The 131,016-nt window shown below is 49.2% G+C and overlaps 3 protein-coding genes across 4 annotated transcripts; all 3 read left to right on the top strand.

Moving 5' to 3' along the window:
* The first annotated feature begins 23,181 nt into the window (after window positions 1-23,181).
* On the top strand, window positions 23,182-35,958 carry LOC140211299 (hyaluronidase-like). The gene is made up of 4 exons (XM_072281009.1): window positions 23,182-23,429; window positions 28,213-29,068; window positions 31,979-32,068; window positions 34,430-35,958. The coding sequence occupies exons 1-4, from the start codon at window positions 23,182-23,184 to the stop codon at window positions 34,808-34,810; spliced, it is 1,575 nt and encodes a 524-aa protein (XP_072137110.1). The 3' UTR covers window positions 34,811-35,958.
* Window positions 35,959-44,743: 8,785 nt separating this feature from the next.
* On the top strand, window positions 44,744-66,424 carry LOC140210928 (hyaluronidase-2-like). 2 transcript variants are annotated; one of them, XM_072280196.1, is made up of 4 exons: window positions 44,744-44,843; window positions 62,095-63,074; window positions 63,919-64,008; window positions 65,508-66,424. In XM_072280196.1, exons 2-4 carry the CDS (start codon window positions 62,151-62,153, stop codon window positions 65,886-65,888), a joined length of 1,395 nt encoding a protein of 464 aa, XP_072136297.1. In that variant the 5' UTR covers window positions 44,744-44,843; window positions 62,095-62,150; the 3' UTR covers window positions 65,889-66,424. The 2 variants fall into 2 exon arrangements, with proteins under 2 accessions (XP_072136297.1, XP_072136296.1); XM_072280195.1 differs by lacking the exon at window positions 44,744-44,843 and adding an exon at window positions 49,762-49,921.
* Window positions 66,425-79,730: 13,306 nt separating this feature from the next.
* Window positions 79,731-128,387, top strand: LOC140210929 (cytochrome b-c1 complex subunit 1, mitochondrial-like). Its single transcript, XM_072280197.1, has 13 exons — window positions 79,731-79,839; window positions 88,032-88,172; window positions 93,370-93,456; window positions 101,920-102,049; window positions 102,733-102,931; window positions 108,099-108,178; window positions 109,937-110,052; window positions 111,575-111,718; window positions 112,692-112,852; window positions 118,298-118,383; window positions 125,752-125,840; window positions 126,878-126,953; window positions 128,198-128,387. The coding sequence occupies exons 1-13, from the start codon at window positions 79,792-79,794 to the stop codon at window positions 128,260-128,262; spliced, it is 1,422 nt and encodes a 473-aa protein (XP_072136298.1). The 5' UTR covers window positions 79,731-79,791; the 3' UTR covers window positions 128,263-128,387.
* Window positions 128,388-131,016: the final 2,629 nt, after the last annotated feature.

Below are 131,016 nucleotides of genomic sequence, written 5' to 3' on the forward strand. Positions count from 1 at the left end.
AATGATTTTTTTTAAAGAATAAACAGCAAACTCGTGAGTTTGGCTCAGACAAGCCAGTGAGTTTGGTTCAGGGTCAAACATGGACTCTTGTCACACAAGAGATTCTGCAGATGATGGAAATCTGAAGCAACACACTTAGTGCTGGAGGAACTCAGCAGGTCAAGCAGCTTCCATTCCATAGATATTTCCTGACATGCTGAGTTCCTCAAGCATTTTATTTATGTTCCCTTGTGCTTGGCCTGGGTATTACAGTATCCTGGGTAGGTTGTGCTGAGGATGAGGTAGTTAGTTTAACAAACAATTGGGGAGCATACCTTATGACAATAGGTTGAGTGAACTCGGCCTTTTCTCCTCGGAGGGATGGAGGATGAGAGGTGACCTGATAGAGGTGTACAAGATAATGAGAGGCATTGATAGTGTGGATAGTCAGAGGCTTTTTCCCAGGGCTGAAATAGCTAACACGAGAAGGTACAGTTTTAAGGTGCTTGGAAGTAGGTACAGAGGAGATGTCAGGGGTAAGTTTTTTTACACAGAGAGTGGTGAGTGTGTGGAATGGGCTGCCGGTGACGGTGGTGGAGGCAGATACGATAGAGTCTTTTAAGAGACTCCTGGATGGATACATGGAGCTTAGGAAAATAGAGAGGACCCTACAGAAAATCCTGGCAATTCTGGACAATGTTTCTCACCCTCTGCATGTCATCTTGGCTGAAGAGAAGCACTTTTGGTAATAGACTAAGATAACTGTGCAGCTCCAAAGAGTGCTACGAGGTCATTCTTACCCTCGGCCATTAGGCTCTATAATGAGTCAACCTGTAGTCAGGGAAGTGATGCCCAATCCTGTTAAACTGTTTGAGGTAACTTATTTTTTATTCTTTCTTACTACTCTTCTAATGTTTGTATATCTGTGCACTAGTAATGCTACTGTGACACTGTAATTTCCTTTGGGATCAATTAAGCGTCGATCTATCCTTCTTTATGGAATAAAGTAGATGAACTTGGAGCACAGTTACAGACTGGCATGTACGGCATTGTGGGCATCACCGAATCAGGGCCACAAGAAGATTATACCTGGGAGCATAACACTGCAGGGTACACATTGTATCCAAAGGACAGGCAGGTTGGCAGAGGGGTTGGGGTGGCTATGTTGGTAAAAAATGAAATCAAACCATTAGAAAGAGGTGCATTGGGAGGGAGGGTGTGGAATCGTTGTGGGTAGAGCTAAGGCCCCTGTAAGGGTATAAAAACCCCAGTGGGAGTTATATACAGACTCTCAAACAGTAGTAAAGATGTGGTTTACAAATTACCAACAGGAGAATCAAAATGCATGCTATAAGGACAATGTTACAATAGCCACAGGGGATTTAAATATGCAGGTAGATTGGGAAAATCAGAATGGTGCTTGATCTCAAGAGAGGGAACTTCTAAAATGCCTGTGAGATGGATTTTTAGAGCAGCTCATGGATGAGCCCACTAGGGGATCAGCTATTCTCTAGCAGGTGTTGTGCAATGGACCAGAATTGATGAGGGAGCTGGTAAAGGACCTTATGGGCAAGTAACACACATCAAAGTTGCTGGTGAACACAGCAGGCTAGGCAGCATCTCTAGGAAAAGGTACAGTCGACGTTTCAGGCCGAGACCCTTCATCAAGTCCTGACGAAGGGTCTCGGCCTGAAATGTCAACTGTACCTCTTCCTAGAGATGCTGCCTGGCCTGCTGCGTTCACCAGCAACTTTGATGTGTGTTGTTTGAATTTCTGGCATCTGCAGAATTCCTGTTGTTTGCCTTATGGGCAAGTGATCACAATATGATCAAACTCACCCTGATTTTGTGAAGGAGAATGTAAAGTCAGATATATAAATATTACAGTGGAGAAAAGGAAATTTCAGAGATATGAGAGAGGATCTGACCAAAATTGATTGGAAAATAACACTGGCAGGAATAATGACAAAGCAACAATGGCTGGAATTTCTGGAAGTCAATTCGGAAGGCACAGGATATATACATCCCAAAGAGAAAGAAGCATTCTAAAGGCAGATGACACAACCGTGGCTAACACGAGAAGTCAACCAACATAAAAGCTAAAGAACGGGCATATAATAAAGCAAAATTAGTGGGAAGTTGGAGAATTGGTAAGCTTTTAAAAACCAACAGAAGGCAACTAAAAAAGTCATTACAAAGGGAAAAATGGAATAAGTTAGCCAATAATATTAAAGAAGATACCAAAAGTTTCTTCAGATACATAAAGTGTAAAAGAAAGGCGAGAGTGGACATCGGACCGCTGGAAAATTATACGAGAGGTAGTAATGGGGAACAAGGAAATGATGGATGAGCCAAGTAATTATCTTGCATCAGTCTTCACTGTGGAAGGCACTAAAAGTACGTCGGAAGTTCGAGAGTGTTGGGGGCAGAAGTGTGTGAAGTTGCCATTACTAGGGAGAAGATTCTTGGGAAACTGGAAGGTCTGAAGGTAGAGAAGTCACTTGCACTGGATGGTGTACATGCAGGGTTCTGAAAGAGCAGGCTAAGGAGATTGCAGAGTCATTAGTAATGATCTGTCAAGAATTAATTGATTCTGGCAAGCCTCCAAAGAAATGGAAAACTGCAAATCTCACTTCACTCTTCAAGAAGGGAGGGGGGCAGAAGAAAGGAAATTAGAGGCCAGTTAGTATGACCTCAGTGGTTGGGAAGATATTGGAATCGATTGGTAAGCATGTTGTTTCAGGGCACTTGATAAAAACAGGCCATAACTTGCATGGTTTCCTCAAGGGAAAATCTTGCCTGACAAATTTGTTGGAATTCTCTGAAGAAATAACAAGCAGGATGGACAAAAGAGAATTAGTTGATGTTGTGCACTTGGATTGTCAGAAGGCCTTTGACAAGGTGTCACACGAGGCTGCTTAACAAGTTAACATATTATGGTACAGTATTAACAGGAGAGATACCAGCATGGATAGAGTACTGGCTGATGGGCAGGAGGCAAAGAGTGGGAATAAAGGGAGACTTTCCTGGTTGGCTGCCGGTGACTAGTGGTGTTCCATAAGGGTCTGTGTTGGAACGATTCTTTTCACATTACATGTCAATGACTTGGATGCTGGAATTGATTACTTGTGGCAAAGTTCATGGATGATATGAAGATAAGTGAAGGGGCAAGAAGTTTTGAGGAAGTAGAGGGGCTTAGACAGATTAGGAGAATGGGTAAACAAATGACAGATGGAATAGAGTGTCGGAAAGTGTATGGTCATGCACTTTGGTAGAAGAATGAAAGGGTATCTTCTAAATGGAAAGAAAATACAAAAAAACTGAGGTGCAGAGGGACTTGGGAGACCTTCTGCAGGATTCCCTAAATGTTAATTTGCAGGTTCAGTTGGTGGTGAGGAAGGCAAATGCAATGTTAGCATTCATTTCAAGAGGACTAGAATATAAAAGCAAGGATGTCATGTTGAGGCTTTATGATGCACCGGTGAGGCCTCACTTGGAGTATTGTGAGCAGTTTGGGCCCCTTATCCAAGAAAGGCTGTGTTGACATTGAAGAGGGTTCAAAGGAGGTTTATAAAAGTGATTCTGGGATTGAAAACTTTATCCTATGAGGAGCGTTTGATGGCTGAATTCAGAAGAATGAGGAGGTATCTCATTCAAATAAATTGAATGTTGAAAGGCCTCAGAAGAGTAGATTTAGAGAGGATGTTTCCTATAGTGGGGGTCTGCGACCAGAGGACACAGCCTCAGAGTAGAGGATGTCGATTTAGAACAGAGATGAGGAGGAATTTCTTCAGCCAGAGAATGGCAAATCTGGGGAATGGTGGCTGCGGAGGACTAGTCATTGTATATACTTAAGGCAGAGGTTGATAGATTCTTGATTAGTTAAAGTATGAAAGGATATGGGGAGAAGGCAGGAAATTGTGGCTGAGAGGGGAAATGGATTAGCCACGATGAAATGGCAGAGCCAACTCGATGGGCCAAATGGTCTAATTCTGCTCCTATATCTTATGGTTGAGGTGTAGACTGGCGTGGACACCTGAATCAGCAGTTTCCACTCTGTAAAGCTGTGTGTGTCACTCTAAGCTCTGACAGTGACCGAGACTGGTGGGCGTGCCAAGCTGGCCAGCACACTAGCAGAGTGCACAGAGGATTACAAGGTGTTTTCCAGTCCGGAGCAGGCAACAGCTGGTGAACTGTAACTCCGCATGGGAGGAAAGTGAAATGTATCTCCTTTCACACCCCAGCCTTTCCAGAGTAACTGCCAGGCATTGCTCTGAGGTCACAGGGTCACTGACTCACAGAGCAGAGAAACGGGTCACTCAGCTAAACTTGCCCATACCGAGTGTGTGGCGTGGCGCAGTGCCTTCGTTAGTCAGGGGACTGAGTTCAAGAGCCGCGAGGTCACGTTGTAGCGCTACAAATCTCTGCTTTGACCACACTTGGAGTGTTGTGTTCAGTTCTGGTCGCCTCATTATAGAAAGAATGTGGAAGCTTTAGAGAGAGTGCAGATGAGATAAGACCATAAGATACAGGAGCAGAATTAGACCATTTGGCCCATCAAGTCTGCTCCACCATCTCATCATGGCTGATCCATATTTCTTCTCAGCTCTAAGCTCCTGCCTTGCCCGTGTCCCTTCATGCCCTGACCAATCACGAATCAATCAACTTCTGCCTTAAATAGACATAAAGACTTGGCCTCCACAGCCACCTGTGGCAACGAATTCCACAGATTCACCACTCTCTGGCTGAAGAAATTCCTCCTCTTCTCAGTTCTAAAAGGACGCCCCTCTATTCTAAGGCTGTGTCCTCTGTTCATAGATTCTCCTACAATAGGAAACATCCTCTCCATATCCACTATATTGAGGCCTTTCAATATTCGATAGGTTTCAATGAGGTCACCCCTCATTATTCTTAATTCTAGAGAACAGAGGGCCAGAACCATCATGTGGTCTTCATATAAGAAGCCTTTCAATCTCTTTTTGTGACACAGACAAAATTCTAGAAGAACTCTAGAAACTAAAGGAACTCAGTAGGCCAGGCAGCATCTATGAAAAAGAGTAAACAGTTGACGTTTCAGGCCAAGACCCTTCATTTTGTGTGTGTTGCTTGCATGTCCAGTATCTGCAGATTTTCTCACGTTGTGCTCTACTGTCATTTTTATGAACCTCCTTTGAACCCTCTCCAATGTCAGCACATCCTTTCATAGATAAGGTGCTCAAAACCGCTCACAATACTCCAAATGAGGCCTCCCCAGTGCTTTATAAAGTCTCAACATTGCATCCTTGCTTTTATATTCTAGTCCTCTTGAAATGAATGCTGACATTGCATTTGCCTTCCTCAGTGCAGACTCAACATGCAAATTAACCTTTAGGGAATCCTGCACAAGGACTCCCAATTCCCTTTGGACCTCAAATTTTTGAATTTTTCTCTCTGCTTAGAAAATAGTCAACCCTTTCATTTCTTCTACCAAAGTGCAGGACCATACACTTTCTGACACTGTATTCCATCTGCCATTTCTTTGCCCATTCTCCTAATCTGTCCAAACTCTTCTGCAGCCTCTACTTCCTCAAAACTACATGCCTCTCCACCTATCTTCATGCCATCTGCAAACTTTGCAACAAAGCCATCAGTTCCATTATCCAAATCATTGACATATAACGTAAAAAGAATCATTCCCAACTCAGACCCCTGCAGAACACCACTAGTCACCGGCAGCCAACTAGAAAAGGCTCCCTTTATTCCCACTCTGCCTTCTGCCAATCAGCCCCTGCTTTACCCACGTTAGCATCTTTCCTGTACCAGGAAGTGAAGCAGCTTGTTCAGATGCTCTCTACTGTGCGTCTGTAGAATGACGAGTACACATGTGCACAGTCTAACTCTCTGCAGCCTCCTCAGAAAGTACAGGCGTTGATGGACTTTCCTGACTGTGCACTCCCAGGAGTCGGAAACTGATCACATCTGATAACCACCTCCTTTGTCTTTTTGACATTGCGGAGGAGGTCACTTGCCTGGCACCAGTCCTCCAGCTCTCATCGGCTGTCTCATTATTGTTGCCAATGAGCCCCACCACTGTTGTGTGATCAGCAAACTGGACAATGTGATTAGTTGGGTGTTTGGCCGTGAATTTGTGTGAGAGCAGAGTGTACAGCAATGGACTTAGCATTGCAGTACTAACACCTTTTCTTTTGGAGCGAAAGAGAACAAGAGGTGACCTGATTCCAGTAGGAGGGCAGTGCACTGGGTCTGACTGGCCACTCCGGGTACAAACGAAGATGTAAATGTTCATCCTTTATATATTTTTTACAATCACAAGATACTACTGGACACTAAGAACATTACGTACCACAGGACCATCCTATTAATGATAGTGATAGACCTGTTGTATACCACTGTTGTGCTGTTGCCTGGACTTGCTGCACACCATTTTACCGTGATGGTGTCCAGTCCAACAAACGGTGCAAGTGATTGTCTCGGTCACGTGACTTGTGATTCCAAGACCCTGTTGGATATTGGTAATGTAGAATACTGCAAGTCTGGCTCACTGGTTTATTGACAAGACCAATGGTGATGAAGCTGTGTTGTGGCACAGACAAAGCCTTCATGCCTGTTGGTGCTGCTCGGGAGGGCAGACACCGAGGCAGTATGTGGGTGCACTGGAATCCGTACTGGGTAGGGGCTGACCGCTCCTGTTGGTGCTGCTCGGGAGGGCAGACACCGAGGCAGTATGTGGGTGCACTGGAATCCGTACTGGGTAGGGGCTGACCCTCCTGTTGGTGCTGCTCAGGAGGGCAGACACTGAGGCAGTATGTGGGTGCACTGGAATCCGTACTGGGTAGGGGCTGACCGCTCCTGTTGGTGCTGCTCGGGAGGGCAGACACTGAGGCAGTATGTGGGTGCACTGGAATCCGTACTGGGTAGGGGCTGACCCTCCTGTTGGTGCTGCTCGGGAGGGCAGACACTGAGGCAGTATGTGGGTGCACTGGAATCCGTACTGGGTAGGGGCTGACTGCTCCTGTTGGTGCTGCTCGGGAGGGCAGACACTGAGGCAGTATGTGGGTGCACTGGAATCCGTACTGGGTAGGGGCTGACCCTCCTGTTGGTGCTGCTCGGGAGGGCAGACACTGAGGCAGTATGTGGGTGCACTGGAATCCGTACTGGGTAGGGGCTGACTGCTCCTGTTGGTGCTGCTCGGGAGGGCAGACACTGAGGCAGTATGTGGGTGCACTGGAATCCGTACTGGGTAGGGGCTGACCGCTCCTGTTGGTGCTGCTCTCCAGGGTCTGCTCAGTACAGCCCTCAGCATTTACTCCATGCTGCCCTCTGGAGCTTGCTCTGTGGAAGAACAAGCTGGATCAGGACACCATCTGCAGGCCACGCCACTCATGGACTTGGGCTAGATTACTTTTATGTGCCTGTATGTTTTCTGCTAATGTAACCAGATATGCTATGTGCTGTTGGTAATGTGTTTTGTACTTTGGCCCCGGAGGAACACTGTTTCATTTCGCTATGTTCATGTATGGGTGGATGATAATTAAACTTGAAGTTGACAGGAGTGTACAAGATGACATGGGGCAGTAATTCAGTGGATAGTCAGAGACATTGGAAATGGGAGGAAGAATAATGTTAAGGTGATTGGAAGAAAGTATAAGAGGGATGTCAGAGGTAAGTTCTTTACACAGAGAGTGGTGGATATTAGGGATATTTAACAGACTCCTAGACAGGAACATGGATGATAGAAAAATGGAGACTTTGTAGGAGGAAACAGTTAGATTGATCTTAGCAACACACATAAAATTCTGGAGGAACTCAGCAGGCCAGGCAGCATCCATGGAAAAGAGTTGGGGGTGGGTAGGGTGAAAGTGTGCAAGAGAAGGGTGACGGTGGGGGGAGGGGGAGAGGAGGCCAACAGTGGGGGGGGGGGAGAGGAGGGGATGGTAGGGTAGGGGAGAGGAAGGTGTCGGTGGGGTAGGGGAGAGGAGGGGACGGTGGGGAGGAGGGGAGAGGGGGGTGACGGTGGGGTAGGGTAGAGGAGGGTGACGGTGGGGGGAGGGGGACAGGAGGGTGACGGTGGGGGGAAGGGGAGAGGAGGGTGACGGTGGGGTAGGGGAGAGGAGGGTGACGGTGAGGTAGGGGAGAGGAAGGTGATGGTGGGTGGGAGAAGGAGAGGAGGGGTTGGTGGGGGGAGGGGAGAGGAGGGTGACGGTAGGGGGAGGGGGAGAGGAGGGTGATGGTGGGGTAGGGGAGAGGAGGGTGACGGTGGGGTCGGAGGAGAGGAGGGTGACGGTGAGGTAGGGGAGAAGAGGGCGACGGTGGGGGGAGGGGAGAGGAGGGCGACAGTGGGGTAGGAGGAGAGGAGGGTGATGGTGGGGGGAGGGGAGAGGAGGGTGACGGTGGGGGAGGGGAGAGGAGGGTGACGGTGGGGAGGAGGGGAGAGGAGGGTGACGGTGGGGGAGGGGAGAGGAGGGTGACGGTGGGGGGAGGGGGAGAGGAGGGTGACGGTGGGAGAGGAGGGTGACGGTGGGGGGAGGGGGAGAGGAGGGTGACGGTGGGGGGAGGGGGAGAGGGGGGTGACGGTGGAGGGAGGGGGAGAGGAGGGTGACAGTGGGGTAGGGGAGAGGAGGGTGACGGTGGGGGGAGGAGGGTGACGGTGGGGTAGGGGAGAGGAGGGTGACGGTGGGGGGGGGAGAGGAGGGTGACGGTGGGGGGAGGGGGAGAGGAGGGTGACGGTGGGGGAGGGGAGAGGAGGGTGACGGTGGGGGAGGGGAGAGGAGGGTGACGGTGGGGGGAGGGGGAGAGGAGGGTGACGGTGGGGGAGGGGGAGAGGAGGGTGACGGTGGGGTAGGGGAGAGGAGGGTGACGGTGGGGGGAGGGGGAGAGGAGGGTGACGGTGGGGGGAGGGGGAGAGGAGGGTGACGGTGGGAAATGATACAAGGCAGTAGCTGGTCAGTTCAGCACAAAAAGTGCTTCGAACCGTGGCCAATCCGGATATCAGAAGTGTTGAGTGGAGCGGACTTGTATCAGGTCCGCTGCCCAAGGATAAAATGTAGCTGTGGGTTAGTACAGCAAAAAAGAGCTTAGACCAGCAACCCATCGGTGTTTGGGATTGATTAGCAAGTGCAAATTAAAGGAAGGCAGGGTAAGACTATATCTGCGTGGACATAGCCAGAGCGGTGATCTTGAGGCTTTAACTCTTCGAGGCTTCAGTCTGAGAAAGCAAAGGAAAGAAAAGCTCAAGTTTTTAACTTCTCTTCTTTATATCTGCTCAAGTAGGACAGTAGGGATGCCAGGCATGATAGCTGAATGTTCCTCTTGCAGGTTGTGGCAAGGCAAGGAGACCTCCAGCGATTTCTAACTTCTAACAAACCACGTATAGAAGTTGGAGCTGGAAATGGATGAACTCCGGATCATTCCGGAGGCCGAGGGGGTGATAGATAGGGCACAGGGAGAACTGGTTACACCCAGGGTGCAGGACACAGGAGACTGGGTGACAGTCAGGAAGGGGCAAGGGGTTAAGGAGCCATTGCAGAGTACCATCCCCCTCAACAACAAGTATATCACTTTGAATACAGTTGGGGGGGGGGGGAAATGACCTAACGGGTCACAGTGGTTATCTGGCACAGAGTCTGCCTCTGTGATTCAGAAGGGAAGGGGGAGAAGAGGCTCGCCGTGGTGATAGGGGATTCATTAATTAGGGGAACAGACAGGAGATTCTGTGGGCGAGAACGAGTGTCCCTGATGGTACGTTGCCTCCCGGGTGCCAGGATCCAGGATATCTCTGCCTGAGTCCTCAGCATTCTTAAGTGGGAGAGCAAACAGAGGGCATGGTCCACGTTGGTACCAATGGCACGGGTAGGACGAGTGACCAGGTTCTGCATAGGGACTTCAGGGAGTTGGGTGCTAAGTTCAGGGCAGGACCTCCAGGGTTGAGATCTCAGGACTGGCACACATGCCACATGCAAGTGAGGCCAGAAGTGGGAAGATAATATAGTTTAATACACGGCTAAGGAGTCGGTGTAGGGGGAAGAGCATTAGATTTTTGGATCATTGGGCTCTCTTCCAGGAAAGGCAGGACCTGTACGGAAGGGATAACTTGCATCTGAACCGGAACGGGACTAATATCCCAGTGGGAAGGTTTGTTAATGCTACAGGATGCAGTTTAAACGAGAGTGCAGGGGGATGGGAACCAGAGTGCCAGAACAGTTAGTGGAGAGATTGTGGAGGCAGATGTTGGTAATACATCAGACAAAGTCAGGAATCAGAAGGTTGAGCATGGTGTGACTAGTGTCCTGAGCTGCCTGTATTTCAGTGCAACAGATACCGTAGGAAAAATGGATAACACTGCTAAAGATGAGGAAGCTGGTTTACAAACAGAGGCAATGTATAGTGAGGAGAGGCCGTTGATAGGGCAAAATTGCAGTCAACAGGATGAGTTGCAATGAAAAAGGCAGACAAAATCGGAAGGGTGAATACAGAACTGAAGGTGTTGTATCTGAACGTGCTCAGTATATGGAATGAGGTCGATGAACTTGCAGCACAGTTACAGATTGGCAGGTATGATGTTGCAGGCATCACTGAATCATGGCTGAAAGAAGATTAGAACTGGGACCTTAATGTCCAAGGATACCCATTGTATCAAAGGGACAGGCAGGAAGGCAGAGGGGGTGGTGTTGCTCTGTTGGTAAAAAATGAAATTAAATCATTAGAAAGAGGTAACATATGGGCGGAAGGTGTTGAATCATTGTGGACAGATCTAAGAAACTGTAAGGGTAAAAAGACCCTGATGGGAATTGTATACAGACCCCAAAACAGTAGTAAGAAAGTGACCTACAAATTAAAGCAGAAGATAGAAGGGGTTTCAATATGCATGTTGATTGGGAAAATCAGGTTGGTGTCGGATTCCACGAGGGTGAATTTCTAGAGTGTCTATCACAGAGCAGCTCATGGTTGCCCACTGGGGGATCAGCTATTCTGAACTGGGTGTTATGCAGTGAACCAGAGTTGATTAGAGAGCTGAAGGTGAAAGAACTCTGGGGCAAGTAATAACAATATGATCAAATTCACCCTTAAATTTGAGAAGCAGAACTGTATTTCTATGTTATATTGACTGTTCATATTTAACCATCTTGTTACGTCCCGTTGCACGTACTATTTATTATAAATTACTATAAATTGCACATTTAGACGGAGATGTAACGTAAAGATTTTTGAGATGTGTCAGTATTACAGTGGATTAAAGGGAATGACAGAGGCATGAGAGAGGAATTGGCCAGGATTGATTGGAAAAGAACACTGGTAGGGATGATGACACAGCAGTAATGGCTGGAATTTCTGGAAACAATTTGGAAGGCATAGGATATCTACATCCCAAAGAGGAAGAAGTATTCTGAAGGAAAAATGACACAAGTGTGGCTAAGAAGAGAAGCTGAAGTCAACGTAAAAGCCAAAGACAGGGTATATAATAGAGCAAAAATTAGTGGGAAAATTTTAAAAACCAACAGAAGTCAACTAAAAAAATAGTCAATAAGGTAAAGATGGAATACGAAAATAAACTAGCCATTAATTTAGAAACATAGAAAACCTACAGCACAATGCAGGACCTGCAGCCTACAAAGCTGAGCCAAACATGTCCTTACCTTAGAAATTACCCAAGGTTACTCATAACTTTCTATTTTTCTAAGCTCTATGTACCTATCCAGGAGTCTCTTAAAAGACCCTATCATTAATACGGATTTAATGGGTGACAGGAGAGGTAGAAGGAGGATTGGAAAATAGCAGATGTTATTTAGCTGTTTAAGGAAGGCTATAAAATAGGCCCAGCTGATGGCACAGTGGCATCAGTGCCGGACCCTGGAGCGAAGGCTCCCGAGTTCGAATCCAGGTCTGGCCACCCCCCGAGCACGCTTTCCATCTGTGCCGGGTGGAGCGTCGAGCTAGCCACTCGGCCTCGTAAAAAAAAGGGTCGCGTCAGGAACGTTCATATCATGACCCGGTTAATCCGAAAGGAGACCGATCCCGACACCACACGCCAGACAAGAGTGGCTGACTGTCTGGTGTGATACGCTAAAAAAAAAAGGCTCTAAAATAAACCACAAAGTATTAAGGAAGATACCAAAAGTTTCCTCAGATACAAAAAAATGTAAAAGAGAGGGCACTGGAAAATGATGTTGGAGAGGTAACAATAAAGGACAAGGAAATGGTGGACGAACTGAATAAGTGGAAAACAGTAGCAGTATGGAGGAAGTTCCAGGTGTCAGGGACATGAGTTATGTGAAGTTACCATAACTGGAGAGAAGGGTCTTGGAAACTGAAAGGTCTGAAGGTATATAAGTCACCTGGAGTTCGGTTCTTTGCGGGAGTGGGACCTGCTCTCTGGGTGTTATGACTGGCTGTTATCTGACATGCCAAGGGCGTGGCCTAAGAGTTCGGCTCACATTTTGGGGCCTAGGATCTTGAGGCTCTGGAGACGGGTGGTTCAAAGGTCAGTGTCCCGACAGCCCGGTGTGTCGTGGGAGCGGGAAGATCTTTGGCTGTGTGCCCAGAGGCCCGAGACCTTTGGGCACAGGGCTCGGAAAAAGCAATGCAACGGACTTTTAACATCGTAAATCAGCGAGTTGCTTGTTATGCCTCCCCTCTCACTGTGAAACAGAGATACCTCTTTCTCCCTTATTAGGGAGAGAGAGCCTGTGGTACGTCGAATACCTGGTGAAACGCAAAGTCTTTGGGGTAACTGCAAGTCTGTGTCTTTGCTGTTGTTTTTCTCACGTTTGAGTGCTTGGGTGGCAGGTGCCAATGCTTTTTTTTGTTGGTTGGGGGGGGGAATTATTGTTGATTGTTGCTTTGCTGCTGCTTATGCTTGGGAGGGGTGAGCTGGGGGGGCTGTGGGGTTCTAACATTTAACTGTCATTCATTCTTTGGGGCACTCCTCTGTTTTCGTGGATGGTTGTGAAGAAAAAGCATTTCAGGATGTATATTGTATACATTTCTCTGACATGAAAGGAATAGATAAGGTAGAAGTAGGAAAGTTGTTTCCATTGGTGGGTGAGACTAGAACTAGGTGACATTGCCTCGAGATTCAGGGGAGAAGATTTAGGATGGAGATGAGGAGAAACTGTTTTTCCCAGAGAGTGGTGAATCTGTGGAATTCTCTGCCCAGGGAAGCATTTGAGGCTTCTTCACTAAATATATTTAAGATACAGTTAGATAGGTTTTTACATTGTAAGGGAATTAAGAGTTATGGGGAAAAGGCAGGTAGATGGAGCTGAGTTTACAGACAGATCAGCCATGATCTTATTGAATGGCAGGGCAGGCTCGATGGGCCGGATGGCCTGCTCCTGCTCCTAGTTCTTATATTCTTATGTGACCAGTTAACCTTTGAAATCAGAGTTGACAAAGACATGGCATAAACATGATGTAGACACAATGTAGGGGCAACACAAACACAATGTAGTCAATGTAGACACAACATAGACATGATGTAGACACAATGTAGTTGAAGAATTTTAAGGGAAACATCGGGTTCGGTGAATACCAATCTATCTTTGCAACTGTTACAGCTCATTCTGAGAATCAGGATGGTGAAAGAATTGAAGCTGGTCACCAACAATAATTCTCTCCAAGGCTAATATTAGCTCAGAGATGATCCCAGTATAAATAACAAAACAAGGCTTCTCTCTGTAAACAGTTCCAACACTCTCCCTCCTCCCAGAACCTCAGAAAACTCCTCAGAACAAGCACAAATCTTGCTAAAATTTCTAAAGCACTGTCTGCCTTTTCAATTAATAAAACTTCAGAAATTCTTATCATCATTTCTTTGCACAGTTTGGCCAGTCCCAGAACAGTTGTAAACCCGGGCGTGTACTCACAGTGGCTCTGCTCTGACCTCCAGTGAACAGACTGGGCACAACATGATTGCAGCTTGCACTCGGCCGAGGACAGCTCAGATTCCACTCTTGATACTGAACCTGCCCAGGTTTTATATTTAGCTGGGTGCCTCCGTCAGAATGTAGAGATCGTTTGCTATCTGATTACAGAGCCATCAAAACCTACAACCTTTCCCATCTGCCAAGCTATGGTCCTGGGATGAAATGTTGCATGATTAGTTGTTATTTATTTACAGCTGATCAAGAGATATTAAAAATGTAACAACAGATTCAAAGGTTAACTGTGATAGCACCAATTGAGATGAAAGCTTAATCCAAACTCAATATACATCACATTATTTCATTGCTCCCAGTCACTAACAATCCAAATCCAAGAGAAGAATATGAATTTGCAACATTCGCATCAATGCAGAGAGTAAAAGTCTGGTCACTGTAAGGTGACTTTTCATGTCATTGAATTGAATTGACTTTATTACTTACATCCTTCACATACATGAGGAGTAAAAATCTTTATGTTACGTCTCCATCTAAATGTGCAATGTGCAATTTATAGTAATTTATAACAAACAGTATGTACAATAGGACAGTCAGTATAATATAGAAATACAGTTGTGTCAGTGTGAGTTCATCAGTCTGATAGCCTGGTGGAAGAAGCTGTCCCGGAGCCTGTTGGTCCCGGCTTTTATGCTGCTACCGTTTCCCAGATGGTAGCAGCTGGAACAGTTTGTGGTTGGGGTGACTCGGGTCCCCAATGATCCTTCGGGCCCCTTTTACACACCTGTCACTGCAAATGTCCTGAATAGCTGGAAATTCACATCTACAGATGCGCTGGGCTGTTCACACCACTCTCTGCAGAGTCCTGTGATTGAGGGAAGTACAGTTCCCATACCAGGCAGTGACGCAGCCAGTCAGGATGCTCTCGATTTTGCCCCTGTAGAAAGTTCTTAGGATTTGGGGGCCCATACCAAACCTTCAACCATCTGAGGTGAAAGAGGCGCCATTGTGCCTTATTCATCACATAGCCGGTATATGCAGACCAAGTGAGATCCTCGGTGATGTTTATGCCGAGGAACTTAAAGCTGTTCACCCTCTCAACCCCAGATCCATTGATGTTAATAGGGGTTAGCCTGTCTCCATTCCTCCTGTAGTCCACAACCAGCTCCATTGTCTTTGTGACGTTGAGGGAGAAGTTGTTTTCTTGACATCACTGTGTCAGAGAGACGACTTCCTCTGTAGGCTGCCTCATTATTATTTAAGATGAGGCCAATCAGTGACGTACAACACAAACACAGTCCAGTTTTAGCCTAGACATACCAGTGTTATTTTATTGTAGACCCACCATAGAAAAAATATTCCATAATCTACTTTCAAAAAGAACTGGAGAAGCTCAGTAGCTGTGGAGCGGAACAAACCGTCAGCTTTTGGGCTGAGATGCTTCATCAGGACTGGAAAGGAAGTGAGACTGAAACCGGAATAAGGTGGTGAGGGGAGGGGAGGAGGACAAGGTGGCACGTTATAGGTGAGACCAGGTGAGGGGGAAGGTGAATGTGTGGAGGATGATGAATGAAGTAAGATGCTGGGAGGTGATAGGTAAAGAGATAAAGGGCGAAGAACAAGTCTGACAGAAGAGTAGCCCATGGGAGAAAGAAACCTGTCCCCTTTCTTTCCAGTCGTGAAGAAGAGTCTTGGCCTGAAACATCAACTGTATATTCCCCTTCATAGATGCTGCCTGACCTGCTGAGTTCCTCCAGAATTGTGTGTGTGTTGTTCTGGATTTCCAGCATCTGCAGAATTTATTGTGTCCACAATCTACCCTAACAATATCTCTCAGAAATGTATAGGTCACAGTATCAGAAATGGGCCCTTCCGAAGACATCTATCATCCAGAGCAGACAAATGGGATTCATGTGAGATAGTTAACAAGGTCTATCAGCCCTAATCCCATCCGCCTACAATTGGGTGATAGAGTTCTGCAGCACAGAAACAGGCGACTCGGCCCCATGCATACATCTGGGCTGGTCCTACTTGCCCACATTTAGCCCATATCTATCTGAGCCCTCATTCTATCCATGAACCTGTCCAAATGTCTTTGCAGCTCATTCTACACAGATACCACCTGAATGTAAAAAGGTTACCCCCCCCCCCCCACCACCACCACCGGTTCCTATTAAATCTCTCCCTTCTCACCTTAAACCTGTGCCCTCTAGTTGTAGATTCCCCAACCCTGGGATAAAGATTGTGCATTCACCCGATCTATGTCCTAGATTTGATACACCTCTGAAATTCCCCAGACTGTTGTCTCTATTAGATAGGATGCACTTTGGGAGACCAATCACTGAAAAGTAAATGACAAGGTCCTTGGGAGCACCAACGTACAAACAACCTTTGGAGTGGGGGAAGAGGTCACCCTGAACACAATACTCCAGTTATGGCCTCACCTAGACTGAAGTCCAATGAGCCAAAAAAAACCTCCTTTACCTCCCTCCACTTTCTTACTCTGGCAACTCGCCTTTTTTTCCCCCCATTCCTAATGAAGGGTCTCAGCCCAAAACATCAACTGTACTGTTTTCCATAGATGCTGCCTGGTCTGCTGAGTTCCTCCAGCTTTTTGTGTGTGATGCTTGGATTTCCAGCATCTGCAGATTTTCTCTTGTTTGTGATTTTACCGCACTCTACTCGTGACTTCTCTTTCAGGGATCTGTGTACTTTAAAGCAGAGGGACATTAGAGTACAACACTCCCCAGGGGCCTGCCATTCACTCTGGAAGTGAACCTGGTTTGGACTTTCTCAAATGCAACACCTCGTTCTTGTCCAAATTAAACTCAGCCCATTTACCCAGCTGATCAGGATACACCAGTACTTTTTGATAACCTTCTTCACTGTCCACTATACCACTAACTTAGTGTCAATTTATTAACCATAGCTTGTACATTCTTATCCAAATCGTTGATAGAGATGATTAACAACATGGACCCAGCACCGACCACCGCAGAGACCTCTCGGCAGAGGCCTCCAATCGAAAGAACAGTCTTCCACCATCTCCCTCTGCTCCCCACCATCAGCCAACTGTTCATCTAATTAACCATCTCTCTCGGACACATCTATCCTACCTAAGCCTCTTCAAATTTTATATACCTTCATCATGGACTCTCCCCAAGTCAGGGTCAGTGTGTGTGTGGGACCGTCCACCAGTGATGGTCACTGTGCATGTGGGACTGTCCCCCAGTGAGGGTCAGTGTGCATGGAGACAGTCACCCCCGCAGGGGTCAGTGTGTGTGTGGGACCGTCCCCCAGAGAGGGTCAGTGTGTGTGTGGGACCGTCTCCCAGTGAGGGTCAGTGTGTGTGTGTGTGGGACTGTCCCCCAGTGAGGGTCAGTGTGTGTGTGTGTGTGGGACTGTCCCCCAGTGAGGGTCAGTGTGTGTGTGTGGGACCATCTCCCAGTGAGGGTCAGTGTGTGTGTGTGTGTGTGGGACTGTCCCCCAGTGAGGGTCAGTGTGTGTGGGACCGTCCCCCCAGTGAGGGTCAGTTTTTGTAGAAACATAGAAAACCTACAGCACAATACAGGCCCTTCAGCTGTGCCAAATATGTCCTTACCTCAGAACTACCTAGGCTTTACCTATAGCCCTCTATTTTTCTAAGCTCCATGTACCTATCCAAAAGTCTCTTAAAAGACCCTACCGTTTCCACCTCCACCGACAGCCCATTCCACACACTCACCACTCTCTGTGTAAAAAATATCCCCCTGACATCTCCTCTGTACCTACTCCAAGCACTTTAAAACTGTGCCCTCTTGTGCTAGCCACTTCAGCCCTGGGAAAAAGCCTCTGACTATCCACATGATCAATGCCTCTCATCACCTTATACACCTCTATCAGGTCACCTCTCATCCTCTGTCGCTCCAAGGAGAAAAGGCCGAGTTCACTCCTCCTATTCTCATAAGGCATGCTCCCCAATCCAGGCAACATCCTTGTAAATCTCATCTGCACCCTTTCTATGGTTTCCATGTCCTTCCTGTAGTGAGGTGAACAGAATTGAGCACAGTATTCCAAGTGGGGTCTGACCAGGGTCCTATATAGCTGCAACATTACCTCTCGGCTCTTAAATTCAATCCCATGGTTGATGAAGGCCAATGCACCGTATGCCTTCTTAACCACAGAGTCAACTTGCGCAGCTGCTTTGAGTGTCCTATGGACTCGGACCCCAAGATCCCTCTGATCCTCCACACTGCCAAGAGTCTTACCATTAATACTATATTCTGCCATCATATTTGACCTACCAAAATGAACCACTTCACACTTATTTGGGTTGAACTCCATCTGCCACTTCTCAGCCCAGTTTTGCATCCTTTCAATGTCCCGCTGTAACCTCTGACAGCCCTCCACACTATCCACAACACCCCCAACCTTTGTGTCATCAGCAAATTTACTAACCCATTCCCCCCCACTTCTCATCCAGGTCATTTATAAAAATCACAAAGAGTAGGGGTCCCAGAATAGATCCCTGAGGCACACCACTGATCACCAGCCTCCATGCAGAATATGACCCATCTACAACCACTCTTTGCCTTCTGTGGGCAAGCCAGTTCTAGATCCACAAAGCAATGTCCCCTTGGATCCCATGTCTCCTCACTTTCTCAATAAGCCTTGCATGGGGTACCTTATCAAATGCCTTGCTGAAATCCATATACACTACATCTACTGCTCTTCCTTCATCAATGTGGCTAGTCACATCTTCAAAATATTCAATCAGGCTCGTAAGGCACGACCTGCCCTTGACAAAGCCATGCTGACTATTCCTAATCATATTATGCCTCTCCAAATGCTCATAAATCCTGCCTCTCAGGATCTTTTCCATCAAATTACCAACCACTGAAGTAAGACTCACTGGTCTATAATTTTCTGGGCTATCCCTACTCCCTTTCTTGAATAAGGGAACAACATCCGCAACCCCAATCCTCCAGAACCTCTCCTGTCCTCATTGATGATATAAAGATCATTGCCAGAGGCTCAGCAATCTCCTCCCTCGCCTCCCACAGTAGCCTGGGGTACATCTCATCCGGTCCCAGTGACTTATCCAACTTGACGCTTTCCAAAAGCTCCAGCTCATGCTCTTAATATCTACATGCTCAAGCTTTTCAGTCCACTGCAAGTCATCCCTACAATCACCAAAATCTTTTTCCGTGGTGAATACTAGAGCAAAGTATTCATTAAGTACCTCTGCCATCTCCTCTGGTTCCATTAATTGGTCCTATTCTCTCACGTCTTATCCTTTTGTTCTTCACATACTTGTAGAATGCCTTGGGGTTTTCTTTAATCCTGTCTGCCAAGGCCTTCTCATGGCCCTTTCTGGCTCTCCTAATTTCATTCTTAAGCTCCTTCCTGCTAGCGTTATAATCTTCTAGATCTCTATCAATTCCCTAGTTTTTTGAACCTTTCATAAGCTCTTTTCTTCTTGACTAGATTTACAACGGCCATTGTACATCACGGTTCCTGTGTCCTACTATCCTTTCCATGTCTCATTGGAACGTATCTACGCAGAACCCCACGCAAATATCCCCTGAACATTTGCCACATTTCTTCCGTACGTTTCCCTGAGAACATCTGTTCCCAATTTACGCTTCCAAGTTCCTGCCTGACAGCCTCATATTTCCCCTTACTCCAATTAAACGCTTTCCTAACTTGTCAGTTCCTATCCCTCTCCAATACTATAGTGAAGGAGATAGAATTGTGATCACTATGTCCAAAATGCTCTCCCACTGAGAGACCTAACACCTGACCAGGTTCATTTCCCAATACCAGATCAAGTACAGCCTCTCCTCTTGTAGGCTTATCGACATATTGTGTCAAGAAACCTTCTTGAACACACCGAACAAACTCCACCCCATCTAAACCCCTTGTTCTAGGGAGATGCCAATCAATATTCGGGAAATTAAAATCTCCCTCAACAACAACCCTGTTGTTATTGCACCGTTCCAGAATCTGTCTCCCTATCTGCTCCTTGATGTCCCTGTTACTATTGAGTGGTCTATAAAAAACACCCAGCAGAGTTATTGAGCCCTTCCTATTCCTAACCTCCACTTACAGATACTCTGTAGGCAACCCCTCCCTGACCTCCTCCTTTTCTGCAGCCGTGACACTATCTCTGATCAGCAGTGCCACGCCCCCACCTCTTTTGCCTCCCTCCCTGTCCTTTCTGAAACACCTAAAGCCTGGCACTTGAAGTAACCATTCCTGCCCCTGAGCCATCCAAGTCTCTGTAATGGCCACAACATCATAGCTCCAAGTGCTGATCCACGCTGTAAGCTCATCTGCTTTATTCATAATATTCCTTGCATTAAAATAGGCACATCTCAAACCATCGGTCTGACTACGTTCCTTCTCTATCACCTGCCTATCCTCCTTTCGCACTGTCTCCAAGCTTTCTCTATTTGTGAGCCAACTTCCCTTTCCTCCTTCACTTCAGTTCGGTTCCCACCCCCCAGCAATTCCAATTTAAACTCTTCTCAATAGCCTTAGCAAATCTCCCCGCCAGGATATTGGTCCCCCTCGAATTCCAGTGCAACCGGTCCTTTTTGTACAGGTCACTCCTGCCCCAAAAGAGGTCCCAATGATCCAGAATGCAGGTACAGCAGGCGGTGAAGAAAGCTAATGGCATGCTGGCCTTCATAACAAGGGGAGTTGAGTATAAGAGCAAAGAGGTCCTTCTACAGCTGTACAGGGCCCTGGTGAGACCACACCTGGAGTACCGTGTGCAGTTTTGGTCTCCAAATTTCAGGGAGGACATTCTTGCTATTGAGGGAGTGCAGTGTAGGTTCACAAGGTTAATTCCCAGGATGGCGGGACTGTCATATGTTGAAAGATTGGAGCGACTGGGCTTGTGTACTCTGGAATTTGGAAGGCTGAGAGGGGATCTGATTGAAACATATAAGATTATTAAGGGATTGGACACGCTAGAGGCAGGAAGCATGTTCCCGCTGATGGGTGAGTCCAGAACCAGAGGCCACAGTTTAAGAATAAGGGGTAGGCCATTTAGAATGGAGTTGAGGAAAAACTTTTTCACCCAGAAAGTTGTGGATCTGTGGAGTGCTCTGCCTCAGAAAGCCAATTCTCTAGATGCTTTCAAGAAAGAGTTAGATAGAGCTCTTAAAGATAGCGGAGTCAAGGGATACGGGGAGAAGGGAGGAACGAGGTACTGATTGTGGATGATCAGCCATGATCACAGTGAATGGCTGGCGGTGCTGGCTCGAAGGGCCAAATGGCCTACTCCTGCACCTATTGTCTATTGTCTAAACCTGAATCAATCCCTCAGCCACGCATTTATCCTCCATCTCATTCTACTCCTATACAGTACTCACTGTCATGTGGCACAGGCAGTAATCCCGAGATTACTACCTTTGAGGTCCTGCTCCTCAACTTCCTTCCTCACTCCCTGTAGTGTGCTTCCAGGACCTCCTCACTTTTCCTACCTATGTCGTTGTACCAATATGTACCATGACCTCTGGCTGTTCACCTTCCCACTTCAGGATCAATCAGAAACATCCCGGACATGGCACCAGGGAGGCAAACTACCATCCATGTTCCTTTCCTGCGTCCACAGAATCGCCTGTCTGACCCCCTAACTACAGAGTCCCCTTTTACTGCTGGGACTGTCCCCCAGTGAGGGTCAGAGCCTGTGTGCGGGACCCTCTCCCCAATGAGGGTCACTGTGTGCATGTGGGACCGTCCCCCAGTGAGGGTCAGTGTGTGTGTGGGACTGTCCCCCCAGTGGGGGTCAGTGTGAGCGTGGGACTGTCCCCCATTGAGGGTCAGTGTGTGTGTGGGACCGTCCCCCAGTGAGGGTCAGTGTGTGCGTGGGACCATCCCCCAGTGAGGGTCAGTGTGTGTGTGGGACTGTCCCCCCAGTGGGGGTCAGTGTGAGCGTGGGACCATCCCCCAGTGAGGGTCAGTGTGTGTGTGGGATCGTTCCCCCAGTGAGGGTCAGTGTGTGTGTGTGTGGGTCCATTCCCCCCAGTGAGGGTCAGTGTGTGTGTGGGACCGTCCCCCCAGTGAGGGTCAGTGTGTGTGTGCGACCATCCCACAATGAGGGTCAGTGTGTGTGTGGGACCGTCCCCCAGTGAAGGTCAGTGTGTGTGGGACCGTCCCCCAGTGAAGGTCAGTGTGTGTGGGACTGTTCCCCAGTGAGAGTCAGTGTGTGTGTGGGACTGTCCCCCAGTGAGGATCAGTGTGTGTGTGGGACCGTCCCCCAGTGAGAGTCAGTGTGTGTGTGGGACCGTCCCCCAGTGAGGGTCAGTGTGTGTGTGTGGGACCTTCCCCCCAGTGAGAGTCAGTGTGTGTGTGGGACCTTCCCCCAGTGAGGGTCAGTGTGTGTGTGGGACTGTCCCCCAATGAGGGTCAGTGTGTGTGTGGGACCGTCCCCCAGTGAGTCAGTATGTGTGTGGGACTGTCCCCCAGTGAGGGTCAGTGTGTGTGGGACCGTCCCCCAGTGAGAGTCAGTGTGTGTGTGTGGGACTGTCCCCCAGTGAGGATCAGTGTGCGTGTGGGACCGTCCCCAGTGAGGGAACATCCCAGTGCGGTCGGATCGGTGGGTGTTCCGGAATCACGCCTGTTACTTGTACCTTGAATGACGGATTGATCAGCCGCGGCTCCTGGACTCTCATCCCCGGAATGAAGTGCCACCTCTTTCCAGTGATCTCTGTCCCGGCACAGGTCACCGCCCCCTGTCCGTCAGTGGTCCCCAGCTCCTGTCCGTCACGAGTGCCCCATCCTATTTCGGATCGGTCCCAGGTCCAAGATTCCTCCCGTACTGTTACCGCGCCCCACCAACACTGTAGATGTCCTTAATCTAATCGACCTCTAGTGTTCGGCCACGTCCTTCCCCAGCATCGAGGCCGTGACCGCCAGCTCAGTATCCCGACCCTGCCCCGTCCCGGCTCCGCCCTTGTGACAAACCCCACCAATCAAGCATAGAGCGCTGTAAATCCAAGCAATACCCACAAGCTGCTGGAGGAACTCAGCGGGCCGGGCCGGGCCGGGCCGTCGGGAAAGAGGCTCTCGGCTCGAAACGACGACTCCATAGATGCTGCCCGACCTGCTGGGTTTCTCCAGCATCTTGTGAGCGTCAATCAAACCCGAGCCGGTTCCCGACCCCGCCCCCAGCAGCACGCCCCGCCCATGACCCCGCCTCCAGCAACACGCTCCGCCCCTGACCCCGCCCCAGCACCTCCCGCCCTTGCCCCGCCCCCAGACCCTGACCCCGCCCTCTCCGTCCCATTATAGGCGGGAGGCCGGACTCTACCACTAATCCCCGTTTGGAGGGGTGAGGATGGGTTCCCGACTCAGGGACCGAGTGTCCGGGAGGCCAGGAACGGGGCCACTGCTAGCCGGAGGGGAGAGAATGGAAAATGATCAGAAAAGGAATGCCGCGAGATGGCTGCGTCGAGAGCTGGGACGGTGGCTCGCTTGCTGTCGGGGCAGGATAACCCCCTCTCCCGAGGGTGGTGAGTCTAGTTCAGGATATCGCCGAGGGGCCGAGTGGCGTCAGAACACGCCTGGTAACGGCTCCAGCGAGCGGTGAGCGGGGCGAGTCTGTGTCTAGAGTCCGTGCCGCCCCACCCCACCACACCCCCAGTTTCCCTGACAGACTGAGGTCCGCCGTCCCATCCTGTCCACTCTCCGACAGATCCCCCTTTCTTCCCCGCCTCGCCGACCTCCCCACTCCCTCTCAAACCTCTCATCACCCCTCACCCTCAAACACCCCCTCAACACCCTCACCCTCTCAAACCCCCCTCACCCTCTCACCCCCACTCCCTCTCAAACCTCTCATCACCCCTCACCCTCAAAACACCCCCTCAACACCCTCACCCTCTCAAACCCCCCCCACCCTCTCACCCCCACTCCCTCTCAAACCTCTCATCACCCCTCACCTCAAACACCCCCTCAACACCCTCACCCTCTCAAACCCCCCCCCACCCTCTCACCCCCACTCCCTCTCAACCTCTCATCACCCCTCACCCTCAAAACACCCCCTCAACACCCTCACCCTCTCACCCCCACTCCCTCTCAAACCTCTCATCACCCCTCACCCTCAAACACCCCCTCAACACCCTCACCCTCTCAAACCCCCCTTCACCCTCTCACCCCCACTCCCTCTCAAACCTCTCATCACCCCTCACCCTCAAAACACCCCCTCAACACCCTCACCCTCTCACCCCCACTCCCTCTCAAACCTCTCATCACCCCTCACCCTCAAAACACCCCCTCAACACCCTCACCCTCTCACCCCCACTCCCTCTCAAACCTCTCATCACCCCTCACCCTCAAAACACCCCAACACCCTCACCCTCTCACCCCCACTCCCTCTTAACCTCTCATCACCCCTCACCCTCAAAACACCCCCTCAACACCCTCACCCCTCAAACCCCCCCACCCTCTCACCCCCACTCCCTCTCAAACCTCTCATCACCCCTCACCCTCAAAACACCCCCTCAACACCCTCACCCTCTCACCCCCACTCCCTCTCAAACCTCTCATCACCCCTCACCCTCAAAACACCCCCTCAACACCCTCACCCTCTCAAACCCCCCCTCACCCTCTCACCCCCACTCCCTCTCAAACCTCTCATCACCCCTCACCCTCAAAACACCCCCTCAACACCCTCACCCTCTCACCCCCACTCCCCTCAAACCTCTCATCACCCCTCACCCTCAAACACCCCCTCAACACCCTCACCCTCTCAAACCCCCCCTCACCCTCTCACCCCCACTCCCTCTCAAACCTCTCATCACCCCCACCCTCAAAACACCCCCTCACACCCTCACCCTCTCAAACCCCCCTCACCCTCTCACCCCCCTCCCTCTCAAACCTCTCATCACCCCTCACCCTCAAAACACCCCCTCAACACCCTCACCCTCTCAAACCCCCCTCACCCTCTCACCCCCACTCCCTCTCAAACCTCTCATCACCCCTCACCCCTCAAAACACCCCCTCAACACCCTCACCCTCTCAAACCCCCCTCACCCCTCAACACCCTCACCCTCTCAAACCCCCCTCACCCTCTCACCCCCACTCCCTCTCAAACCTCTCATCACCCCTCACCCTCAAAACACCCCCTCAACACCCTCACCCTCTCAACCCCCCTCACCCTCTCACCCCCACTCCCTCTCAAACCTCTCATCACCCCTCACCCTCAAAACACCCCCTCAACACCCTCACCCCCACTCCCTCTCAAACCTCTCATCACCCCTCACCCTCAAAACACCCCCTCAACACCCTCACCCCCACTCCCTCTCAAACCTCTCATCACCCCTCACCCTCAAAACACCCCCTCAACACCCTCACCCTCTCACCCCCACTCCCTCTCAAACCTCTCATCACCCCTCACCCTCAAAACACCCCCTCAACACCCTCACCCTCTCAAACCCCCCTCACCCTCTCACCCCCACTCCCTCTCAAACCTCTCATCACCCCTCACCCTCAAAACACCCCCTCAACACCCTCACCCTCTCACCCCCACTCCCTCTCAAACCTCTCATCACCCCTCACCCTCAAAACACCCCCTCAACACCCTCACCCTCTCACCCCCACTCCCTCTCAAACCTCTCATCACCCCTCACCCTCAAAACACCCCCTCAACACCCTCACCCTCTCAAAACCCCCTCACCCTCTCACCCCCACTCCCTCTCAAACCTCTCATCACCCCTCACCCTCAAAACACCCCCTCAACACCCTCACCCTCTCACCCCCACTCCCTCTCAAACCTCTCATCACCCCTCACCCTCAAAACACCCCCTCAACACCCTCACCCTCTCACCCCCACTCCCTCTCAAACCTCTCATCACCCCTCACCCTCAAAACACCCCCTCAACATACTCACCCTCTCAAACCCCCCTCACCCTCTCACCCCCACTCCCTCTCAAACCTCTCATCACCCCTCACCCTCAAAACACCCCCTCAACACCCTCACCCTCTCAGCCCCACTCCCTCTCGAACCTCTCATCACCCCTCACCCTCAAAACACCCCCTCAACACACTCACCCTCTCAAACCCCCCTCACTCTCTCACCCCCACTCCCTCTCAAACCTCTCATCACCCCTCACCCTCAAAACACCCCCTCAACACCCTCACCCTCTCAAAACCCCTCACCCTCTCAAACCCCCCTCACCCTCTCACCCCCACTCCCTCTCAAACCTCTCATCACCCCTCACCCTCAAAACACCCCTCAACACCCTCACCCTCTCAAACCCCCCTCACCCTCTCACCCCCACTCCCTCTCAAACCTCTCATCACCCCTCACCCTCAAAACACCCCCTCAACACCCTCACCCTCTCACCCCCACTCCCTCTCGACCCCCTCACCCTCAAAACACCCCTCACCCTCTCAAACCCCCCTCACCCTCTCACCCCCACACTCCCTCTCAACCCTCATGCTCAAAACACCCCCTCAACCCCTCATCACCCCTCAACCCCTCATCACCCCTCACCCACTCAACACCCCTCACCTTCAAAACACCCCTCACCCTCACCACACCCTCTCACCCTCAAAACCCCCCTCATCCTCTCCACACCCTTCACCCTCAAAACACCCCCCTCACCCTCTCGACCCCCCTCACCCTCTCGACACCCCCCGTCACCCTCTCCCACCTCCATCTTCCCTCTCTCCTCTCTCTTTTCCCTTTCCCTCCCCCCTCTCACACCCTGCTTGCCCCTCCCTTTCCCTTTCACCCCGTCCGACACTCCAGACTTTCCCATTCTCTCCTCTCTCTCACACGCCTGATGCCTCGCACCCTCTCCTTGTCCCATCTCAGTCCCCTGCCTCTGACCTCGTTCCATGGAGAATCCACCAGGAACCCCTCCTGAAGGGCATCCTGTCATTCTGACTAGCTGGGGATGAGCTGTGTTGGGACGGGTGAGGCTAACTAGTTTGTGGAGAGGTAAGGGTGTGTTGGGTGGGAGTTACATTGCTGTCTCCTCTGCCTGTTACCAATCTCACCCTTTGCAAACAGCAGCCTCTGTTGTTCAAGTGAACATTTGCGAATGTTTTTCATGCTTTTACCCGCTACTCCCCTGCCTGTCCAGGTATCACTCAGTCACCAAGTGCTCTGTCCTGCCTTTTCCTTTCAGTGTTGGTTTGTCCCTTATCTCTGGACTTTATGGTGGCAACAGGATTTCTTGCTCCTTAAATGTGTGAATGATTCATTATTGAATTGTGACCTGGATCTGACCCAATAGTTTCTTGGGAAAGCTGTCTCATCACACAGTCAGTGTTCCCTGGCTCTCAGGAGCAGTTTGACATCTCCTCCCCTTCTGATTGCAGTTACAGAAATGTGTCAGCACTACTGGGCCATTTACCAACCGAACCCTGCAGTCTCTTGTCTGTCCAACAAAGCCTAAAGAATTAATCTAATCTGAATTCCCCCAGGTAGATTTAGGACACATTGTCACAAGAAGGAATCCAAGTCAGACTCCAGACAACCACTGCACTGCAGACACGAGTTTCCTATCCCAGTGAATGTGCACTTGAAACCTCCCGTTAAACCACACCAGATTCCGATTCAGATATAATTATCACATGGACATGCAAACACACAGTGAAATATGCTGTTTGCAATATGACCAGCACAAGCTGGGGGCAGCCTGCAAATTTCGGCTCCAACACAACACGTCCACAACGAACTGGCTTGTGGACTGACCTACCCCCACCCACATTATCTGCACAAATTACCCATCAACCAGCACCTGGCTGGGATTCAGGAGGAAGCAGGAATGTCCGGCAGGTTAGTCAGGGAGAAGCCAGTCTGCCAGATTCAGGAGGAAGCAGGAATGTCCGGCAGGTTAGTCAGGGAGAAGACAGCTTGCCAGATTCAGGAGGAAGCAGGAATGTCCGGCAGGTTAGTCAGGGAGAAGACAGCTTGCCAGATTCAGGAGATAGAGCATTTCTCCCCCTCTGGTTGAGGTGTGGGGTCCATCACTCTTGTACAGGTCACACCTGGCCCAGAAGAGGTCCCAAGCCCTGCCCCTACACCAAGTCTTAAGCTGCACGTTCATGGGGTATGTCCTTCTCATTCTGCCCTCAATAGCACGAGGCACTGGGGGGAATCTGGAGGTTACTGCCCAACCCCCCCACCCCCTGAATACCCGCTTGTTAACTCTCCCCTCAAACAGTTGCAGAGATTTACGTGGTTATATATCACCAGCTGCCTGTGCGCAACTATCAATTTGGATGTTGTAGCAGGCTTGATGGACTGGCATTGGTGTGGACCAAGTTGGCAGTACTGTGTGCACCAGACTCCTCTCCCTACAGCTTACCCCCTCTGTACCACCCTGTGCTTGGTGCTGTTCGCCCATGGCACCCACAGCAACCCCACCAAACAAGCCATACCCCCTATAATGAAAGACCAGCCCTTCCTCATCTTCTGGAACATTCCGACTGAGAAATGCAGCACTCACCGAGGGGTTGACCTCCACCTGGGTGACTATGGGATCGTGACCAATGAAAATGAAGTCTTTATGGGAGAGAACATCACCATATTTTACGTTGCACAGTTGGGCAAGTACCCATACTACCTGGGTGACGAACCAGTGAATGGGGGCTGCCCCCAGAACGCCAGCCTGAGGGAGCACAGCAGAGCGATGAGGGCTGACGTACACAGGTACTTATCCAGGAACTACAGGGGCCTGGCTGTTATTGACTGGGAAGAGTGGCGGCCCCTTTACTGGAGGAACTGGGGTTCCAAAATCATCTACAGGAACAAGTCACAGGACATTGTCCGAGCCCGGCATCCAGAAAGCTCTTCCCAGCAGGTCGAGAAGCAAGCCCAGGTGGAGTTTGACAAGGCCGCAAGGCTCTTCCTCAGCAGCACCCTGAAACTGGGCCAGCAGCTGAGACCGGCGGCACTCTGGGGCTTCTACCTCTTCCCCGACTGTTACAACTACCACTACGGGCCTGAGTATGCCGAGTACGATGGCCGCTGTCCCGCAGTCGAGATCGAACGCAACAACGACCTGGGCTGGTTGTGGGCACAGAGTAACGCTCTTTTCCCGTCCGTCTACGTGGAGGAACGGTTAAAGTCTTCCAAACGAGTCAGGCTCTATGCCAGATACCGAGTGACAGAGGCCATGCGAGTAGCACTGCTGTCGGGCTCCAAGTACACACGGCCTGTCTTTGTGTATGCCCGCTCGCACTACACTGAAACCCTCAAACCTTTGTCACAGGTGGGTGCATCTGGGTAGGAACTGGTTTGTTGGTGTTACGTGTACCATGAAACCAATGTATGTCAAAGATAAAAACTATCAGGGGCATGAGGGAGAATCTCACCGTGGGAGGGGCGGTGAGGGAGAATCTCACCGTGGGAGGGGCGGTGAGGGAGAATCTCACCGTGGGAGAGACGGTGAGGGAGAATCTCACCGTGGGGGGGTGGTGGTGAGGGAGAATCTCACCGTGGGGGGGGGCGGTGAGGGAGAATCTCACCGTGGGGGGGGGCGGTGAGGGAGAATCTCACCGTGGGAGGGGCGGTGAGGGAGAATCTCACCGTGGGAGATACGGTGAGGGAGAATCTCACCGTGGGGGGGGGGACGGTGAGGGAGAATCTCACTGGGGGGCAGTGAGGGAGAATATCACTGTGGGAGGGGCAGTGAGGGAGAATCTCACTGGGAGGGGCGGTGAGGGAGAATCTCACTGGGGGGGCGGTGAGGGAGAATCTCACTGGGAGGGGCGGTGAGGGAGAATCTCACTGGGGGGGCGGTGAGGGAGAATCTCACTGTGGGAGGGGCAGTGAGGGAGAATCTCACTGTGGGAGGGGCGGTGAGGGAGAATATCACCGTGGGGGCGGTGAGGGAGAATCTCACTGTGGGAGGGGCAGTGAGGGAGAATCTCACTGTAGGAGGGGCGGTGAGGGAGAATCTCACTGGGGGGCGGTGAGGGAGAATCTCACTGTAGGAGGGGGGGTGAGGGAGAATCTCGCTGGGGGGCGGTGAGGGAGAATCTCACTGTGGGAGGGGAGGTGAGGGAGAATATCACCGTGAGGGCAGTGAGGGAGAATATCACCGTGGGGGCAGTGAGGGAGAATCTCACTGTGGGAGGGGCAGTGAGGGAGAATCTCACTGTAGGAGGGGCGGTGAGGGAGAATCTCCTGGGGGGCGGTGAGGGAGAATCTCACTGGGGGGCGGTGAGGGAGAATCTCAATGTAGGAGGGGGGGTGAGGGAGAATCTCGCTGGGGGGCGGTGAGGGAGAATCTCACTGTGGGAGGGGAGGTGAGGGAGAATATCACCGTGAGGGCAGTGAGGGAGAATATCACCGTGGGGGCAGTGAGGGAGAATCTCACTGTGGGAGGGGCGGTGAGGGAGAATCTCACTGTAGGAGGGGGGGTGAGGGAGAATCTCGCTGGGGGGCGGTGAGGGAGAATCTCACTGTGGGAGGGGCGGTGAGGGAGTAGCACAGTGTGGGGGAGAATCTCACAGTGGGGGGGGGGGTTGGTGAGGGAGCATCCCCAATGTGGCAGGTTTAGTCCAGCTGCTGTTTCTCAGAGAAGGAAGCCGACACTCAAAACCAGTTTCTCTGCACCTAAAAACCTATTCACCTCCAACTCTCCCAGCTGGAACACAGAAAGGTACAGCACTTTGGGCCCACATTGTTTTTACTGAACACAATACCAAATTAAACCAATCCCATGTGCCAGCACAAGGTCGACATCTGTCCATCCCCTGGTCCTGTGCCTATCTAACAGCCTTTTAAACTTTTCAACACATTGGTTGTGTTTGCCTCCACCATCTCTCCAGGCACTCACCAAACTCTGTAAAATCAAAAAAAAACCTTCCTCACACATGTCCTTTGAAGTCTTCCTTTCTCACCTTAAATCTATGCCATTTCCATCCTGGGGAAATGACTGTTAGTCCACCTTATCTGAGCCTCTCATACCTTTATAAACTTCTCTCAGGTCTCCCTTCAGACTCTGACACGCCAGAAAAAAACATCCAAATTTGTCCCACCTCTCCTTATAGCTCAAACACGAGGTAATCTGCAGGTGCTGGAAATTCAAGCAACATGCTGGTGAATGCAGCAGGCCAGGCAGCATCTATAGGAAGAGGTACAGTCGACGTTTTGGGCTGAGAGGGTCCCAGCCCGAAACGTCGACTGTACCTCTTCCTGTAGATATCTCCTTATAGTTAATGCTTTCTAATCCAGGCAGCGTGCTGGTGAACCTCCTCCGCACCCTTTCCAAAGCCTCCACACCCTTCCTGTAATCAGGGGATCAGAACTGCACATGATAATTCTGCCTACACAGATGCAACATGAGTTCTTGACATAGTCATTGTTGCAAATGCTGGGGAGCGTGTGGTACATCTTCTTTACCAGCCTTTCAGTAGTCAGCCTTTCAGTAGTTATGGACTTGCACCCCAAGATCTCTCTGTACGTCGGTGTTGTCCTTTACTGTACACTTCCCCTCATTTCTATCCTGTCAAGGTGCAACATCCCACTTTCCAGGATTAAACTCCCTCTGCCATCTCTCCGCCCACTGATCTATATCCTACTGTATTATCTGATGTCCTTCTTCACTGTCCACAACTCCTCCAATGTTTGAAGGATCATTAACTGTGTTTTTTCTCTCTACTGATATTGCCTGGCATGCTGAGTGCTTCCAGCATTTCCCATATTTTATTTACACATTTATCCTACATTTTATCCCTAAGTCCAGAGAGCTCATGAGTGGAGCTATTCAAATGGAGCTCTGTAGGTTTTTAAACTCGTCCCTCCACTCTGCCAATCTAAGTTCCTTTCTGCTGAGAACAAGGCCAGCCTCCTTTCTTTACATTGTCCCTGAGGAGCATGTTAATGAAGGGTCCGTCTGCATCGCTCCAGCCACTCCCAGAACACTTCCTGCAGATCGTTCCCCACCCGGGAACTGCTGACCCTGACTTCCTGTTGACAGGATTAGCCCACATCCCGTTAGCTCGCTCACTCCCCGATCTTCTGGATGGTTATTGTTAATGCTTCAGCTGTTGTTAATCATTCATCTCCCTCCCCCCTCCCCCAGTCACCTCCTCCAGGCTCTCCCATCCCTCTCCTTTCCCTGCAGCCCCCCCCATGTCGCCCTTCCCTCCTCATCCAGTGCCTTGTGTTACAGGTTGATCTGATCCACACCGTTGGGGAGATTGCAGCCTTGGGGGCGAGTGGAATAGTTCTCTGGGGGTCTCTCGACTTCTCCAGGACCACAGTAAGGAGCATGGTCTTGCACCCATTTCCCTTACACATTCGCACTGGCGTGCATCACACCTAATTGCACCCAATTTCCTTTACAGACACATCGGCATGCTTCACCCTCCTGATCACACTCACTTCCCTTACAATCACAAAGTACTTCACACACCTGCTCACACTCACTTCCCTTACATACTCTCACTGACGAGTTTCACCCTCCTGATCACACTCACTTCCCTTACAATCACAAAGTGCTTCACACACCTGATCACACTCACTTCCCTTACACACTCTCACTGACGAGCTTCACACACCTGCTCACACTCACTTCCCTTACACACTCTCACTGACGAGCTTCACACACCTGCTCACACTCACTTCCCTTACACACTCTCACTGATGAGCTTCACACACATGCTCACACTCACTTCCCTTACACACTCTCACTGACGAGCTTCACACACCTGCTCACACTCACTTCCCTTACACACTCTCACTGATGAGCTTCACACACCTGCTCACACTCACTTCCCTTACACACTCTCACTGACGAGCTTCACACTCACTTCCCTGACACACTCTCACTGACGAGCTTCACACACCTGCTTACACTCACTTCCCTTACACACTCTCACTGACGAGCTTCACACACCTGCTCACACTCACTTCCCTTACACACTCTCACTGATGAGCTTCACACACCTGCTCACACTCACTTCCCTTACACACTCTCACTGACGAGCTTCACACTCACTTCCCTGACACACTCTCACTGACGAGCTTCACACACCTGCTTACACTCACTTCCCTTACACACTCTCACTGACGAGCTTCACACTCCTGCTCACACTCATTTCCTTTACACACTCTCACTGACGAGCTTCACGCATCTGCTCACACTCACTTCCCTGACACACTGACACTGGCATACTTCATACACCCGCGTGGTATAATGACCCGTTGTTTTGTGGTGACATCATTGGGGATAGACTCAGATTCATGCAGACAGAAACAGGCCCTTCAGCCCAGCTGGTCCATGCCAACCAAGTTACTCATACAAGCTAGTCAGATATACCTGTTTTTGGCTCGTATCCTCTAAAATGTACCTACCCATGTACATATCTCATATCCTCTAAAACATACCCATCAATGTACATGTCCAACTACCTTTTAAATGTTGTTAATTTACCTGTTTCAATCATTTCCTCTGGCAGCTCATTCCATAAACTGACCACCCTTTGGGTGAAAATATTGCCTCTCAGGTCCCTATTAAATATCCCCCCCCCCCACCCCCCTCCATCTTAAAACTATGCCCTCCATTTCTTGATACTCCAATCCTGAGGAAAAAAGACTGTGGATATTGGCCACCTATGCTTCTAATTTGATACACTTCTTTAAGATCACCCCTCACTCTCAATGCTCCAGTGGAGCTGTAGGTGGGTTTTGGGGGTTTACACCGTGAAATGTGTGGGCGGTCACTGACGGACTAGGGTCACCGAGTTCTGCTACATCACTGCACAGAAATACCCCAAGAGTCCAAAACCAGGAAGAGCTGAGCCACAGAGAGCGCGGAGGATATTCATGAGGACATTGCTGGAATTTGAGGGGCTGTGCAGAGAAGAGCCACAACTTTTTCACCCAGAGGGCAGTGGGTATATGGAATGGGCTGCCAGAGGAAGTAGTTGAAGCAGGTACATGAAAAACATTTAAAAGATACAAGGAACTGAGACAAGCACCTTGGTGGACTGAAGGGCATTTCTGTGCTGAGTGATTGTGCCCATTTAGGACCTCAGCAGAAGCCGTTGCTGTGATCTATCACATGACTGCACTGAATGATCCTCCTGGTTACCTTCCTGCTGCCGGCCTCAGTGGATCTGTCAGCTGGACCTGGTGGGTTTGGTCAGGGAGGTCTCAACGGCTTGCTGGCAAAACGAGAAAGGAGCTGACGGCCAACCAGCCAGGGTTGAGTGTTGCCAAATCACGTCGATGTTGTTGTCACGGTGAGGTACAGATATTGGAATTGGTTTATTATTGTCATATGTACTGTACTGAGATACAGCGAAAGGCTTGTCTTGCATACTGTCCTTTCAAATCGGATCATTACACATTGAGGTAGAACAAGGGAAAACAGTCACAGCGCAGAATAAAGTGTTCTAGTCACAGAGGAAGTGTGTGGATGATGTACAGTAAATCTGCGGAAGTTTGTTAGAGTGTTCAGCGACAAGCCCAGTCTCCTTAGACTTCTCAGAAAGTTGAGGTACTGGCCCACCTTTATCACGATTGCATCTGTGTGTTGGGCCCAGCACAGGAAACCCGAGATGTTAACGCACAGGAATTGGAAGGTGCTGACATTCTGTGTCCTCCTCTGTCCATGCAGGAAAACTGCCAGAGTGTGAAGGATAATCTGAAAAGCATCCTGGGCCCCTACATTTTGAATGTGACAATGGCCGCCCGTTTGTGCAGTCACACACTGTGCAGGAAACACGGGAGATGTTACCGCAAGTGGCCCGAGGATGATGCCTTCTTACACCTGAGTCACAAGTCCTTCCACATGGTGACCCGAGAAAGAATCTACGTTAAAGGCCGTCTCAGGCGCTCGGACCAGAGGTGGATTCGAGCCCACTTCCACTGTCAGTGCTACAAGGGCTGGAGTGGTTTACGATGCAGCCACTTTGAGGTCAGCTCAGCGGCGCCTTGTACGGAACAGTCCATCTTCACCATGGCTTTCCTCCCACTGCTGATCCAGTTCCTCTGCTGACAGGAGCCGGCTTTCCCAAAATGAAGACAACTTCCTGAAAGTTACTAAGTTGACTGGCATTGTTAATTCTACATGATTGTTGTTGCTGTTACACACAAAGCTATAGAATCAGGCCATTTGGTCCATTTAGTCCATGACAAACTATTAAGCTGCCTAGTCCCATTGACCTGCACCTGGACCATAGCGCTCCATACTCCTCCCATGAAATCAAGCCTGCATCCACCAGTTCTGCTGGCAGCTCATTCCACAATCTCACCGCCCAAATTACCCCTCAGCTTCCCCTTCAATATTTCACCTTTCACCCTTGACCCAGAACATGTAGTTGTAGTTTCATCCAACCTCAGTGGAAATGGCCTGTTTGCATTTACCTTATCTATAGCCCTGATACAGGATATTTCAGGTCCCTGCCTCCACCTCCCCATTGGACGGAGAGTTCCAGATTCCAGCCACTTGCTCATGTGAAAATAGTTCCCCCCCCAACCCTCCCTCTCGCTTTAACCTGTGTCCTCATGTCATCCACACCCACCATAGGGAAAATATTTCTACTACCTCACTATCCAGTCCTACTTTCCCACACCTCTATTGGGTCCTCCAGGGAAGACAAGTTCAGCCTCTCCAGCAGGTAACATCCTAGTGAGTATTCTCTGCATCTCCTCCATTGATTGAGTTATAATCACTGTTCTCAATTGCCCGACCTAGCTCACTTCTCAATAAAGGTTTAGAGCAGCCCCTTCCCTAATTGGATTATCTAGATACTGTGCCAAGAAACCCACCTTGCAACTTCTGCTCCGCCCATGCCTCTTGCATGGTGGAGATCTGGACCGCCTATGGGGAAAATGAAGTTACTCACAACACAGACTGAAGTTTTTACATCTTTCCATAACCTGAGACAGATCTGTTCCTCCATCTCCCACTGGCCAAGTTTGTCACCCCATCATTTTTAATCCTGAGTTCCCCCCGAACTTTCTCAGTGGATGAGCCCCGGTACGTTTTCTCTGCACGCAGCAGATAGGAAGAGTTCCCAACCTGAGGCCCACTGACCACGCAGTTAACGACAGGGATCCATGACGAAAGAAAGGTCGGGCACCTCTGGTTTAGTTGGATATAGACCAAATCTGAACAAATGGGATTTAGGAGGTAATCTCGGTCGGCATGCTGATAAACACTGGGACTTTATTGAATCAATGACTACAGTTCACTGTGTCTTGGATGTAAAATGTTCCGAGTTGCTGTGTCTGGGAGTTCAGTTGCTACCAGCACACCGTCCTTGGTCACGGAGCGACGTCCCCATGGGACATTAACCAGACTGGGCGACATTTACCATGGTGGTGTTTTCACCTCTTGGGGTCAGCTGTTGTCATGCGACCAAGAGAAACCCTGAGGGAAATTCAGGTAAACACGAGCAAATCTGCAAATGCTGGAAATTCAAGCAATGCACACAAAATGCTGGTGAACGCAGCAGGCCAGGCAGCATCTATAAGAAGAAACACAGTCGATGTTTCAGGCCGAGACCCTTCGTCAGGACTAGAACAAAGAACATAGAATAGTACAGCACAGTACAGGCCCTTCGGCCCACAATGTTGTGCCGACCCTCAAACCCTGCCTCCCATATAAGCCCCCACCTTAGATTCCTCCATATACCTGTCTAGTAGTCTCTTAAACTTCACTAGTGCATCTGCCTCCACCACTGACTCAGGCAGTGCATTCCACGCACCAACCACTCTCTGAGTAAAAAAGCTTCCCCTAATATCCCCCTTGGGCCCCTAATATGGCCCGATCATTGAGGGTGTTTAAGGAGGAGATTGACAGGTATCTAATTAGTCAGGGTATCAAGGGATATGGGGAAAAAGCCAGAAATTGGAACTAGATGGGTGAATAGTGTAGCTCATGGGGGAGCTGCGGAGCAGACTCGATGGGCCGAATGGGCTACTTCTGCTCCTTTGTCTTGTGATTTTGAACTTCCCACCCCTTACCTTAAAGCCATGTCCTCTTGTATTGAGCAGTGGTGCCCTGGGGAAGAGGCGCTGGCTATCCACTCTATCTATTCCTCTTATTATCTTGTACATCTCTATCATGTCTCCTCTCATCCTCCTTCTCTCCAAAGAGTAAAGCCCTAGCTCCCTTAATCTCTGATCATAATGCATACTTTCTAAACCAGGCAGCATCCTGGTAAATCTCCTCTGTACCCTTTCCAATGCTTCCACATCCTTCCTGACTAACTGAAGGAAGAGCTAGTAAGAGATTTGAAAGTGGGAGGGGGAGGGGGAGACCTGAAATGATAGGAGAAGACAGGAGAGGGAGGGATGGAGCCAAGAGCTGAACAGTTGATTGGCAAAAAGGATATGAGAGGATAATGGGACGGGAGCCTAGGGAGAAAGAAAAGGGGAGGGGAACACCAGACGAAGATGGAGAACAGGCAAGGAGTTATAGTGAGAGGGAAAGAGAGAAGAAAAATAATAAATAAATAAATAAATAAATAAATGAGGGGTGGAGGGAGGTGGGGCATTAACGGAAGTTTGAGAAGTCAATGTTCATGCCATCAGGTTGGAGGCTACCCAGACGGAATAAAGGTGTTGTTCCTCCAACCTGAGTGTGGCTTCATCTCGACAGTAGAGGAGGCTGTGAATTGACATATCGGAATGGGACGTGGAAAGTGAAATTCAGGTTCCTGGCCTTGACATGGCCCATCCTGTGTCCCTGTCCCGCGCTCCGTGGTACTGCTTCGGCCCGGCCTCGCCTCAATCCTGCGTCCCGCTGCGCTCTCATCCCGCATTCCTTCCCGTGCCCCCGCGCCGCACCCCTGTCCTGCTGGAGGAAGTCCGCTAGTCGACGAATCGGGCCGCCAGAACACGATATCTGACATTGGGCGCTACATTGTCCAAGCAACACACACAAAAATGCTGCAGCAACTCAGCAGGCCAGGCAGCATCAACGAAGAAGAGTACAGTCGACGTTTCGGATCGGGATCCTTCATCGGTACACTCATCGAGAGCCTTCAGTAATCAGCGGGGTGGACAAAGGAGAGGCAGTGGATGTCATTTACTTGGATTTTCAAAAGGTATTTGATAAGGATGATTCCGAGAATGAAAGGGTTAACATATGAGGGACGTTTGGCAGCTTTGGGCCTGTACTCATTGGAATTTAGAAGAATGCGTGGGAGATCTCATTGAAACTTACCGGATGTTGGGAGGACTAGATAAGGTGGATATGGAGAGGATGTTTCCTGTGTTGGGGGTGTCCACAACTTTCAGAACTAGCGCGCGCAGCCTCAAAATTGAAGGGCGACCTTTTACAACAGAGGTAAGGATGTCTTATTTTTTAAACCAGAGAGTAGTGAATCTATGGAAAGCTCTGCCACAGGCTGCGGTGGAGGCTAAGTCCGTCGGTATATTTAAAGCGGAAGTTGATAGTTTCCTGATTGATCGGGCGTCAAAAGATATGGTGAGGAGGCAGGTGTATGGGGTTGAGTGGAATCCGGGATCAGCCATGATAGAATGGCGGAGCAGACTCGATGGACTGAATGGCCTAATTCTGCTCCTATGTTTTGTGGTTTTATCAGGACTGAGTCCTGATGAAGGGTCTTGGGCCGAAACGTTTACTGTTTACTCTTTTCCATAGATGCTGCCTGGCCTGCTGAGTTCCTCCAGCATCTTGTTTGTGTTGCTTGGATTTCCAGATTCCGCAGTTTGTGATTGGACTGAGAGTTTACCCTTCCACGAGCCATCTCAGTCCCCTGTCCCTCCCCTGTGGCTTGCAGCCGTCACAGTAGGCGGGAGTAAGTGACTTTAGACGAGGGCACAGGAGAAAGTGAAGGAACTAGGTAGCTGGTTTAATACTGTTACACATCATGTTTTGTAAACGATCCGCACAGTTTCATTTCAGTGCATCGAGGCGGTACAAGGGGAAGAAAATAACAATGCAGAAAAAAACGTCTCTATTACCTCAAAACTGGAAGAACTACCAGATGATTCAGAACGTTCAGCTGCAGCGGCTTCCTTGTTAGCCTTGCCTTCTGCTCAACAGGAAGGAGCCAGTGCTCAAGGCCCTGCCGATGCCTCCAAGTCTGTAATTTATAGTAATTAAGATCAATTTGGATCTCACGGGCAGAACTCATGCATTGTTGTGCAGATTTCTTCTCTGCAGCTTCATTCTCCAGCTCGCTAGAAAACAGCCAGTGGTCAAGACCCCGTCGATCACCCCAGGCCTGCTCTCTGTAGTAGTCTGGGTCCTTTGGTTCCCGATTACAGATCCTGGTGGTTTGAGTGGATTGTTGAGTAGTGGTGTTCTCAGCGGGATTGCTGTTTTGGTTACTGAAAGACAGGAGTGGTCATTCCCAAGCTGGAACATTTGATGCTGTCTGGCTGGGCGGCTTCAGTGGGTAGGCTATGTTTAGGAATGGCACTGAAAATGACCTGGATGGACTTTCATCAACATCAAGGAAATCACAAGTGGAACGTGGTGGAGGGACTGCAAAAAAGGAAAATGTCTGTCAGCTCTGTGAGAAACCTGGGGAGCTACTGCTTTGTGAGGGACAGTGCTGCGGTGCCTTCCACTTGACATGCCCAGGTTTAAGCAAAGTGCCCGAAGGAAAGTTTATGTGCAGTGAATGTACTACAGGTATTCATACTTGCTTTGTATGTGAAGAAAATGAGAAAGATGTGAAGCGATGTCTTACGCCACTCTGTGGGAAGTTTTATCACATGGAATGCATTACGAAGTACTCCCCCACTCTACTGCGGAACAAAGGATTCAGATGCTCAATCCATGTCTGTCTATCTTGTTATGCCTGCAACCCTACTCCGCAGGCACTCCATATGAAGGCTGATACAACTATGAATTTGGAATTTTACCTCATGGCTGTTTGCTTTTATTTCCTTTTCAGCCTGAACGATATTGTTGATGGCTGTTTCAAGATCTCGCTTAGCCTGCAGGCAATTAGTTAAGGAATTGGAAGCTGGCACTCTCCCCAGCATGGGCGTGTATTGAATTCATCTTGGCCTTAGCCGATGTCCCGCTCGAGCCGTCACTTCACCCGCCCGTAACCTTCAGCCGACCGCAGTTGTAGGATCAAGATGACAACTGATGATTTGAGGGGATCTCTTCGAAAGTTAGAACAAGGACTTCGCTTGTTGAATTATCCTCAAGATATTGATTGTAATGGTCTTGCAAAAAGTCCAGCTGCCCTTCTGCCAATCATGAGCTATGCCTTCACCTCATATTCCACATATGTGACTGAGCAGCTAATAGCGTCTGGAGTGGAACTTGTGGGGAAAAAAATGACACTCGTTTTTCTGATGCTGTTTACAAGGTGTTACGAGACCAGTTCCAGTATAAACCAGCGCTTTTAAAGGAACAAGTTCTGCTCTGTGGATTTGCAAAACGAAGATACAGCTTTTACGTGACATAATAAGCCTTGTGACAAAAAAGCACAAGGAGTTAAGCAACCTCAACAAGGATAAGACACGCTCAAGTAAAAATTCACATTATCCTGTAAAAGTTTCATCACGATTTAAATATGAAAGGCACCTTACTGAAAGTTTCCCATGTGAAACGAATGAAGCAATAAGGCCTTTAATGGAGCGTCATTTACCTAGTAATGATAGAAAAACAACTGGTATTTCATCAATTCATGAAAATGATATTATTGAAGACAAGTCAAGACAAGACTGGCTCTTTTCATAGAACATAGAATAGTACAGCACAGTACAGGCCCTTCTGCCCACAATGTTGTGCTGACCCTCAAACTCTGCCTCCCATATAAGCCCCCACCTTAAATTCCTCCATATACCTGTCTAGTAGTCTCTTAAACTTCACTAGTGTATCTGCCTCCACCACTGACTCAGGCAGTGCATTCCACGCACCAACCCTATCTACCTGTGGGGCAACTTTCAGGGATCTGTGGACATCTACACCCAGATCCCTCTGCTCCTCCACACTACCAAGTATCCTGTCATTTACTTTGTACTCTGCCTTGGAATTTGTCCTTCCAAAGTGTACCACCTTTCGAGGGACAGATTGTTGTCATGACCTCACGTCACAAGCTCTTTAGCGCCTTCCGACATTCTGACGTCATCATTCGAGATTTGGCCCACAATGGCGGTACAGGTATCATCCGCTAGCTTGTAGATGGAGTTAGACCACAGAGTCATGAGTGTACAGGGAGAAGAGTAGGGAGCTACGGACAAAGATAATCGAGGCAGAGGTGTTGCTGCCAATCCTTACTGACTGAGCCTGAGAGCATGGAAGGACCCCAGATAGAAGACAGTGTTCCTGAGTTTAGGCAGTGGATGTGTACAGAGGAATGGTCAGAGCTGTCGAGTGGGGTTAGAGTGCGGACTGGCACAGGACTGTGGGGAGAGAGTGGGACAGTGGGATTAGTGTGGGATTGACACAGGGCTATGAGGAGAGAGTGGGACAGTGGGATTAGTGTGGGGACTGACACGGGACTGTGGGAGAGAGTGGGACAGTGGGATTAGTGTCAGACTGACACAGGGCTGTGGAGAGGGAGTGGGACAGTGGGATTAGTGTGGGGATTGACACAGGACTGTGGGAGAGAGTGGGACAGTGGGATTCGTGTGGGGATTGACAGGACTGTGGGAGAGAGTGGGACAGTGGGATTAGTGTGGGGATTGACACAGGACTGTGGGAGAGAGTGGGACAGTGGGATTAGTGTGAGACTGACACAGGGCTGTGGGGAGAGAGTAGGACAGTGGGATTAGTGTGGGGACTGACACAGGACTGTGGGAGAGAGTGGGACAGTGGGATTAGTGTGGGGACTGACACAGGGCTGTGGGGAGAGAGTGGGACAGTGGGATTAGTGTGGGGACTGACACAGGACTGTGGGAGAGAGTGGGACAGTGGGATTAGTGTGGGGACTGACACAGGGCTGTTGGGAGAGAGTGGGACAGTGGGATTAGTGTGGGGACTGACACAGGACTGTGGGAGAGAGTGGGACAGTGGGATTAGTGTGGGGACTGACACAGGACTGTGGGAGAGAGTGGAACAGTGGGATTAGTGTGGGGACTGACACAGGACTGTGGGGAGAGAGTGGGACAGTGGGATTAGTGTGGGGACTGACACAGGACTGTGGGAGAGAGTGGGACAGTGGGATTAGTGTGGGGACTGACACAGGGCTGTTGGGAGAGAGTGGGACAGTGGGATTAGTGTGGGGACTGACACAGGGCTGTGGAGAGGGAGTGGGACAGTGGGATTAGTGTGGGGATTGACACAGGACTGTGGGAGAGAGTGGGACAGTGGGATTCGTGTGGGGATTGACAGGACTGTGGGAGAGAGTGGGACAGTGGGATTAGTGTGGGGATTGACACAGGACTGTGGGAGAGAGTGGGACAGTGGGATTAGTGTGAGACTGACACAGGGCTGTGGGGAGAGAGTAGGACAGTGGGATTAGTGTGGGGACTGACACAGGACTGTGGGAGAGAGTGGGACAGTGGGATTAGTGTGGGGACTGACACAGGGCTGTGGGGAGAGAGTGGGACAGTGGGATTAGTGTGGGGACTGACACAGGACTGTGGGAGAGAGTGGGACAGTGGGATTAGTGTGGGGACTGACACAGGGCTGTTGGGAGAGAGTGGGACAGTGGGATTAGTGTGGGGACTGACACAGGACTGTGGGAGAGAGTGGGACAGTGGGATTAGTGTGGGGACTGACACAGGACTGTGGGAGAGAGTGGAACAGTGGGATTAGTGTGGGGACTGACACAGGACTGTGGGGAGAGAGTGGGACAGTGGGATTAGTGTGGGGACTGACACAGGACTGTGGGAGAGAGTGGGACAGTGGGATTAGTGTGGGGACTGACACAGGGCTGTTGGGAGAGAGTGGGACAGTGGGATTAGTGTGGGGACTGACACAGGGCTGTGGGGAGAGAGTGGGACAGTGGGATTAGTGTGGGGACTGACACAGGACTGTGGGAGAGAGTGAGACAGTGGGATTAGTGTGGGGACTGACACAGGACTGTGGGGAGAGAGTGGGACAGTGGGATTAGTGTGGGGACTGACACAGGGCTGTGGGAGAGAGTGGGGATTAATATGGGAGGGTATGTGAATGTCGTAGTGGTAGATTGAGCCGACGGCAGGTTCAGGCAGGTACGGTGTCTGTATTCTGCTGTGTTAGCAGAGTGTGTTGTGTACAGTAGAGCCTTTGGGATCCTGTGGTGTGACAGGTTCGTGTGGTGTGTCCCGTGGTAGAGGTGGTTGTTGGATCCCATGGGCGGCGATGGATGTAAGGCGGGCGAGAGCTGGGTGTATCCCGTGATGGGTGGCTGTGTGCAGTAGTAGAAGATCATGTCCATTGTGGTGGTGCGTTCTCCAGGGACACCGTGTTGGGCCTGGCAGACTGTGGGGCCTGGCGTGTTTGACCTGTTGTTGCGGGTCGCTGGACTTCTGGCGCTGCCGCACTGCCCAGGTCTGTTACCAACTTACTGAGGGCAGGACCCGGCTGAGCCGGCGGGCTTCCTGCAAATCCCGCAGACCCACGGTCCGTTTAACAAGCACTCGCTTTCTTTTCCCGACACTCTGGGTGTATTGAAGACGGAGATTCAGAGGTTCTTGATTGGCCACGGCTTACGGGGAGAAGGCCAGGGAAAGCCTCGGTCCACAGGTGTCTAATATCAGCGCCTCCAGGCGGCCCGCTTTCCGTGCACGCTGAAGAGAAGCGCCTCTCTTTTCCTTCCGGCCTTCCCCGCTCGCTCTGTGAGTCTCTGTGCTTTGATTCCTGGGACGTTACCCTCCTTGCCCTCAGGCCTTGCCCTCCTGGTGAAATTCTCTGGCTTGAATGTGTCCTGAAGAAGGGTCTCGGTCAGAAACGTCGATTCCCCTCCAGTGAAGCTGCCTGACCTGCTGGGTCCCTCCAGCTCTTTGTGTGTGTTGGTCAGGTTTTCCAGCATCTGCAGAATCTCTCGTGATTGCGGTTTGAAGGGAATTAGCTGCTGCTGAACCACGTGGGTGTTGCGGCTTCAGGCTTCTGTACCTCCTGTCCGATGGGAGCTGGGAGAAGATGGCATGGGCCGGATGGTGGGAATCTTTGCACGTTGTCTTCCTGGGGCACAGTCTCCTGAAGATACTACCGACGGAGGGGAGGGGAGGGCAGGGGAGGGGAGGGGATGCATTGGGTTGATCCACTATTCTCTGCAGTTTCTTATCGATCGCAATACCGGGCACAGGAACAAGCTTCTCTGTTCCGCCGCGCCGCGCCTGCTTCACCCATGATGCAGGCTAATCTAATCAGCTGCCTGCTCATGGTCCGTGTCTCCCCGTTCCCCGTCCGTTCCACGTTTATCGGCCCTTAAAAGTCGTTATTGTATTTGCTTTCACCACCTCCCCCGGCAGCTCTTTCCAGACACGCACCACTTGCAAATTTCCTTTGAACTTTCCCCCTCTCTGCCCTCTAGTATTTGACATTTGCGGGATGGAGATGAGTCTTTACCAGAGGAGGTGTGAGGTGCTCCTTCCCTCCGCTCGCGTGCAGGTCACCCTTGGGCGAAGTGTAGCACCTGTTTAGCCCCCATCAGTGTCAGGTGAAGCCGTGGGAGGAGGTGGTGGATGGTCGTATGAGCCTCTGGTGCACATCACAAGTCCTGGTTATGTGACCACTGACGCCAAGTAAACAATCTCTGAAGCGTATTGACAATGGCTGGGGTCAGCCGCGACGGATGAAGGCCGGCATTTCTAACCATCCTGCCTGCCTCTGCGGCCACATTCAGAGAGCTGCAGACTTGCACCCCAAGATCTCTCTGTATATCAGTGTCTGCGCAGTCCTGCCGTTTACTGCACGTACGCTTTTCTGGTAAATTGGTTTATTGTTGTCCCTTGTACCCCGAAAAACTGAGCGGCCGCTTGCTCGGGATGGGAGTGTAGATGAACATCGGGTGACAGGACAGGAAGCGGCTGACGTTCGGGGCCGCGCGGAGAGCGCAGCGTCCAGCCGAGGCTGCCGAGCCGAGCGCAGCGCGGATAGGAACAGGTGGGAGCAGCGGCTGCCCCGGAACGGAACACGGAGCCATTGGAAAGGGGCTGAGGTAAGGGTGGGAATGGGGGAAAGGGGCAGGGGTAGGAGAAAGAGACAGAGATACGGGCAGGAGTGGAATCTCACCCTATAACCGGGACCGCGGGCACTCTGGAATCTGAATCAGGTTATTTATCGCTGACATGCAGTTTGAATTTTACCGGGTCACGCAGCATCGATGAAGAGGAATAAACAGTCGACGTTTCGGGCCGAGACCCTTCATCAGGACTTGATGGGGGGTCCTGAAGAAAGGTCTCGGCCTGAAACGTCGACTGTTTAGATGTTGTCTGACCTGCCGAGTTTCTCCAGCGTTTTGTGTGTGTTGCTCTGGATTTCCAGTGTCAGCAGAATCTCTTGTGTTTATGATTTGAAATGTGTTGTTTTGTAGTCTGCGGCAGTGGTATGATACAAAGACAGAAAAATTGCCGTGTTGTAAAACAGACGATGCAAAAGAGAATAAGAAATCGGGTGGCGGAGGGGAAGAAGCTGTTCCTGGATCAGTGAGAGTGTGTCTTCAGGCTCCGGTACCTCCTCCCTGATGCAAGTAATGAGAAGACGGCGTGGCGAGGACCCACACTTTTCTGAAGCACTGCCTTTTGAGAATGTCTGACCGTGGCCTTCTCGTTAGCATCTGAGATTCCGACAACACTTGAGTCATCGGCAAATTTATAGACGGCGTTGGCGCTATGCTGGCCACAGTTGTGGGTGTAGAGAGACTAGAGCAGTGGGCTAAGCACACGTCCTTGAGGTGCCTCAGTGTGGACTGTCAGCGAGGAGGAGGTGCTATTAACGATTCACACTGACTGTAGTCTCCCGGTGAGGAAGTCAAAGATCCCATTGCAGAATGAGGCACAGAGGCCCAGCTTTTGGAGTTTGTGGATTAGATTGAGGGTATGATAGTGTTGAACGCTGAGCTGACACGGGTGTTGCTCTTCTCCAGGTGATGCAAGGCCGAGCGGAGAGTAGTGAGATTGCCGTAGGGCGGTAGGCAAATTGCAGCGGCTCCACGTCCTTGCTCACGCGGGAGTTGGTTCTAGCCATGGCCAATCTGTTAAACACTGCATATTGAGTGCTCTTCTTGGGCAGGTGGTCTTGGTATGATTGGTGCCCGCTTGAAGCAAGTGGGAACCTCCGACTACAACAGTGAGAGGTTGAAGATGTCCTTGAGCACTCCCGCCATTTAGTCGGTACAGATTTCAGTACTGTACCTTGCCAGCTAGTCTTGAAGAATATTCTGGCATTGGTCTCCGAATCAGAGATCACGGGGTCGCCGGGTAAACTGCGCACTCACCCCGGATCGTGGCTGATGTGTATGTCCTGATGAAGGGTCTCGGCCCGAAACGTCGACTGTTCTTTCCCCTCCATAGACGCTGCTTGACTCGCTGAGTGTGTGAGGCTGTGCGCGGCAACCAGGGCTCTGTGCGCGTGCACGAGACAGACGTGGACATCTCCCGCTGTTCAAAATCTGCTCCACAAGAGAGTCCGCAGATGCAGGAAATCCAGAGCAGCCCACACAAGATGCTGGAGGATCTCAGTTATGGAAAGGAATAAATAGTCGAGACCCTTTATCAGGACTGGAAAGGAGGGAGGGAGGTGGCAGCTGATAACGGAAACCAGATGAGGGGAAGGGGATGAAGTGAGAAGCTGGAAGGCGATAGGAGATCCCGCTGGGTGAAGAGTAGGTGGGAGTTCAAAGTAAAATTTATTATAATAGTACGTATCGTGACAACCATGGTTTTTTCCCCTGCGGGTATAGTTCGCAAATCTACAGGGAAGTAACTGTGAACAGCATCAATAAACAGCAAACTGTGCAAATGCAGATATAAATAAATAGCAATAAATAACGAGAGCATGAAACAGGGTAAAGAGTCCTTGAAATGAGACAAGCAACACACATCAAAGTTGCTGGTGAACGCAGCAGGCCAGGCAGCAACTTTGATGTGTGTTGCTTGAATTTCCAGCATCTGCAGAATTCCTGTTGTTGCCTTGAAATGAGACAGTCGGTTGTGCGAACACCAGGAACAGAGTGAGTGCAGTTATGCCCTTTTGTTCAGGAGCTTGATGGGTGAGGGGTAGTAACTGTTCCTGAACCCGGCGGTGTGAGTTCTGAGGCACCTGTACCTTCTACCTGATGGCAGCGGCGAGAAAAGGGCGTGACCTGCGTGGTGAGAGTCTCTGATGACGGACGCTGCTTTTCTATCGCAAAGTTTCATGTCGATGCTCAATGATTGGGAGGGCTTTACCCGCGATGTACTGGGCCGAATCCACCACCTTTGAAAGATCTCCCGCTCAAAGGCGTCAGTGTTCCCAGCCAGTCGGTAGACTTCCCACCACACATCTACAGGTATAGAACTTCGCCAAGATCTTCGATGACATGCAGAATCTCTGCAGACAACTGAGAAAGTAGTGGTGCTGTGGGGGAGGGGGGATAAAGTGGGAAGCTGGGAGGTGAGAGGTGGAAGAGGAAAAAGGCCGAGGAAGAAGGAATCTGATAGAGAGGAGAGTGGACCACGGGAGAAAGATAGACACCAGAGAGAGGTGATGGGACAACCTACAACCTTTCCCATCTGCCAAGCTATGGTCCTGGGATGAAATGTTACATGATTAGTTGTTATTTATTTACAGCTGATCAAGAGATATTAAAAATGTAACAACAGATTCAAAGGTTAACTGTGATGGCATCAATTGAGATGAAAGCTTAATCCAAACTCAATATATGCCAGCAATCTGAGCTCCATCACGTTATTTCATTGCTCCCAGTCACTAACAATCCAAATCCAAGAGAAGAATATGAATTTACAATATACACATCAATGCAGAGAGTAAAAGTCTGGTCACTGTAAGGTGACTTTTCATGTCATTGAATTGAATTGACTTTATTTCTTACATCCTTCACATACATGAGGAGTAAAAATCTTCACATTACATCTCCGTCTAAATGTGCAATGTGCAATTTATAGTAATTTGTAGTAAATAGTATGTGACAGTTAATATAACATAGAAATACAGTTGTGTCAGCATGAATTAATCACTCTGATGGCCTGGTGGAAGAAACTGTCCCGGAGCCTGTTGGCCCTGGCTTTTATGCTGCTACCGTTTCCTGGATGGTAGCAGCTGGAACAGTTTGTGGTTGGGGTGACTCGGGTCCCCAATGATCCTTTGGGCCCTTTTTTACACACCTGTCTTTGTAAATGTCCCGTATAGTGGGAAGTCCACATCTACAGATGCCTTTTTCAACACACAGCTGGTGTGCACTGACCACCTCAGATCCTTGGTGATGTTTATGCCAAGCAATTTAAAGCTGTTTCCCCTCTCAGCCCCAGATCCATTGATGTCAATAGGGGTTAGCTTGTCTCCATTCCTCCTGTAGTCCACAACCAGCCCCTTTGTTTTTGTCACCATGAGGGAGAGGTTGTCTTCTTGACACCACTGTGTCAGGGTGATGACTTCTTCTCTGTAGGCTGCCTCATTATTATTTGAGATTAGGCCAATCAGCGTAGTGTCATTGGCAAATTTAATTAGCAGACTGGAGCTGTGGGTGGCAACACAGTCATGGGTATACAGAAAGTAAAGGAGGGGGCTTAGTACACAGCCCTGAGGAGCACCTGTGTTGAGGGTCAGAGGGGCAGCAGTGAGGGAGCCCACTCTTACCACCTGCCAGCGATCTGACAGGAAGTCCAAGATCCAGCTACACAAGGCAGGGTGAAGGCCGAGGTCTCTGAGCTTCTTGTTGAGCCTGGATGGAACTATGATGTTGAGTGCTGAACTGTAGTCCAAGAACAGCATTCTTGCATAAGCATCCTTCTTCTCCAGATGTGTAAGGACGGTGTGTAGAGCTGTGGCTATTGTGTCATGAAGCCATGATCATGATCTGATCGTTGTTTCTGCATTTTATTTATTTTATGTATAGTAATTTTAATGTATTGCAAAGTACTGCAGCTGCAAAACTGCAAATCTCACGACATATGTCAGTGCTAGTTAAATAAAGCCCGACACCTGAAACGTACGGCCTTAATTTCAGTGCGGGGTTTGGTTGGAGTGTAGGAGGGGAGGGTGATTCGCAATGTCAGCTATGTTTTGGGTGAGGTAACAGTGAACCCCCAATGCATCCGGTGCTCCTGGTGTGGCCTTCTATATATTGGCGACACCCGACGCAGATTGGGAGACCACTTCGCTGAACACCTATGCTCTGTCCACCAGAGGAAGCAGGATCTCCCAGTGGCCACACATTTTAATTCCACGTCCCATTCCCATTCTGATATGTCTATCCACGGCCTCCTCTACTGTGAAGATGAAGCCACACTCAGGTTGAAGGAACAACACCTTATATTCCGTCTGGGTAGCCTCCAACCTGATGGCATGAACATTGACTTCTCAAACTTCCGCTAATGCCCCTCCTCCCCTTCTTACCCCATCCCTATTTTTTTTATTTTTTTTCTTCTCTCTTTCTCTCTCACTATAACTCCTTGCCTGTTCTCCATCTTCCTCTGGTGCTCCCCTCCCCTTTTCCTTCTCCCTGGGCCTCCTGTCCCCTGATCCTCTCATATCCCCTTTGCCTATCACCTGTCCAGCTCTTGGCTCCATCCCTCCCCCTCCTGTCTTCTCCTATCATTTTGGATCTCCCCCTCCCCCTCCCACTTTCAAATCTCTTACTAGCTCTTCCTTCAGTTAGTCCTGACGAAGGGTCTCGGCCTGAAATGTCGACTGTACCTCTTCCTAGAGATGCTGCCTGGCCTGCTGCGTTCACCAGCAACTTTGATGTGTGTAACTATTAACCAGCGGGCGGCTCTGTATCCCGGGGGAATGAAACCTCTATCCAGAGGGCGGGGCCTGTATCCACGGGGCGGAGTTTGTATCCACGGGGCGGGGCCTGTATCCACGGGGCGGGGCCTGTATCCACGGGGCGGGGCCTGTATCCAGCGGGCGTAGCCCATGTTCCGGGCGGAGTCTGTATCTGCGGAGCCGCCTGTGCTCCTCCCCGGCCCCGCGAGTCGCCCGGCGGCGGCACTGCTCCGGGATGAAGCGGGAGGCCGGATCGGGGCGCGGGTGAGCGGGCATCGGCAGGCCGGGTCCCAACCGCAACAACCCAGGGTACGTGGAGAGATAAATTGAGCTCGGGGGGCTGCGGCCTAGTGTCCGTCGGAAGGCCGGAGCCCGGGGAAGGCTTGCGACCACGTGACAACGTCGCGGATGGGATCTTGCTGTGTTGGGGTGGCGGGAGAGCTGCGGTAGTCCCCGGACTCTCTGGGACTGTGGCTCACAGACGGAGAGAGACCCAGGAGGGGCCGGAAATGGGGAGCTCAGATAGTACCCCGGGCTGGATAGAGCGAGGGGTCCTGGGGAAGGCGAGGGCTGATGAACGCCCCCGTCCCCCGAGGAGAGGAGTGTTGTCCCGGGTCCCGACGTTCTGGGAAAGGGAGTGGGGTGACTCCCGTGGGAAGGGGGGAGAAAGCAGCGGAGGGGACGGGGAAGGGGAGCTGGTGAACGACGCCTCATCCGGAGAACAGCGGCGGCACAAAGAGACTGAACAAGAGAACAGAGGCGCGGGTGAAGGAGCAGCAGGTGTGGAGGGAGGGGACGGTGAAGACCCCGGGCCCGGATCAGGAGCGGGCGGTCCTGGAAGGGAGGGAGAGGGGGAGGATACTGGAAGTCCCGGGAAGAGGGGAATGGGTGCGAGCACCGTACGGGGAGTGGAGGAGAGGGGAACAGCAGGAGTGGAGTGAGAGGACGGTGAACACATCAGGAAGTGGCGATAGTGGAAGAGTGGTGGGGGTGATTGGAGGGGTAGGAAAGGGGAGGGAGAGGTTGGTGGAGACCATGAGTAGCGGGTGTGGGGTTTGGCAGGTAATAGGTGGAACTAGCTAAGGGGTACAAACAGGATTTGCTGGGTGAACGCTCCGGCTGTGGATGTGTTGTGGAACAGAGACTGGGGGGGAGAGGTCAGGTGCACGATTTCCTGGATGTGGACTGGGTGGTGGGCGCAATATTTGGCATTCTGGCCTTCACCAGTCAAGGCCCTGAATTTACACCAGGAATACTGCCTGCAGTTCTTGTCACTGCTGTTATATGGTGCAGGATCAGCCCGTTGGCCCATCTTGATTGTGCTGACTCAGATGCCTATCCTAAGCCAATCAAGTTGGACTCGTACCGTTCTGAGTCTTTCCTACCCGTGCACCTGTCCAAGTTTTAGGAACGGTGTCTTTAAACTGACAAGTGCACAGATTTAGTAGTCATAGTCATACTTTATTGATCCTGGGGGAAATTGGTTTTTGTTACAGTTGCACCATAAATAATAAATAGTAGTAAAGTTAGATGGCCACAGGCAGGAATGACTTCCTATGATGCTCAGTGTTGCATCTTGGTAGAATGAGTCTCTGGCCGAATGTACTCCTGTTCCCAACCAGTACATTATGTAGTGGATGGGAGATATTGTCCAAGATGGCATGCAACTTGGACAGCACCCTCTTTTCAGACACCACCGTGAGAGAGTCCAGTTCCATCCCCACAACATCACTGGCCTTACGAATGAGTTTGTTGGTTCTGTTGGTGTCTGCTACCCTCAGCCTGCTGCCCCAGCACACAACAGCAAACATGATAGCACCGGCCACCACAGACTCGTATTTCAACAGGATGTTGCCACCACTGGAGTTGCAAGGAGAGACTAGACAGGCTGGGAATTTCCTACTGAGAGGCGATCTTATAGAAGTTTATGAAACCATATGTGGTGTAGCTATCATTAATGGTCATAGTCTTTTCCCCAGGGTAGGGGAGTCTTAAAAATGAAGGTCATAGGTTTGGGGAAGATTTACGAAAGGTCAGTGGATAGAGGATTTGGGCTGACTGGCCTGTTAGAACTGGTGGAGGGAGAGACACAGTGAATAACGGGATGATACTGAGGGAGAAAGTGTGACTGGTGGTGGAGTGATGAAAGATAACCTGCCGAATGCAGAGGCTGGTTGGATGAAAGGGGAGGTGCAGGAGATCTCTAGCAGCGTTCTGTCTGGTGGGAGAGCAGAAATGTGGGAAATGGAGGAGAGGGCTCAGGCTCTACTTGTGGAGGCAGAGGGGCAGTCAAATGTTTTTGTCAAGGGGAAGTGACATTTTTGACAGAGGACATCTCAGTTATCCAGAAACATTGACTGTCTCTCTGCCTGCACAGATACAGGCTGACCATTCCCCCCCCCCCCCCCCCCGTTCCTCCGTAGATTCGAGATTCCCCCATCTCTCTGGTTTAAATCGATTTCTTTATTGGCAGGGCAGAGTGTTGTGAGGGCACAGAAACTAGCCTTCCAATCTGCGTTGGAATACTGCAGATTAGAACTCACTGATTTAGTTTTTCTCTCTTTCCTAAAGTGTCTCAGATTTTCCACTATTATCTTTGTGGAAGTGTGTCAGTGAGGAGGAACCATGCCTTTCCGATTCTGCTCCCCTCAATTAAATTTTCCTTAAAGGAGAACAGTCCAGGCTTCTCTCGGACCTTTCCTGTCTGTTCCCTCCATGGCATCTGCAAGCCCACCCCTGTCCTTACTCCATCTGTCCTGGCTCAACTGTGACGCTGCAGGATGTTGCCAGACGCTGCTGTCAAGTTTTAGAGGATCAGGAGGAAGTCTCACTGTAACAGGCAGTCTGGCCTTCCTGTTTGAACCTGTTGGTATAACCAGTGACAGTGAATCGCAGCCCAGTCCTCCCAGCCCGTCAACCCCCGTAGGAATTTGGTAAATTCCAGTGAGATCTCTCTCTTTCTGTCTCGATTCACCACCTTGAAGTGAGGTGAGACCTTCTGTACCTGATTTCTCATAATGAAAACTAAGACACCGGTTGCCTGATGTCACACAATAATCTTCCCTCTGGAGTCCCAACACACCCAGCTTGCTCCGTACATCACACCTCAGAGCCTCTGCACTTACATACTCTGATTATCTGCAGAGTGGATAACCTTGCATTTTCCCCTCTGTCATGTTACAGCACAAAAACAGGCAATCTGGCCCATCTAGTCCTTGCCAAACTATAATTTGGCCTAGTCCCATCGACCTGCACCTGAGCTATTTCCCTTATATCCTCTGCGCAACCTACCACCCCACCTAGGATTGTGACACGGCAAACATACAAGGGTGAAGTTCGGTCCTCTTGACAATACCCCTGTGTTGGGTGGGGAGTAGCTCACCTGACAAAGACCATTTATCCCCAGTCTTTGTTTTGTATTATGCCCTCTATTCCATGTGCTCTGACTACATTTATTAGTCGGGGGATTGAGGTCAGGAATGCAGCTCTATAAAACCCTTGTTAGACCACAGTCGGAGTATTGTGTTCAGTTCTGGTCACCTCATTATAGAAAGGATGTGGAAGTTTTGAAGGGGTGCAGAGATTTACTAGGATGTTGCCTGGATTGGAGAGCATCTCTTACGAGGATAGGCTGAGTAAGCTAAGGATGAGAGGTTCTAGATAATGTACAAGATGATAAGAGATGCAGATAGAGTGGACAGCCAGACACACTTTCCCATGGTGGAAATGGCTGATATGAGAGGGCATAATTTTAAGGTGTTTGTAAAGAAAGTTTTGAGTGATGCCAGTGAGTTTTTGTTTACTCAGAGAGTGAATACACTGCCAGGGCTGGTGGTTGAGGCAGATACAACAGGGGCATTTAAGTCACTTGTAAATAGCTGCATGGATGACAGAAAAATGTAGAGTTATGTAGGAGGGAAGGGTAGATTGATCTTGGAGCAGGTTAAAAGGCCATCACAACATGGTGGGTCAAATGACCTGTACTGTTGTATTGTTCTACGTTTATAGACCTTCTGATCAAGACCTTATCAAAAGCCCTCAAGATGCAAAGACACTACACCTACTGCTTTGCCTATTTGACCAGTCACCACCTCAAAGAATAACTACAGATTAGTCAGATCTGTCCTTCAGGGCTGACTCTGCTTATTCCAATTGTCCTGTTAAGAGGTTCCATTATAAATTCATTGTCACCCGTGATATGTTCACTGGTATCTGTAAGGGACACACCTTGCCTGTGCTCCACTTTCATTTGGTATGTACTATGCCTCTCTTGTTTGTTTTCTGCATCTTCCGTTCCTTTGTCCTTTCCTGAAACGTAAAATGCCCCATCTGTTGACCGTCACTGCAAATCTCTCGCTGCGCTGTCTTTAACTTCACATGTCAGCCCCTCCCCGCTGGGTTATTGTCATTTAACAGAGCAGTTTGTCCTTTGTCTAACTTTATGAGCCTGATTGAATTCTTTGAGGATGTAACAAAACACAATGATGAAGGTAGAGCAGTGGATGTAGTGTATATGGATTTCAGCAGGGCATTTGATAAGATTCCTCCCCATGCAAGGCTTATTGAGAAAGTAAGGAGGCATGGGATCCAAAGTGACTTTGCTCTGTGGATCCAGAACTGGCTTGCCCACAGAAGGCAGAGGGTGGTTGTAGATGGATCATATTCCACATGGAGGACGGTGACCTGTGGTATTCCACAGGGGACCCCTCCTCTGTGGCTTTTGTAAATGACCTGGATGAGGAAGTAGAAGGGTGGATTGGTAAGTTTGCTGATGACACAAAAGTTGGGGGTGTTGTGGATAGTCTGGCACGACATCAGTAGGATACAGAACTGGGGTGCGAAGTAGCAGATGGAGTTCAACCCAGATAAGTGAGAAGTGGTTCATTTTGGTAGGTCAAATTTGAAGACAATATAATATTAATGGTAAGACTCTTGGCAATGTGGAGGATCAGCGAGATCTTGGGGTCTGTGTCCATAGGACACTCAAAGCTGCTGCCCAAGTTGACAGTGTTGTTAAGAAGGTGTATGGTGTGTTGGTATTTGTCAACTGTGGGACTGAATTCAAGAGCTGTAAGGTAATGTTACAGTTATATAAGACCTTAGTTAGACCCCACTTGGAATACTGTGTTCAGTTCTGGTCACCTCACCACATGAAGGATGTGGATATTATAGACGGAATGCAGAGGAGATTTACAAGGATGTTGCCTGGACTGGGGAACATGATTTATGAGAATAGGTTGAATGAACTTGGCCTTTTCTCCTTGGAGCGACGGAGGATGAGAGGTGACCTGATAGAGGTGTATAAGATGATGAGAGGCAGTGGTCATGTAGATAACCACAGGCTTTTTCCCAGGGCTGAAAGAGGGGGTATAGTTTTAAGGTGCTTGGAAGTAGGTACAGGGGGAATGTTAGAGGTAAGTTTTCCACACAGAGTGGTGGGTGCATGGAATGCACTGCTGGGGAAGGAGGTAGAGGCAGATACTACAAGGTCTTTTAAGAGGCACATGGACCTTAGAAAAATAGAGGGCTATGCGGTCGGGAAATACTAGCTAGTTTCATGGTTGGCACAACATTGTGGGCCGAAGGGGCTGTAATGTGCTATAGATTTCTATGTTTCCCCATTGGTACTCCCCGTCCACTGCTGGGCCTCTTTCTTCTATCTCTCCTCACTAGGAGCAAACCTTCAACACTTTCAGGGAGTTCTGAGTTTGCAAGAGTTGCCGCCTCTGTATCGGTTTCCTGTTGTTGTGTGCTGGTGTGATCACCACACCCTTGCCCCAGGGACGAGAGGAGAAAAGTCCTGAGAGCCAGTATGACACAGAGAAGTGTGGGAGGCAGCAGGGACAGGAGCAACGTTGGAATTACTCTGCAGGTGCAGGAAGTGGTGTGTGGGCATGTTGGGAGGGGCCTTGAGGGGAGAGTGAGGTTGGTACTTTATACTTTAATGTTGCCAAACAATTGATACTAGAACGTACAATCACCACAGCGATATTTGATTCTGCGCTTCGCGCTCCCTGGAGTACAAATCGATAGTAAATATTAAAAATTTAAATTATAAATCATAAATAGAAAAGGGCAAGTAAGGTAGTGCAAAAAAACCGAGAGGCAGGTCCGGATGTTTGAAGGGTACGGCCCAGATCCGGATCTGGATCCGTTCAGCAGTCTTCTCACAGTTGGAAAGAAGCTGTTCCCAAATCTGGCCGTACGAGTCTTCAAGCTCCTGAACCTTCTCCCGGAGGGAAGAGGGACAAAAAGTGTGTTGGCTGGGCGGGTTGTGTCCTTCGACAGCGTGCGGTGTAAAGTGAGTCCACAGACGGAAGATTGGTTTTTGTGATGTGCTGCGCTGTGTTCACGATCTTCTGCAGCGTCTTCCGGTCTTGGACGGGACAACTTCCATACCAGGTTGTGGTGCACCCTAGAAGAATGCTTTCTACGATGCATCTATAAAAATTAGTGAGGGTTTTAGGGGACAGGCCAAATTTCTTTAGTTTTCTCAGGAAGTAAAGGCGCTAGTGGGCCTTCTTGGCAGTGGACTCTGCTTGGTTGGTCCAAGTCAGGTCATTTGTGATATTGACCCCGAACAACTTAAAGCTTTTGACCTGTTCCACTTGCGCACCACCGATGTAAATTGGGTTGTGCGGTCCGCTACTCCTTCTGAAGTCAACAACCAATTCCTTCGTCTTGCTGACGTTGAGGGATAGGTTATTGTCTTCGCACCATGCCACCAGGTTCTTAATTTCCTCTCTGTACTCAAACTCATCATTAGCCAAGATACGGCCTACAATTGTTGTGTCATCAGCAAACTTGTATATTGAGTTTGATGGAAACTTGGCTACACAATCATGGGTGTACAGTGAGTACAGCAGCGGGCTGAGTACACAGCCTTGTGGGGCACCGGTGCTCAGAGTGATTGTAGAGGAGAGCTTGTCCCCTATTTTTACAGCCTGGGTCCTGTCTGTGAGGAAGTTGAAGATCCAGATGCAGATCTGAGTGCCCAGGTTCCGGAGCTTAGGAATCAGTTTATTTGGAATGATGGTATTAAAGGCAGACCGGTAGTCAACCCAAGTTCTACAACATGTACCTAGCCCAGTGTATAAATCCCAGTCACCTCCCACTTTCTACAATAAGTACCACGCCCAGTATAAAAGGAGTCCTCGTATAGGATTCCCTAAAAGTTAACTTGCAGGTTGGGTCAGTGATGAGGAAAGCAAATTCGATGTTGCCGTTCATTTTGAGAGGACTAGAATACAAAGGGTCGGAAGGTGTTGAATCGTTCTGGATGAGAGAATGCACAGACCTCACCCCCTGCCAAAAAAAACAATAGCAAGGATTGTTCTACAAATTACAATGGGAGATTTAAAAAAATGCATGCTAAAGGGCAGTGTTACAATCGTCATGGGAGTTGGGAAAATCAGGATGGTGTTGGATTCCGTGAGGGTGAATTTCTAGAGTGCCTTCGAGATGGCTTTTTAGAGCAGCTCATGGTTAAGCCCACTGGGTTGTGCATCAGCTATTCTGGGTTGGGTGTTGTGCACTGAACTGGAGTTGATTAGAGAGTTTAAGTTAAAAGAACCCTTGGGGTAAGGGATTACAATATGACTGAATTCACCCTGAAATTTGAGAAGTGAATGTCAGGTATATCAGTATTACAGTGGAGTAAAGGGAATTACAGAGGCATGAGAGAGAACTGATGGGAAAAGAACACTGATAATGATGACAGCAGGGCAGCAATGGCTGGAATTTCTGGAAGCAATCTGGAAGGCACAGGATATGAAGTATTCTAAAGGCAAGATGACATAACTGTGGCTAACAGAAGTCAAAGCCAACATAAAAGCCAAAGAGAGGGTGCAAATTTAGTGGGAAGTTAGACGATTGGGAAACTTTTAAAAACCAACAGAAGGAACTTTTGAGTCATTAAGAAGGTAAAGATGGAATATGAAAGTAAGCCAACCACTAATTTTTAAGAGGATACCGAAAGTTTCTTGCGATACATAAAGTGTAAAAGAGAGATGGGTGGCTATCGGACTGCTGGGAAATGACGCTGGAGGGGTACTAATGAGGGAACAAGGAAATGCTGGATGAACTGAATTAAGTATTTTGCATCAGTCTTCTCTGTGGAAGACACCAGCAGTATGGTGGAAGTTCCCGATGTTGGGGTCATGAATGTGTGAAGTTGCCATAACTAGAGAGAAGGTTCTTGGGGAAAAGAAAGGTCAGAAGGTAGATAGGTCACCTGGACCAGATGGTGTACACTCCAGGGTTCTGAAAGAGGTTGCTGCATCACTAGATTCTGGAATTGTTCCGGAAGACTGGAAAATTACAAACACAAAATACTGGAGGAACTCTGCAGGCCAGACATTATCTATTGAAAAGAGTACAGCAGAAATTTTGGGCCGAGACGCTTCATCAGGACTGGCGAGAAAAAGGTTGAGAAGTCAGAGTTGAGAATGTGGGGGGAAGGGAAGGAAGAAATTAGATCAGATTATGAGGACACTCAGTCCTCGTTTATTGTCATTTAGAAATGCATGCATTAAGAAATGATACAATGTTCCTCCAGTATGATATCACAGAAACACAGGACAGACCAAGACTAAAACTGACAAAAAACAACATAATTATAACATATAGCTACAACAGTGCAAAGCGATACTGTAATTTGATAAAGAGCAGACCATGGGCACGGTTTTAAAAAAAAGTCTCGAAGTCCCGATAGCCCCATCATCTCATGCAGACGGTAGAAGGGAGAAACTCTCCCTGCCATGAACCTCCAGCGTTGCAAACTTGCCAATGCAGCACCCTGGAAGCACCCGACCACAGCCGACTCTGAGTCCGTTCGAAAACTTCGGTCCTCCGACACCGAGCACTGAGCACCATCTCTGCCAAGCGCTTTGTTCCCGCCCCGGCTGTCAAGCAACAAGCAAAGCCGAGGACTCGGGGCCTTCCCCTCCGGAGATTCTGGATCGCACCGTAGCAGCGGCAGTGAAACAGGCATTTCAGAAATGCAAGGTAGCTGGTGATAGGTGAAACCGAGATAGGGTGAGGGGTGAAGTGAAGAGCTGGGAAGTTGACTGGTGAAATCGATAAAGGGCTGGATAAGGGGGATCTGACAGGAGAGGACCGAAGGCCATGGAGCAAAGGGTAGGGGGAGGAGCAGTTAAGCAGACGAGGTGAGAGAGGGAAATGGAAGGAGGGAATAGTGAAGGAGGTAAGGAGCATTACTAGAAGTTAGAGAAGTCAATATTCATGCCATCAGGTTGGAGGCTGCCCAGATGGAATACAAGATGTTGCTCCTCCAGCCTCAGTGTGACCTCATTGCGACAGTAGAGAAGGCCATGGGCTGACACGTCAGAATGGGAAGAGGAATAAAAATGGATGGCCAATGGGAGATCCTGCTTTTTCTGGCAAATGGAGTGAAGTGGTGTCCCAATCTACGCCAGGTCTCATCAATATAAAGGAGGCCACACCGGGAGCACCAGATACAGTAGATGACCCAACAGATTCACCTGGAAAGACTGTTTGTGGCCCGGAATGGTAGTGAGGGAGGAGGTGGAGGTGTAGGGGTAGGTGTAGCACTTGTTCCACTTCAGGCTTTCTTCCAGTGGCCACCCATTTTAATTCCACTTCCCATTCTCATTCTGACATGTCAGTGTTTTCCTGTCGTGATGAGGCCGCACTCAGGTTGGAGGAACAATACCTTGTGTTCTGTCTGGGTAGCCTCCAACCTGATGGCATGAACATCTGTTTCTCAAACTCCGGAGGTGCCCCACGCACTTCCCCATTCCCTTTTCTCTCTCTCTCACCTTATCTCCTTACCTACCCATCACCTCCCTCTGGTGCTCCTCCCCCTTTCCTTTCTCCCATGGCCTTCTGTCCTCTCCTGTCAAATTTCCACTTCTCCAGCCCTGTATCTCTTTCACTAATCAACTTCCCAGCTCTTTACTTCACCTCTCCCACCCCCACGGTTTCACCTATCACCTACGTTTCTTCCTCCCCTCCTCCCACCTAACTTTCTAACTCTGGCTGCATCTTTTTTTCTCCAGTCCTGACGAAGGGGCTCAGACCAAAACGTGGACTGTACTCTTTTCCATAGGTGCTGCCTGGCCTGCTGAGTTCCTCCGGCACTTTGTGTGTGTTGCTTGCATTTCCTGCATCTGTAGACTTTCTCTTTTTGTGTTGGAAAATTTCAAATGTCACTCCACTCTTCAAGAAGGGAGAGAGGCCGAAGAAAGGAAACTATAGGCCAGTTAGTCTGACCTCAGTAGTTGGGAAGATGTTGGAGTCGAATAGTAAGGATGAGATCTCAGGGTACTTGGAGGCACTTGATAAAATAGGCTAGTCAGTGTGGTTTCTTCAAGGGAAAATCTTACCTGACAAATCTGTTGGAATTCTTTGAAGAAGTAACAAGCAGGATAGACCTAACAAACTCCAAGTCCATTGTATTACAGGAAAGATTCTAGCATGGATAAAGCAGTGGCTGATAGACAGGAGGCAAAGAGTGGGAATAAAGGGAGCCTTTTCTGGTTGGCTGCTGGTGACTAGTGTTGTTCCACAGGGGTCTGTGTTGGGAACGATTCTTCGAAAGTTATTTGTCAATGATTTGGATAATGGAATAGATGGTATTGCAGACAATAGGAAGACAGGTGGAGGGACAGGTAGTTTTGGAGATGTAGAGAAGCTACAGAAGGACTTAGGAGAATGAGCAAAGAAGTGGCAGATGGAATACAGTGTCGGGAAATGTATAGTCATGCACTTTGGTAGAAGAAATGAAAGGATTGATTTCTAAATCGAGAGAAAAAACAAAAAAAAACTGAGGTATAAGGGGACTTGGGAGTCCTTGTGCAGGTTTCTTTGAAGGTTAATTTGCAGGTGCAGTCTGTGGTGAAGAAAGCGAATGCAATGTCAGCATTCATTTCAAGAGTACTAGAATATAAATGCAAGGATGTAATGTTGGGACTTTATGAAGCACCGGTGAGGCCTCACTTGGAGTATTGTGAGCAGGTTTGGGCCCCTTATCTGTGAAAGGATGTGCTGAAACTGGAGAGGGTTCAAAGGAGGTTCACAAAAATGATTCCAGGATTGAACAGCTTGTCATATGAAGAGCATTTTCCCCCGGGATCAATGAAGTATGACTATGACTATTTGGTGGCTCTGGGCCTGTATTCACCGGAATTCAGAAGAATGAGGGGTGACCTCATTGAAAACTATCGAATGGTGAAAGGCCTTGATAGAGTGGACGTGGATCAGGCATGATGAAATGGCAGAGATGATTCAATAAGCCTAACAGCCTAATTTGGCTCCTCTATCTTATGGCCTTATAAAAGCAACAATGTAATGCTGACAGCTTGTAACACATTGGTTAGACCAGAGGTGGCCAACCTTTTACATTCCATGCGTCAATTTTTTCACGCACGAGTTCAGATGCGCCATACAACTCTTGTACCCCCACAATTCTTGTAAAAATGTTAATATAGAACTCGTGCGTGGAAAAAATCGCATCTGAACTTCTGCGTGAAAAAATTGACGCATGGAATGTAAAAGGTTGGCCACCCCTGGGTTAGACTGTACTTTGAGTATTGCAAGCAATTTGGGCCCCTTATCTAAGAAGGGATGTGCTGACACCGGAGAGAATGATTCTGCAAATGAAAGGGTTGATCATGTGAGTAGTAATTGATGGCTCTGGGCCTTCACTCACTGGAATTTAGAAGAATGAGGGGGATCAAATGGAAACGTGTCATATGTTGAAAGACCCAGATAGAGCGGACGTGGAGAGGATATTTCCTGTGGTGGGGCATTCTAGGACAAGAGGGCACAGCCTCAGAATAGAAGGACGTAAATTTAGAATGGAGAAGAAGAGAAGTTTGTTGAGTCAGAGGGAGTGAATCTGTGGAATTCATTGTCACACATGGCTGTGCAGGCCAAGTCACCGGGTATATTTAAAGCGGAGGTTGATAGGTGCTTGATTAGTCAGTGTCAAAGGTTATTGGGAGAAGGCAGGAGAACGGGGTTGAGAGGGATAATAAATCAGCCATGATGGAATGGCAGAGCAGACTCGATGGGCCGAATGGCCTCATTCTGCCCCCCCCCCCCGTGTCTTATGGTCTAGGTGTGGTGGGACTGGGTGGAGACGAGTGCAGTGAAGGGATAGGATTTGCTGAGGACAGGATGGAGGGGAGGGAGAGGTGGGAGTGTTTGCTGGAGGGGAAGGGCATGGGGAGGGAGGGGTGTGTTTGCCAGGGGGACTGAAATTGCTGACATCAGTCCGAGCCGCGAGCTGCAGGGTGACTTCTGTCTGCTGCTGTGTTCCAGGGTGGGGGCCGACTGATCTGATCTGTGTCAGGGTGGGGGCTGACTGACCTGTTGTGTTTCAGGATGGGGGCCGACTGATCTGATCTGTTTCAGGGTGGGGGCTGACTGATGTGATCTGTTTCGGGGTGGGGGCTGGCCAGTGCTGGGAGTAACCACTCTGTGATGCTGTGTTGCAGGCCTGAGCTGGCACTGTGGCTGGGAGCCAGTGGGGAGGTGAAAGTGACAGGGAGCCATGGGCCAGTGGGCAGCCTGCTTCGTCCAGACAGCGACCTGCATGGTGACCCTGCTGACCACCGCAGCCGGGCCCCAGGCACGAAAGCAAACATCCACTTTTGGTGGGAAACCGTTTGTGACTGTGTGGAACGCTCCGACCCACGACTGCATCCGATACTCCATCTCCCTTGACCTTGGTGTCTTTGACGTCGTGTCCTCGCCCAACGAGGGCTTCTATGACCAGCAGCTCACCATTTTCTACAAGGAGCGCCTGGGCAGGTACCCCTACTTCGAGGGGCAGAGCCCGGTGAACGGGGGCTTGCCGCAGAATGGCAGCCTGCTCCAGCACCTGCAGCAGGTCCGCACCGACATCGACCGCTACATCCGCTCCCACCACAGGGAAGGGCTGGCCGTGATCGACTGGGAGGAGTGGCGGCCACTCTGGATCCGCAACTGGAAGGGGAAGCAGATATACCGTAACAGATCGCTGGCCCTGGTGTCTGAGCGCCACCCACACTGGAAACAGGCAATCATCAACCGCCAAGCGCAGTTTGAGTTCGAGCAGTCGGCACGGAACTTCATGGTGAAGACGCTACAGGAGGGCCGCAACGCTCGGCCCCGCAGCCTCTGGGGTTTCTATCTGTTCCCCGACTGCTACAACCACGACTACAAAACCAATGCAGCCAACTACACCGGCCGCTGCCCCGACGTCGAGATCTCTCGCAACGACCTGCTGGCGTGGCTGTGGAGAAACAGCACCGCCATCTACCCGTCCATCTACCTGGACCACAGCCTCCGGTCCTCAGCCAGTGCCGTCAAGTTCGTTCGCTCCCGGGTCCGTGAGGCGCTGCGCGTCGCCCAGCTTCACAGCGCCAACTACTCGCTGCCCGTCTTCGTGTACTCACGGCCCACGTATACCTATACGGTGCAGCTGTTGACCGAGGTGAGACCCTAGCACCCCTGGTGTCAGTCCTTCCCCTCCCTCAGCACATCTTGTCTCTTCCCCCACCCACACCACTTATCCCTTCCGCCCTTTTCCCCCACCCCAGGGTTTGCGTCATTCACCAACCCCCCTCCCCCGCCCCAATACATACGGGGTACAGAGGAAAGAGGAGGTAATGCTAATGCTTTTGAAGGCACTGGTCAGACCTCACTTGGAGCCACTTAGCTGAGAAAAGATTTGCAAGCATTGGAGAGGGTGTAGACAAGTTTCCTGACACTGATCCTGGGAATGAAAGGGTTAACCTATGTGGAACATTTGATGGCTGTGGGCCTGTACTCCCAGGAGTTTAGGAGAATGGGGGAGGGTGTTCTCATTATAACCTTAGAATATTGAAAGATGTTTCCTATCGTGGGGGAGTCTAGGACCAAAGGGCACAGCCTCAGAATAGAGGGACCTCCATTTAGAACAGGGATGAGGAGGAATTTCTTTAGCCAGAGGGTGTTGGTTCTGTGGAATTCTTTGCCATGGATGACTGTGGAGGCCACGTCATTAAGGCAGAAGTTGATAGGTTCTGATTAGTCAGGGCGCAAAGATTATTGGGAGAAGGCAGGAGAATGGGATTGAGAAGGATAATAAATCAGCCATGATGGAATGGTGGAGCAGAATCGATGGCCAAATTCTGCTCTTATCTTATGGTCAGGGTCTGCCTCTCTGTCCTGTCCCCACACCTGGAAGGCTGGGGTCTGTGAGGGTAGGGTGTATCCCAGGAGACGGGAGTGCGGGGTGGATGGGGTGGGGAGGTGAGGAAGAGGTTTTACTGACTCTCTGGGTTTGCTGTGGGCAGCGGGACCTGGTGACCACCATTGGGGAGACTGCGGCATTGGGTGCAGCCGGAATTATCTTCTGGGGCGACACCGACTATAGCAACAGTGCGGTAAGTGTCACAGCCGGGGGTGGGGGGGGGGTTCTTTCCCCCTTTCTCCCCTGCACTTCACTAGCTCCCCCTCCCCCATCCCTCCGTTTGATCAGGTCGTCAGGTTGGGTGGGGCTGAAACCAGTGTTGGGCTGAAGGTCAGATTATACACGTAGCAGCACAGGAACAGGCCTTCGGCCCACATTAATGAAGGTGATAGTGTCTAGTGACACTAATTCCTTCTGCCTGAACCCGGTCCAGATCCGTCCACACTCCGCACATCCATCTGCCCATTGAAGAGTGTTCTGAATGCTCCTATTGTATCTGCTCCTGCCACCACCCCAGGCAGTGTATTCCATATCCACAACACTGAGTCTTCTAAAGAAAAACTTTGCCCCTCACATCTCCTTTTTTCCTTAATTACATGTCCTCTGGTTTTAGACATTTCACCCCTGAGAAAAAAATACTCCCAGTCCAATCTATCTGTGCCTCTCATAATCTTATAAATCTCTGTCAGATCTCCGCTCAGCCTCCGGTGAAAGCAACCCCCAAGTGCGTCCAACCTTCTGTGACAGCACATGCCCCGTAATCCAGGAAGCATCCTGGTGAACCTCTTCTGCACCCTCTCCAAAGCCTCCACATCATTCTGGGCGACCAGAACCGTATGCAATTCCCCAGATGCAACTAGAGCTTTATAAAGCTACAACATGACTTTCTGACTTTTGAACTTGGTTCCCTCTTTACCACCCTGTCAAGCTGTGCAGGAGCTGTGGACCAGAACTCCAAGGTCCCTCTGTACATGAACACCGTTGAGGCTCCTGCTATTAACAGTGTACACCCTCTTTACACTCGACCTACCTAGGTGCAACATCTAGATGCGTTAAACCCCCACCTGCTACTTTTCTGCCCAGGTGTGCAACGGATTTATTTCCCACTGTATTCTTTTCCAGTCTTCAACATTATCCACAACACCACTGATCTTTGTATCACCTGAAAGCTGACTAACCCAGCTACTTACATTTTAATCAACAAATAGCAGAGGGGTGGTGTGGGTTAGGGTTGAACGATATCTTGAGGGTTGAGGATGGTGTGGTTAGTCTGGGAGGGATCCCATCAGGGATAGAAGAGTCAAGTTGGTTTGGATTGAAACAGGTTGAGGTTGAAGTGGGATTATGTCAGGGTCAGAGAGCAGGTTGCGGTTGAAATGGGTTGGAATTGGGTGGGATGGGATGGGCCGGGGTGAGAATTGGGGGTTGGGATGGGCCGGGGTGAGAGTTGGGGGCTGGGATGGGCTGGGGTGAGAACTGGGGGTTGGGATGGGCTGGGCCGGGGTGAGAATTGGGGTTGGGATGGGCCGGGTTGAGAATCGGGGGCTGGGATGGGCCGGGGTGAGAATTGGGGTTGGGATGGGCTGGGGTGAGAGTTGGGGGCTGGGATGGGCTGGGGTGAGAATTGGGGTTGGGATGGGCCGGGGTGAGTGTTGGGAGTGTGTGCTGATGGTGCTATGGATGTGTACACAGGAACACTGTCAGATGATGAAGAGTTATGTGGAAGGAATCTTTAGCCGTTACCTGCTGAATGTCAGCACAGCGACTAGTTATTGCAGTCAGTACCTGTGTGCGGGCCACGGGAGATGTGTGCGCCGGGACAGTGAGGCTGAGACTTACCTGCACCTCAGCCCAGACAGTTTCCAGATCGAAGAGAGCCCTGGCGAGGCCAGGCTCCGTGTCACTGGGGACCTGACTCACAGTGACAAGCTGCGGTTTCAGGAAGACTTTGAATGCCACTGCTTCCGGGGCTGGTCAGGTCAGTGGTGTGGCACTGGACAGAGCACTGGGCCACGAATCCTGCCCTGCGCTCTCGGCCCTCTCTTCTCTCTGGTGCTCGTTCTGCTCCTGTGATGACAGTTTGCAGGGAGCATCCACCCTTCTCCCCTCTCCAGCTGCTGTTCGCTCTGCAGGGACGCTGTTTCACATCCAAAGATTTCTATGAGTATCAGGTGCTGTGGTGGCCACAGTAACCGGTGGTTACTGGGAGACGGTGATGGAATCACTGCTGCCCCTCGTTGCCCCATCGAAAGGGGTGCAACTTTGATCAGTGTTAATCACTTTACTGAAGCCAGGATCTTACTGCCAAGGACACGGACTCGGTGACGGGTGACCATGTGCTGTCGGTGTTAATGACGGCCACGCTGATGAGGCCTACAGCTGCTGAAACACTCGGAACCGGTTTATTATTGTCACATGTATGTATATGTTATCATATACTACTCAGAGATCCATTTTCTTGCAGGCATTTACAGGGAAATAAAGAAATATAATATAATTTATGAAAAACTATACATAAGCCTAGGCTGCCAAACAATCAATGTGCAAAAGACAAACTGTGCAAATAAAAGTCTGTAACTCGAGTCTCTCTTCCAAGCAAGAGGACACTGAAGGAAAGAGTTGAAATATCTGTTTGTGTGTGTGTGTGTGTGTGTGTGTGTGTGTGTGTGTGTGTGTGTGTGTGTGTGTGTGTGGTCGGAGGTGTCAGTGTTGGAGACGTTCACCAGGACGCTGCCCGGATGAGAGGGTATGAGCTACAATGACAGGCTGGACAAACCTGGGCTGTTTTCTCTGGAGCGGCTGAGGCTGAGGGGAGACCTGAGAGAGATTTAGAAGATTATCAGAGGTGTATATTATACACAGTAAACAGAGTTTTTCTGTCTGGATAAAAATGCCAAATACTAGAAGGAACACACATCAAAGTTGCTGGTGAACGCAGCAGGCCAGGCAGCATCTCTAGGAAGAGGTACAGTCGACTTTTCGGGCCGAGACCCTTCATCAGGACTAACTGAAGGAAGAGTTAGTAAGAGATTTGAAAGTGGGAGTGGGAGATCCAAAATGATAGGAGAAGACAGGAGGGGGAGGGATGGAGCCAAGAGCTGGACAGGGGATTAGCAAATGGGATATGAGAGGATCAGGGGACAGGAGGCCCAGGGAGAAAGAAAAGGGGGAGGGGGGGAATCCAGAGGATGGGCAAGGGATATAGTCAGAGGGACAGAGGGAGAAAAAGGAGAGAGAGAGAAACAATGTGTGTATATAAATAAATAACGGATGGGGTACGAGGGGGAGGTGGGGCATTAGCGGAAGTTAGAGAAGTCGATGTTCATGCCATCAGGTTGGAGGCTACCCAGACGGAATATAAGGTGTTGTTCCTCCGACCTGAGTGTGGCTTCATCTTTACAGTAGAGGAGGCCGTGGATAGACATGTCAGAACGGGATGTGGAATTAAAATACTAGAAGGGTTGGGTTTAAGATGAAAGGGGTTTTTTTATTCCCCCCCCCCACCACAGAGTGGTGGATGTCTGAATGTGCTGCCGTGCTGATGATGAAGACAGTGACACAGACAGGCAGGGAATGGAGGGGTATGGACCGTGTGTGGGCAGGTGGGATTGGGTTGAGTTGGCGTCTTGGTACAGATGTGCTGGGCTGAATGGCCTGTTTCTGTGCTGTTGGCTGAGAGTCTGTATCAGGAAGGAAAGGGTGTTTGAGGCATTGGACCTCCCAGCAATCCACCTATATAACTCTAGCCTCATCATAGACAACTTTAAAATGACCAGTTAACCCCCTGACTGTGTCTGGACTGTGGGAGAAAACCAGAGAACTTGAATGGCGGATGAATCTCCAGGGCAGGACAGGATCTGTCCCGTTAGGTGAAGCAACAGTGCAGATTGCTGAGGCGCCGATGGAGGTTGCTGCATCTTCATTGGCTGTGGGAGAGACTGAGGTGTCTCCTTGTTCACAAAAGGCCATGGGGATAAACTGTTAGCCTACCATTAGCAGTAGGGAAGTTGGTAAAGGAGATTGAGGTACGGGATTTTTTTCCCATGTAGAAAGGTGCGGACTGATTAACATTCCTGTAATCTTCCTGTGGAAGGGGTTAACATCCCTGCAAACTGACCTTCAGTGTGAGACTGAGTCTGGTGTTACACTATACTAATTATTTTGCACTGTTATGACTTTTAAAAATAAACTTGCAGGCTTCCTTCAAATTCCAGCTTCCAACAGAGCGTAAGGAACAGGAACTGATATCATTGTTAAACGTTTCCTCCGGGTACTCCAGTTTCCTCTCTCATCCCAACCACGTGGTCAGTGGCTGAACTGGCTGTTACCTCCTCTGCAGCGCGTGTGTGTGTGTGTGTGTGTGTGTGTGTATATATATGTGTATATATACACTAATGAAGACCATTTATCAATTAAGATCTTATTAATGAAGGTAACTTTACAATTGCTTCCACTTTCTTCCAAGTGATTTCCCAAATTGCCAATTTAAATTACTTACCAGTTGCTTTTAAGAAGTTCAAGTCACTGGAAGAACTAGGTGGACTGAGGTGCATTGGCAGAGGGAAAAGGTATCAGTCATGACCTCAAGCACAAATTTCCATGATACAGCTAGGATGGGGGGTGGGGAGGAAGGTGATAAGTGGGCGGTCCCAAGTCTAGCTGCGAAAGGATGGGGGGTTGGGCATGGGGCTAACAATTCCATCCGTAAAACCCAGAATTACCTGAGAGAGGTAAGAGAAGATGGGAACACCCTGAGGATAACTTGAAAAACTGGCCCAGGATGTAGAACTCTGCCAAACTGCTGTTGGCAGCCTATGCCCCCAGGTGGGGTGATTGGCTTAAGGTGGGCAGAGGGAACTGGGGTGGAATGGAGGCTGAACCCTGGGGAGTAATGGTCTACAGAGTGACCTTGGGTGCAAATCTCAAAGTGACATCATGAGTAGTTAGGCTGGTAGGCAAAGATGATGACATGCTTGCCTTCATTCCCAGGGGCACTGAGTGTAAGAGTCAGCACGCCATGCTGCAGCTGTATAAAACTTTTCGTGGGCCACATTTGGAGTATTGTGTGCAGTTCTGGTCTCCTTGTTACAGGAAGGACGTGGAGAGGGTTCAGAACTGCACTAGGATGCTGCCTGGATTTGAGGGCGTAGGGCATAAGCCATAAGGCGAGGTTCAACAGACTCTGATTGTGCTGGAGGCAGAGGGGAAACCTAATAAAGATTTATAAGATTCTGAGTAAAACCTGATTTAACACTGGTGTAGGATCTCAGCCTGAAATATCCATTTCCAACACTTGCTACACTGTCCTGTCAATGATCTGTTGGTGTTCCAGGTACCCATGTCTGTGGTCCCTTTTGTTTTCATCACTATTGGTTCTAGTATGTGGGAATTTCACAAGAGCAGTGTAAAATTCAGATCCTTAGTCAGTCCAATATTAATCAACATTTATTAGCAAGCAAACATTCAGCAGAGGACAAAGCATCAATTTACAATGTACAAGTTACTTTTCTTTATTCAGGGACACTTCGGTTTCTTCCTGTATCACAAAAATAAATAAAACTCCAAGGAAATGAACAAAACTTTCACATTCCCGAAGAACAAAGATAACGGGTGGAATTTCCCAGTCTGAGGGGATAGAAACCTTGTACAGAGATTCATTCCTCAAATCGTGATGGAAATGTTCACCTGGGAGGTTGTCTCAGCAGGTTTCGGCCTCCTTTTTTGACAAAATCTCTGTGGATGTGTCCATTTGAGTAATGCCCCCAATTAAATTGGCCTTAAAACACTGTTTGAGTTCATAAGAAACAAAACAACTGAATGTCAATAAGCAGTCCCTGAACTGCAGCTGCAGTGGAAATAGAACAGTACAGCGCAGGACCACGAAGTTGTGTCAGTTCAATCAGTAAACAAATAGACAATTAAACTACTCTTTATCTCTATTTTCCTCACATTCATGTGCCCATCTAAAATGCCTTTTAAAAGTCCAAATGTACCTGTCGCTACCACCACTCTGAGTAAAACCTCCGGGGACCCAAAACGACACCATCACCAGCTCCACTGTCAAGGCCAAAGTGGATCTTTTACTCCCTCCCCCACTGCTGCTTAAAAGAACTTGCCTAATCTGTAATGAAAACTTAAATCTTTAGTCTTTGATCCAAAGCTTGTTTGGTAGGCTTGGTGTGCAAGCTTAACAAATAAAGGGAAATCACAACTCTCCATCAGAACTTCGAAACCATGATCTGTCCAGATCAATGTGGGTCAGCAGGGATGAGTTGGACCAAAGGGCCTGTTTCTGGGGGAAGGGTCAGGCACTTTAAGGAACGATGGAAGCCAGGAACTAGAAAACATTTGAAATACCCACCACCAAAAGTTTATCAAAATAAACTTTGTAAGTGAGTTATCAGCACATTCTCGTGTAACATTAACTAACACTAAACAACTGACAGGACATCTAACATGTAAGGGTTCAAAACAGGGTGGCTGGATGGACTGCTTGGGCCAAAGGACAAGGTCTTTTTCTGATTCTTCTATGACCCAAAAGCCCTGTGGAAAGTTACTGATCATTATGTGTGCTAACAGAAACTAGAAATCCCTGCCAACGCCCACTTCCTACAATATGTGCTTAGTCCTGTGTGTAAATCCCCATCACTCTCATGTTCTACAATATGTACCTAATCCAGTGAATAAAACCCCATTCTACAATGTAAGAACATAAGACGTAGCAGAATTAGTCCATTTAGCCCATCGAGTCTGCTGTGCCATTCCATTGTGGCCAATACCCGATCTCACTCAACCCCATACACTTGCCTTCTCGCCATATCCTTTGATACCCTGACTGATGAGGAAACGATCAACTTCCGCCTTCAATATACCGATGAACTTGACTTCCACAGACTCCACCTGTCTGTGGCAGAGCATTTCACAAATTCACTACTCTCTGGCTAAAAAAATTACTCCTTACCTCTGTTCTGAAGCCCCTCAGTTTTGAGGCTGTGTCCTCAAGTTCTGAACGCCTCCACCACAGGAAACATCCACCTTATCTAGTCCATTCAACATTTGGTAGATTTCAATGAGATCTCTTCCCCCCCCCCCAACATTCTTCTCATTTCCAGTGAGTACAGGCCCAAAGCTGACAAATGCTCCTCATATGTTAACTCTTTCATTCCCGGAATCATCCTCCTGTACCTCCTCTGGACTCTCTCCAATGACAACACATCCTTTCTGAGATATGGGGTCCAAAACTGTTGACAATACTCTAAGTGCGGCCTGACTAGTGTCTTATAAAGGCTCAGCATCTCTTTGCTTTTATATTCTACTCCCCTTGAAATAAATGTCAACTTTAATTTGCCGCCTTTACCACAGACTCAACCTCCAGTTTAACCTTCTGGGAGTTTTGCACGAGGACTCACAAGTCCCTCTGCACCTCTGATGTTTGAACCACCTCCCCATTTAGATGTCTGCACTATTGCTCCTTTTATCAAAATGCATTTTCATACATTTCTCAACACTTTATCCATCCACGTTTTTGCCCATTCTTCCAATTTATCCAAGTCCTGCTGCAATCGCATTGCTTCCTCAGCACTACCTACCCCTCCACCTATCTTCCTCAGCACTACCTACCCCTCCACCTATCTTCATATCATCCACAAACTTTGCTATAAAGCCATCAATTCCATTAGCTAAATCACTGACAAATAATGTGAAAAGTAGTGGTCCCAATACTGACCCCTGAAAAACACCACTACTCACCGGCAGCCATCCAGAAAAGGCCCCTTTTATTCCACTCACTGCCTCCTACCTGTCAGCCATTCCTCTATCCATGCCAGTATCTTTCTCACGAGGGGTAATTGATACGTTCGTGGCCTAAGGTAGAAGGAGTCCATTTTAGAAAATGTAGCACATTTATTTTTCAACATAGTCCCCTCCTACATTTGCCCACTTAGTCCAGCAGTCGTGGAGCATACGGACCTTGGACCTCCAGAAAGTGTCCTCAGCAGGGGTGATTGATAAGTTTGTGGCCTAAGGTAGAACATAGAAGGAGATGAGTTATACAGCTCTCGTTACATGCGCATGCAGAGTGATTATGCAGAACGTTTGAAGTTAATAACTCATCAGGGGTGATTGATAAGTTCGTGGCCTAAGGTGGAAGGAGGTGAGTTATTAACCTTTCCATGTCTCATTGGAATGTACTGACTCAGAACCCCACGCAAATATCCCCTGAACATTTGCCACATTTCTTCTGTATGTTTCCCTGAGAACATCTGTTTCCAATTTATGCTTCAAAGTTCTGCCTGATAGCCTCATATTTCCCCTTACTCCAATTAAACGTTTCCCTAACTTGTCTGTTCCTATCCCTCTCCAATGCTATGGTAAAGGAGATAGAATTGTGATCACTGTCTTCAGAATGCTCTCCTACTGAGAGATCCGACACCTGATCAGGTTCATTTCCCAATACCAGATCAAGTACAGCCTCTCCTCTTGTAGACTTACCTACATATTGTGTCAAGAAACCACCTTGAACACACCTAACAAACTCCACCCCATCTGAACCCCTCACTCTAGGGATGTGCCAATCGATATTTGGGAAACTAAAATCTCCCACCACGACAACCCAGTTATTATTACACCTTTCCAAGATCTGTTTCCCTATCTGCTCCTCAATGTTCCTGTCACTATTGAGTGGTCTATTAAAAAAAAGAGTAGTGTTATTAGCCCCTTCCTCTTCCTAACTTCCACCCACAGAGACTCCGTAGACAATCCCTCCATGACTTCCTTCTTTTCTGCAGCCGTGACACTATCTCTGATCAACAGTGCCACGTCCCCACCTCTTTTGCCTCCCTCCCTGTCCTTTCTGAAACATCTAAAGCCTGGCACTCGAAGTAACCATTCCTGCCCCTGAGCCATCCAAGTCTCTGTAATGGCCTCAACATCATAGCTCCAAGTGCTGATCCACACTCTGAGCTCATCCGCTTTGTTCATACTCCTTGCATTAAAATAGACGCATCTCAAACCATCGATCTGCCCCCTGCTCCAATCCCTCAGCCATGCATTTATCCTCCACCTCACTCTATTCCTATACTCACTGTCACGTAGCACAGGCAGTAATTCCGAGATTACTACCTTTGTGGTCCTGCTTCTCAACTTCCTTCCTAACTCCCTGTAGTCTGCTTTCAGGACCTCCTCCCTTTTCCTGCCTATGTCGTTGGTACCAATATGTATCACGACCTCTGGCTGTTCGCCTTCCCACTTCAGGATATCATGGACGTGATCAGAAACTTCCCGGACCCTGGCAGCTGGTTCTTACCATCTGTGCTTCTTTCCTGTGTCCACAGAATCGCCTGTCTGACCCCCTAACTATAGAGTCCCCTATCACCGCTGCCATCCTCTTCCTTTCCCTACCCCTCTGTGTCAATTCTTCAGCTTGAAACATCGATTGTTCATTTGCTTCCATAGAATCTGTCTGATTTGCTGAGTTCCTCTCATTTTTGTGTAGCCACTCCAGATTTCCTGCATTTGCAGACTCCTTGTCAGAGTTGGCTCTCCCGCCCTGTTCTGATTTTTGAATCTTTCATGTCTGGATGTAACGGTGGCTGGTAAGTGTAACAGGCTCACCGACTCCACCAGCCATCCCCGTGTTTCCGATAGTAACTGGACCCACATTAACCCAGGGACATATCGGGACTTGGCTGGGTTGGAGAACCCCTGACCTTGGGTGCTCATCTCAGAGATGCCCTGTGGGCCTACTCTCTTTTCACTAATGAATGCGCAGTGGATTACATCTCAAACACCTTCTCTAAATTTGCCAGTGACATAACTTGATTGTAGAATCTCAGATGGTGCAATGAGGCTGTACAGAAACAAAGAAAACCTACAGCATAATACAGGCCCTTCAGCCCACAAATGCTGTGCCAAACATGTACTTACTGTAGAAATTACCTAGGGTTACCCGTAGTCCTCTATTTTTCTGAGCTCCATGTACCTGTCCAGGAGTCTCTTAAAAGACCCTATTGTATCCGCCTCCCCACCGTTGCCAGCAGCCCATTCCATGCACCCACTCTCTGCGTAAAAAAACTTACCCCGACATCTCCTCTGTACCTACTTCCAAGCACCTTAAAACTGTGCCCTCTCGTGTTTGCCATTTCAAACCTGGGAAAAAGCCTCTGACTATCCACACGATCAATGCCCCTCATCATCTTATACACCTCTATCAGGTCACCTCCGAGTACTGATCCACGCTCTAAGCACTCCTGCTTACAGGAGCAAGATAGATCAGCTGGCTGAGTGGTGTCACAACGATAACTTTGTACTCAATGTCAGCAAAACTAAGGAATTGATTGTGGACTTCAGGAAAGGGAAGTCGGGAGAACACACACAAGTCCTCATCGAGCGTTCGGTGGGGAAAGGGTGAACAACTTCAGCATCTTAGAGGATCTGCCCTGGACAGAACACATTGTTGTAATCACTACGCTATTTGGAGTTTGTCACCAAAGATGTTCAAATTTCTACAGGTGCACCGTGGAGAGAATTCTAACTTGTTGCTTCACTGTCTGGTTTGGAGGCAGACACGCGGAGGATCGCAAGAGGCTGCAGAGGGGTGTAGGGTCAGCCACAACACTCCCCGACATGTCCAACATGTGATGCTTCGAGAAGGCAGCATCCATCACGACAGACCCTCACTGTTCCGCACATGCCCTTAAACTAGAGTTGAGGGGGTGGGAACCAGAGTGCCAGAACAGTTAGTGGAGAGGCTGTGACATATACTTTATACTTTATTGTCGTCAAACAATTGATACTAGAACGTACAATCATCACAGCGATATTTGATTCTGCGCTTCCCGCTCCCTGGATTACAAATCAATAGTAAATATTAAAAATTTAAATTATAAACCATAAATAGAAAATAGAAAAATGAAAAGTAAGGTAGTGCAAAAAAACCGAGAGGCAGGTCCGGATATTTGGAGGGTACGGCCCAGATCCGGGTCAGGATCCGTTCAGCAGTCTTATCACAGTTGGAAAGAAGCTGTTCCCAAATCTGGCCGTACGAGTCTTCAAGCTCCTGAGCCTTCTCCCGGAGGGAAGAGGGATGAAAAGTGTGTTGGCTGGGTGTGTCGTGTCCTTGATTATCCTGGCAGCACTGCTCCGACAGCGTGCGGTGTAAAGTGAGTCCACGGACGGAAGATTGGTTTGTGTGACGTGCTGGGCTGTGTTCACGATCTTCTGCAGCTTCTTTCGGTCTTGGACAGGACAACTTCCATACCAGGTTGTGATGCACCCTAGAAGAATGCTTTCTACGATGCATCTATAAAAATTAATGAGGGTTTTAGGGGACAGGCCAAATTTCTTTAGTTTTCTCGGGAGGGCTGATGTTGGTAAGACCTCAGATAAAGTCAGGAATCAAAAGGTTGAGCATGGTGCAACTAGTGTCTTGAGCTGCGAATATTTCAATGCAAGAAGTGTCATAGGAAAGACTAGTATTGTAGGCTCAGGACATGGATCAATGCCTAGAATTGTGACGTTTCAGCCATTAGTGAAACTTTGTTGCAAGGGGGCTCCATTGTTTTAGGTGTGACAAGATGGGGAGAGGGGGGAACTAAAGGGGGAGGGGTGGCATTACTAGTCAGGGAAAACATCACAGCAGTGTTCCTCCTGGACAGACTGGAGAACTCGTCTAGTGAGGCATCATGGGTGGAACTGATGAACAAGAAAGGTTTGACCACATTAATGGGCTATATTACAGTCCAGCCAGCAGTCCGAGGGATTTAGAGGAACAAATTTGTAAAGAGATCACAGACTGTTGCAAGAAACATAAGGTTGTTATACAGATGATTTTAACTTTCTACATTTTGACTGGAAATCCCATCCTGTACAAGAAGTAGATGGGATAAAGTTTTCAGGAAAGTTTCCTTCATCTGTACGTAGAAGGCACAATGAGAGAGCATACAATACTGTATCTGCTATTGGGGGATAAGACAAGGCAGCTGACTGAAGTCTGTTTTAGGGAACGCTTTGTATCCAACGAACACAATGCCGTTAGTTTCAAAGCAAATGCAAAAAAAACCATGGGTTTGGTCCACAGGTTGAGATTCTGAATTGGAGAAAGGCCAATTTTGATGGTATCAGAAACAATTTGGCAAGTGTGGATATAGGCAGACTGTTTTCTGGTAAAGGTGTGCTTGGAAAGTGGGAGGCCTTCAGAATGAAAGAGAATGAGTAGAAAAGAATGAGGTGAATATGGAGAACACTTAAGAAGGAAATCAGGAGGGCTAAAAGAATACACGAGTTGCTCTAGCAGACAAAGTGAAGGAGAATCCTAAGGCATTCTACAGATACGTTAAGAGCAAAAGGATTGCAAGGCTCTAAATTGATCCTCTGGAAGAGCAGATTGGTAATCTATGTGTGGAGCCAAAACAGATGGGGGAGATCTTAAATGCATTCTTTGCATCTGTATTTACTCAGGAGATGGAGTCTATAGAAGTGAGGCAAAGTGAGGCAACTTCATGGACCCTGTACAGATTACGGAGGAGGAGGTGTTTGCTGTCCTGAGGCAAATTAGAGTAGGTAAATCCCCAGGGCCTGACAAGGTATTCCTTTGGACCCTACTGGAGGCAAGTTCAGAAATTGCCAGGGTCCTAGCAGAGATATTAAATCATTCTTAGCGGCAGGAGAGGTACTAGAGGACTGGAGCATAGCCAAAGTTGTTCTGCTGTTCCAAAAAGGCTCCAATCATAAACTAGGACATTATAGGCCAGTGAGTCTGACATCAGTTGTGGGAATTTATTGGAAGGTATTCTAAGGGACCGGATATATAAGTATTTGGATAGAGATGGACTGATTAAGGAAAGTCAACATGGCTTCATGCATGGCAGGTCATGCCTAACCAGTCTTATAGAGTTTGAGAAAGTTACCAGGAAATTGGATGATGACAAGGCAGTGGATGGTGTCTACATGGACTAATTTGGACTTTAGTAAGGCATTGGACAAGGACTTGCAAGGAAGTTTGGGCAAGAAGGGTCAGTTGCCTGGTATTCAGTATGAGGTAGTACATTGGATTAGATAATAGCTTTGTGGGAGAGGCCAGAGAGTGTTCGTAGAGGATTGCTTCTTTGACCGGAGGCCTGTGACTAGTGGTGTGCCGCAGGGATCAGTGCTGGGTCCTTTGTTGTTTGTCATCTATATCAATGATCTGGATGATAGGCGGTTAACTGGATCAGTAAATTTGCAGATGACACCAAGACTGGGGGCGTCGTGGACAGTGAGGAAGGCTATCAGTGCTTGCAGAGGGATCTGCATGGCGTCGTGGACAGTGAGGAAGGCTATCAGAGCTTGCAGAGGGATCTGCATGGCGTCGTGGACAGTGAGGAAGGCTATCAGAGCTTGCAGAGGGATCTGCATGGCGTTGTGGACAGTGAGGAAGCTATCAAGGCTTGCAGGGAGATCTGCATCAGCTGGAAAATGGGCTGAAAAATGGCAGATGGAATTTAATGCAGACAAGTGTGAGATTTTTCAATTTGGTAGGACCAACCAGATAGGCTTTATACAATGAACGGTAGGGTACTGAGGAGTGTGGTAGAACAACGGGAACTGGGAATACAGATCCATAATTCATTGACAGCGCCGTCACAGGTAGACAGGGTCATAAAAGAAGCTTGTGGCACATTGGCCTTCATAAATCAAAGGATTGAGCACAGGAGATGGGACGTTATTTTGAAGCTGTACAGATGTTGGTGAGGCCTAATTTGGAGTATTGTCTGCAGTTTTGGTCACCTACCTACAGGAAAAATGTAAATAAGGTTGAAAGAGTGCAGGAAAAAAATTACAAGGATGTTGCCGGGTCTGGAGGACCTGAGTTATAAAGAAAGATTGAATAGATTAGGCCTGTATTCTTTAGAATGAAGAACATTGAGAGGAGATTTGATAGAGATATGCAAAATTATGAGGAGTATAGATAGGGTAAATGCAAGCAGACTTTTTCCTCTGCGGTTGGGTTGGACTACAACCGGAGGTCACGGCTTAAGGGTGAAAAGTGAGAAATTTAAGGGGAACATGAGGAGAATCATCTTCACTCGGAGGGTCATCAGAGTGTGGAATCACCACAACTGGTGCATGCAAGCTCAATTTCAATGTTTGAGAGAAGTTTGGATAGGTATATGATGGTAGGGATATGGAGGGCTATGGTTCTGGTATAGGTTGATGGGAGTAGGCAGTTTAAATGGTTTTGTCATGGACTAGATGGGCCGAATGGCTTGTTTCTGTGCTTCTTTTTATATTTCTATGCCCTCTTCTCATTTCTGCCATTGGGAAGGAGGTACAGGAGCCTGAAGACCACAAGCAATGTGTCAGGGACAGCTTCTACCCCACCGCCATTAGTTATCTGAGTGGTCCATCAACTCACGAACACTACCCCATCATGCCTTTCGTTTTGCACTATTTCGTTTAAATTCTATGTACTATTTTATGTCTTTGCACTGCTCTGCTGTCCCAAAACAAGAAGTTTCAAATCCAGTATCAGGGATGATAAATCCAATTCTGATTCAGCCTGTGTCACCTCGGGTCGGGAGGACCGTGGTCGAAGGGGACCACGATGCTCTCGTTGTCCTGGGCGGAGGGTCCCTGTTCCTCCACCCAGACCCCCACTATCTGGTGACTAATATTCCTGTGCCTGTGGGCTCCATCCACCCGGATCTCAGGCTCCAATTAATATATTGTGTAAGACATCCCTGGACTGATTGGTGTGAGCTCATCGCTCAGAACATTAGACGTTTTCAGAAACTCCAGCTTGGTCAACTTCCTAGTGATGAAACGACGCTAATTATAGGAATTGTCCCCTTGGAACAATTTGGCACAATTTTCACAAAATTCCATCTTCTCATTCCAGACTCTCTCTCCCTGGAGCATCAAGCATCTTTCCTTACTGTTGAGGAAGATCTTGGATCTGAAGCGTTGACTTTCTCGCCCTTCCACAAACGCTTCGGCTGGACAGGAACGGCGCTGCCGTGGGACGACCGACTCCGCCGGGCTGGAGGCGGCGCTGTCACGGGAGGTCGGACTCCTCCGGGGCACGACGGCGCTGTCACGGGAGGTCGGACTCCGCCGGGGCAGGACGGCGCTGTCACGGGAGGTTGGACTCCGCCAGGCCGGAGGCGGCGCTGTGACGGGAGGTCGGACTCCGCCGGGGCGGAGGCGGCGCTGTGACGGGAGGTCGGACTACGCCGGGGCGGAGGCGGCGCTGTGACGGGAGGTCGGACTACGCCGGGGCGGAGGCGGCGCTGTGACGGGAGGTCGGACTCCGCCGGGGCGGAGGCGGCGCTGTGACGGGAGGTCGGACTCCACCAGGCCGGAGGCGGCGCTGTGACGGGAGGTCGGACTCCGCCGGGGCGGAGGCGGCGCTGTGACGGGAGGTCGGACTACGCCGGGGCGGAGGCGGCGCTGTCACGGGAGGTCGGACTCCGCCGGGGCAGGACGGCGCTGTCACGGGAGGTTGGACTCCGCCAGGCCGGAGGCGGCGCTGTGACGGGAGGTCGGACTCCGCCGGGGCGGAGGCGGCGCTGTGACGGGAGGTCGGACTACGCCGGGGCGGAGGCGGCGCTGTGACGGGAGGTCGGACTACGCCGGGGCGGAGGCGGCGCTGTGACGGGAGGTCGGACTCCACCAGGCCGGAGGCGGCGCTGTGACGGGAGGTCGGACTCCGCCGGGGCGGAGGCGGCGCTGTGACGGGAGGTCGGACTACGCCGGGGCGGAGGCGGCGCTGTGACGGGAGGTCGGACTACGCCGGGGCGGAGGCGGCGCTGTGACGGGAGGTCGGACTCCGCCGGGCCGGAGGCGGCGCTGTGACGGGAGGTCGGACTACGCCGGGGCGGAGGCGGCGCTGTGACGGGAGGTCGGACTCCGCCGGGCCGGTGGCGGCGCTGTGACGGGAGGTCGGACTCCGCAGGGGCAGGACGGCGCTGCAGCAGGAGGTTACGCACCGAGGGCAAAGATGGCGGTGGCTTACCGGGCGGCGAGCGCGCTCCTCCGGGCCGGCAGGGTGAGGACCGGGGCCGAGGCTACTCCGCAACGAAGGCTGGAGGTTTCCGGCGGGGGGTGGAGGCACTAAGAGCGGGCAGGGGACTGGCTGCAGATCAGGGACAAAGGCCTGACACGGGAAGGTCAAACGGGCCGTGGGTCGGGGGTGGCGGACCCGGGGCAGGAGGTGGGGAGAGGGATGGTTGAGACCTGGGGACCGGGAGTATGGTGGGTTGGGGGTATTTGTGGGGATAGTGGCCCCGGTGATGGGGGGGGGGGGAGGTTGGCCGGGGTCGGGAACGGTGTCACCGGGATGTCGGTTGGCGAAGTGAAATGCACAGGAGCCGGTAGATCCGCTGAGCTCGGGTCCGGCGGCCGGAGCAGGACGGACCGACAGGCGGGACCGTGTGCGGGCGAGAAGCCCGTGGTCACCGGTGAGGGAACCGGGGCAGAGCAGCCGGCGGGGAGAGGAATGAGGTGAGGGACCGAGTGATTGCTGTGCGGTCCAGCGAACACCGAGAAAAACAGGGTCCTTGAGGCCGGCACCATGGCTGGGAGTGATCAGGATGCAGACATCGCACAAACTCATTTCAGGGAGGTAGCACCTCCATCCCACCCATATCCCCATCGAGCTCCAAGGGTGTGTGTATACAGGACGTTTGATTATGAAAGAACACAACAATTTATATTATATTATAATGGGGTCTTTTTTTTTATTCTGTTACAACTTTAAGCAAGTCTACAGGGAGTTTGGCCTCATCACATAGGACATCAATAGAGTAGCTCCTTAGCAGCTGGCCAGCTAGTTTAAATAACGTTAGCGATGCTAATGAACGAATGACACCTGTTAAACTCACCTCAACATGTCATTTACAGTCTTAACCCACCATGGGCAATAGAAAAGTCACTGTTGCAAACAGTGCAGCGAGCAACACTGTCATTATTTTTGACCCCTGTTAGGCAGGGATACACTTTAGTGTAGTCAGGGGTGACGAACGTTTTATATTTTCTTTTTTTGCAACACTCTGCCATGGCGCTGCAGGACACTAAACTGAACTGATGGACAATGAAAGAGTGAGAGAGGGGTAGACTGTAAAGCCCACCCACAGAGAAAACTGATAGGTCTACTTAGCACAAAGAGACCAGTCAGGATGTGCTCTCTGTCACTCTCTGGCTACATCTGTCTGTCTGTCTGTCTCTGTCCTCTCCCTCCACCCCCTGCTCTCAAAAAAAAATTGATTTCCAGGATATTGTATATAATTTGCAGGCATCAGGGAGCCGCTATCGATATGCGGGAGACTCCCGGAACTTCCGGGAGAGGTGGGATGTCTGGGATTGTTATGACTGACATGTGATGCTGAATTTATTGTTTTTGTGGCAGCAGTTCAGTGCAATGCATAAAATCAATATAAATTATATAAATAGTACACAAAAGAAGGAAACGAGGAGGTAGCATTCATGGACCACTGGGAAATCTGATGGCAGAGGGGAAGAAGCTGTCCTTAACTATCAGAGTCATTCCCTCTGCTTTCTGAGCAAATGAGATGCTCGAGGTTGGGGGGGAGGTGACTCTAGGCATTCAATCTGTGTGCTGGGGCAGTGACCCCATATCCTGGGGTAGTAAATTCAAGGTGACCCCAGGGAGATCCTGTGTCTAGGGGCAGTGACTGCACAGTTGATATGGTAGGCAACTCCAAAGGATAAAGGTAATCAAGGAAAACACGGGAGCCTGGGAATAATGTGTCTACACTTCACTTTTCTTTTAGTGAGAAGTGTGCGTGTGACACAGTGGCATAATGATGTATGCTATTCATGTACTTTCACATCTAACCTGTAATGAATTATGTGAACAACAAAGAATGCTTCCTCAATATATATTTGAGTAACATTGTGTGTATATTACTGAAATGTTAAAAACACAACAGTGGTGACCCTCATAACCTGGGACAGTGACCCTGGGGTGACTTGGTTTACTGGCACGGTGACCCTTGGTTTAGGTGTACTATACTGGTAATACAGTGACCTGGAGTAAAGACCATAAGATATAGGAGCAGAATTAGGTAATTTGGCCTATGGACTCGGACCCCAAGATCCCTCTGATCGTCCACACTGCTATTTTATCATGGCTAATCCAATTTCCACCCATGTATCACTTCTTGCCCTGACTAAACAAGAATCTATCAGCCTCTGCCTTAACTATAGATAAAGATTTTGCCTTCACAGCTGCCCATGGCAATGAATTCCACAGAATTACCTCTTGTCTGGTTGACTGACCTCTACCTTGCTGAGGCCAGGCAACAATTGTCAGACACCTCCTCTTTCTTACCCCTTGAACAGGACCCCATTAAGGAGCACCAAGCCATGAACTCTGGGGATCTCCCATCCACTGCCACCAACTTCATAGTTCCCTCACCTCGTACTTCCCATTTCTACCTCCTACCCAGGATCCACAAACCTGCCTGTCCAGGTAGACCCATTGTTTCTGCTTGTTCCAGCTCCACCATTCGATCATTGCTGATCCTTTTTTCCCCTCCTCAGCCCCACTTCCAAGCCTTCTCCCTTAACCTTTGATTCTGTGTCCAGTCAAGAACCTTTCAAGCTCTGCCTTAAATACACCCACCGCCCTGGCCTCCATGGTTGCCTGTGGTAACAAATTCCACAAATTCACCACCCTCCGGCTAAAGAAATTTCTCCACATCTGTTTTAATGGGACGCCCCTCTATCCTGACTCCTCCTCGTCCTTGACTCCCCTACCATGGGAAACATCCTTTCCACATCTACTCTGTCTAGGCCTTTCAACATTTGAAAGGTTTCAATGAGATCCCCCTTTATCCTTCCAAATTCCAGCGAGTATAGACCCAGAGCTATCAAATGTTCCTTGTACGATACCACTTTAATTCCTGGAATCATCCTTGTTAACATCCTCTGAACCCTCTCCGATGCCAACACATCTTTTCCTAGATGAGGAGCCCAAAACTCTTCACAGTACTCAAGACGAGTCCTCCCCAGTACCTTGTAAAGCCTCCAGATCCCTGCTCTTGTATTTTGGACCTCTTTCAATGAATGCTAACATTACATTTGCCTTCTTCACCACCGACTCTACCTACAAGTTAACTTTGAGGGTGTTCTGCACAAGGGTTTTCTTCCTGTTTAGAAAATGGTCTACATATTTATTTCTACTACAAAAGTGCATGACCATGCATCTTCCAACACTCTATTTCATTTGCCACTCTCTTGTCCATTCTCCTAATCTAAGTCCTTCTGCAGTCTACCTGTTTCCTCAACACTAACTGCCCTTCCACCAGTCTTTGTATCATCTACATATCTTGACTCAATTTTATCCTCTCTGATTCAGTCCCTTCCTACGTTGGTGAGACTTCTCACACTCCTGATCTTTTCAATGATATCAAGTTCATCTTATTTTCACTGTGGATGTCCACAGCCCCTATACGTCTCCATCCCCCATCAGCAAAGCCTCAGAGTTCTCTTGTTTATTTCATGACACCAGACCCAAACAGTTCCCCTCCATCACCACCCTTCTCCGTCTAGTGGAACTGTTGCCCGCTGTGCCTTTTTGTTGCCTATGTAGAACAGTCTATGTTCCAAGCCTACACTGCTATCACTCCCCAATTTTTCCCTTCGCTACATCAACCACTGCGTTGGTGCTGCTTCCTGCACACACATGGAGCTCGTCGATTTCATCAACTTTGCCTCCAACTTCCACCCTGCACTCAAATTTACCTGGTTCATTTCTGACAACTCCCTCTTCTTTCTCATTCTCTCTGTCTCTATCTCTGGAGCTAATTACCTACTGATATCTTTTATAAACCCACTGATTCTCACAGCTACCTGGATGATATCTCTTCCTATCCTGTCACTTATAAAAACTTCTCTCAATTCCTCCGTCTCCACTGCATCTGCTCGCAGGATGAAGCTTTTCATTTCAAAACAAAGGAGATGTCCTCCTCCTTCAAAGAAAGGGGCTTCCCTTCCTCCACCGTCAACACTGCTCTCACTCGCATCTCTTCCATTTCATGCACGTCTGCTCTCACCCCATCTTCCTGCCACCCCACCAGGGATAGGGTCCTTTTGTCTTCACCTACCACCGCACCAGCCTCCACGTCCAGCACATAATTCCCCGTAACATCCGCCATCTCCAACAAGATCGCACCACCAAGCACATCTTTCCCTTCCCCCTGCACTTTCTGCTTTCCATTCCTGATGTGACTCTCTTGTCCATTCGTCCCTCCCCACTGATCTCCTGTATATTGTATATTCCAGTCAAGAAGAAAAAAAGAGCTTATGAGAGGTTCAAAAAACTAGGTATTGATAGAGATCTAGAAGATTATAAGGCTAACAGGAAGGAGCTTAAGAATGAAATTAGGAGAGCCAGAAGGGGCCATGAGAAGGCCTTGGCGGACAGGATTAAGGAAAACCCCAAGGCATTCTAGAAGTATGTGAAGAGCAAAAGGATAAGACGTGAGAGAATTTGCTTCAGTGTCACTACGGAAAAGGATCTTGGCAATTGTAAGGATGACTTACAGTGGACTGAAAAGCTTGAGCAGGTAGATATTAAGGAAGAGGGTGTGCTGGAGCTTTTGGAAAGCATCAAGTTGGATAAGTCACCGGGACAGGACGGGATGTACCCCAGGCTACTGTGAGAAGAAAGGGAGGAGATTGCTGAGCCTCTGGCGATGATCCTTGCATCATCATCAATAGGGATGGGAGATGTTCCGGAGGATTAGAGGGTTGCGGATGTTGTTACCTTTTCAAGAAAAGGAGTAGAGATAGCCCAGGAAATTATAGACCAGTGAGTCTTACTTCAGTGGTTGGCAAGTTGATGAGGCAGGATTTATGAACATCTGGAGAGCCATAATATGATTGGGAATAGTCAGCATGGTTTTGTCAAAGGCAGGTCGTGCCTTATGAGCCTGATTGAATTTTTTCAGGATGTGACTAAGCAGATTGATGAAGGTAGGGTCATAGATGTAGTCTATATGGATTTCAGCAAGGCATTTGACAAGGTACCCCATGCCAGGCTTATTGAGAAAGTAAGGAGGCATGGGATCCAAGGGGACCTTGCTTTGTGGATCCAGAAATGGCTTGCCCACAAAAGGCAAAGAGTGGTTGTAGACGGGTCATATTCTGCATGGAGGTCGGTGACCAGTGGTGTGCCTCAGGGATCTGTTCTCGGACCCCTTCTCTTTGTGATTTTTATAAATGACCTGGATGAGGAAGTGGAGGGATGTCTTCATAAATTTGCTGATGACACAAAGGTTGGGGGTGTTGTGGATAGTGTGGAGGGCTGTCAGAGGTTACGGCGGGACATTGATAGGATGCAAAACTGGACTGAGAAGTGGCAGATGGAGTTCAACCCAGATAAGTGTGAGGTGGTTCATTTTGGTAGGTCAAATATGATGGCAGAATATAGTATTAATGGTAAGACTCTTGGCAGTGTGGAGGATCAGAGGGATTTTGAGGTCTGAGTCCATAGGACACTCAAAGCTGCTGTGCAGGTTGACTCTGTGGTTAAGAAGGCATACGGTGCATTGGCCTTCATCAATCGTGGGATTGAGTTTAAGAGCTGAGAGGTAATGTTACAGCTATATAGGACCCCGGTCAGACCCCACATGAAGTACTGTGCTCAGTTCTGGTCACCTCACTAGAGGAAGGATGTGGAAACTATAGAAAGGGTGCAGATGAGATTTACAAGGATGTTGCCTGGATTGGGGAGCATGCCTTATGAGAATAGGTTGAGTGAACTCGGCCTTTTCTCCTTGGAGCAAAGGAGGATGAGAGGTGACCTGATAGAGGTGTACAAGATGATGAGAGGCATTGATCATGTGGATAGTCAGAGGCTTTTCCCCAGGGCTGAAATGGCTATCGTGAGAGGGCATAGTTTTAAGGTGCTTGGAAGTAGGTACAGAGGAGATGTCAGAGGTAAGTTTTTTTAAAAAGACGCGGAAAGTGGTGAGTGTGTGGAATGGGCTGCCGGTGACGGTGGTGGAGGCGGAAACGATAGGGTCTTTTAAGAGACTCCTGGATGGATACATGGAGCTTAGAAAAATAGAGGGATATGGGTAACCCTAAGTAATTTCTAAGGTGGGGACACGTTCGGCACAGCTTTGTGGGCCGAAGAGCCTGTACAGTGCTGTAGGTTTTCTATGTTTCTAACCAGAAAAGGCCCCTTTTATTTCCAGTCGCTGCCTCCTGTCTGTCAGCCATGTACAGTACTGGTGCTATAGTGATCCGGGGTTACTGGGATGGTGACCCGGGAATATCTCTGTTTACTGTGACAGTGACCTGGTTTCAGGTGTACTGTACCAGTATTACAGTGACCCCAGGATATCTCTGTTGACTGGGACAGTGACGCTGTTCACTGGGATGGTGACCCTGGGATATCTCTGTTTACTGGGACGGTGACCCTGGTTTGAGGTGTTCTGTTCTGGTGTTACAGTGAGCTGGGGATATCTGTTTACTGGAACGGTGACCCTGGGTTGAGGTGTTCTGTACTAATGTTACAGTGAGCTTGGGATATCTCTGTTTACTGGGACGGTGACCCTGGTTTGAGGTGTTCTGTTCTGGTGTTACAGTGAGCTGGGGAATCTGTTTACTGGGACGGTGACCCTGGGTTGGGGTGTTCTGTACTGGTGTTATAGTGAGCTAGAGATATCTCTGTTTACTGGAACGGTGACCGTGGTTTGAGGTGTTCTGTACTGATGTTACGGTGAGCTGGGGATATCTCTGTTTACTGGGACGGTGACCCTGGTCTGGGGTGTTCTGTACTGGTGTTACTGTGAGCTGAGGATATCTGTTTACTGGGACGGTGACCGTGGTTTGGGGTGTTCTGTACTGGTGTTACGGTGAGCTGGGATATCTGTTTACTGCGACGGTGACCCTGGTGTGGGGTGTTCTGTACTGGTGTTACGGTGAGCTGGGGATATCTCTGTTTACTGGGATGGAGATCCTGGGATATCTGTTTACTGGGACGGTGACCCTGGTTTGGGGTGTTCTGTACTGGTGTTACAGTGAGCTGGGGATATCTGTTTACTGGGACGGTGACCATATTTTGAGGTGTTCTGTACTGCTGTTACGGTGAGCTGGGGATATCTGTTTACTGGGACGGTGACCCTGGGTTGTGGTGTTCTGTACTGGTGTTACGGTGAGCTGGGGATATCTCTGTTTACTGGGACGGTGACCCTGGTTTGAGGTGTTCTGTACTGGTGTTACAGTGAGCTGGGGATATCTCTGCTTACTGGGACTGTGACCTTGGTTTGGGGTTTTCTGTACTGGTGTTACGGTGAGCCTGGGATATCTGTCTACTGGGATGGTGACCCTGGGATATCTGTTTACTGGGACGGTGACTCTGGTTTGGGGTGTTCTGTACTGGTGTTACGGTGAGCTGGGATATCTGTTTACTGGGACGGTGACCCTGGTTTGAGGTGTTCTCTACTGGTGTTATGGTGAGCTGGGGATATCTGTTTACTGGGACGGTGACCGTGGTTTGAGGTGTTCTGTACTGGTGTTACAGTGAGCTGGGGATATCTGTTTACTGGGACGGTGACCGTGGTTTGAGGTGTTCTGTACTAGTGTTACAGTGAGCTGGGGATATCTCTGTTTACTGGGACTGTGACCCTGGTTTGGGGTTTTCTGTACCGGTGTTACGGTGAGCCTGGGATATCTGTTTACTGGGACGGTGACCCTGGGATATCTGTTTACTGGGACGGTGACCGTGGTTTGGGGTGTTCTGTACTGGTGTTACGGTGAGCCTGGGATATCTGTTTACTGGGACGGTGACCCTGGGATATCTGTTTACTGGGACGGTGACCGTGGTTTGAGGTGTTCTGTACTGGTGTTGCAGTGAGCTGGGGATATCTGTTTACTGGGACGGTGACCGTATTTTGAGGTGTTCTGTACTGGTGTTATGGTGAGCTGCGGATATCTCTGCTTACTGGGACTGTGACCCTGGTTTGGGGTTTTCTGTACTGGTGTTACGGTGAGCCTGGGATATCTGTTTACTGGGACGGTGACCCTGGGATATCTGTTTACTGGGACGGTGACTCTGGTTTGAGGTGTTCTGTACTGGTGTTGCAGTGAGCTGGGGATATCTGGTGTTGCAGTGAGCTGGGGATATCTCTGTTTACTGGGACGGTGACCCTGGGTTGAGGTGTTCTGTACTGGTGTTGCTGAGCACCCTGTGTTTCATTGCTTTAGCCAGTCTTGCTGGGAGCCCATCGTTTGCAGAGCACCCTCTCCTATGCTCAGGCCATCGAGAACATTCCAGAAACCAAGCTGACGACGCTAGACAATGGGCTGCGTGTGGCGACAGAAGAATCTGATCACCCCACTTGTACGGTGAGTCTGCTGTTCCATTTCAGGGTTGTGGAGTGAGGAGAAACCCTGCCCTTCTCCCCTCCGTTGCCAAACGCCCTCCTCCAATCCATATGACCATAAAAATTAGGCAATTTGGCCCATCGAGTCTGCTCCGAAGTTTCATCAGGGCTGATCCATCTCCTCAGTCTCAATCTCCTGTTCTCCCCTGGCCCCACCATATCACTTCAAGCCTTGACTAATCAAGAATCTATCAACCTCTGCCTTAAATATATATAAAGACTTGTCCTCCGCAGCTGTCTGTTGCAACGATTTCCACAGATTCACTACTCTCTGGCTAAAGAAATTCCTCCTCATCTCTGTCTAAAAGGACGCCCCTCTATTCCGAGGCTGTGTCCCCAGGTCTTAGACTCTCCCACCATAGGAAACATCCTCTCCACATCCACTCTATCGAGGTCTTTCACCATTTGATAGGTTTCAGTGAGGTCACCCCTCATTCTTCTGACAGCCCCAGAGCAATCAAATGCTCTTCATATGAAAAGCCATTTAATTCTGGAAGAATAATTTTCATGAACATCCTTTGTATCCTCTGCAGTGTCCGCACATTCTTTCTGAGATAACGGGCCCAGATCTGCTCACAATACTCACCAGTGAAGTCTCAGCTTTACATCCTTGTTTTTATACTCTAGTCAGTTTGAAATGAATGCTAATATCACATTTGCCTTCCTCAGTTTAGACTCAACCTGCAAGTCGATCTTTAGGGAATGATACACAGTGATTCCCAAGTCCCTTTGGGCCTGAGAATTTTGTATTTTCTCTCCTTTTAGAAAATAGTTCACCCTTTAATTTTTTTCACCAAAGTGCATGACCATACACTTCCCAACAATGCATTCCATCTACCAGTTCTTTGCCCATTCTCCTAATCTGTCTAATTCCTTCTGTAGCCTCTCTACTTCCTCAATACTTCCTGCCCCTCCACCTATCTTTGTATTGTCTGCAAACAACAGGAATTCTGCAGATGCTGGAAATTCAAGCAACACACATAAAAGTTGCTGGTGATTCAAGTTCACCAGCAACTTTTATGTGTGTTGTTTGTATTGTCTGCAAGTTTTGCAACAAAGCCATTAATTCCATCAGCCGAATCGTTGACATACAATATAACAGAATCAATCCCAACACAGACCCCTGTGAAACACCACCAGTCATTGCAGCCAACCAGAAAAAGCTCCCCTTTATTCCTACACTTTGCCTCCTGCCAATCAGCCTCTGCTTTACCCATGCTAGAATTGCTCCTGTACTAGCATGGGCTGGTAGCTTGTTAAAGCAGCCTCATGTGTGGCACCCTGTCAAAGGCCTTCTGAAAATTGAAGTACATGACATCAACCAATTCTCCCTGTCTATCCCGCTTGTTATTTCTTCAAAGAATTCCAACAGATTTATCAGACAAGATTTTTCCTTAAGGAAACCATGCTGACTACGGCCTATTTTATCAAGTGCCTCTAAGTACCCTGAGACCACATCCTTAACAATTGACTCCAACATCTTCCCAACCACCGAGGTCAGACTAACTGTCCTGTAATTTCCTTTCTTCTGCCTCTTTCTCTTCTTCAAGAGTGGAGTGACATTTGCAATTTTCCAGTCTTGTGGAACCATCGTGGAATCTAGTGATGATTACTAATGCCCCCACAATCTCTTCAGCCACCTCTTTCGGAACTCTGGGGTGTACACCATCTGGTCCAGGTGATTTATCTACCTTCAAGCCTTTCAGTTCCCCAAGAACCTTCTCCCCAGTAACTGCACACACTTTATCACTCCTGATACTTGGATCTTCCACCATACTGCTGTTGTCTTACACAGTGAAGGTTGATGTGAAATACTTATTCATCTCGTCGGCCATTTCCTTGTCCCCTATTGCTGCTTCTCCAGCATAGTTTTCCAGCGCTCCAATATCCTCTCTTGTCTCTCTTTTATGCTTTATGTATGTGAAGAAACTTTTTGTATCCTCTCTAATATTATTGGCTAGCTTACTTTCATGTTCCATCTTTACCTTCTTAATGACTTTTTTAGTTGCCTTCTATTGGTTTTTAATGTTTCCTAATCCTCTAACTTCCCACTAATGTTTGCTCTATTTTGTGCTCTCTCTTTGGCTTTTATGGTGGCTTTTCTTGTTTGCCATAGTTGTGTCATCTTTCCTTTAGAATATCTCTTCCTCTTTGGGATGTACATATCCTTTGCCTTCCGAATTGCTTCCAGAAATCCCAGCCTTTGCTACTCTGCCGTCATCCCTGCCAGTGTTCTTTTCCCATCAATTCTGGCCAACTCCTGTCATACCTTTTTTAATTCCCTCTACAATATAACACTGATACATCTGACTTTAGCCTCTTCTCAAATTTCAAGGTGAATTCGATCATATTATGATCACTTGGCCCTATGGGTTCATTTACATTAAGCTCTCTGATCAATTCCAGTTCATTGTACAACCCAATCCAGTATTGCTGATCCCTTAATGGGCTCAACCATGATCTGCTCTAAAAAGTCATCTCATAGCATTCTAGAAATACCCTTCTTAGAATCCAGCACCAACCTGATTTTCCCAATATACCTGCATATTTAAATCCCCCATACTATTGTAACATTTCCCTTTTGGGATGCATTTTCTTTCTCCCGATGTAATTTGTGGGCCACATAGTTACTACTGTTTGAGGGTCTGTGTACAACTCCCCTCAGGGTCTTTTTACCCATCCAGTTCCTTCACTCTATCCACAGTGACTCAAGACCTACGACCCTCTGTCACCTCTTTCTAATGATTTGATATCTTACCAACAGAGTAATGCCTCCCCCTCTGCCTTCCTGCCTGTCCGTTCACTACAATGTGCATCCTCAGACATTAAACTCCCAGCTATAATCTTCTTTCAGCCATGATTCAGTGATGCCTACAGCATCATACATGTCAATCTGTAACTGTGTGAGAGGTTCATCTACTTTATTCCATATACTGTGCGCATTCAGATATAACACATTCAGTCCTGTATTCACCGTTATCTACTTTGTCCGCCTTTTACGTTGCAACTCATCCTGTTGACTGCAATTTTGCCCTATCATCAGCCTCTCCTTACTAGGAGTCACGCTGCACATTGCCTCTGTTGGTAAAGCAACCACTTCATCTTTGCACTATGACTCTGGATCCCATCCCTCTGCCAGATTAGCTTAAACCCACCCGAACAAACCTAGCCAACCTGCCCGCGAGAATATTGAACTCTTGGGTTCAGATGTAATCCATCCCTTTTGTACAGGTCATACCTTCCCTAGAAGAGATCCCAATGATCCAGAAATCCAAACCTCTGCCTCCTGCACTAGTTCCTCAGCCATGCACTCACCTACCAAATCATCCTCCTCTTACCCTCACTAGAGTGTGGCACAGAGATTACTACCCTGGAGATCCTGATTCTCAACTTTCTACTTTGCTCCCTAAAATCTCTTTTCAGGACCTCACCTTGTCTACGTAAGTAATTGGTCCCATTATGAGCCACGACTTCTGGCTGCTCACCCTCACCCTTGAGAACACCATGAGCCCAATGCGAGTCATCCCTGACCTTGGCACCAGGGAGGCAACGTACCGTCCGGTCTCTATTGCACCCGCAGAACCTCGTCTCTGTCCCTCTGACTAAGGACTCTCCTGTCAACACTGCAGTCCTCTTCACCTCTCATCTCTCTCATCTCTTCTGAGCCACAGCACCAGACTCAGTGCCAGAGACCCGGTCACTGTGGCTCCCCCCCCCCCCCATAGGTCATCCCCCTCAATAATATCCACAGTTGTATAATTATTTTCGATGGGAACGGCCACGGATGTACTGTGTACCTGTGCTGTACACTTTCCCTCCACCTGACAGTCACCCAGTTACTTGTCTCCTGCAACCTTTCTGCAGCTCCTGCCCACCTCCACATTCTCCTGTCAGTTGAAGGGTATCAAGCTGCAGCTCCAGTTCCTTAATACGTTCTCAGGAGCTGCAGCTCGGTGCAGATGGGTTTATATGGGAGACTGGTGGTCTTCCAGACCTCCCACACACAGCACAAAACACTGCCCCAACAGATGAGCAATGAACAAATAGCAACAGAAAGGGAGAAACTTACCAGATTCTATACCTCGCCTAAACCTGATGAACTGTAGCCACTCCAAACACTGATGCACTCAAAGGAATGGCTGCTCCTCTCTCTCTCTCCGTCTTGTTTTACGGTGGTTGGCACCCAGCTTAATGGTGCATTACCGCCACCTTCTGCTCCGGAGTGTGCGATAGACTTACATTCCAAATCCCTTCACCCAATATCTGTCTGTCTGTCTGTCTATCTATCTATCTATCTGTCTGTCTATCTCTCTCTCTCTCTCTCTCTCTCTCTCTCTCTCTCTCTCTCTCTCTCTCTCTCACACACACACACACACACACACACACACACACACACACACACACACACACCCACCCACCCCCCCCCTAATCTACACTTTATCCTCCCAACTTTGGCCAAAATGGCTGCTCCACTGGTACTTGTTATTGTTACAGGGCCTTGCTAATGAATCCCTCTTGTTGATTGGTCACTCCTCAACTCAGATAAACTGCCTTTGAAATCTTGTTTGCCATCCTGGTTAAAAGGCAGCTTTTTTTTTTACTCACCCCTGATGCTGATTGTCCAGTCCTTTGCACCCGCCCTCGTGCCCTCCTTTGCCCATGCCTTCGTACCTTCCCCTTCGTTGCATCCATCCTCTCTCTCCCCTCCGTCCCCTTGTCACCCCCATCAACCCCCCACCTCCCCCCTTCTCTGTCTTCCCCCTTCATCCCTCCCTCTGTCTCGCCCCTTCCCCATCGCCCCTTCCCGTCTCCCCATTGCCCCTTCTCCTGTCCCCACTATCACCCCTTCCTCAGTCTCCCCCATTGCTCCCCTTCCTCTCTCTCCCCATCACCTCCTTTTCCCCTTCTCCCCCATCACCACTCTTCCCCCATCTCTCCCCATTGCACATCTTCCCCACATTGCTCTGTCTCCCCCACTGCTCCCACCCCCTCCAGCATCCTTCTTCCTTTCACTGCTCCCACACTTGCCCCCGCCATGCCACTGTCCTCTCCATTGCCCCACTCTCAACCCCCTCCCTTGCCCTATTCCCCCTCCCTCGGCCCCACTGTTATCCCCTCTCCTTCGGCCCCACTCTTATCCCCTCTCCTTGCTCCTGCAGGTTGGAGTTTGGGTGGACCTTGGGTGCCGCTATGAGAGCGAGAAAAATAACGGAGTCACAAACTTCCTCCAGCACTTGGTTTTGAAGGTAAGTGACATCCCTGAACTGCTCCATGGGATGCTGGGGTCATGGAGCCTGCTCAACCACAGGGCACACTTCCCTTAGGGTGCTGGGTTCCTACTGCCTGCCCATGGCAGACTTTCATTGGGGTACCGGGGTAATAGTGCCTGCAGGCCCAGGGGCAGACTTTCTGTAGTCCCTTCAGCCTGGTCCTTAAACCAAGGAAAGTTAGGAGCTTGTTGGAATGTCTCCCCTTGCTTGGAGGAGTGCAGCTTCAACAACCCAATAAACTCAACACCATCACGACAGTCCGGTTGACTGAACCCTAAAGCTCCTTCTCTCCACCTTCCTCCCCCCCCCAGTCAGTAACTACAGTTTGCATCGTATAAAACTAATTGTGGCCAGGCTCCTCCCACGTCTGTGACCACGATGGTTGAGAAGGACAAGGCATCATGAATATGGGCACTCCACCACCACCACCACCAGGTTCCCTCCACATCAGGACACAGTAGAGGAGCTGCGACGTTATATTGCAATTGTACAATGTTTGAAGTAAATTTATTATCAAAGTATACACAGTTGCTAGAAAAAGTTTGTGAACTCTTTGCGATTACCTGATTTTATATATTAATTACTAATCTAAGTCACAATAACAGACAAACACAGTCTGCCTAAGCTAACAACACTCAAACAATTGTACTACTTCTCATCAATACTGAGTACACCATTTAAACAATCACACTGTAGATTTTAAAAATGTGAAGTCTGGGGCAATGCCTTTTACAAAAGCTATTTGGAGTCGTGTTCCCGTTGATGAGAAGAGATTGGAGATGTGGATAGAAGAGGTGCCCTGCCCTTTAAAAAAAGACACGCAGTCAGGTTACTGGTAAAGCCTGCTGTTAAGAAAAATCTGTATATGTGCATCATGCCTTGATCAAAACAACTTTCAGAGGACCTAAAAAGAAGAATTGTAGAGTTGCATGAAACTAGAACATAAGAAATAGGAGCAGGTGTGCCATCCGGCCCGTCGAGCCTGCACCGCCATTCAATAAGATCATGGCTGAACTGGCCATGGACTCATCTCTGCTTACCTGCTTTTCCCCATAACCCTTAATTCCCCTACGATGTAAAAATCTATTCAACCTGGATAGGCTACAAAAGCATTTTTAAAGACCTAAGTGTTGATGAGACCAGAGTAAGAGAAATTGTCTACAAATGGAGGGAAGTCAGTACTGTTGCTACTCTCCCTAGGAGTGGACGTCCTGCAAAGATCACACCGAGGGCAGAAAGTACAATGCAGAAGGAGGTGGGTAAAAACCCAAGGGTAACAGCAAAAGACCTGCAGAAATCTCTAGAACTTGCTAAAGGCACGTTCAAGTGTCCACTATAAGAAAAACAAGGAACAAGAATGGTGTTCATGGAAGGACACCACAGAGGAAACCACTGCTCAAAAAAAAACATTGCTGCACAACTTAAGTTTGCAAGATACTACCTGGATGTTCTTCAATGCTTCAGGGACAATGTTCTGTCGACAGATGAGGCAAAAGTTGAACTTTTTGGCAGAAATGCACACTGCTATTTTGGAGGGAAAAAAGCACTGCACACCAAAACCAAAACATCAGCCCAACTGTGAAGTACGGACGTTTTACAGGAGAATGTTAGAGTAGCGGTCTATCACCTGAAAAAAATTACTTCAGACTTTGAAGGTTAATAGAAGTTGAATGATGCAACAAAACAATGACCTGAAACATGAGTAAATCAACAACAGAATGGTTTAAAAAGAAGAAAATTCATGTTTTGGAATGATCAAGTCAGAGTTCAATAGAGACACTGGCAAGACCAGAAGAGGGCTGCTCATGTAAGGCATCCCAGTTATATTGATGAACTGTAACAGTTTTGTATGGAAGAATGGTCTAAAATTCCTCCTCGCTGTTGTGCAAGTCTGATTAGCAGCTACAGGAAACAGTTTATTGCTGCTAAAGGAGGTTCGATCAGATTGTGGCGACCCACTTTCTGGCCCACACAAACCGGCTCACAACAGCGCGCGCAGGCAGAGGGCCGGCCCCAAAAAGGGCGCCAGGCCATCCTCACCAGCAGGGGGAAAGTTCCGCGTGCGGAAAGGGTCTGGGAATATGCATTCCCCACAGCAGTCCCGCCCAGGGAGGGCGGGAACAGGAAGGCTTTAAAGCAGGCCGCGAAATTTAAATAAATCTCTTTCATCGCAACTCTAACTCACCGACTCCGTGTGGTTATTCTAGCGCTGTGTGTAGCACACCGCTACAATTGGTGACCCCGACGGCCCAAACGATATTTGGACCAGAGATGACCGACGCTGCATCTGTTCACGCAGTTTCGTTAAAACTGCCAAGCTTCTGGACGCTGCGACCTCATTTATGGTTCGAACAAGCAGAAGCACAATTCCACATTCGGCAGATAACCTCGGTATCCACTCGCTACTACTACGTGCTGAGCTCACTCGACCAGGAGACAGCTGCACAAGTTGAGGAGTTTATACAGTCGCCCCCGGAGGACGGCAAATACACAGCAGTCAAAGCCCTGCTCATAAAAGGACTTTCGGACTCTCACGACGCAAACGAGCACGCTGCTTACTGCACCTGGACGGTTTGGGAGACAGGCCGCCGTCAGCATTAATGAACGAGATGCCGGCCCTGGCTGAAGGACACAAACCCTGCCTCATGTTTGAGCAGGTGTTCCTAGAGCAACTGCCCGAGGACACATGCCTGCTGCTGTCCGACACAGATTTCAGCGACCCCGGGAGGTGGCGGCCCGAGCAGATGTGCTGTGGAATGCCAGGAAAGAGGGAGGGGCATCTGTCGCACAGATCACCAAGCCGCGTGCCCAACGACAGACCAGACCAGGCCTGGCAGCAGAGCCTACAAAACCCGGCAACGGGAGTGAGGAGCCCAACGAACAATGGTGTTTCTACCACCAGCGGTGGGGCACAGATGCCCACCGCTGCAGACCACCCTGCAAATTCCCGGGAAACGCCAGGGCCAGCCGCCGCTGATGGCTACGGCGGCTGGCCATCAGGACAGCCTCCTGTACATCTGGGACAAGCAGTCGGGACGCCGCTTTTTGGTTGACACCGGAGCGGAGATCAGCGTCTTACCTCCAACGAGTTACAACACCCGCAACAGAGAACCGGGACCCACCCTGAGGGCCGCAAATGGCAGCACAATACGAACCTACGGCACCCGCACGGTGCGGCTACAGTTCAGCTCCAGCCGGTTCACGTGGGACTTCACACTGGCCGCCGTGGCCCAACCACTCCTGGGGGCGGATTTTCTACGAGCCCACAGCCTGCTGGTCGACCTGCAAGGGAAGCAATTAGTCCACGCCAAGACTTTTCAAACGTTCTCCCTGGGTGAAGCACAGTTGCCAGCCCCACACCTGGACTCCATCATGCTGTCCGACGATGAATTCACCCGGGTCCTGGTGGATTTCCCATCAGTACTGACACCGCAGTTCACAGCAACCATGCCCAGACACGGAGTACAGCACCACATCCCAACCCAGGGACCACCCCCCCACGCCCGTGCTTGAAGGCTCCCCCCGGACAAGCTCCGACTGGCGAAGGAGGAGTTCAAGGAGATGGAGGAATTGGGGATCATACGACGGTCCGACAGCCCATGGGCCTCCCCCCTTCACATGGTTCCCAAGGCAACGGGGGGCGGGAGACCATGCGGTGACTACCGCAGACTGAACGAGGCTACAACGCCAGACCGCTACCCTGTGCTGCACATTCAAGACTTCGCAGCAAACCTACACGGTGCAAGGATCTTTTCCAAGGTAGACCTCGTCCGGGGATACCATCAAATCCCTGTACCTCCGGACGACATCCCCAAAACAGCACTTATCACCCCGTTCGGACTTTTCGAATTCCTCCAAATGCCGTTTGGTCTAAAGAATGCCGCACAGACTTTCCAGCGGCTAATGGACGCGGTGGGACGCGACCTGGACTTTGCATTCATCTATTTGGATGACATCCTCATAGCCAGCAGTAGTCGTCAGGAGCATCTGTCCCACCTCCGCCAGCTCTACTCCCGCCTGAGCGAATTCGGCCTTACAATCAACCCAGCCAAATGCCAGTTCAGACTCAACACCATCGACTTCCTGGGCCACAGGATTACCAAAGACGGGGCAACCCTGCTGCCCGCCAAGGTAGACGCGGTCCGCCACTTCCCCCGACCCAACACAATCAAAGGCCTGCAGGAATTCGTGGGTATGGTGAATTTTTACCACCGTTTCCTCCTCTCAGCAGCCCGAACCATGCGACCCCTGTTCACCCTGATGTCGGGTAAGGGCAAGGACATTACCTGGGACGATGAGGCCACAGCCGCTTTCGTTAAAACCAAAGAAGCCTTAGCAAATGCCGCAATGTTAGTGCACCCCAGAACGGACGTTCCTACTGCCCTCACGGTGGACGCATCCAACACAGCAGTCGGTGGAGTGCTGGAACAACTCATCGAGGGTCGCTGGCAACCCCTGGCATTCTTCAGCAAACACCTACGACCACCCGAACTCAAATACAGTGCTTTCAACCGGGAGCTATTGGCACTATACCTGGCAATCCAGCATTTCAGGTACTACTTAGAAGGTAGGCCCTTCACCGCGTTCACAGACCACAAACCACTTACCTTTGTGTTCACTAAGGTGTCCGACCCCTGGTCGTCCCGCCAGCAGCGACATCTGTCCTATATCTCCAAGTACACGACAGACATCCGGCATGTCTCGGGAAAGGACAATGTCGTGGTGGACGCACTTTCCAGACCGACCATACAGGCCCTGTCCCAGGGGGTGGACTATGCAGCGCTGGCAGAGGCACAGCAGGCAGACGCTGAGATCCCCAGTTACAGGACTGCAGTCTCCGGTTTGCAGCTCCAAGACCTCCCCGTAGGCCCAGGTGAGAGGACCCTACTATGTGACGTAGCTACCGGCCAACCCCGCCCAGTCGTCCCAGCAGCCTGGCGCCGGCGGGTTTTCGAGTCCATTCACAACTTAGCGCACCCCTCCATCAGGACAACCGTCCGGCTGGTCGCCAACAGGTTTGTGTGGCATGGACTTCGTAAGCAGGTCAGTGAATGGGCCAAAACGTGCACGCAGTGCCAAACAGCCAAGGAACAGCGGCACACCAAGGCTCCGCCGCAGCGGTTCGAACCCACCCGCCGGAGGTTCGACCATCCATGTGGATATCGTGGGGCCCCTGCCAGTGTCGCGAGGAGCGCGGTACCTCCTAACTATGGTAGACCGGTTCACCAGATGGCCAGAGGCAGTCCCGCTCACCGACACCACCTCCGAATCCTGTGCCTGAGCACTGATCGCAACCTGGGTAGCCCGCTTTGGGGTACCAGCCCACATTACCTTCGACAGGGGAGCCCAGTTCACCTCCAGCCTGTGGTCGGCTATGGCCAGCCTTTTAGGAACACAGCTACACCACACAACTGCCTACCACCCACAGTCGAACGGACTAGTGGAGCGCTTCCACCGTCACCTGAAATCGGCTCTCATGGCCCGCCTGGAGGGGCCTAACTGGGTGGACGAGCTTCCCTGGGTCCTGCTCGGAATCCGCACGGCGTCCAAAGAGGATCTACACACCTCGTCGGCCCAGTTGGTGTACGGCGTGCCCCTGGTCGTCCCAGGAGAGTTCATACCAGCCCCAAGGGGGCAAGAGGAAGAACCCGCAGCAGTCCTGGACAGACTACGGGAGAGGCTCAGTAACCTGGCCCCCATACCCACTTCACAGCACGGACAGAGCCCGACCTGCGTACCCAAAGACCTGCAGAACTGTCAGTTTCTTTTTGTACGACGGGGCGGACACCGGGCACCGCTACAGCGGCCCTACGAGGGGCCGTTTAAGGTGATCAGGAACAACGGGTCCACATTCGTGCTGGACACTGGGGGGAGAGAGGAGGTTTTCACGGTGGACCGACTCAAACCGGCCCATGTGGACTTGGCGCAGCCGGTCCAGGCTCAGGCACCGCGGCGCAGGGGCAGACCTCCCAAACAGAAGCTGATCCAGACTGTGGACATTGGGGGAGGTATCGCCGGTTCTGGTGGGGGGGGGGGTTATGTGGCGACCCACTTTCTGGCACCCACGAACCAGCTCACAACAGCGCGCGCAGGCAGAGGGCCGGCCCCAAAAAGGGCGCCAGGCCATCTTCACCAGCAGGGGGAAAATCCCGCGTGCAGAAAGGGTCTGGAATATGCATTCCCCACAGCAATCCCGCCCAGGGAGGGCGGGAACGGGAAGGCTTTAAAGCGGGCCGCGAAGTTTGAATAAATCTCTTTCATCGCAACTCTAACTCACCGACTCCGTGTGGTTATTCTAGCGCTGTGTGTAGCACACTGCTACAAGATATTAAATTCAAGGGTTCACATGCTTTTTCCCACATGACTGTGAACGATTATTATGTTCAATAAAGATATGAAAAGAAAAAAAAATCTTAACGAGTAAAACTTGTGTGCTACTAGTTTAGGCAGATTGTGTTTGTCTATTATTGTGACTTAGATGAAGATCACACCGCATTTTATGAGTAATTAATGGAGAAAACCAGGTAATTGCAAAGGGTTCAAAGCTTTTACTTGCAACTGTATAAGTCAACCTGAGATGAATTTTCTTGCAGGCATTCACAGTAGATACAAAGAAACGCGATAGGATAAATGAGAAACTACGCACGAATGGAGGCGGACAAACAACCAATGTGCGAAAGAAGACAAACCGCAAATAGAAGAAGTGATAGCAAATAATAAATAAATAAGAAAGAAATAGCATTGAGAACATGAGCTGTCAAGTCCTGGAAATTGAGTCCATAGGTCGTGGAGTTGGTTGATTGTTGGGGCAAGTGAAGTTATCCATGCTGATTCAAGAACCTGATGGTTGAGGGGCAATGACTGTTGGTGAGGCTGTATTTGGAGTACTGACATAGTTATACTGGAAAGAGTGCAGAAAAGATTTATAAGGATGTTACCAGGAAAATTAGAGGCAATCTTAGAGAAAATATTTAAAGTTCTGAAAGGCATAGATAAAATGGACCCTACCCTACAATGACCCAACGTGACCCTACCCTACAGTGACCCGACGTGACCCTACCCTACAGTGACCCGACGTGACCCTACCCTACGGTGACCCAACGTGACCCTACCCTACAATGACCTGATGTGACCCTACCCTACAATGACCCGACGTGACGCTACCCTACAATGACCCGATGTGACCCTACCCTACAATGACCTGATGTGACCCTACCCTACAATGACCCGACGTGACCCTACCCTACAATGACCTGACGTGACCCTACCCTACAGTGACCCGACGTGACCCTACCCTACAATGATCTGATGTGACCCTACCCTACAATGACCCGACGTGACCCTACCCTACAATGACCCGACGTGACCCTACCCTACAATGATCTGATGTGACCCTACCCTACAGTGATCTGATGTGACCCTACCCTACAATGATCTGACGTGACCCTACCCTACAATGATCTGATGTGACCCTACCCTACAATGACCCAACGTGACCCTACCCTACAATGATCTGATGTGACCCTACCCTACAATGATCTGATGTGACCCTACCCTACAATGACCCAACGTGACCCTACCCTACAATGACCCGATGTGACCCTACCCTACAATGACCCGACGTGACCCTACCCTACAATGACCCAACGTGACCCTACCCTACAATGATCTGATGTGACCCTACCCTACAGTGATCTGATGTGACCCTACCCTACAATGATCTGACGTGACCCTACCCTACAATGATCTGATGTGACCCTACCCTACAGTGACTTGTGATCAACTATACAATTACGCAATGTGACTCCATCCGCACAAAATGACCCAACATGACTCAGTCCTTACCCTATAATGACCCGGAGTGACTCTACCTTACAATGACCCAACGTGACCCTACCCTACAATACCCAATGTGACACTGCACTCCCACTACAATGACCCAACGTGACCCTACCCTACAATACCCAATGTGACACTGCACTCCCACTACAATGACCCAACGTGACCCTACCCTACAATACCCAATGTGACACTGCACTCCCACTACAATGACCCAACGTGACCCTACCCTACAATACCCAATGTGACACTGCACTCCCACTACAATGACCCAACGTGACCCTACCCTACAATACCCAATGTGACACTGCACTCCCACTACAATGACCCAACGTGAGACTGTCCCCACTGTACAAAGACCTAACATAACTCAATTACCCAACGTGACACTGCCCTCACAGTAAATGACTGAATGAAACCTTTAGTTGATGTAACGCTCCGATTACATCCCAGTTACCCTTTGTGATACTGCACAAACTGGATGTAGAACTGCACATGGTAGCAGTGAATGTTCGGAGTCATGAAAACTGACTCCACATATGACTCAGTTGTGTTTGCTCACACGTGCGTAACTGAAATGTTGAACATTGTTGTGTTCAGGGGACCAAGAAACACTCACAGAAGGCCCTGGAGCAGGAAGTAGCCAGGAGCGGGGCTCACCTGAGTGCCTACACCTCGCGAGAGCAGACTGCCTATTACGTGAAGGCTTTGTCCACAGAGCTGCCAAAAGGTATTGGACACTTACAGTTTATTCTCAGTTGTATAATTCCTTCAAACTCACATCTGAGGTTCGACGAGGTACAATACACATGATCTCCATTTCTTTTGTCCAACAGTCAGCGTAAATGTTCATTATAAACCCCTTCACAGGCTCACACTGTTTCACTGTTCATTATAAACCCCATCACAGGGTGAACAGTCCGTGCGTTACCCTCTTGCCTGATTGCTGTCACCATTCCCTGGTGAAACTCTGTGCCCTGATTACAGTCACCGTTACCCGGTTACACTCTGTGCCCTGGTTACCGTCACTGCTACCCGGTTACACTTTGTGGCCTGGTTACCGTCACCGTTACCCGGTTACACTCTGTGCCCTGGTTACCATCACTGTTACCCGGTTACACTCTGTGCCCTGGTTACCGTCACTACTACCCGGTTACACTTTGTGGCCTGGGTACCATCTCCATTACCTGGTTAAACTCTGCCCTGGTTATCGTCACCATTACCCGGTTACACTCTGCCCTAGTTACTGTTGTTGTTACTGGGTTACTTTTGCTGTTATCTGGTTATACTTTGCCCTGGTTACTGTCGCCATTACCCGTTACACATCTGTACGTTAGCACATCTCTGAAGCTGCTGCCCCTGTGCTGAACTGATGCCTGTTCCTTGTTGAAATGTTGCTCTGGCTTTTTGTAGCTGTGGAACTTCTGGGTGACCTGATACAGACTAGATCGTTCTCTGATGCTGACGTTGAGTCGAGCCGCAAGTTAATCTTGCAGGAGCTGCAGGAGATGGAGGGCTGCCTGGAGGAGGTCATGTTGGATTACCTCCATACCACTGCGTTCCAGGGAACTCCACTTGCGCACACTGTGGTGGGGCCCACCAAGAACATCAAGTAAGCTCTTGCGTGGATAGGAAATTGGAATTGTTGTATTAATGTTAGTGATCGTGCAGATCAGATCATTACAGAGTGCATTGAGCTAGAACCATTGTCACAGATGTAAAGGGCAGATGTGTACAGAGCAGCTTACGAGCTGCCACGCTGTGGTCTTTCGTGTCATTAACATGTCTCAGATATTATTGTCTTGTGAGAATTGGTTGAGCGAGCTAGGGCTTGTATCTTTGAAGCAAAGAAGGATGGGTTGTGACTTAGTAGAGGTGTTCATGATGATCAGAGGCATAGATCAACTGGACAGCCAGAGTCTTTTTCTCAGAGTTGAAGTGGCTAATATGTAGGGGTGTTATTTTAAGGTGACTAAAGGAAAGTATAGGGAGGATGTTGGAGTTAGGTTTTTTTATGCTGAAAGTACTGAGTGTGTGGAATGCACTGCCGGGGTGATGGTAGGGGCAGATACATTAGAGACATTTAAGTGAATCTTAGATAGGCAATTAGATGACAAAAAAAGATAGAGGCCTATATATAGAAGGAAGGGTTAGATTGACCTTAGAGTAGATTATAAGGTCTGGATGACATCATGGACCGAAGGGCCTATACTGTTCCATGTGTTGTAACTTTAATAATTTTTACTGATTTGCAAACTGGTATATTACTGTAGGTGACATTGATGATTTGGAAGAGGGGACTGAGTGTAGCGTAGCAAAATTTGCTGATGACACTAAACTGAGTGGAAAAGCAAATTGTGCAGAGGATGGGAGAGTCTGCAGAGGGATATACAGGTGTCCCCCGCTTTTCGAATGTTCACTTTATGAAACCTTGCAGTTACGCAAGGCCTACATTAGTACCCTGTTTTCGCTTTCAGAAGGTGTTTTCACTGTTACGAAGAAAGGCAGCGCACGATAAAAGGCAGTGCACGCCCCGAGCAGCCGCTCTCCCCCCGATTCAGAATGGCGTTACTTTAACATGTTGCATTGAGCAGCCGTTAGCAAGATGAGCTCTAAGGTGTCGGAAAAGCCTGAAAGAGCTCGTAAGGGTGTTACACTTAGCGTAAAACTAGACATAATTAAGTGCTAAAGTGTTTCGATCATGGTGAACGAAGGACAAAGTGAGTTTGGCTTGCGGAAGCTGACGAAGATGATGTTGAAGAGGTTTTGGCATCCCATGACCAAGATCTGATAGATGAAGAGCTGATACAATTGGAAGAGGAAAGGATAACGATCAAAACCGAATGCAGTAGCGAAATGAACGTGAAGCAACTGCGTGAGATTTTCGCTGCAATGATAAAGTACGACTTTAATTTTGAAAGGTTACGCTGGTTTAGAGTATATTTGCAAGATGGTTTGCGTGCTTACAAAGAACTATATGATAGAAAAATGTGTGAGGCTCAGCAGTCAAGCCAGTCTTCCACATCAGCCACAGCAGATGATGAACCTCAACCTTCGACATCAAGGCAGGCAGACATAGGAGAAGATGAGCTGCTTGCCCTGATCGATGATGAGATGACACCCCAGTGTCCCACCACCCCGACACCCAGGCCACGGACAGATACTGTACCGATTCGCGGAGAATGCAGCAGTAGCCGGGAGGCACACAGCACATCTTTAAGAAAAAAGCCGTAATAAACATGCTAATTAATTAGGTGCCGCCCCACACGTAAATGTTGGCCCAGATCATAGGCGATGCAATGAGCAAACGCCACACATCAGAGATACCATAATTAGAAAGGAAAGAGTGGATAGATAGAGCAGATTTACTAGGTAGTCTAGGAACAGAGGAGGATCGATCCAATACTGGATCTAACCAACAATTAAGATCACCACTCAGTATGAGGGAATATAAACTCAAGTCAGGCAGTAAAGGAAAAAAAATGGTCAAAAAAGTCCACATCATCTGAATTGGGAGCATAGAGGTTAGCCAAGACTACCCTATTATTATACAGTTTCCCAGAGACAATAATAAAACAACCATTTGTATCCGAAATTTTGTTGTGGAGCTCAAAGGGAACATTCTGGTTAATGAGAATTGAAACTGCCCCCCCCCCCGGCTTTAGCCGGAAAAGCAGGATGGAAATGCTGTCCCACCCACCTAGACATAAGGCAAGAGTTATCAAAACTACGAATATGTGTTTCTTGCAAAAAAGCAATGTCAGCTTTGAGCTGCTTGAGATGTGAAAACACCTTCCTTCTTTTAACAGGATGGTTCAATCCCTTAACATTCCAGCTTATAAGATTCAACGGGCTAACCATTTTCATATTAAAAAAACATATAGGGTAGTAGGCATAAATATGGACAAGCATTCTAATAACAGCTCTGGGGCAGAAGTAAAAAACAAGAAAATCAGGACAAAAAAAAGTCCTGAATAACAAAGAATAACTAAGGGTTGTTTAAATAGTGTTGGCACTAGGGAACCCTCCCCACCCCCCCAGATCCCAAAGCAAGAAAGCTACCAAAGAACAGCAGCAAGCTCTTCAGAAAAAAACTACCCCTAACCCCAACTTCCAGTTTCTGTATAGTTTCATAAGCTCCATTTAATTAACAGTTTATAAAAAAAACCAGAGAAAACCAAAAAACCTTATGCACTTGGAATTAAAATTGTACATAAAGGGAAAAAAGAAAACAGTACTATCAAAAATTATTAGATTTAACTTGGAATAATAATCCAGATTACCATACCCGCGAAGAAAAAAAATACAGTAATTAAAAAATTAAATTTAAAAAGAAAACAGGGAAAAAAAACAAAGAGGAAAAAAAGTACCAATCGGCCGTTTTAAATAATCAAATCGAGTCTGAAGGAGACACCATAGCAAGGAGATTTTAGATAAATTTCTGAACTTATAGCAGAGTTAAACCATTTTCAGTAATTTAAAAATTAATTAAGGAGTCACCATAACAAGACTTCCAGTAAATTTTTAAATTTCTTATAGCAGAGTTAAACCATTTTCAGTAATTTAAAAATTAAATTTAAAAGGAAAACAAAAAATATAAAAAAACAGAAAAAAAAGCAATTGGCCATTTTAAATAATCAAATCGAGTCTGAAGAAATCACAATGGCAAGGAGACTTTCGATAAATTTCTGAACAATTTGCACCAGAAATAAACCATTTTCAGTAATTAAAAAATTTAATTGAAAAGGAAAACAAAAAAAAGAAAAAAACCAAGAGAGAAAAAAAAAGTAATCAGCCATTTTAAATAGTCAGTTTGAGTCTGAAGAAGTCGTATTGGCAGGGAGACTTTCGATGAATTCATGAGCTTCTGTAACAGAGTTGATCCATTTTTTGTCCCCAGTACTAAGAGTTATTCGGAGATGGGCGGGGTGATGTAACGAGGTCCTAAGTACATGATTGTAAAACTCTTTCATTACACCTTTGTATTTGGCACACAGCCTCAAAACTTGAGCATAATCTTCAACAATACGAATGGGATGGCCCTGATAATGTAGTTTTCCTCTCCGATGTGCTTCCATAATCAAAAGGTTCTTCACCTGATAGCAATGAAAACAAAGCGTAACTGGGCATGGCCGGGGGAGCCCAGTTCGGGCTTAGAACGAAATACCTGTATACGGTGGGCTCTGTCTAACTCAGGTAAATTTGGAAGAGTATCCTTCCCAAAAACCTCACAAAGAGGAAAAAAATTCAACAGGAGCTCTGCTTTCGATAGCCTCTGGCAGACTGAGGATAAGTAGATTGTGCCTTCTGCTCCAACCTTCGAGATCTGCTATTTTTGATGATAACTTGGTGTTATTCTCACTCAAATTAGAACAAACAGCTTCCAGCTGCTGAACACGACATTTTAAATCTCCGGTTTCTGAGTCAAGATAGGAGAGACAAACAGCATGTTCCTCCACGTTGGAATTGATTTGATCCAATTTTGACTCCAACGAACTGAAGGAAGACTTACATTCAGATATAATCTCTTGATGGTGCTGGTCCAGAATGGCGATAATGTCAGCAGAGGAGCCGGAGACGGTCGCAGAGATTTTTTCTCCAGCTTTAGAGGGCTTGAAGGCCATTGTAGGACAGATGTATTCGCAGGCAGGTAGGAGAACAAAAAAAAAATTAGCTGTCTGGGGTAGAAAAAGGAAGGTAAGAAGTGCGGAGGTAAGAAATGAAACAGAGCGACAATTTTAGGTGATTAACTTATCACCATCTTACCAGAAGTCATATGAATGATTTGGATGAAAATTTCGATGGAAGGTTTGCTGATAGTCTAACTGGAAGGTTTGCCGATGGCGTGAAAGTTTGTGGAGCCTTGGTTAGTGAGCTAGGTTGTAAGAGGATATAGATCAGTTGAAAGTGTTGACAACAATATGGCAGATGGAGTTTAATCTGGAGAAGTTCAAGCTGTTAGACTTTGGGAGGTCAAATGCAAGAGAAAGTGTACAGTAAATGGCAGGACTCTCAGGAGCTGATGTATAGAAAACGGTGACACAAGTGGGGAGGGCAATGAAAAAGGCATTTGCAACACCTGCCTTTATTGGTTTCGGCTTTGTTAGACTGTACTCGGAGTACCGGGTATATTACTGGATGCCATACTCGGGATGTTGCCTGGCGTGATTGATAGTGTAGGACACTGAGAGGTCTATATAGTTACAAGATTGATGGGATTTTTCTGCATAGGTGAGTTTAGAGAGGAGCAATCTAAAGGGGTAATGAACTCAAGATATTCCAGTTGGTGGAGACAGATACAACTCCATTGTTGGGAAGGTGTTTGGATAGGTGCATAGGTAGGAAAGGGTGAACCCGATGGGGTTCATATAGAGAGGAATCGCAGTCAGTGTTGACACTCTGGATTGTAACGGCCTGTTCACGTGCTGAATTTGTGTTTCTACCAATATTTAGTGTCACCAACCCAGTAAGATGTTAGAAAAATTGAGATTATTCCAACTACAGCCCATAAGCTCTGTATGTGTGTGTGTGTCTGATGTGTCTGCATGAGTGTGTCTGTGTGTGTTTGATGTATCTGTGTATTTGTGTGTGTGTGTGTGTGCGTGCGCGCACCTAATGTATCTGTATGTGTGTGCTTGCGCTGTCTGGGTATTTATCAGTCAGGTCTGCTCTGTCTCGGTGGTACAGTGTGCTTACTATATTAACAAACTGCTTTTAACTATTCTTCTAAAGTGGGCATCATTCCTCATCGAACTAACCTCTGTCTTGTTGCTGCTCAGGGCTCTGAATGGCAGTGATCTCACAGAGTTCATGGCTACTCATTACAAGGCACCCCGGATAGTCTTGGCAGCATCAGGAGGTGAGTACTGATCCCGTAGTGCCTGGGGTGACTGGGTGCACTCTGAGAAGAGGTCAAGGTCTAGGAGAGAGTATAGAGATCCCAGGGGCGAGGCTTGTCGGTCTCATGGAGCAAGAGTGGGAGCAGGGCTGGATTGAAAGGGATGTGAAGAAGGTGTTTGAGATCTATGAAGGGGCACAGTTGATTGACTGGAGTACACAGAGAGTGGGTTAGTGGAGAAGGGAAGCAGGGTCTTTGGACAGTTACAACGGTAGGGGTTGTGGGTCTGAACCAGCAGTGTGAAATGGCAGCTAACTACTCCTTCACCCCCCCGCCCCCATCATTGAGGTCACAACCACCTACCAAATATTGACAAGCATGGAATTGGAGAAGATGTTCCCTATAGCGGGGAAGTCCAGGACCAGAGGGCACGGCCTCGGAATAGAGGGATGTCCGAATGGAGATGAGGTATTTCTTCAGCCAGGGAGTGGTAAATCTGTGGAATTGATTGCCACAGATGGCTGTGGGGAAGACTTTGGATATAATTAGAGTTTGATAGGTCCCTGATTAGTAAGGTCATCAAAGATTACGGAGGAGAAGGCCATAAGGTTTAGGAGTAGAATTAGCCATTCAGCCCATCAAATCTGCCCCACCAATCCAACTTCAACTACTCGTGATGACGGCAGCCCGCCAAATGGGATTGAGAAGGATAATAAATCAGCCACGATGGAATGGCAGAGCAGACTCAGTGGGCTAAATGACCTGGTTCTTCTCCCGTGTCTTGGTGTCTTACGTTTCCTCGTGACCCCAGCAATCCAGTTCCCTTGCCATGTTGCAGTTGAATCAGCCACTAGGGGCATGTTCTATGTCCCTTCCAGTTACTTCGCTTGTTATTTCCCAGACTCTGTCATGCTCTGTCCCCAGACCCTGACTCCTCCAGTGGGGGCACTTTCTACACCCTTCCTTCCTCCTCCAGTCTGAGAAGCAATCTTCCTCTTTACTTCCTGTCTCAGACAATTCTCCATCCACACACTACAGACCTCTTCTTTCCTGAGTGGCACACCTGAGTAAAACCTGTTAATGTGGCTTTTCTGTGTTGAACTTGTACTTTATCAGCTGATTTTCTCTAATCAACTCACATCTCCAAGTGACTGTCTATTCTTTTCCTGAATATTCTTTCCAAAAGTTTCACCTCAAGTTTAAACTCACCACTGTTTGTGAGGTTTATCCCTACAATTGCTATTAGAACAAGGATTTCCCAGCATTCTGGCAGCTGCCTGCCCAAGAGCCTACATTGTATATTGTCCCTCCACTGAGCTGTGATGCAGAATCAGTGCACGAGAGGGCTGTGAGAGCAAGCTAGAGAACAGACAGACCTGTTGAGCTAAATGGAGTGCTCTTTTGATGAGTTAGTACAGATGAGATGGGCCAAACAGTCTGGGTAGTGGGATTCCGTATTTAAATGTGTACTGGTGCTGGATGGTTTTGGAGATGATGTCTGTCTCGGTGAAGTGAGATTGTGCAGTGGGGTCACTGGTGTTGAATGGCTTGGTGGTTTTGGGGATGATGTCTGTGTCTCAGTGAAGTGAGATTGTGCAGTGGGGTCACTGGTGTTGAATGGTTTGGTGGTTTTGGAGATGATGTCTGTCTCGGTGGTGAGATTGTGCAGTGGGGTCACTGGTGTCCGATGGTTTGGTGGTTTTGGGGATGATGTCTGTGTCTCGGTGAAGTGTGATATTCGAGGTGTAGATGGTGCAGACTAACCTTCTGTCCCCTCAGGTGTTCACCATGACGAGCTGGTGGGACTGGCTCGCCAACACCTCGGAGGGATCTCCTGCAAATACGAAGAGGATGTGGTCCCGGTGTTGTCCCCATGTCGCTTCACTGGCAGCCAGGTCAGTGCTGGTAATTGCTGTTATTCGGTGACAGTCTACTCACCCTGTCGTTTACATCTGTCGCATACAGGGCGGGCAGTCTCAGACATAATGGCTTGCCCCTGCGTTGATCAGCTTCTCTGTGAAAGAACCAGGTTGGAGAAAGGGGCAAAACTGATCAGTGTGTGGAGAAGGCAAGAGCTAAGCTCATGGGTAAAACCCCCCTCCCCCCAGGGAAAGGCACCAGATCAGCCAATGAGGACCGGCGATTCTGGTCTGTCCCACTGCACTGCAATGCCCCAAGGTTGCGTGGTGTGTGGCAGCTCCTTACCTCCGCTGTGTGGTGTTTAGTCATGACAGTCGCAGCCGATCACTGACGGGGAGCAGGTAGACGAGGTAGATGACTCTCACAAAATTCTGGAGGAACTCAGTGGGCCAGGCAGCATCTGCAGATTTTCTCTTGTCTGAGGCAGGTGACTGGTCAGTTGCAATGGGATGGGGTGGTGAGACAGTGAAATTCTTCGAGGATTGCCAAACTTTGATGGAATTACCAAACAGAACCAAAAGGAACCTCGGACCCATTGGTTCCCAAAGTGGGGCCTGGCTAATCATTGGTGCAGAGGTCCTCGTCTGGTGACGGGGTCAGGAGGTGTTGGAATGAGTCAGTGGAATTCAGGCCAGTGTAGAGAGGCTGTGTGCTGCGTTCTGTAGGAGTTGGTCTCCTGGAAATGGCAAAGTGGAGGAGTGGAGGCACTGGGCTGTGGATCTCTGTGTGTGCAAGCAGATGAATTGGGAGCGGGAATCCTGCCCCATCATTTAACTAGATTATGGCTGAGCTATTGCCCCTCTCATCTGCTTTCACATTCCGAGTTGCCTCTACTATAAACTTTCAGCTCCTCTGCTTCCCCTGGGAAAGAGAGCGCCAGAGACAACCTTACACCACTTTCAGCGCCAGCCTGTTCTTCAGTAGACAGCCCACCCATTCCGTTTGTTCGCTTGATAATCCTCTGCTGTGAGCAGTGAATGTGCATCTCAGTGCCTGCACTTTAGCAGCTGGGAGGTTTTCCAACATCGTCCCTGAGCTGACAGAGGCCGGGAAAAATCAGAGTGACTGAGGTCTCCGACTGAAGAATCTGTCCCTTCTGGCGAGTGCACTGAGTTATCAGAGATCAGCAGAAATAGGAGTTAGACGGACACTGAGGTAGAAAAACTTCAAAGGGAGGGCTTGCATTGCACGAGGGGATGAATGTCCTCCAACTGGGCTGCATTTCTGTGATTCTGAGGTCAGGAAGATGACCTCTACGTCTAGAACTGGAGCTACATGAAGTGTTGGTCAGCCCCACAGAGTGGGAGAGAAGACCTGTGGGGGTCATCAGCAGACTTCCTGCCTTCCTTGCTCCATGTCCCACTGCCTTGCCGGATTCCCGGACACACTCTGGATGTGGTGGGGTGGATAGGTAGGCGTCTGGGTTGGCCTCGTTCTGGTACAGCAGCAGCTTAGTGAGTTCAGGCCGAGAATGACCACGCCTATGTCCGGTTACAGATCCTGCTGCGGGATGATGCCATGCCCTTGGCCCACATTGCCATTGCTGTGGAGGGGGCTGGAGCCAACAGCAGCGACGTGGTCCCCCTCTCTATTGCCAGCACACTGATTGGAAACTGGGATCGGACGTATGGTGGGGGAGCGGTGAGTAGCTGTATGTATACATCTCTCCATCTTGTGGCCATACACAGCCCAGACAACGGAGTTACGTGATGGTTGTTCTTACCGCTGACCCTCACTGTCCCCTCAGTGTCTCCTGTCAGCATGTCCATATCTCTCCTAGTCTCCCCTCATTCTCCTGTAACCTCCAGCAATCTGGTGAGCTACCAGAATTCCTGACTCCACATCTGGTCATTTCCTTATTCCAAAATTACCCTTACCCCACAAATGATAATGGTGCCTTTTCAAGCCCCTTAAAACTTGGGTATTGACTCCCAACACCTCTCTGTCTCTATCTGTCTATCCCTCTCTCTACCTCTGTCTTTACCTCTCTCTCTGTCCCACCCCCACTCTGAATGTCTGCTGTCTGTCTCCCGCCATGTTACTATCTATGTGTCTGTCTGTTCCTGTGCCTCTTTCTGTCTCTGCCTCTTCGTATATATTGATTTTTGATGATAATTATCGTGCTGGAATGTTTACTTGTTGTTCTGCTTCGGGAACCTACTCTGTCTGACTCTAGTGTCCCTGTCCTGAGAGCGTGTGACAGACCTTGCAGAGGGTTTCCCATCTCCGCTCACCTTATTTACTTGCCTGCCCATCGCCTCCCTCTGGTCTCCTCCCCCCTTTCCTTTCTTTCATGGCCTTCTGTCTCTTTCACTGACTTACTTCCCAGCTCTTTACTTCATCCCTCCCCCTTCAGGTTTCACCTATCACCTCGTGTTTTTCTCTCCCCTCCCTCCCCTCATCTTTTAAATCTACTTCTCAGCTTTTTTATCTCCAGGAGTTTGGCCCAATACCTAGATGCTGCCTGGCCCACTGGGTTCCTCCAGCATTATGTGTGTGTTGTAGGACGTTATTTCACTCTGTCTGACCCTGCTCTCCCTGCCCAGGGAGTGTGTGACAGGATCTTGCAGGAGGTTATTTCATCCTCTCTAACCCTGCTTTCTCTCCTCTGCAGAATCACTCAAGTCGTTTGGCCAAGATTGCAGTGGAGAATAAGCTGGCCCACAGTTTCCGCTCTTTTAACACAAGTTACTCGGACACGGGGCTCTGGGGGGTATACCTGGTGTGTGATGGACTGAACATCGAAGATATGTTGCACTTCGCCCAGGGAGAGTGGTGAGTGTGTGCTGCTCCAACTCCAGCAGTGCATACAATCCCCTGCACCTTCCAGCTCAGTTAATCACTCCTAGTGAGGGGGTCGTTCAGTGCAACAGAGTAACGAACAGGGAACCCACGGTGGAAAAGTCCGCTGATGTTCAGTGATATGATGTTGACCAGATTTGTTGGGTACTGTCGGGGGGTTGGGGGGTGGTGGTGTGACCTAACAGAGGAAAGTTGCATTGGGCGAGTCTCTGACACTGTCTGGCTCTGTGACTCGGGGGGAGGGGACAGGGTGGACAGAAGCATGCTGTGATGATAGGAGATTCTTTAAGTACGGGACAGACAGGAGGTTCTGTGGGCAACAACGAGATTCATGGATAGTATCACCCACAACACGCTGGAGAAACTCAGCAGGTCGGGCAGCATCCGTGGAAACGATCGATCAATGTTTCGGGCCGGAACCCTTCGCCCGAAACGTCAGCCGATCTTTTCCACAGATGCTGCCTGACCTGCTGAGTTTCTCCAGCGTGTTAGACCATAAGACCATAAGACAAAGGAGCAGAAGTCGGCCATTCGGCCCATCAAGTCTGCTCCGCCATTTTATCATGAGCTGATCCATTCTCCCATTTAGTCCCTCTCCCCTGCCTTCTCACCATAACCTTTGATGCCCGGCTACTCAGATACCTATCAATCTCTGCCTTAAATACACCCAATGACTTTATTAACTTTGCCTCCAACTTTCACCCTGCCCTCAGGTTTACCTGGTCCATTTCCGACACCTCCCTCCCCTTTCTAGAGCTTTCTGTCTCTATCTCTGGAGACAGCTTATCCACTGATGTCTACTATAAGCCTACGGACTCTCACAGCTATCTGGACTATTTCCTTTCTCACCCTGTCTCTTGCAAAAATGCCATCCCCTTCTCGCAATTCCTCCGTCTCTGCCGCATCTGCTCTCAGGATGAGGCTTTTCATTTCAGGATGAGGAAGATGTCTTCCTTTTTTAAAGAAAGGGGCTTCCCTTCCTCCACCATCAACTCTGCCCTCAAACGCATCTCCCCCATTTCACGCACATCTGCTCTCACCCCATCCTCCCGCCACCCCGCTAGGAATAGGGTTCCCCTGGACCTCACCTACCACCCCACCAGCCTCCGGGTCCAACATATTATTCTCCGTAACTTCCGCCACCTCCAACAGGATCCCACCACTAAGCACATCTTTCCCTCCCTCTGCTTTCCGCAGGGATCGCTCCCTACGCGACTCCCTTGTCCATTCGTCCCCCCCATCCCTCCCCACTGATCTCCCTCCTGGCACTTATCCTTGTAAGCGGAACAAGTGCTACACATGCCCTTGCACTTCCTGCCTTACCACCATTCAGGGCCCCAAACAGTCCTTCCAGGTGAGGCGACACTTCACCTGTGAGTCGACTGGGGTGATACACTGCGTCCAGTGCTCCCGATGTGGCCTTCTATATATTGGCAAGACCCGACGCAGACTGGGAGATTGTTTTGCTGAACATCTACGCTCTGTCCACCAGAGAAAGCAGGATCTCCCAGTGGCCACACATTTTAATTCCACATCCCATTCCCATTCTGACATGTCTCTCCACGGCCTCCTCTACTGTAAAGATGAAGCCACACTCAGGTTGGAGGAACAACACCTTATATTCCATCTGGGTAGCCTCCAACCTGATGGCATGAACATCGACTTCTCTAACTTCCGCTAATGCCCCACTCCCCCTCGTACCCCATCCATAATTTATTTATATACACACATTGTTTCTCTCTCTCTCCTTTTTCTCCCACTGTCCCCCTCACTATACCCCTTGCCCATCCTCTGGGTTCTCCCCCCCCCCCCCGTCTTTCTCCCTGGGCCTCCTGTCTCATGATCCTCTCATATCCCCTTTGCCAATCACCTGTCCAGCTCTTGGCTCCATCCCTCCCCCTCCTGTCTTCTCCTATCATTTTGGATCTCCCCTCCCCCTCCCACTTTCAAATCTCTTACTAACTCTTCTTTCAGTTAGTCCTGACGAAGGGTCTCGGCCTGAAATGTCGACTGCACCTCTTCCTAGATATGCTGCCTGGCCTGCTGCGTTCACCAGCAACTTTGATGTGTGTTGCTTGAATTTCCAGCATCTGCAGAATTCCTGTTGTTTGGTTGATGTTGTATACTTGGATTTTCAGAAGGCACCATACATGAGGCTGCTTAACAAGCTACAAGCCCATGGTATTACAGGAAAGATTCCTGCATGGATAAAGCAGTGGCTGATTGGCAGGAGGCAAAGAGTGGGAATAAAGGGGACCTTTTCTCGTTGGCTGTTGGTGACTGGTGGTATTCCACAGGGGTCTGTGTTGTGACTGATACTTTTTACATTAAATATCAGCGATTTGGATGATGGAACTGATGGCTTTGTTGCAAAGTTTGCAGACGATATGAAGGTAGATGGAGGGACAGATAATTTTGAGGAAGTAGAGAGGCTACAGCAGTACTCAGACAAATTAGGAGAATGGGCAAAAGATGGAAAACACTGTCAGGAAGTGTATGGTCATGCACTTTGGTAGAAGAGATGGAATGACTGACTATTTTGTAAATGGAGACAAAATATAAAAAACAGGTGCAAAGGGACTTGCGAGTTCTTGTGCAGGATTCCATAAATTTGACACTTTATAAAGCACTGGTGAGGCCTCACGGAGAATTGTCAGCAGTTTGGGGCTCCTTATCTGAGAAAGGATGTGCTGGGACTGGTGAGAAATTCAAAAAGCTGAGGCTCAGAGGGACTCAGGAGTCCCCATACAGGATAGCTTGGAAGTTAATTTTTAGGTTGAGTCAGTGGTGAGGAAGGCAAATACAATGTTGGCATTCATTTCGAGAGGACTAAAATAAGGATGTAATGTTGAGGCTTTTTAAGGCCTCATTTGCTGACGTGGGAGTGGGTTCAGAGGAGGATCACAAGAATGATTTTGAGAATATGAGCAGCAATTGAAGGCTCTGGACCTGTACTCGCTGGAATTTAGAAGAATGGGGGGGGAATCTGTTTGAAACCTATTGAATTTTGAAAGGCCTTAGTAGAGAGGATGTGGGAGAGTCATTGGGTGTTTTTAACGCAGGGCTAGGTCACTGTGACATTATATGGGGCGGAGGGGGAGTTTGGGCTCAGGGCTGGGTCACTGACGCTAAATGGGGTGGAGAGAGAGTTTGGGCTCAGAGCTGGGTGACTGGGTCACTGTGACACTATATGGTGGGGAGGGGGAGTTTGGGCTCATGGCTGGGTCACTGTGACACTATATGGTGGGGAGGGGGAGTACGGGCTCAGGGCTGGGTGACTGGGTCACTGTGACACTATATGGTGGGGAGGAGGAGTTTGGGCTCAGGGCTGGGTGACTGGGTCACTGTGACATTATATGGGGCGGAGGGGGAGTTTGGGCTCAGGGCTGGGTCACTGTGACACTATATGGTGGGGAGGGGTAGTACGGGCTCAGGGCTGGGTGACTGGGTCACTGTGACACTATATGGTGGGGAGGGGGAGTTTGGTCTCAGGGCTGGGTCACTGTGACATTATATGGTGGGGAGGGGGAGTTTGGGCTCAGGGCTGGGTGACTGGGTCACTGTGACACTATATGGTGGGGAGGGGGAGTTTGGGCTCAGGGCTGGGTCACTGTGACACTATATGGTGGGGAGGGGGAGTACGGGCTCAGGGCTGGGTCTCTGTGACATTATATGGTGGGGAGGGGGAGTTTGGGCTCAGGGCTGGGTCACTGTGACATTATATGGTGGGGAGGGGGAGTTTGGGCTCAGGGCTGGGTCACTGTGACACTATATGGTGGGGAGGGGGAGTTTGGTCTCAGGGCTGGGTCACTGTGACATTATATGGTGGGGAGGGGGAGTACGGGCTCAGGGCTGGGTGACTGGGTCACTGTGACACTATATGGTGGGGAGGGGGAGTTTGGGCTCAGGGCTGGGTCACTGTGACACTATATGGTGGGGAGGGGGAGTACGGGCTCAGGGCTGGGTGACTGGGTCACTGTGACACTATATGGTGGGGAGGGGGAGTACGGGCTCAGGGCTGGGTGACTGGGTCACTGTGACACTATATGGTGGGGAGGGGGAGTTTGGGCTCAGGGCTGAGTCACTGTGACATTATATGGTGGGGAGGGGGAGTACGGGCTCAGGGCTGGGTCACTGTGACATTATATGGTGGGGAGGGGGAGTACGGGCTCAGGGCTGGGTCACTGTGACATTATATAGTGGGGAGGGGGAGTACGGGCTCAGGGCTGGGTGACTGGGTCACTGTGACACTATATGGTGGGGAGGGGGAGTTTGGGCTCAGGGCTGGGTCTCTGTGACACTATATGGTGGGGAGGGGGAGTACGGGCTCAGGGCTGGGTGACTGGGTCACTGTGACACTATATGGTGGGGAGGGGGAGTACGGGCTCGGCTGGGTGACTGGGTCACTGTGACACTATATGGTGGGGAGGGGGAGTACGGGCTCAGGGCTGGGTGACTGGGTCACTGTGACACTATATGGTGGGGAGGGGGAGTTTGGGCTCAGGGCTGGGTCTCTGTGACACTATATGGTGGGGAGGGGGAGTTTGGGCTCAGGGCTGGGTCACTGTGACATTATATGGTGGGGAGGGGGAGTACGGGCTCAAGGCTGGGTGACTGGGTCACTGTGACACTATATGGTGGGGAGGGGGAGTTTGGGCTCAGGGCTGGGTGACTGGGTCACTGTGACACTATATGGTGGGGAGGGGGAGTTTGGGCTCAAGGCTGGGTGACTGGGTCACTGTGACACTATATGGTGGGGAGGGGGAGTTTGGGCTCAGGGCTGGGTCACTGTGACACTATATGGTGGGGAGGGGGAGTTTGGGCTCAGGGCTGGGTCACTGTGACATTATATGGTGGGGAGGGGGAGTACGGGCTCAGGGCTGGGTCACTGTGACATTATATGGTGGGGAGGGGGAGTACGGGCTCAGGGCTGGGTGACTGGGTCACTGTGACACTATATGGTGGGGAGGGGGAGTTTGGGCTCAGGGCTGGGTCACTGTGACACTATATGGTGGGGAGGGGGAGTTTGGGCTCAGGGCTGGGTCACTGTGACATTATATGGTGGGGAGGGGGAGTACGGGCTCAGGGCTGGGTCACTGTGACATTATATGGTGGGGAGGGGGAGTACGGGCTCAGGGCTGGGTGACTGGGTCACTGTGACACTATATGGTGGGGAGGGGGAGTTTGGGCTCAGGGCTGGGTCACTGTGACATTATATGGTGGGGAGGGGGAGTACGGGCTCAGGGCTGGGTGACTGGGTCACTGTGACACTATATGGTGGGGAGGGGGAGTACGGGCTCAGGGCTGGGTGACTGGATCACTGTGACACTATATGGTGGGGAGGGGGAGCACGGGCTCAGGGCTGGGTGGTTTCAGCTGCTTCTTGTTCGTTCCTCATGTTGTACACTTTACGCACAGGATGCGGCTCTGCACAAGTGTAACTGAGAGTGAGGTGACCAGGGCGAAGAACACCCTGAAGACCCATCTGGTCACCCAGCTGGACGGTAAGGAGATGGGGAATGGGAAGAGTCCATGGCAGTGCGTCGTCCAAACCGGGTAGCCAGGGGTCCATGTATACATGGTATCTTGCCATAGTCCTTATTAACCGGGTCAGGCCCACTTTGTTCCTGAACAGCTGGTAGGCAGGAGGACAAGTATAGGGAACCCTGCTGTTAAGGGTTGGATAGACGATAAGACCACAGGACAGAGGAGCAGAATTAGCCCATTCAGCCCATCGAGTCTACTCTGCCATTCCATCATGTCTGATCCCAGATGCCACTCAACCCCCTACACCTGCCTCCTCACCATATCCTTTGATGCCCCGACCGATCAGGGAGCTATCAACTTCTGCCTGAAATATACGGACTACGGACTTGGCCTCCTATGGTAGAGCCTTCCACAGATTCATTACTCTCTGGGTAAAAAAATTCCTCCTTACCTGTTCTGAAAGATTGCCCCTAAATTTTAAGGTTGTGCTCTCTGGTCCTGGATACTCCCACTATAGGAAACATCTTCTCCACATCCACCCTATCTAGTCCTTTCAACATTTGGTTGGTTTCAGTGAGAACCCCCCGCATTCTTCTAAATACCAGTGAGTACAGGCCCAAAGCTGCCAAACTCTGCTCGTATGTTAACCCCTTCATTCCCTGAGCTATTCTGTAAACCTCCTCTGCACTCTCTCCAATGATAGCACATCTCTTAGAACCATAGAAACTACAGCACAGAAACAGGCCCTTTGGCCCTTCTTGGCTGTGCCAAACCATTTTCTGCCTAGTCCCACTGATCTACACACGGACCATATCCCTCCATACACCTCCCATCCATGTATCTGTCCAATTTATTCTTAAATGTTAAAAAAGAACCCGCATTTACCACCTCGTCTGGCAGCTCATTCCATACTCCCACCACTCTCTGTGTGAAGAAGCCCCCCCCTAATGTTCCCTTTAAACTTTTCCCCCCTCACCCTTAACCCATGTCCTTTGGTTTTTTTCTCCCCTTGCCTCAGTGGAAAAAGCCTGCTTGCATTCACTCTATCTATACCCATCATAATTTTATATACCTCTATCAAATCTCCCCTCATTCTTCTACGCTCCAGGGAATAAAGTCCTAACCTATTCAACCTTTCTCTGTAACTGAGTTTCTCAAGTCCCGGCAACATCCTTGTAAACCTTCTCTGCACTCTTTCAACCTTATTTATATCCTTCCTGTAATTTGGTGACCAAAACTGAACACAATACTCCAGATTCTGCCTCACCAATGCCTTATACAACCTCATCATAACATTCCAGCTCTTATACTCAATACTTTGATTAATGAAGGCCAATGTACCAAAAGCTCTCTTTATGACCCTATCTACCTGTGACGACACTTTTAGGGAATTTTGTATCTGTATTCCCAGATCCCTCTGTTCCACTGCACTCCTCAGTGCCTTACCATTAACCCTGTATGTTCTACATTGGTTTGTCCTTCCAACATGCAATACCTCACACTTGTCAGTATTAAACTCCATCTGCCATTTTTCAGCCCATTTTTCCAGCTGGTCCAAGTCCCTCTGCAGGCTCTGAAAACTTTCCTCACTGTCTACTACACCTCCAATCTTTGTATCATCAGCAAACTTGCTGATCCAATTTACCACATTATCATCCAGATCATTGATATAGATGACAAATAACAATGGACCCAGCATTGATCCCTGTGGCACACCACTTGTCACAGGCCTCCACTCAGAGAAGCAATTCTCTACCACCACTCTCTGGCTTCTTCCATCGAACCAATGTCTAATCCAATTTACCACCTCTCCATGTATACCTAGCGACTGAATTTTCCTAACTAACCTCCCATGCGGGATCTTGTCAAAGGCCTTACTGAAGTCCATGTAGACAATATCCACTGCCTTCCCTTCATCCACTTTCCTGGTAACCTCCTCGAAAAACTCCAATAGATTGGTCAAACGTGACCTACCACGCACAAAGCCATGTTGACTCTCCCTAATAAGCTCCTGTCTATCCAAATGCTTGTAGATTCTGTCTCTTAGTACTCCCTCCAATAACTTACCTACTACTGACGTTAAACTCACCGGCCTATAATTTCCCGGACTACTTTTCGATCCTTTTTTAAACAACGGAACAACATGAGCCACTCTCCAATCCTCTGGCACTTCACCCGTAGACAGCGACATTTTAAATATTTCTGCCAGGGCCCCCGCAATTTCAACACTAGTCTCCTTCAATGTCCGAGGGAACACTCTGTCAGGTCCCGGGGATTTATCCACTTTAATTTTCCTCAAGACAGCAAGCACCTCTTCCGTTTCAATCTGTACAGTTTCCATGGTTCACTACTTGATTCCCTCAATTCCATAGATTTCATGCCAGTTTCCTTAGTAAATACAGACGCAAAAAACCTATTTAAGATCTCCCCCATTTCCTTTGGTTCCGCACAAAGCCGACCACTCTGATCTTCAAGAGGACCAATTTTATCCCTTACAATCCTTTTGCTCTTAATATACTTGTAAAAGTTCTTTGGATTATCCTTCACTTTGACTGCCAAGGCAACCTCATGTCTTCTTTTAGCCCTCCTGATTTCTTTCTTAAGTATTTTCTTGCACTTCTTATACTCCTCAAGCACCTGATTTACCCCCTGTTTCCTGTACATTTCATACAACTCCCTCTTCTTCTTTATCAGAGTTGCAATATCCCTTGAGAACCAAGGTTCCTTATTCCTGTTCAATTTGCCTTTAATCCTGACAGGAACGTACAAACTCTGCACTCTCAAAATTTCCCCTTTGAAGGCTTCCCACCTACCAATCACATCTTTGCCAGAGAACAACCTGTCCCAATCCACGCTTTTTTGGTCCTTTCTCATTTCTTCAAATTTGGCCTTCTTCAGTTCAGAACCTCAACCCTAGGACCAGATCTATCCTTGTCCATGATCAAATTGAAACTAATGGTGTTATGATCACTGGAACCAAAGTGCTCCCCTACACAGACTTCTGTCACTTGCCCTAATTCGTTTCCTAACAAGAGATCCAATATTGCATCCCCTCTAGTTGGTACCTCTATATATTGATTTAGAAAACTTTCCTGAACACATTTTACAAACTCTAAACCATCTAGACCCCTAACAGTATGGGAGTCCCAATCAATGTATGGAAAATTAAAATCCCCTACCACCACAACTTTATGTTTCCTTCTGAGATATGAGGGCCCGAAACTGTTGACAATACTCCAAGTGCGGTCTGACTAGTGTTTTATAAAGGCTCAGCATTATCTCTTTGCTTTTATATTCTATTCCCCTTGAAATAAATGCCAACGTTGCATTTGCCGCCGCTACCACAGACTCAACCTGTACATTAACCTTCTGGGAATCTTGCATGAGACTCCTAAATCTCTCTGCACCTCCGAAGTTTGAACCTTCTCCCCATTTAGATAATAGTGCACACTATTCATTTTACCAGAATGCACTATCATACATTTCCCCCAACTATATTCCATTTGCCACTTTTTTGCCCATTTTTCGAATTTACCTAAGTCCTGCAGCACTACCTACCCCTCCACCTATCTTCATATCATCCACAAACTTTGCCACAAAGCCATTATCCATATCATTGACAAACAATGTGAACAGTAGCGGTCCCAATACTGACCCCTGAGGAACACCACTAGTCACTGGCAGCCAACCAGAAAAGGCCTCCTTTGTTCCCACTCACTGCCTCCTGGCTGTCAGCCGTTCCTCTATCCATACCAGTATCTTGATAGAATGGATATGGGGAGGATGTTTTCTATGGTAGAGGAGTCTGAGATCAGAGGACATAGCCTCAGAACAGAGGGGCATCCTTTTACAATGAGAATGAGGAATTTCCTTAGCCAGAGAGTAGTAAATCTGTGGAATTTGTTGCTACTGGCAGCTATGGAGGCCAAGTCTGTATGTATATTTAAGGCAGAGGTTGATAGATTCTTGATTAATCAGGGCATGGAGTGATACAGGGAGAAGGCAGGAGATTGGGGCTGATTTGGAAAATGGATCAGCCATGATGAAATGGCAGAGCAGACTCGATGGGCCAAATGGCCTAATTCTGCTCCTATGTTTTATAGTCTTGTTTGATAGAGATATATGAGGGGTATAGATAGGGTAAATGCAAGCAATCTTTTTCCACTGATGTTGGGTAAGATGACATCTATAGGTCAGGTTAAGGGTGGAAGATGAAATATTTAAGGGGAACATGAAGGGACATCTTCACTCAGAGTAGTGAGAGTGTGGAATGAGCTGCCAGCACAAGTTGTGGATGCAGGTCAATGAGAATAAACAGGTTAATAGTTCAGCGTGGACTAGATGGGCTGAATGGCCTGTTTCTGTGCCCTAAGAGTGAGGGCTGTTAGTGAAACAGATGAACTGAGATACAAATGACAGAGGAGACAGACTTCGTGGTGAAGGAGCCAATGGAAGTCCAGTAACTCAGTTTATCATTATTGTGTGTACCGAAGTACAGTGGAACATATCTCACATTCCATTGAAACAGATAAATTTGTTACGCAATGCAGTGAGGTAGAACAAAGTTTAAAGTAATTTTATTGTCAAAGTGTGTATAGTGGTTCTAGAAAATTCGCAAACCCTATAGAATTTTCTCTATTTTTGCATAAATATGACATAAAATGTGATCAGGTCTTCACGCAAGTCCTAAAATTTGGTAGAAAGAACCCAATTAAATAAATAACACAAAAGCATTATACTTGTTCATTTACTTATTGAGAAAAATAATCCAATATTACATATATTTGTTGGAAAAAGTATGTGAACCTCTGAGGTAGTGAGATTAGAGGTGTGGGTTGTAGAAGTGCCCTACCTTATAAAAATGACATACAAAATCAGGTTATTGATAGAGCCTGTTCTTATCAAGAAAGATCTGTTTATGTGCACCATACTTCAATCAAAACAACTTTCAGAGGACCTTAGAAGAAGAATTGTAGAGAGGCATGAAGCTGGAAAAGGCTACAAAAGCATTTCTAAAGACCTGAGTGGTCATCAGTTCCCAGTAAGAGAAATTGTCTACAAATGGAGTAAGCTCAGTACTGTTGCTACTCTCCCTAGGAGTGGGCATCCTGCAAAGATCACACCAAGAGCACAACCTGCAATGCTGAAGGAGATGAAAAAGAACCCAAGGGTAACAGCAAAAGAGCTGCAGAAATATCTAGAACTTGCTAAAGTTTCTGTTCATGTGTCCACTATAAGAAAAATCAATGGTGTTCATGGAAGGACGCCACGGAGGAAACCACTGCTCTCCAAAAAACAAAACATTGCTGCACGTCTCAAGTTTGCAAAAGACTACCTGGAAATTCTACAAGATATTCTATGATGCTTTTGGGACAATGTTCTGTGGACAGATGAAACAAAAATTGAACTTCTTGGCATAAATGCACATTGCTATGTTTGGAGGGTAAAGGGCACTGCACACTAACACCAAATCCTCACCCCAGCTGTGAAGTATGGTGGAAGGAGCTTCATGGTTTGGGGCCGCTTTGCTGCCTCAGGACCTGGACAGCTTGCAATCGATGAGGGAGCAATGAGTTCAAGGCATTTTACAGGAGAATGTCAGGGTAGCAGTCTGTCTGTTGCCTGAAGCTTAATACAAGTTAGATAATGCAACAAGACAATGATGTGAAAGACGAGAGTAAATCAACAACGGAATGGCTTAAAAAGAAGAAAATTTGTGCTTTGGAATGGTCGAATCAAAGTCCTGACCTTAATCCTATAGAAATATTGTAGAAGGACCTGAAGCAAGCAGTTCATGCAAGGCAGCCGACCGACATCCCCGAGCTGAAGCAGTTTTGTAAGGAGGAATGGCCTAAAATTCCTCCAAGCCGATGTATGGGACTGATCAACAGTCACTGGAAACGTTTGGTTGAAGTTACTGCTGAACAAGGGGCTCACACCAGTTACTGAAAGCAAAGGGTCACATACTTTTTCCAACAAATACATGTAATATTGGATCGTATTTCCTCAATAAATAAATGAACAAGTATAATGTTTTCTGTTATTTATGTAATTGGGTTCTCTTTATCTAGATTTAGAACTTAGGTAAAGATCTGATCACATTTTAGGTCATATTTATGCAGAGATAGAGAAAATTCTACAGGGTTCACAAACTTTCTAGCACCACTGTAGGTGTTACCATATACTACCCTGAGATTCATCTTCTTGCAGGAAAAGAAAGAAATACAATAGAATGTATGAAAACGATACATAAACTAAGACTGACCTACCAATGTGCCAAATACAAATTGTGCAGTAAAAGATATTGAGAACATGATTTGCAGAGTACTTGAAAAGTGTAAGTCATAGAATCAGTTCCGTGTTTAGGTGAGTGAAGTTATCCACGCTAGTTCAGGAGCCTGATGGTTGAGGGGTAATAACTGTTCCTGAGCCCGACGGTGTGGGACCTGATGGTTGTAGGGTAATAACTGTTCCTGAACCTGGTGGTGTGGGACCTGATGGTTGAGGGGTAATAACTGTTCCTGAACCTGGTGGTGTGGGACCTGATGGTTGAGGGGTAATAACTGTTCCTGAACCTGGTGGTGTGGGACCTGATGGTTGAGGGGTAATAACTGTTCCTGAACCTGGTGGTGTGGGACTCGAGGCTCCTGTAACCCCTGCCTGATGGTAGTAGTGGCCTGGATGGTGGGGGATATTTGAAGATGGAAGCTGCTTTCCTGTGGCAGTGCTCCTTGTGACACTCAGTGGCAGGGAGGGCTTTGCCTGTGATGGACTGGGCTGTTCCAGGCCATGATGCAACCACTCTCCACTGAGTGTGCCAGAGTTTCAGATGGCATGCCAGTTATACAAGGTAAAGCAATAACCGGGTGCAGAATGTTAGTTAGAGTGCAGTGTAGACAGAGAATAAGGTAGAACATAATGAGGTAAATTGTGAGGTAAGAGTCCATCTTGTACAAGGAAACCATTCAATATTCTTAACCAGAGGGGTGGAAGCTGTCCTTGAGACTGGCGATACATGCTTTTGTATCTTGGGGGTCCAGCGTGGCTGCTGTCTTTGATTATACTGGCTGCGTTACTGAGGCAGTGAGAGTGTAGGCAGAGGCAGTGGAGGGAGGAGGCTGGTTGCTGTGATGTGCTGAACTGTGTCCACAGCTTTCTGCAGTTTCTGGCATCTCTATAGGATGCGTTCTGTGGGCAGAATAAAGAGATGAGAGGGAGCAGTCAGTTAAGGGCTAATAGGCGACTGATGGAACCAGGTAAGGAGGAAGATGATTTTCCCTAGATCCTAAAAGCTGCCCACACCCCCCACTTGCTAATACATGAAGACAGTTTCCAGCAGCCTCTTTGCTCACTTCCTTATAACCAGCTGACTGTGTCTTACACAGGAACCACTCCATCGTGTGCTGACATCGGCCGACAGATCCTTGCACACGGGCGACGGATCTCATTAGCCGAGTGGAACGACAAGATCGATGTACGTACAGGTGAAAACTGGCTGTGAGACAGCTCACTACTGACTGGGTGTAACAGTGTGTATGTGTGTGGGCAGGGGGTGGTGTGTGAACCGTCCCCCACTGAGGGTCAGTGTGTGTGTGTGGGAGGGAGGGAGGGAGGGAGGACATGAGCTGTTAGGATGGGAAACATCATCTCCCCCCAGGTCGTGAAATTGCTGAATACCCTGCCACCAACCAGGTTTACTTTTTAAACATGTGTCGTAAATGCACCTTATGTCAACCTTCTAGAATATATTTTATTATCTGTTAACTTATCTGTGGTAATATTACTTAATGTGTGTGAATGGCTATTTTATCAGTTACACCTGTACACCTACAAGTATCTAATCAGCCAATCGTGTGGCGGCAATTCAGAGCATAAAAGCATGCAGACATGGTCAAGAGGTTCAGTTGTTTAGAACAAACATCAGAATAGGGAAGAAATGTGACTTTGACCATGGAATGATTGCTGGTGCCAGACAGGGTGGTTTGAGTATCTCAGAAACTGCTGATCTCTTGGGATTTTCACACGGTACTCTCTAGAGTTCACAGAGAATGACGCAAACACCAAAAAAAATCAGTGGGTGACAGTTCTGTGGACAAAAAATGCCTTGTTAATGAGAGGTTAAAGGAGAACGACCAGCTGGTTCAAGCTGACAGGAAGGTGACAGGAATTCAAATAACCAGCATTACAAATGGTGAAGAGCATCTCTGAATGCAAAACAGATCAAATCTTGTTGGGTGGGATTCAGGAGTAGAAGACCACGAATATACACGAACGTAACAGGACGTACTGAATAAAACAGCCACTGAATATCTGCACTGTGTTGTGCAGCTTGTCCAGAACGTTGTTCGTTTGGCAATGTACATGTATACCGTTGAGTGACAATAAACTTGAATCCAGTGAGGGTCAGTGTGTGTGTGGGACCATCCCCTGGTTAGGTTAGGTGGGCGTGTGCGTGGTGACCCGGGCAGTGTGTTGTGTGTGTGTAACTGACCGGTGTGTCTGTTGGTGCAGGCGGTCGATGCCCAGACTCTGCGGGACGTTTGCAGTCGGTACATCTATGACCACTGTCCTGCAATTGCTGCAATCGGTGAGTATCTATAGATGTCTGTTCTCCCCAAATCTTCACCTGTCAGTGACCATTATCCCCCAAATCTTCTGCTGGTCTCCGTTTTCCTTAAATCCCCCCCGCTGCTGGGGTCCGTCCGAGTCCCCGCCTGCCGGGGTCCGTCCCCCCGAATCCCCCCCCCCGCCGGGGTACGTCCACCCCGAATCCCCCCCCGCCGAGGTCTGTCCCCCCGAATCCCCCCCCGCCGAGGTCCGTCCCCCTGAATCCCCCCCCCTGCCGGGGTCCATCCCCCCCCCCCCCGAGTCCCCGTCTGCTGGGGTCCCCCCCCCCCAAATCCCCGCCTTCTGGGGTCCGTTTCCCCCGAATTCCCTCCTGCCGGGGTCCACCCCCCAAATCCCCACCTGCCGGGGTCCAAATCCCTGAATCCCCCCCTGCCGGGGTCCGCCCTGCCCAAATCCCCGCCTGCTGGGGTTCGTCCTCCCCGAATCCCCCCCGCTGGGGTCTGACCTCCCTGAATCCTCCCCTGCTGGGGTCCATCCTCCCTGAATCCCCCCCGCTGGGATCCGGATCCTGTTTTAGATTCACTGCAGCTGGAGTTTTGAGACATTTGTGCCTGACCCCTGGACATAGTTCCTCAGTCTGTCAGCCTGGGCGGTGGAGTCACCACGAAGGGCCCCAGTCCCTGGCTTGTCCAGGGCATGATGTCAGGATGTGGGAATTGTCTGGGGCATTGTCCTATGATCTGGGAATTGTCCAGTGCATGTTCGTAGGATTTGGTGTTTCTCTGGGAATGTTGCTAGGATTTGTGTCATTTGCTTATCTGTTTGTATTAAGCAGATTCAGAGTGCAATTGTTGTTAGGTGTGATGGTGTTGTGGGGACCAAGGCTAGCGGGCTGACATGCTGTAGCTCCTCCTTTGAATTGTGTGTGTGGCGAGTGAGCTCTCTGAGGATGTTGTTCTGCCCCAAGCCCAGAGTGCCTCCTGCACCTCCCACTCCTGCCACCATCCTCCATATCTTGGGCAGCACACTAACACTGCAGCTAAAGCCACTGCTTCTCAGTGCCAGCGACCCGGGTTTGGGTCTGACCTCTGGTGCTGTCTGCCCATTCTCCCTGTGACCTGGTGGATCCCTGGTGAGCTGCAGGGATTGTGGCGAGAGTGTAATGAAGTTTGCTGGCCAGCAGGTACTGTGTGGGCGGAGGGCCCATTTCTGTCTTGTATCTCTGACTTTATAGTGACTGACCCTCTGCTGTCTCCCTGACAGGCCCCATCGAACAGCTGCCGGATTACAACAGGATCAGGAGTGCCATGTACTGGCTGCGCCTGTGAGCAAGAACGAGGGGTGATGGGGCTGGCGGACTGGGCTCCCTGTCATTCTGTCATTGTTTGGTGTTGGAACTTGAAGATGATGTACAGAACATGAAAGGTTAAAAAATAAATTAAACCTGACTCGCTGGTCGTGATCCTTTTGTCGTGCTGGAATTGTTGATGATGGGACAGTTCTCTGTCAGGTGTGGCTCTGGGCGAGCAGAACCAGGAGACGCCCTTCGTTCTGAGACTGCACACCACTACAGGAGCTGCTGGCACTCTCTGCTTTCCCTCTGAGATTCAGTGGCACAGGGTGCCCTGGGAATGAATGTGGGCCCATCCATCACTGGCACAGGGTGCCCAGGGAATGAATGTGGGCCCATTCATCACTGGCACAGGGTGCCCAGGTTCCCTGGGAATGAATGTGGGTCCATCCTTCAGAGAGGTTACTTGAATGCTAACATTTACCAAAAGATCTAGGACATCATTTGGCTCATCGAGTCTGTTCTGCTACTGCATCATGGCTGACCACTCAGCCCCATTCTCCTGATTTCTACCTGTAACCTTTGACACCCTTACCACAGACCACTGTCAGCAGTCAGAAACCTTAGCACAGGAGACATTTAGTTTAGTGTGTGTCACTGGTTATAGAAACGTTGCAGAGCCCAACTCCACCGTCCAGGGTGGCAGGCTAGTGTAGTTGCTGGTGTAACAATTTACAGCGCCAGAGGTGAGGGTCCAATTCCCACCACAGTCTGTACGGAGTTTATCCGGTCTCCCTGTGACTGCATGGGCTTCCACCGGCTACTCCGGTTTCCTCCTGCGTTCAAAAGACGTACGGTTTAAGGTTAGTTGTGGGAATGCTATGTTGGTGCCAGAATCTCGCTGACACTTGTAGGCTGCTGGCAGCAACCCTCAGGCACAACACGACTCACTGCAAGTTTCAATGTGCACGTGACAAATAAAACTAATCTTTAGAGTCCACATGCAGCTGGAACTAATGTGTCCAAGGACCAGTTCCTCACATCACTTTCTCAACTCCCAGCATCTTGTACAAAGCTGTTCTTCGGGAGAGATCTGTCAGATTCTGGTTGATGGGTGAATGGGAACAGCTGGGAGCCAAAATGCAGGAAAAAGAATGACAAAAGGCAAAATACAGAGAGGAAGATAGGCTTGCCAAATCAGCATTCAACATCAGCAATGTGCACTAGCCTTATTGACATGGTCATTGGTAGAAAGAGTGAGCAGCTTCAGATTCCTGGGTGTCAACGTTTCAGGGGATCTCTCTCAAGCCCAACAATACAATCATGAAAACATGCCAGTAGCTCTACTTCATGAGAAGTTAGAGGATGTTTGGTATGTTACTAAAGACTAGGAAATTTCTACATCATGTTGCCTTAAGAGAATAGGTTGAGTGAACTCGGCCTTTTCTCTTTGGAGCGGCGGATGAGAGGTGACCTGATAAGAGGTGTACAAGATAATGAGACATTGGTCACGTGGATAGTCAGAGGCTTTTTCCCAGGGCTGAAATGACTAAAACGAGAGAGCACAATTTTAAGGTGCTTGGAAGTAGGTACAGAAGAGATGTCAGGGGTAAGTTTTTTATGCAGAGAGTGGTGAGTGTGTGGAATGGGCTGCCGGTGACAGTGGTGGAGGCAGATACGATAGGGTCTTTTAAGAGATTCCTGAATAGGTAACACTCACAACACACTGGAGGAACTCAGGTCGGGCAGCATCTGTGGAAACTTTGACTGATGGTTTCCACGGATGCTGCCCGACCTGCTCAGTTCCTCCAGCATGTTGTGAGTGTTGCTTTGACCCCAGCATCTGCAGATTATTTTGTGTCCTGGATAGGTACATGGAGCTTTGAAAAATAGAGGGCTATGGGTAACCCTAGATAATTTCTAAATTAAGTACATGTTTGGCACAGCTTTGTGGGCTGAAGGGCCTGTATTGTGCTGTAGGTTGTCTATGTTTCTATTTCCAAACAGTTTCTGGACTGGGCAGTATGTCTGTACAGTGTCACACTGAGGGAATTCACTGCTTTGCATGTGTAGGAAACTTCCAGATGATGGTGAATGTTTGGAATTCACTGCCTCTTTCATCTGAGACGGTTAAGGAAGTTTGGTGTGGGCCTCCAAGTCCTAAGAACTGTTTACAGGGGCACAACTGAGCATCCTGACTGGTTGCATCACTGCCTGGTATGGGAACTGTACCTCCCTCAGTCACAGGACTCTGCAGAGAGTGGTGCGGACAGCCCAGCGCATCTGTAGATATGAACTTCACATGATTCAGGACATTTACAGTGACAGGTGTGAGAAAAGGGCCCGTCGGACAATCCCAACAGAATCTATTCCAGCTGCTACCATCCGGGAAACGGTACCCGCAGCAGCAAAGCCAGGACCAACAGGCTCCGGGACAGCTTCTTCCACCAGGTCATCAGCCTGATGAGCTCACTCTGATTTAAGTGTACTCTATGTTACATAGACTGTTCTATTTATTATAAATTACTGCCATTGCACGTTGCACATTTAGACGGAGACGTAACGTGAAGATTGTTACTCCTCATGTACAGGAAGGATGTAAGAAGTAAAGTCAACTCAGTACAGCAGAGGAAAGCAGACACTGGTGGTGCCCGGGATACGCGTCCGGACCGGTCACTGTCTCCGATGGGTGGCTGGACAACAGGGTTTCGGACTGACAGCCTTTGCCCTCGGTCATGAGATTTGTGGCCGGCCCGGGGATCGCCGGCCTCACGCCGGTCGGTCCTCCGAG

The sequence above is a fragment of the Mobula birostris genome, chromosome 16, assembly GCF_030028105.1.
Source record: "Mobula birostris isolate sMobBir1 chromosome 16, sMobBir1.hap1, whole genome shotgun sequence".
Lineage (NCBI taxonomy): Eukaryota > Metazoa > Chordata > Chondrichthyes > Myliobatiformes > Myliobatidae > Mobula > Mobula birostris.

Coding starts and splice junctions, on each gene's coding strand:
- LOC140210929 (XM_072280197.1), top strand. CDS start 79,792: ATGGCGGTGGCTTACCGGGCGGCGAGCGCGCTCCTCCGGGCCGGCAGG. Junction 79,840..88,031: donor CGCTCCTCCGGGCCGGCAGG/GTGAGGACCGGG, acceptor TCATTGCTTTAG/CCAGTCTTGCTGGGAGCCCA. Junction 102,050..102,732: donor GTCCACAGAGCTGCCAAAAG/GTATTGGACACT, acceptor GGCTTTTTGTAG/CTGTGGAACTTCTGGGTGAC.
- LOC140211299 (XM_072281009.1), top strand. CDS start 23,182: ATGGGTTCCCGACTCAGGGACCGAGTGTCCGGGAGGCCAGGAACGGGG. Junction 29,069..31,978: donor CCCTCAAACCTTTGTCACAG/GTGGGTGCATCT, acceptor CTTGTGTTACAG/GTTGATCTGATCCACACCGT. Junction 32,069..34,429: donor TCGACTTCTCCAGGACCACA/GTAAGGAGCATG, acceptor CTGTCCATGCAG/GAAAACTGCCAGAGTGTGAA.
- LOC140210928 (XM_072280196.1), top strand. CDS start 62,151: ATGGGCCAGTGGGCAGCCTGCTTCGTCCAGACAGCGACCTGCATGGTG. Junction 63,075..63,918: donor CGGTGCAGCTGTTGACCGAG/GTGAGACCCTAG, acceptor TGCTGTGGGCAG/CGGGACCTGGTGACCACCAT. Junction 64,009..65,507: donor CCGACTATAGCAACAGTGCG/GTAAGTGTCACA, acceptor ATGTGTACACAG/GAACACTGTCAGATGATGAA.